Source organism: Glycine soja, chromosome 8, assembly GCF_004193775.1.
Source record: "Glycine soja cultivar W05 chromosome 8, ASM419377v2, whole genome shotgun sequence".
Lineage (NCBI taxonomy): Eukaryota > Viridiplantae > Streptophyta > Magnoliopsida > Fabales > Fabaceae > Glycine > Glycine soja.
This window is the reverse complement of record NC_041009.1, coordinates 11585183-11696183: the sequence shown is the minus strand read 5'-3', so window position 1 is coordinate 11696183 and position 111001 is coordinate 11585183. Positions and strand designations below refer to the sequence as shown.

The following is a 111001-nucleotide window of genomic DNA, read 5'->3' as shown; positions in this document are numbered from 1 at the left end:
AGTTGTAGCAAGCCTGCCACCATCGTAGCCACCATCTCCATCATAGCCATCACCACCACCGTAGCCGTCATCATCGCCATATCCACCTCCACCCCTTCCTCATCCCCCTCCGTAGCTTCGGCCACCATCACCACTGTGTCTAGTTCCCTGAATGTTGGCGTTGTCGGGGCTAGTGACATCAATAGTCCTAACGCGTCCATCAGATTCAAATTCAATGACAAACTCAACGGTCAAATTTGATCTGAGATTGATGAATGAAGAGATCCTCATTGGCTTCATCAGGGTTTATGAATCCAAACCCCTTTTGATCATTGAACCACTTCACCTTCCCAGAATCCCTACCACTCATCTTGTGCCTCTTTTTTTTCTTTGTAATTAATTTTTAAAAATTAGAAGAAAAAAAATTCCTATGTGTAATCTCACCCCGTAACAAGTACGCGTGGCATCACTCATCGCATATCAACGTGTCTGGTTAACTTCTATGTAAACAATTAACGGATCTTGATTAACGGCAGGGATCTCGGACAAAACTTTTCAAATATTAGGGATCCAATTTGAAGAAATTTTTTTATGAAGGATCAGATGCAAGAGTCGGATATATATTAAGGATAAAAAATATATTTAAGCCTAAATAATAATCCAATAAAAATTTTGAATCGAGATTAATCTTGTGCTTGTTTTTGTATCTTTCCAAACTTGATGTATTTCCATTAGAAGCAAAGAACTATTGCTTTTGCGAAAGTCACTCATTTTGGACATAATTTTTATTGCTCACGTTTGCAAAGTGAGTGCATAGAGAAGGAGAAGGAGAAGGGGAAGGAGAAAGAGAAGAAGTAAAAAAGAGAGGGGGAAAAGTGGTGTTGTCACCATTAATCACCTTAACAATAGTGCATGCTGAAAGCGTTGTCAAGCTTGCAGGAAAGGGAGGGAAAGTACATAGAGGAAGGATACGAAAGTTTTTGTTTTATTGGTAAATTTTAATTATTAGTTTTTGTTGATGAGAACATATAAGTTATAACCCTGGGAAGGAGAGTTTTGATAGGAGAATGTATATAACGAAACCGTTGAACTTGATTAATTTGAGAGTTGGTAATTAATAGTGGTGTACGATAGATTACCTAAAAAGATGATCCCATATTAGAAATATATTTTGTATATTTATTTTATGTCTATATTATCAAGTTTAACTAATTAAATAGAGTGTTGGCAAGAGGAAATCATCATACTTTGTTAGGTTAGAAATTATAAGGTTGACTCAATCATAAAAAAAGATCACCAAGAAAGAGACCATTGGTTCGAATTTATTTACTAACAAAAATTAATAACTAACTTTTATCAATAAAAAAATATACTTTCCTTGGTCAACTAGCATCATATGTTACTCCTTACACTCAACATAGATGATCATTATCACCTATTCACACCATTTATATTAGAAACTAAAATATTTTGAAGTTTGAGATTTTCACTTTCAGAGTACAAAATAATCTCACAAAATAATCTCACAACCATGTTTGAGAATCCTAGCAATAAACCTATATCCAAGCAATGACTCAATCACATTTGAGTCCCATAAACCGATCACATGTAGAAATATCAAATAAGCACATCCTTCCAATATCACGACTCTACTCTTTTAAATAGTGTTGAAATGTCTCTCATTTTCATTCTCAACAATTTGACTGACAAACTTTTCTTCACCTTATAGGAAAATGATATCCAATAGACTTATTAGTTTTTTGAGCTCATCTAGATCAATAATGAAATTAAGTTGGTGCAATTTTAGCTTAGCTAAGTCTAAGTTAGAATTGGGAATTACATCAATAAAAAAAACTGAGCTAAGACTAATCCTATTCAATTGATGTTGTTTGGCAAAAGCTGGTGCCAATGCTGATAATCAATTGATGTTGTTTGATGTTTGTCCTCCCCAGCTTAACTTGACGCGCTGTTGAAAAGATTCCTTGGCCATTATATTTGTTAGGCCTTAGGTTGCTTTTTTTTTTTTTTTTTTCTTTCTGTTTTCTGACTGATAAAAAATATATAATTACTTAACCTAGATATCGTCCACAACCAAACATCTTGTAATCATATAAAATAAATAATTGTAATCAATATCAGTTTATTTAAGAGGTAAAGAATTTAATTTCTTTAGAAAAAAATGTGTTGAACTATTAACGATTAAAAAGAAATAAGTATCGATTGAAAGAGGATTACGTCTCTTTTAAAGAGTGAACTGAAATCAACCTTACATTATTATCAATTAATGTGACCTTATTGAGAGTAAAATATTGTATAAAGGATGGAACAATTGTTTGAAGAATATAAATTGAATTATGAAAGCTAATGCAAAGGAAGAAAGATGAAATTTTGAGACAGATACATTTTACATCTAGAAGATAAAAATCTGGTAGCCATATATATTAGATATTTGTTTTACTACTAATAATCATGCGTTTAGATAAGCTCAACTTGTATCTCGAGAGGAATGCTATGTCGTTTTATGATAGAATCCAGCTGCCATGACAACAAACAATGAATTACCGCTACTCAACGAATGTTAGCAAGAAACAAAAAGGATTTTGTCATGTGACTCTGCTTTCATTTCACTCCAGTTTTTTTTATTTCAATTCATATTCATAAGCAATTATTTTTACCTTTTTTATAAACACTTCAATTGGTTAAGGTGTATTGTTAGTATACTTTTGTTTTTATATTATCATTTTTTTCCCTGAGTATAAAATTACGGGAGTCCTCTAATATATTAGCCAAGAGATTAATTTTATTTGTAATATATGACTATTATGGGTCCATAAAAAAATTTAGACAGAAAAAATCGAACACATATTTTTCGTTAAAAAAATCATTCTTTCACATGTCAACAAAACATCATCTAATACCAATGCATCTTTCATATGAATTCTATTATCATACGATTAATAATATATGGCTTGTTATGAAAAAGATTTGAATTTATATAATACTTGTAAAATTTAAATTATTTCTATAGATGATAATATATGTAACTTCATCTTTTAATAAAATTTCTTAAATTTATTTGTCAACATTCAACAATATGTTAAGAGAGGGTTTGGCGTCTCAGGATATTCCTCTTCTGTTTGCCAGATCGATCATGCATCCGGCCAGCGACTATACATCCCCATTTTGGATAAGAGAAAACTTAATCATTCAATAATATTTCTTTTATTTTATTAGTTGTCTTATTTTACACTATTTTTTCTGTCTTATTTGTAAAACTTATTGAATTAAAAACTTTGTATAGCAAAATTTCTCTTTATATATGTGTTGATAATGATGATGGGGCCTCGTGCGCTGGGCACTCAAACTCAAACGTCTTGTACTTACAAACATTGTTTTCTTATGGCAATCATTATTTTAATTATATTACAATTATGTATTTAAAAGCTAATTTGATTTATAAAATATATAGCATCACAGACAGACTCCAATGTCATACTAGGAGAGTCTTAACAGTTAACATATTTCATATAAAAAAATATTAATATCTGATGTAATGAATTAAAAGTCACACATAATCTCCGAACCATGAAAAAGAAAATCTTATAAAAGGAAAGAATGCAAAATGCATCCTAAATATATATAATGCATATAGTTGATAACATAATTCCAATCTTTGATTGATATATGAGTGTTGTGTTGTTGTCTGAAAGTGTTAAGTGAGTGGGGGGTGCAAGTACGAACTTGCCAGCTGGAGTCTGATCAAAACCTTGCTGTCAAAAGCTGCCACGTGGGGGAAAGCGACGCATCCAGCATTCCACATGGGATTTCGGCCCTCCCTTATGTGGGCTCCATGCTCCGAGGTAGATAGGACCAAAGTTTTTGGAAAGTATACATATGCACACAACACAACATAAAATTAAAATTAAAATGTACCCTAGAGAAAATAGTACAAAAAGCATGAAAGTAAATAAGCTGTAGTAAACAAATAACCAAGCATGAAATATCAAAAAGATTTTTGGTAAATAAGCTGAAGTAAATAAATAATAAAGGTAGTTTAGTTAGTTAAAGTTCTAAAAAGGTAGTAAATAAAGACTATTGGTTTAAGTTTTAAAAAAGGTAGTTGAAATTGTGTAAAAAAATTTAATTTGAAAATTTATATAATTTATAAAAAAAATTTACATCTTTAAAAATTATTTTATATTTAGGATTAATTGCATATTTTATCATCCAACTATTATAATTTTATAAATTTTTTATCACCTAGTCTTTTCTGTATTTTATCATCATATTTTTTAAAAAAATTATATATTTTATCAATCAATTAAAATTGTATCTAAAATGTGTGAAATTAAAAAAAATATATCAAAAAAACTTGAGTGATAAAATTATAAAAACTAAAAACATGGTGATATAATGTGCGAAAAAATTGAATGATGATATTAAAAAATAATAATATTTATTATTCAAAAATAATAACATGGTAAATTTTAATTAAGTCTGTTTTTATCTACTATAAGTATAAAAATTATTTATTATTAAAAAATTAATTTTAAGTTGTTTGAATAAAATAACATTTTTCTTAGAACATTACGATGAATATTAAAAATCACTTATATTTTGAAAGAACAAAAATTGAAAAGTACTATTTTTTACAAATAAAAAATTGTGTAAAAATTATTTATCTTATCCATTTTTTTACTCATTACAAGTGGTTATTTTGAATAATTACTCCAATTAAATTTTTTTAAAAACTATTTTTAATTTTTTTAAGAAAATGTTTTCTAAACAATTTAAAAGATCTTAAAATTGATTTTTTTTTAAATCAATCCTTTTAAAGAAGTTGCGTGTTCATAACTCTACAAATCATCATTCTTCTTCTTTACAACTATGTGTATGTGTCATATGGTTTACCAACAAAATCAATTTCACATATATATACATTCCAATGTAAAATATACGGTGAAGATTATTTTAGACACACATCTCAATTACATTCAGAGTTTTTAAAACAATTCTACAATAAATTAAAATAAACATCCCTATTCTTCTTTCCAACTCATATATGCTCATATAGTTTAGAAGCAAAATCAATTTTACATGCAATAATATACGTTTGATGTAACATAAACTAAGATTAATTTAGATACATATTTAATTATATTCAATATTTCAAAATGAATTATACTATACTAAGACTTAAAATAAATAAGCGCTATTATTCATACTTACTTTCACATTGCATGATTTACTAAGAAAGTTTAATTCACCTAATTAAATAATGTTCGTAATTTGCTATAAATTTCAGGTACTAATCAATTTGAATGGGTATAAAAAAAGCATTGCACGATAATGTTAATTAATTATTAGGTATAATCTTTAATTCACAATTTTACTAGTACCAATTAGTTTTTAAATCATGAGTCAGCTATTGTTGGCACAATTAGTAAGGAAAACCAAATCGATTATGTTGATCCAAATTTAAATTTTATTGGTTTCAATAGTAGTGATTCAGTCAAGGGATTGGTTGAATGAAGTTCATTCTAAGATTTAGAATCAAGACTTTTGATGTTTAAAAGACTTTTTTTTTTTTTTTACAATGACACAACCATAAAAGTTAAATAAAAAAATTGATATCATTATTTGATTAAATAAAATTATTTTCCTTTACATTCGTAATTACTAATTTATTATCACATAAATATTATATTAAATCCAAAATAATAATAACTTAGTAGTTAAGACTCAATGAGAGAAAGGGGAAAAAGGAAAAGAAAGAAAACCAAAAAGATTAATTGATCCTGATGTTATACTTATGAGAGAAGTGGTGAAGTAGAAAATGATTTAAGTGGGGATGAGGGAATAATAAGAAGAATGATGAATGGATGATTAATTATTAAGTGATCGAAGTGAACAAAGCATAGCCAAATGAAGAGAAAGTTTATCAAGCCAATGAAACAAGGACATCACATTCAATCTTTGTTACTTGTTAGTGGCTTCAAAAGAGGAAAGATCATAATGACACTGATAAAGACCCCTATATTTCTTTCTTCCTTTCAATTTTTTTATTGCTTCTATCTAATATCGTCTCATTTACGACACACTCAATCAAACACACACACCCCAACTGTAGAAAGTTCGGCCATTCTCGTTTTCGTGTGGATTTGGATTGTGAGAATGACCAATTTGATGGTTCTTATTTTCAAGTCAAAATATTCATCAATTCTACACAAGAATTTCCCCAGAATCCACAGTCCACACCATGCACATTTAATTTCACATGTTGACTTGTCATGTTTGCTTTAGGGTATCTATTTTCGGTGTTCAAAAACAATCCAATCCAAATGTAAACTGAAAAAATCGGTCCAAAATATTGAAAACTGAATCAACAGAAAAATTAACTAACGGATTAAGAATTTGATTTTTTTTTTATCCAATATAAACTTTGTAAATATGTATATATATTTTTATTCATAAATTTATAATATCACTCATAAAATTAGTTATATTAAATAAATTAACTAAACACATAACAAATATTTTCACTTATATATACATAATTATTTAAATTTTAAAATAAAATAATGTAATTCAATTATTCGAACATCTATTAATAAAAGTAAAATTTATCTTTGTATTTATAATTTTGATGTAGTAAAAATAAGGAACGTAAGGATTAGGAGACATTAAGTATTCAAAAATCACTGTTAAACGTATTAAAGATATGGTCCAATTTTAGACATTCAAATCAAGTCATGTTTAATTCCCTAGCTTGTGTTTGGCTACCGATTCTCAACTATTGGTTATTCCTGTTTTTTTAAAGACAACGCTATTAACCTTTTGACTTTATAAACTTTAAATAAGTTAGTTTTCAAATAAATGTAAACTGATTTTTTCAGGTTAAAAAGATTTGAAATTTCATTTTATTATAAATTACATTATATTACAATTACAATAATATAAAGATTTGTTATATTATACATCTTGTGTCTGTATCCTACCAGTAGGTGAGTGGTATACTATCATCCCTTGGATCATACCTATTATACTATACCGAAACCTAAATTTAACATTTAATCTAAAAGTAACTTCCAATAACTTTTGAGTTTGATTAACTGAGTCTATGCGTATTATTTCTAAACATTAGGCAAGCATTTGTCACTCTATTAACTTTTTATTGTTTTTTTGTATTCATATTTTCTTTTAAGACGTGAGCGTGACAACAGGTACCGTCGATGGTCTTTTTAGACCGGAGTTACAATTTTAAATGTTAAAGAATTCAATTAATCAGTTTTTTTTTATTATTTTATAGTATCGTTCTATAGTTGTTTATAAAATATAAATTTAATCCGAATCGATTTACTAGAGTAGTTTTGGTTAAAAATTGTTTAAATATATTAATTTATTAAAAAACATACCATCTTAATCCCATCAGAATATATAAAATACAATAATTTTAAGAAATACTTGGAGTAATGTGTACTTTACAAGAATATTGAGCCCGTGACACTTGCTTCACTCCCCTTACGATATTAAAATACTTCATGACTTATTTACATATTATTTACGTTTTCATTAATAAAAAATACTATTTTTCCTACACTAATTGTAGCTTCAATTTAAAGAAATTGTGTGCGTGCGTGCATATGTACGCATAAAATTTGATTCCAATTATCAAATGCATGAACAAGCTATACAGTTGACACGGAAGCATCACATACATGCATCAATTATATCTCTTACTCCTAAATTTTAAAAATATTATAGCACTATATCACATTATACCTCGTCTCGCGCATGACCTCATTAAGCTTATAACATTTTTTTATAAAAAATATTAAGCTTATAACAATAATTCATAAACGGTCACAAATATTTGTTTATATTATCACAAGAAACCCGGCCTTATTTTATTGAGGCCTGAATCTTCTTACTACATTTACTTCAATCATTACATTATACTGATAAAAAAAAAGAGTACAACTGATCAAAAAGAAATAATTTCATTATCAATAGTTAGGATTAGTTATGGTATTAATTCAGTACAAAAAACAGTATAAAAAAAGTTAGGGTATACATTATTTTTTTTCTTATCAGCAAAAAATAATTATATATAGTCAAGGATCAGGTATTTGTGATGAATTTAACAGTTCTACAAAATAGGGGCGAAAAGTTGGTCACACTTTATTTATTTATTATTTATTTTTCCTGTTACTCTAGTTTTTCCTATTTTTCCCGTTGGTTAGCAACTACTTTGACACGTTCAAAATTCTAATCCATGTGATATCGTTTTGTCAAAGAAGTTTTTTTTTCATGAAATTTTTAATTTTTCTAATTCATCAAATTAAATATACTAGCTAGAAATGACAAATAAAAATGTGTCAAACATAATTTATAAATCAAGAATTGATTGTTACTGCTTAACTACAGCAATTGGACTAATGGTTTGGACCTCAAGAATGAAATTATATTAGTGACTTTTTTTGTTTGATTATATGTGATTATTGGGTGGTTGTGTGTCGCTTCTAACCACTTAACATTAACAACTCCATGATATTGTCATTTTTAGTCGAAAGTGGGAGTATTATTAGTTGTCTATATGTTCACAACTTTATACATTTGGTTTATGGTTCTAACTACCAACGCGATACTCATTATATTAAAAAGTACCTATTGTTGATGTACTTTACTCCAACGAAAAACTCCTCATCCTTTAGTCGCACGTCCAAATGGAAAAACAACTCTGTAATTTGATAATTAATTGGTGAGTAAATTCTTTTTCACAATAAGGTGCATGAAATAAAGTGTTTCCTTTCGCTTATATACGAAGAAATTAAATTTTATAGTGGACCTGACTTTAGCAATATGCCAGAAACTTACATAATCAAAATCAAATGACCAGAGAAGAGAGTCGTTTAGTTAATCATCATTATTATAGCTATCTTCATTTCGAAGTTGGAAGATATTAGGTGATATGGTTTTTTAATTTGGGAAACATAAAAAATAGTTGAAGCAAAAAATGGGTAGAATATACGAATGACTTTAGCAATATGCTAGAAACTTACATAATCAAAATCAAATTGCCAGAGAAGAGAGTTGTTTAGTTAATCATCATTATTATAGTTATCTTCATTTTGAAGTTGGAAGATATTAGGTGATATGGTTTTTATTTTGGGAAACTTAAAAAACAATTGAAGCGAAAAATGGGTTGAAAATACGAAGAGGTAGTTAATTGGTCAAAATCACGAGAGCAAATTTGAGAACTATATCAATGAAAAGGGGAATGAGTCTAATTTAATTAATAATAATAACAATGGGGTACTGAAGTTGTGGTTGAAGATAAGTTCACGCTCAAATTTGCTTAGGTAGGAAGTGTTGGAGGACATTGTTGAAATACAACAAAACAACTCAGGTTTTTTATTTTTTTAATGATAAAAAATAAATAAAAAACATATAATTGTAATGGTTATATCACTATGCTGAACCAAAAAAAAAAAATGGTTATAGCACTATGGTAAAAATATTTACCCTTATCCCAAGATAACATAATATACATGTCGTTGGCTTTGAACTAATATGTTGTACATTATTGTCATAATATTTTCTTTAAGTATAATTGAAGAAAATAATGTGTCATATGTTCTGCAGGAGAAACTCAATCCCCAAACGATATCACAAACTTCAAGCCCCTAACCGATAATAGCAAAAGGAAGAATTAAAATATATTGCACTTGCTCACATGGTTTGCAAATTATAATAAAGAGGTAAAGTAAGAGGATCTTTTTTTTTTCTTTTCCATAGAGATCTACGCGAATTTGTTGAAAATATTGGGAAGTCAGCCATGTGAATGGATATTAGTCCGTTCGGCTCTTGATCAGAATAATCTTGCAAAGGTTTGTACCTTTCGAGATTCCCTTGGAAGTTAGGTTAAATTAAATAATGTTCATTTGGGTAGGGATAGAATCATGGGAATCCAAGGCACTCTACATTAATGTGAGGAAAATATGTCGTGTTGGTTTCTCATTAATTGGGTATTACATCAGCAAGAAGTTAAACTTATCCAAAACAGAACCCATGTGTGATTGTATGCCCAGCTTGGAGGACAATCAATCAATTGCATGCTCCTGATCGTACAATTAAGTTGTGTTCATGAGGAAATGCTAATCATGGAGTTGCCTGCATTATTGGGATAGCTAGAGAAATAACAAAGTGGGTCACGGATCAAGTACTTTTCCACACCATATAAGTCCGTTATGTGAGAAATTACCAAATAACTCATGTGAGAAATGTTAGGAACACACTTTTAGACACATTTTTTTTAACAACACAATATCCTATTGGTTAAAATTGGTGAAAAATGAAAACTTTGTAGGTAATATATCATATTTAATATTTTTCTCTCCCAAATTTATAATTTTTAATAAGTTTTAAGGAGTCAGAGATAACATATTTGAAGCAATGTGTTAGAAAGTATATTTGTATGAGTCTTTGTATATGAATATATTCCTATTAAGGGCTCTTTTGCAAGTAATTGAATGGCCATAGTAGCTTTTATGAGGACAAACAAAACATATACACAATGGGGTTCTGCAAAGGGTGGCCCATTTGAGGCCATGGAACTAGTCATGAGGGGAATAACGATGGACAATTGGCTTGGCAAAGAGGATAAGGAGAAGAGTTGATCGAATGCATTATAAGAAACCAAAGTGGGAATGCTTCGAATTCAGCAAGCACAACAATGAAGGACCATGTTTGTAACATGTGAGGATTGTCCCTCTGTCATGTGCATTTATTGATTCTTTTTAGACGTTCATTCACATGAGAAATGCTACTTCTACAATAAATTTCAACTGCATTTTATATAAAAAGGAGAAAGATAAGAAGAAAATTAAGTAAGAGGAAGTATTATAAACCAAGAAAAGTCTTATTATAAAAAGTATTATAAAATGTATAAACGATATAATTAACTTCACTTATATAGACAATTTATCTTGTTTTGGACCTAAAGCATTCAACTTGTTAGAATATTTTGAGAATGATTTCAATTTTTTGTAAGAAAAAAAAGAAAGAGAATGATTTCAATTTTACAGATTCGTATTGTATTTAGTACATTTAGATGTGTCTGATTTAACTTATTTTACAAAAATATATAATCGTGCTTATATTTTATTTTCAACTTTTAGATTTGAAAAATAAACTAGCTATTTCCTCACAAATAATTTCAACCAAACATGGGATTCTTTTTCTTTCTGTGAGTAGATTACCAATAATAGCATAATTGTACTGCTCAATGCATTAAAAAGATGCGATGTATGTAGGTTGCAAGGTTTCTCCCGATCGTATCCCCTTAACAAAGGCCAAAAATATTTGTTCAAAGGGTGGAATGTAATTTATTGTCAACTTTAAGATTTATAATTATTTTAATAATCTTAAAAGTAGTGAAATATTATTATTAAGCCTTAAGAAGCTTTCTTAAAAAAAAGAAGCCGTAAGAAGCTGAAGAATGATACTTGAACTAAGTTTCTATTCACACAGTATCAACTATCACGTGGGTCATGAGGGTAATACTTTAGTTAAATATTTGCATGATCCTAACTTATTAAACTAGTCTGATTGAAAAATTCACAACTCGTAGCATGTTTGTTTTAACGTTATAAGTACCCAAATGAATGTTCACTTCAAAAACAACTGAGTAATTGTTCATATTTAATTGCTTTGGAACATACACTAATAGGCTTGCTGGATTAAGGAGAGCTAATATTTTTAGCCAAGTCAAACCTAGACAACCTGGTTCTTATTTTAACAAAATATATAGTTTATTTATCCTTTAAATATTACAACTAAATTGTTTTTTTAATGTATATAAAATACATTTCATATGATTTTTTCTTTAATCTATCTTTGCTGGAAATTTTCAATTCAACAATTTGATCCATAATCAGACAATTGATCTGGGGAACCAAATTTTTTACGAAGTCAAATAAACTTTGATCAGGTGAACCTCCAAAATTACAACTTTTGAATGCCAAAGATGAATCTAGTCAATCTACATTACAAGTCATCAAGAGTTTATGCGAATAAAATTTAGACAATTATAATTATTTTAATTTTAAAGAAGATGCATCGAATCATTTTTTTGTGTTTTTCTAAAACACCTTTTCAATTGAAATGGATCTGAAAATATTAAGATAATTGAATATGTCCTATGAATAAATATTTTTTTTATTTTAATTATAAAATATAAAATATGAAAGACGATAAAAGATTTTTTTATATCCATAAACATAATCAGACCCCAACTAATGAATGACCCACTATCAAAGCATGAGAACTGCTTTTATAAAGCAGCATAAGATTACTTGTAGGGAATTTCTATTCTCACCCTCAAATTTGCTACTCAAATCTCCATATGCATTTAAAGAATTATTCTGAAAATATCTTTTTAAGGGAATCATGTTTATACAACGGAAATATGTTTCCATTGTGTAAGAGGGAGTTTCAAAAAATACACAATCAAAACATATTTCTATTGTATACTTTTTTCATGGAAAATTGATTTTGTTGACAAAATATACAACAGAATCACATTTTCATGTATATTTTGTCAATATAATCATGCTTCTGTGAAAGAGCATTTTTGGAATAATGTTTTTAAAGCACATGGGGGCTGTATATAGCACAGGTGTGGTGAGAATAACAATTTTTCACTTGTTTATAAAAAAATTTTGGGCCTCTAAACCCAACTTAGTGTGGCCCATATTATTATAATAGTCTTTCAATTTAAGTTGTATGAATAATGATGGGAAAATCCCAAGTTTTATTTTCTCAAAATTAAATGTTCCAAATTTTTAATTCTTGTTATGGGATAAGTTTATTAAACCAAATTGTAAGAATTTCGATTGGTTATTTTTCCTTGATAACTTATTTTGGAAACCAAATTCAAATACAAGGGGTATATTAGATTAGGATTTTAAAATATTATTCTGACATAAAAAAAATTTGCGAATTTTAAAAAACTTTGTAAGAATGTAATAACTTTTAATATTTTTTAAAAGATTTTTGTGATTAAGATTTTGTAATTTGGATTTTAATGATTTATAAAATATGAAAGAATATTATGAATTTTTAAGATTTTAAAGCACTCCTTGAATTTTTTTTAAAAATGTTCAAAACTATTGATAAAGATTCATGAATTTTGTCCACCTAACACTTTAAATAAAACTCATCTTATATGAAGAACCCTAAAGTTGTTACATAAAAATCAATTCTCCCTAATATATTTACAAGAACAATAGACTCATTTCCCTCCAATAAAAAATCATGTTAATTGTTTAAAAATTATATACTGCAATGTTTGTCAATAGCATGTATAGTCATTCTCACAATAACGACCTCACCAAACAAAAAACATGTTCAAAAATTATTTCAAACCCCATTTATATATTTATCTATTTATACATGAGTCAACTTCTTAGATTCATTTAAATTATATATTTTTCATGTTCATATATATATATATATATATATATATATATATATATATATATATATATATATATATATATATATATATTCACGTTCATTTATATATATATATACACACGTAATCAAGATCCCTCAAATTCAAAGAATTAAAAAGATATCTCATATCAGACATTCTAGGGAGTGTTAACTATTGGTCGAAAAAGTAAAAAAATTATGAATGTCTATCATTTTCAATAAAGAAACAAGAAATTATGTGTGATGGGAAAAGGAAAACATGCCAATTAGCAAAAAAATAAAGAAAGAAAGTCTTATAAAATCTAAAGTGTTTGGGTGAGATTATTTAATGTGTATTTTCTACTAAAAAGTCTCATGAATACCATAAGACTTTTTTTATGTTATAAAAAAATTTAATTGAATAACATCAAATTTTATTAAATTTCTTAAAAATTCCTAATAGTCTTGATTGCATATCAGGAGACTTATTTCTATTATTTAAAAATCTTGATTGAATACTTTAAGACTTTTTCACAAAAAAATATATTTTAAAATCTTTTGAAATCTTAATTGAATATATTCCCTAAGTCTTTAAAAGCAACTTAAAAAGTTCATATAACCTCAACTGTAACTTTATTGTCATTGTCTCATATAGATGATTATTTTAGCATCACTTGACAAATGACTTCATAGAATGTCTTAGGGTACGAAAAACATACTTATGTGAGTAATAATGCTATAATCTACCTACTGAATGTCTTAGGGTACGAAAATAAATTAAATTGAGAACAAATAAAATGAGAAGTTTATCCTTTTTTTTGCAACACCAGAAAATGTACCAAGGACACTTTTGTTTTATATGTCTCACCTTCTTACCAAAATAACAAGTAAATTTTTTATCCTGTCAAATAATAGTAGTTATCTTTGGATATTTTATGGCTCTTATGAAAAAACTAATCTGATAATTATGTCTCATGTCAAAAAATGATTATCTTTGGACACTCCATATTTACATAAAAAATCAATCTTTTTAATCACCATACATCTATCATCATAAGCATGTGATTATTCGATCAAACTATATCTTCCTTAGAATTAAACACAACTCACGTGAATAATTCTATGCATATTAATACACACGCCAACACAATATTACAAATTCTTAAGCACCATGAATTAACTACAATTTGAACTTTACTGAGTTCAATTGCTTAATGAAGAATTTTAAGATAAAGAACAAACATGACAATCATTCAATAAAGTCTCATCCGGGCATCAAACAATTAGAAAACTTGAATGCTAATAATAACAATGTAGACTTTCTTTGCTACCGTGTAGTGAAATATCCTTAATCCGTATACAAGATGGCTGATTATTAATGATTAAACTAAAATAACAAAATCTATAGTTGTTTTCTAATAGGATTTTTATTATCCCCGAATGAGTCAATATTGACATTTGTCCATTGAAGCTCATATAATTTTATTTAGTAGTCTAACAAATTCATTTAATTTAATTACATAAAATAAACCACACTAATAATAAATAATTATTATAGTGGTCTTAAATATTAATGCACATTAATTATTAAAAAATAAAATTCTAACAGTTTTTTTTCCTTTCCTTTTCAATTTTGAGGCGCACGGTATGGAACACAATATAATCATTAATATTTCAAAAAGTATTTTTTGAATTTATTTTATTTTAATATTCTTGAAAGTATTTTCCAAAATTTGCTTTTGTTTTTATAACATTCTAGAAAGTATTTTCTGGGATTTACCAAACAAAAACATGTTCCGGAAAGTATTTTTAATTAATAGTTAGTAGATAATTAATTTGTAGTTAAACCCCTGTTATGTACTAACAAAAAAATAGTAAAAGAACTAATATACAATTTGCTTTTTTTTTTAAGTTATACAATTTGATTCTTAAAAATACAACTTAAGTTGTTTTGCCTATCATAGTTTATTGTCTTATACAAAATCTGGATATTTGTAGTTAAACGCACTCACATTTAGCTAGAGACATTCATAGCACATCTTTTCTAAGTCACCATTTTTTACATCTTGTATAAAGCTTATACATAAAAAATAAAATCCTTTTTTTTAAGAAAATAAAATTCATACAAATGTATTTTTGTAAATAACAAATGATATTAGTTGGCATCAGCCGAGCGGGAATGAAAATTCTTGTTCTTATCAGAATAATGATACCAAAATAAATCACCTTTAAAGAGCAGCACAAAACTGCATTTTTAGTGATGCCGAAGGGATTTGAGAATGAACTCCATACAGATAGAACCTGCCAAAGAAAAATTATGAAAATATATTGATTAAATTAAGAATCACAAAACCATTTTAAATTGGTTAAATTAGGTTTTTGTCCCCTAATTTATTATTTAGGTTTAATTTAGTTTTATAATTTTTTTTCAATTTAATTCTCTAATTTTTAAAATCAATTTATTTATTTTTTTTAAAAATATTTTGTGATGATCTACAGTTACTTAGTACCTATTTTGAAACACCAGAAAAAGGTGACTTGTAACCATTTAGACTAAATAACCAAATTGAATAGATTAAAAAAATAAAAAATCAAATTTAAAAAAATTAGATGATAAAATTAAATTAAAAACTAAATTAAAGAATTAAAAAACTAATTTAACCTTTTAAATAAGATCAAATCCATTAGATCCCCAACACCATCAATATGATCAACAAGTAACAAAGTTTACTAAGGCCGTGGATAAGATGCATATGGTAGATTTCAATTAATGCACAATTATAAACGTAATTTGAGTTGGCATTAACAATAAATAACCAGCCAAGCATAGCAACTACACATCTATATCTATAAGTTAAGAGAATTGAAATCTATCATGTTCATGTTCATGTTCAAACCATTTAATCAACAAATTTAATTATCAACTCATTTAAATTATGAATTAAGTTTATCGAACTAATTTATTAGTCAAAGTCTCAAATTAGTTTTAATTAAGTGGATTTAGTTGACTACGTATTTATCAATAATTAACTTTAGAAAATATTATTACCTTTTAGAATGCATTGCAATTTTAGTTTTAATGATTATTATTAGTAAATAAAAAAATTTAATCAATAATTAACTTTAGAAAAGATGATTACCTTGGGTCCGAAAAATATGCTTGACTAGCTAGCGTATTTAAAGCCCCGCATATGAGAGATTATTTTCTTTTGTTTTTGTATTAATATTCTCAACTTCATCTTCCTCTGTCAGCAACCAATTGTAAGGAAGCTGGATTTTAGACACAAAGCTGTTGTTGCTTTTTCTGACATAATCAACGTCAATATATCTTGCCAGAATATACTGCACATCCCCTATTTGATGGTTTTAATACCTGGTTGGGCTTTAAAAGTGATGTGTGCTTCTGTTTTCACAAAATGAAAGTGTTGCCTAGAGATATAAATCATCCAAAGATGTCTTGATCCATCAATTTTGTCCAACTCCAAATTAAGTGGCATGTCAAAGTATTCTTCTGTGTGTTCACTTTCAAAAGAAAGATAAAACGGATGCGACGAGAAAATGAACAACATGGAGAAGTAGAAACCTCATCAGGATGTTCTCTCAAATATAACCAAAAGACAAAGCCAATCCAATTGTCATCTATATCAAATTTCTTTATCCTTATAATTGAATCACCTTTAAATCTTTTATTTATCCACCGTGGAAGTAAATCTTCCAAACCTCAAGGAACAACAATATCAAAGCCACACCGAAAAAAGTAGGGTTCCTATCACCACAAGGAAAATCACAAAATGAAATTAACAAATGATAGTTAGAGTCTTTAGGATATTTATTAAGTAAAAAAAATATTTTTATTAAGATTAGTAACTTTTTTATGATCTCACATCATTTTCACAATAAATATCTTTTTCTTTTAATTTTTTTATAATTAATTATTAAGATCCTATGAAATTTCATTATAATTCGTTATAACAATAATCTGTTATAAGAAAAGCTTTACTGAATAAGAAATAATCTTATTATTAATTAAAACTAAATTTTACAATTAATCTCTAAAGACACTCCCAATGCATGATAGATTAGGCAAAAATTTCATCCAATGTTGTAGAGTGCGAACCTCAATTAATTTCACTAGCCATTCAAGTTCAACATCTTGGACGAGGACATATGATAATTCTGATGTTCGGATAACATATGAGCCAACTCGGGACAATCAAAAAGATATATAAGCCTTACCTATGATCACGAGATCCAGATACCGTTTTAAAATACCTTCCCCACCATGATGTAGCCCTATCTGATGGAAGGTCAGGCAAAACTATGAGGTCATGGCAATTAGACTAGTTCAAATACGATAGACAATGTAGCTCCTTGATCGACTTAGGTATTAAATCAAAGTTGTTTCCCTGCAGGTTCAGTCTTTCTAAACTCAAGTTTTCAATAGCATCAGGTACTTCAATTAGATTGCAAAAGCTCATGTCAAGAAAAACCAAAGATTCCCGATGGGATAAAGAATTGAAGCTTGCCCTAGTCGCAGATTCCTAAGTTTCGAACAACCCCATAAATCTAAAGTTTGAAGAGATATCATGGTATTAATGTTGTTAGGTATACTAACAAGATTTTTGCAGTCTCAAAATCAAGAATATGTAAGCTTCACAAGGGATCCGATGGATTCATGAATAGAGGATAAACTTGTACATCCATCAATGTCAAGGTACTCAAGATTTATTGCACTTGTAAAATCTGGCATTTTTTCAAGTTTAGTGCAACCAGAGAAATGAAGAACTCTTAGAGAACTTAGATTAGATTCACCACCAAAACTAATGTTGACTAGATTGGTACAATTTCGTAAACTCAAGAAAGCAATCGTTTTTCAAGAAGTCCAATTGATGGATGGACATCTAATAAATTTGTGCATCCTGAAAGATCTAGCAGCTCAAGTTTTGGGACCCTAGAAAAATCTGGAGTGTCTATAAGATATTTGGAGTTGCCCATATCCATCATTTTCAGACACGAGAACTTCTGTGGAGAAAAATGGTGGCCGATAATTGCCGATACAGTACACGAAGGTCTTTTAGTTGCATAATTTGATTTGAGGATTTGAAATCAGAAACGTATCATTTAATTAGTGAGAGATTTATTTATTTTATGTTAATGAAATCATAATTCTTAAATTTGGAGTTGTCTGAATTTAAAATTTGTAATGAATTGAGAAATTGAAATGAAGGAAACAACTAGTAGAATGGTGGTGAAACAGTGGGCACCGGTGGTGGTAGGGGAGTTAACGATAATTTTAAAAAAAGTTTTATAATAATAACAAATTTCAATCCAAATATATTAAAAAGTTGATATATCTGTCAAATTTTAAGTAGATAAACAAATATTACTTAGATTTAGATTAGTCCAAACTTAATTTTGAAAAAAAATCACATTATAAATTTATCAGAATAAAAAAAGGATAAAATTCTTTACAAAGACTAAAAATAAATTTTAGATATTTTAAAGAAATAAAAATTATATTTTAACCTTAAAAGTATTACTACCAAAAACTCATGTCTTTTGTTATAAAAAAAGTACAAAATGTTGGAAAAAAAGGCACGCAATAGGCCAGCCAGTGCCTTTCCGTGCAAATCCGCTCACTGTAGCGACGAAATGAACAGTATCATATTTTCTCAACACTATTCTTTGCCTTTTGCTGCCACCAAACACCAAACAGTGCACACATGTACAAAGAAAACCACTTCTATTAATTAGAAAACTAAATTATATTATTTTTAATCCTGAGAAATGAAGAAGAGAAATCAAACAAGACGCTGAAACAAATTATCAAAAGAAATCTTAAATTTAATAATATTTTTGAAATTTTAATTTTTAACTATATCAGATGACATCATATAATTTATTAAGTTGACTTTATCTAATAGGATAAGACTTTATTATTGTTGTTGAGAAGGAACTTTTTCAGCCAAAACGCAGAGGACTTGAGGTATCTTTTCAAATTGTTGTTGTAATCAACATATACGTGACCAAATCGAACTGTGTAACCAGCATCCCATTCAAAGCTGTCCGAAAATGACCATGCATAGTAGCCCTTCACATTAACACCTTCCCTGCAATAAGGGATAGGAAAAACAAAAATTACCACATCTAATAATTCATTATGAACAAAATATATATGAATAACTTCTAGTTAAAAATAAATAATCCCATATTGCACTTTCTCACTTGATCGCTTGAAGAAGGAGTCTAAGGTGGCTCTTAAGGTATCTAATCCTGATACCATCATTAAGGGCTTCATCGACTGGTATTGAGTCATTCCTTGCTTCAGCAATGCCTAAAAGAAGAACCAAATGAAATTAATTTCTAATTAACGTATCAATTGCTAGCTTGCAGTTAAGCTAGTGTTTCACATAAAATATGGTTCACATCACTTATTGCATCAAACTATCATGGACAAAGAAACAAGATCACTACAGAACAAAATTAGGAACCAAAACGAATTTTATGATAGGATCATTGTAATCTTAATTACTGTGCCTATTTACTAACCAAAACGAATTTTAATTGTGTAGTATTTACCATTTTCATTGACGTAAATATTTGGATTCTTGTATTTATCCTTTATGTGTACCATAAGAAGATGAATTCCCTTCGGATAGATATAGAGCCAATCCAAATCAGTCTGTGCAACAATAAAATTTAGTTTCATTAGTAGAAGAAATGCATATTGTTCACTAGCTATTTGGATTCACGTACGTTAGATCATGATGATCAAAATCACATTTATACAGGAAATACTACTTGCATGGCATGAAGAAAAGTGGTGTATTATCAACCAACTCAAATTAAGTAATTAACATTAATTGGGTTAAATAGTTTGACAGAATATTTACTATACCGGGGTCCCAATAGCCACACCATTCTTTTCCGCTGTGATCAAGAGAAAATTGTTGCTTGTGTTTGTCAGTTCACAAATTATAAAATAGTAAAAATAATAATAATTTATTGTAGTCAATTTTACTTAGTTTTGCAATATGTACGTACTACTGAGAGTGACTAGCATATCTGTGTTGAAGGTCCTGTTGGCTCTTACAGGTGCAGCATTTTCTGCATAATATGTGGTGTAATAATTTACACCAAGAAAATCAATGGAACTTTTGAGACCTTCAGATTGAGCTTTTGTGAATTTAGGTAGTCTAGAACCCACTGAAGATTTCATACTCTCAGGATAGTCACCAAATATAACTGGACGAGCATGCCTGAAAAAATTGAATTTGTACGATTACAAAGTTTAAAGCTAAATGATCACTTTGTTTTTTTTTTTTTAAGTTCAATTTTATTCTTTATCTTATTTATTTTGTTTAAAATTATCATTTATTTTTTTTTAAAAAAATCACTTTATTCATTTATCTTATTTAAAAATTTTAAAATAATTTCTCATTTATTTAAATACATTCAAATTCATCTTTTAATTATCTAAGTGTTATTTAAAGGATAAGGTTGAATATATTTTAATAGTTGAAGGATTATTTTTTAATCTATTAAAAAAGATAAAGTATCAAAATTATCTTTTTAAAGGATCGATAAAATATCATTATAAACCTTTTAAATAAGATAATGGATGAAAGGAAAATTTTCACTTTGAAAAAAAATAAATAAAATACCATTTAGCCTATTTCTTATAAACTGATCAAAAAGTTCAATTTGCATAGATTTTTTCTCTTCTTTTTATTATGAGAATTACATACCAGCCAAAGAAAAAGTCCAGAGCTCGATTTGCTGCTTGTTTATCGGCAACACTATTTGATTTTGGCAAAAAGAAGTGAGTCGGAAGGGTGATCCCAATTTGTCCTTTTTGACGAGCCTACGTACGAAACCACAATATTAATACGTTTCATCAGTTCTGCAATTATTTTATGATTCTATGAGACTTGCACATGTATAAGTTTTATGATTTATTCCCAATCTCTAATCCTTAACTTTGTTTTTAATAATGTATGGACCTAATTAAAATGTTCCAAAGAGTTTGCAAGGGTCTATTATTGTATTAGACTTTTTTAAAACTTTCACATTATATATTGTCTACCTAAAAGTGTGAAAAAGATAAATGAGAAAAATAAAATATACTTTAACAAAAACAAAAATTAGGTGATGCTATTTATAACAGTTTTTTTAGTTATAAAATACCTTAGGATTTTATTTATTATTGTACTATATGTGGGATGTAACTATCATCACTACTAATTCACTATTTTCGATATTTAATCTCTTTCGAGAAATTTAACTTACAATCTTTATAAATCTAAATTAAGTTTCATTTTGACCAACGCAAAGTTAGTAAATAACTTATGATTTTAATATGATTTATTATATTTTATTTATTTATTATTTTTTCAAAAAAAATAAGTATGGGACTCTAATACATTAAAAGTCACAAAATTACGCACACATATGGCCTATACATTTTTGAAAATATTTTATATTAATTTAAAATACAATTATAAAATAACTATATATACTGTATTAATTAAATATGTGTTTATTAATATTCATAACTATAAACGATGCTAAAGTTGAGTATTATTAAATTTTTTTATAATTTGCTTTTAAGAAGAAAAAAAAACTATAAATGAATTTGATTTTCTATTTTTTTTTATTCAAATATAATTCTTCAATTTTTATTTAATATAAAAGATCTACAAATTATGCTATCTATCTATTTTTTTTTTCTGCTCAAAACTCACCAATTTAAACGTCATATTACATACATAAGATAACTGTTAAGCAAGCCAAAATAGAACGTTTTATTTTTCTCCATTGTAAATACTATTTATAATTTTACGTCTTGTATTTTTTCTAGAAAATGTGTTTGAAGTAAACCTGATATTTTTTCTTGTACAATGTGGCAGCAGCCTCGTGAGCAAGTAATAAGTAGTGACCAACAATGTAGGGTTCAATGGATGAGTCACCAGCACTGCAATTGGCAACGTACTTAGAACATCTACTTGGTGCAAAGGTGCCACCATTATAGCCATTGATGCTATATGATAAGGGTTCATTTATAGTGACCCAATGTTTCACTCTGTCTCCAAAGGTCTTGTAGCAAAAGTCAGCATATTTACGAAAATCCTCCCTAATTATCCATAACAAGGAAAAAAATGTTTATTGGAAATTGATATAGTTAATCAGCTAATTGAGTGAAAGAGAAACATTAGCAACATTATTTATATCAACCTCTTTTAAACAGTATTTTTTATCATTATAAATTGAAATTCGTTGAGATCTTCCAATAGTAGTGCTAGTCTTACTTTTATTTAAAGAATTTTTTTAAATAAATTTCAGTTAATAATGAAGAGTGTAATGAGAATAAGTTGTTAACTTTCATGAAGAGTATAACCTACACTACATTAGAACTACGAAATCCTCCATACTCATCTTCAAGAGCTTGTGGGAAGTCCCAGTGGAAAAGAGTAACAAAAGGTTTTAAATCTGCCCCAAAATAAGATAAAACGAATTAGCAAGCGGAATTTGGAGTAAAAATGAACAAGTCAAGTATTAGGGCTAGAAGATCTAGTAATATGTATGATATCAGAAATTTTAATTTACCATGCATTGTACTTTAAAAAAAGAAAGGAAAAAAAATACCATTTGATAGAACCTCATCGATGAGATTGTTGTAGAATTCAACCCCCAAGCCATTAACGGCTCCTTTCCCCTCTGCAGGAAGTAATTCAATATTTTGAAATCACTTTTTTGTTGTTTTTGAAATAAAAAATAAAAAAAACACTTTCCTGTTTCCACACTATGTGACATAACATGAATCTTTCTTTGTATTTTTCTAGTACTTATAATGTATAATGTATAATTTACGAAACGGAATGCCAACAATAGTTTTTACTTAGGATAATATCTTACTGGGAAATATTCTTGTCCAAGAGATGGAGAATCTGAAGGAGTCCAACCCAATGTCTTTCACCAATTTTATGTCACTCTGCAACATTGCACTGGCAGATAATTAATTCTCTCTATATAGGAAAATTGTAGTAAATATTATACAGTACGAATATCATATCAATTAATTTTCTTAACTGTACATAAGATCTATGATTTCTGTCAAACTTCTCGTTTTTTTTAATTCTTAAAATTTAACATTTATCGATCTATAAAAAAATTTAACATTTATCGTAAACATGTGAATTTGTATAAACTAGGTTTATATCATGTACCAATCAATAATAATTGATACAAAGTGATATTAATTTATGTTTTTTAACTAAATAATTTAAAATTTAAATATAAAATAAATCCGGTTAAAAGTTAAATATTAGCTTACTTTAAGTGTGTTCACAATCTCTAATAAAGATTTATTATTATTTTTAGCGGGATAAAAAAAAAGTTTGTACTTTCCATATACTCTCCAAAAAAAAGGTTCGTATTATATACTCATACAGCATTACTGTTCTCTAATTCATTAATATACATTATATATAGTAAGGTAGTGTTGAATAAACGGGTTAAATTATAAATTGTATTTTATACTTAATATGTTTTAGAAGTTGAACTAAAAGTTCTATTAGCAATTAATTAACCAAGACGAATGGAACCATTTAAAATATCCATTAGTCCACGTACAAGTCCTGTTACTATAACACTATGCCTAAAATTGGTGAAATTTGAGGGTTAATGTACCTTGTACCGATGATAAAAATCAGCTCCTACATCTCCGGTGCTTTGATCCCAAATCTTTTCTGTTCGCACCACAGAAAATTGTTAGGATGACGATAACGCACAAGTATAGATCAAATTTATACTCATTTACAGTACTCTACATTCTTATAAAAAAAAATCATTTTCTTTAACTTAATTGCAATTTTTATTTCTTTATAATTTTAGGCTTAATTATCCAAATTATTTTAAAAGATTCATTTTTTTCTCCAAATATTTAAAAGATTCAATTTAAACTTATTTTTAAAAAAAAAATATAAAAATTTAATCATTTTCGTCCAATTAAATTCATCTCATTATAAGTATAAATTCTGGCAGTTTTGGTTTGAAATAATAACAATTTTTAACCACCACTATATTTGTTATTGTTTTAAAACTCCACTTATAAACATACATCCAATTCCAATCTCAACTAAACTCACTAACTCTATAATAAACTACGTTAATAACCAAATTAAGGAAAAATTACCAAAAGAAAGCATGTGATCCACTTTAATTAATTTTTCTAGCTTGAAAATGGTTGTAAATTTCAAGCAAGTCCATTGGCGTTAGTGAAAAAGCCAACCGATTAATTGGGTGGTGGCGCCACCGTTGAGGGCGGGGGAATGCTTAGGCGCCACCTTGCTGGTCTTCTTGCCATCATGGTAACTCCAAAGCAGCAGAACATTTTGAATCTTCCGATGCTTGACGATGAAATTGATAATTAAATCTAATTGTTAATTTGTGATTTTGGTCGTCTTTTGTATATACATGACTTTATCATTGTCCCATTTTTTAAACTAAGTAGCTTTCGTCCATTGATTGGCTGAAGGTTGTTAACATAATGTGGTTGATGTGACGTGAATTGGTGATGTAGTGCTGAGATGGACACAAACGCTATTAAGACATTAGCTTATTTGGTTTATAATATAAACAACTATTACCTTACTTCTGAACACATGTTGATTGCAATTTTTGTTTTCAAGTATCACAATTGTGAAAAAATATTTTTTTTTCATATTAAATCTTTATTATTTTAATTTATAAAATAAAAACACAAACATTCAATATTAAAATAAATATTTTGATGAAAAAAGAATAAAGAGATGGGACGAAAATGGAACAAAATAAAAATGAAGGAGAAAATGGGTGTGTGTTTCTGTTTATTGTATGAAAAAATATTAAAATTAAGATCATAAATTTAATTATGAAATATTTTTATTTTAATTATACACATTTGCAAGTTATGCATATTTATATGTAAAGTAATAAAAATGAAAATTATAATATATGTGTGTCTGAGGTTAAAATAAAAATATTTGATAAATAAACTTATCATAACTTTTAATACCTTTTACAACAAATATATGGCTACACTCATTTTGTTTTTCATTTCCTTTTTCTTACCATTTTGTTTTCATCTCTTTATTTTTATCATGACACACCACCATCTCAAATAGGTAAAAGTGAATACAGACATATATATTTGAAATGGAAACACATCTTAAAAAGAAAAAAATGAGAACTAATTATAATAATAGTAATTGGATTACAATTTAAGTTAATCAACAGTTGAGATTAAAATCTCTTTTAAGTAAGTCGGGTGTTGTTATCTTCTTATCTCCCAATAGTGAACGTGACGTAAACGTACCTTAACCGTTTTTCAATTGACCATGTTTTTCCGATTCTCAATGTTCACGATTTCTACCTTTCAACTTTACGTGCAATAATGTTTCTTCCCCTTCTAAGTTCTAATCTTTCACAATCAGTAATTGAGTGTCCATATCAGTTCGTCCAACAATTTATGTAACAGAGAAACATTATTAAAAAAAAAAAAAGACTCTTATACCGCAATTGGAAGGTTTAACACCGCAGCAGAAAGACACACGTACGTGAGTTTTGCATGACTAGTGAGATCCTCAAAATTCGTTTATTTTTTTTCTTAGAAGAGTTTTTGCATAAGTTTATCCGAAAAGATTCTAAATAAAGTCAAAGAAAGAGGGTAACCAGGATGCTCTTTAGTGAAGTTGTCCCATATGCTTGGTCCTCTTCCATCTTCATTTGCTGCTCCTTCTACCTGAAACAATAACAAAACAACAAAAACATTAATGAATCATGCTTACTTCCTGTTCGATAAGTTTAAAGACCACAGGTCTTAAAAGTTTGTTGGAAAATTTAAACGCAGCTACATGGTCTTAATGAAACAAATGCATGAATTGTTGTGTGGTTATCATCACTATCACTATCATATCAGAACCTGGTATGCGGAAGAACCTATTCCAAAGAGAAAAGTGGAAGGAAAAAGGCTTCTGTTGAATGATGAAGCCTTGTGGCTTGGCTTCAGGCTGATTGGAGATGCACTTTCAGTGCCACTAGCCAAAAGGGTAGCAAGAGATAGAAGACAGAGGAGAGAAACAATTTTAGTTCTCATTTCTACTTTATGTCCAAAACTATCGTCAAGAATGCTTTCAATATATAGAAGAATGAGTTGGATAATTTGTTTCATCTTTTTAAGGGAATATGACACATATAGGAGGATATTTTTCTTATTATTTTTTTTGAAGGAAATTTTTGGGTTATTATTATCATCACTTAAATATATGTTTTTGGTTTCAATAAAATGAGTTAATTTTTTTTTATTGTATTTTTTTTTTTTTGCATTGTTTTATAATCACCACTGTGGTTACTAGTGTCACTCACTATTACTATTATATATGTATTACCATTGTCACTGTTATTGGTTTTTACTCTATCTATATCTTATTACAGAATAATGTCACTTATAATATCTATATATTCTTTAATCAACAAATTAAATAATTTAATTTGATTTAATTTATGTTTATACGCAAGTTGCAACAAGCGTTCTTCCAATGCCCGCGTCAAATATGTCAACTTCAAATATCAACAAAGGCTGGCACTCCACACGTAGTTGTAAGCATCTCATTCTAGATTGGTCTTGTTTTATTCTGTGCATAGTATACTACCTATGTTATATCAATAAAAAGTTTAATTATTATTTATAGAATCACGTACAGTGGAGCAGCCGCAGCATGGGATCAATATTGAAGGTGGCATACAATTTCTCTATAAAAAATAAATTATTTTCTTTTAAGAAATCTTATCTAAAAATTATATTTGATTGAATTTTAATTATTATATATACAATCTATTTCTATCTCATGACTTCTTTTTTCTTCTAAACTATCAAATCAATAGTAATTTTATTTTTTAAAGAAAATATTATTAAGTATTATATTTTATCACATTTTAGTTACTATAAAATTGTTTTTATCTCTAATTTTTTTAAATTATAAAATATTTTTATTTTTTTAAAAGATCTTATATGAAGATTATATTTTATTGATTTTAGTTATTATATAATTGTTTTATGTCTTGACTTTTTTTTTCTAAAAAATAAAATTAATAACAATCTTATTTATTTTATATAGATATTATTATATTTGATAAAATTTAAGTTAGGTTAAAATATGTTTTTCGTCATTGTAAATATGGAAATGTTTGAATTTAGTTTCTGCAAAATTGAAATTATTTTTTAAAATTAAAAAATTAAAAAAGTGTAAGTTTTCACAAAAACAAAATACTCTCTGTACCTTGACTTCTGTTTCTATAGCTAAGTGTGTCAAATAAATTTAAGAAAATATTAATCAAATAGCTTCAAAGAAAAATAAAAACACTTAATTTATATTAATTTATTCAAATAAAAGTACTTCTAGTTCTCTTTTATAAACTTATGAAATATTTTTTCAAAGCTTCGTTACAAACAAATATTATGCATGTCATGTCACTTCTAATTATAACAATAATTTTAGGTTATTTTTGACATGTCCTTAGACTTTCTTTGAATTTAAGATATTCAAATATTATTTAATACTAAGTCACTTATAACTTTTAGAGAGGAATATATTTGGATGAATAGGCAAATTCAAATCATTTAATAGAGTGGATAAACTCAAATATAACTAGTAACTTTGCTAGACAAATGATGAAATAATTAAACATTATTTTGTATTGTTCAATTACTTTATTGAATCACACTTTGAACTGCTCTTGCTTAATTCTTAATTCATTTTTCATCTTTTTCGTTAACTTGAATAAGATAGTTTGAATTGCCTTTTATAAACTTCAATGAAGATATTCATTATAGGATTTATGTTTGTCTTGATATGACCATTGTCTTATAACTGGATGTGATATAACATGTTGCGCTCTAGTTGGAGAGGAAAGAAATAAAGTACACACACAACAGGATATGTTTCTTTTCTTTAACAAAAATAAACTTGGAAGAATATTCTCTTAAATCCTTCTATTCCATTATATTTTTGTCCTTTCATAGATGGGCGTCCAAAACCATGTACAGAATAAGGTACTAATCCTTGTATCAAGTCTAAAAAACCCTTGGTTACTCAATATTAACATAAGTTATGTAAGTATTGGTTAACCAGACGCCAACATCAGAATCCTGCATAAGAACCATGCATGGCATATCCCTTTCAGCCCAACTAAAACTATCCCAAAAAATCATCCAATCTACTAGTTAGAGTCAAAACAACAAAACCTCCAGCCCCGACACGTAGCCACTATCAGCCCATGGTACCTTTGTGCCAACCAATCACATTGTAGCCATTATGATATTCACCAACCATTCATTGTTGTTTTATATATCAGCATATTGACAAAATCAACTAGCCTTGCACCTTTCTCTAACTTCACCACCCGATATCCCCTGTTACTCCTTTTGCACATGGCTGAATTCCGGCAATACCAGGATTTTTGTTTCCTATCATACCTGCATTTTCCTTGCTTTTCAATCATTCTCCCTTTATAGTGATTTATTGCCCCAACAAGCAGAGACCCGAATTCATGCTCCACTGGACAAAAGAGTAGGAGAAAGACTTATCAAATTCTTTAATCCACGTCCATGATTGGAACATTATTTCCTGTACTATTTTCTGCTTATCAAAGTGACCACCATTAAAAACAATGCTGTTCCTGTTGTTCCATAACACCCATGCAGTGTTCTCCAGAGGAATACGATATTGCCAGTAATGCTCATCCACAGAGTACCGGAAAGCAATTTTAACACCCAGCCATGCATAACAAGTTTTCCAAATTTCATCTACCCGCAAACACCTAAACAACGAATGTATTACAGATTCATTGGAATTTTGACAGAATAAGCAGCTCAAATCTCCATCTTCTCCAATTATGTTTCTTCTCATCAAGTTATCCCTACTAGGTAATTTGTTTCACAACATCCTCCATAAGAAAATATTCACCTTAGGAGGAAGTTTCACTTTCCACATATCAACTAAAGTATCATTAACATTTGAATCCTCAATCCTTATTCAAATATTAACAATTCAAAATAAGAGAAACAAAAATAAAATTACAAAAATTGTGTTTGTGCACTTTTCTTTATAGTTAACATAGATTTTAATACAGCATTGGACGTCACATATACTTAATATAAAAATAGATTGTGTAAGTAAATAAGTACTATCAACTTGTATAAAAGGAATACAATGTATAAATATTAATTTTCACAAAAAATAGAACTAGTTCATAACAACACGTTATACTTTAGATATTATTCTTTAATAAAACAGTTTCTACGTATGATTCAACATCTGCACTCATAAGAGTTGTGGGATATGAAATAAATCTAAGTGTACTCATATGTAAACAATCATATTCACTTAAATATAACTTATTAATTCATCAATAATTTATATTTTTATAATCATTAAAATTATGGATTAGAATAAATCCTCCAACTGTGATAATAGATCGTCCGGTCAAACATCATAATTGTTCAAACTTTAGCTGCATTTATTTGCAAGCTTTCCATAGTGTTAAAGTTTTAGAGGTTTCTACGACCACAATTGCAATTTCAAAACCGTGCATAATATACATCTCTGGTCCTACTTTGTTCATCATGAAATTCGTTATTTTCTTGTCACAACCGACGAGTCCCACCCTTTTTCTTCCCTGCCTCAAATCTGGCCTCATCCTTCCTGTAACTCTAATTGTCCTGTTTGTTTTTTCTCTTTCTTAGTTTTAGCTTTTGATCTTTAGTCACCCTAACGATAACACATGGAAAAAAAGGGAGGAAAAGGAATTTTAAAGTGATTTAGCATAAACCAATAAAGGGGTTGATATCATTTGGCATATCTATTTCGAGAGAAAACAATGTTGTTTCATAACTTGAAGTTAATTAAGCTAGTTATAGAAGCACCGAATGTACTTTTCCCATTGGAAGCAACAATAAATTATAGCATTTCAAAAAAAAAAAATTACAACAACCCTTAATCTCTAATATTCTTTTCAACATACTTCTTCGTATTGATTGAAATTCAAGTGAGTCTTGCTAGTTTAGGAAGGATTACTCATCAAATAGGGAATGCAATTAACATATCTAGTCAGACTTGTGAATTTCACCCGATAGGCGAGAACGTAAAAAGAGTGATAAGATTATTATTAATTAGCATTCTTCCTCAAAATGAACCTCTAGAACTCATGGCCACTATAATGAACCGGTGGTATCTTACTTCGACATGCCATTTGGCATTATTTATTTGATAAAATGATCTCTTGATTACATCCAACACAAGTGATATACGATGAAATCTAGGGAAATAAACAAGAAAAACACTAGACATGTCAAAGGAACACTAAATTCAGATCACTTGAGAAGGAACTTTTGCAACCAAAAAGCAGAGAACTTGGGGTATCTTTTCAAGTTGTTCTTGTAATCCACATATATGAGCCCGAATCGAACTGTGTAACCAGCATCCCATTCAAAACTGTCCGAAAATGACCATGCATAATAGCCCTTCAAATTAACACCTTCCCTGAAAGAGAAAGGAAAAAAAATATTGCCAGAAATTAACAATTTATTATGAACCAAATATATGTATAGATAGAGAAATCCATTTCACTTTCTCACTTGATCGCTTGAAGAAGGAATTTAAGATGGCCATCATGGTATCTAATCCTTATACTATCCTTGCGGGCTTCATTGACTGGTATTGAGTCATTCCTTGATTCAGCCATGCCTAAAAAAATTAAGAACCAAAAATAATTAATTTCTAATTAACTAATCAATTACTTGCAGTTAAGCTAGTGTTTCATAAAACTATGCTTCATGTCACTTATTGCATCAGCTATTATGGACAAAGAAACTAGATCAGTACAGAAACAATTAGGTTCTTAAATAAGGAATTAATCGGGTGATAAAAAATAATGATAGGAATTAATCTTACTGAGTCTAATTACTAACCAAAATGAAGTTGAATATTGTATGGTATATTTACCATTTTCAGTGATGTAAATAGGAAGATTCTTGTATTTATCCTTTATGTGTGCCATAAGAAGATGAATTCCCTTTGGAAAGATAAAGAGCCAATTCAAATCAGTCTGCACAACAATAAAATTTTGTTTCATTAGTGGCAGAAATTAAAATAGAAATGCATGTTCACTGCTATTGTATGGTTTTACTTCACTAAGTGTGTTTGGATTAACTTTCAATCCTAACAAAATCAATTTCAAAATCAAATTAATGGTCAAAGCAAACAAACAAATAGTTAATTTAACTTTTTCAATTTTTCACCATGATTTTGGAGGTTAAAACCCAAACACATTATAAATATATGTTTGGGTCCAGTTCCACGTTTGATTATTTAAAATTCCGTTAAAATATTCACATATTTAATTTGACATAATTGATTATAAGATCAAAATTAATTGAGTTGAAATAATTTTAGATAATTTGTTTCATAGATACAGAAAAAACTACTTGTATGGCATGAAGGAAATGGTATATATATATATCAACCAACAAAAATTAAATAGCATAAGTTTAATTAGTTTGGCAGAAAATTTATTATACCGGGGTTCCAACATGTAGACCATTCCTTTCCGCTGTGATCATGAGAAAATTGTAACTTGTGTTTGTCAGTTCACTGTTAAAAAATTGTAAAAAAATAATAATAATAATTTACTGTACCAAAATTTACTTGGTTTTGCCATAAGTACTTACTACTGAGACTGGCTAGTATGTCTGTGTAGAAGGTTCGGTTGGCACTGACAGGTTCAGCATGTTCCGCATAATAAGTGGTGTAGTAATTCACACCAAGAAAATCTATGGAATTTTTTAGACCTTCAGATTCAGCTTTTGTGAATTTTGGGAGCCTAGAACCCACTGAAGATTTCATACTCTCCGGATAGTCACCATAGAAAACCGGATCAGAATACCTGAAAAAAATTAATTTCTACCATTACAATGTTTATACTTAATATTATTAATTTTTATAAACTACTATATCAAAGTTCAATTTCCATATATAGATTTTCCCCCTTTGTGTTTATTTATGAGAAATACATACCAACCAAAGAAGAAGTCCAGAGCTCTACTTGCTGCCTTGTAATCTGCAGCACTTTGAGATTTTGGCAAAAAGTAGTGTGTTGGATTAGTGATCCCAATTTGTCCTTTTTGACGAGCCTACACAACCACGATATGTTTTGTCCGATGAGCAAGACTTACACTATGTAAGATTTTATGATTCATTCCCAATCTCTAATTATTAAAACTGTTTTTAATATCAATCAATAACTATATGTGGTTGGCTTAATTTATCTTAAGACAATAATAATTATTTTTGTGTATTCAAAATTCCTTTCTAGTTAAAATTGAGGTGTTTTTGACTGAGAATTGTAAAAAATATATATATATTAAATCTTTCAATTGTTTTTACCGAGGTTTCAAACCCCACGTCATTCAAATATGTTTTCGTTTCAAATATGTTCATCATCAAAATAATTTTTCTTTTCATATTCCACGTCATTCAAAAATATATTAGAAATATCAAAAAGTCACTATTGATATTATGTTAACTTTATAACAACAAAATTTAAAAATAAAAAAAGACAACTATATTAGTACGGAAGACCAGCACGGAGCCATGTCGATAGGATGTAGGGGTATAAGTATCACAAGCTAAAATAGACATACTATTCTCCAATCATTTCAAATATGTTCATCAGCCAAATATTTTTCTTTAAAAAAATATTGGTACATACGAAAGATAAGCATGCAGCCATGATCGATAGGATGCAGACCTATAGTAAAATTAATTTTTAAAATGGAAAGTATATATAATATGAGGTGAAAATTATTTTATAAAAAGTTTATATTATCAAGGAGACTGAGAATTAACCAAATTTCTGGAAAATAAATTTATATTATACTAAAACTAAAAAAAATATAAAATAACACGACGGATATGATAGCTAATAAACAAGCCTAAATAGACATGATTAATATTCTTCAATGTACGTAATTACTATAATATAATTTTCCTTTAGCTTTTTTTTTCTATAAAATTAATGTTTTCGATGTTTACCTGATATTTTGTCTTGTATAATGTGGCAGCAGATTCATGAGCAAGTAATAAGTAGTGTCCAACGATATAGGGTTCAGTGGATGAATCGCCAGCACTACAATTGGCAACGTATTTAGAACATCTACCTGGTGCAAAGGTGCCACCATTGTAGCCATTGAGACTAAATGATAAGGGTTCATTCAAAGTGACCCAATATTTGACTCTGTCTCCAAAGGTCTTGAAGCAGAAGTTTGCGTAGCCACGAAAATCCGCCCTAATTATCAATAATAAGGAAAGTTCATTGAAAATTGATGGTTAAATGGCTAAAAAAATGCTCCTCTTTTAAATAATTTTGTTATTAGGCCATCTATTTTCTAGGAATTCATTTCTGTACTTTTTGGTTCTTCAATGAATTTTATTGCTACACGCCACTTATATCTAGCTTTGTATAATTTAAGTAATTCTTCTCTCCATCTAACAACCTTAAACACTTTACTAAATGAGTCTCACTAATAATCTCGTATTCTTATATTTAGTTATTTTATCCCACAAAAAATTTTACAATAATAACTTAAAAGTCATACTAATTATACAGATTGTTAAATTCATTTTCTTGTATAAATATTGTTTATTATTAAAAGCTGTTTATTGGGCCCATTAATAATGTTAAGTGCACGTGCTTAAATAAGCATGACATACTTAACAACATAAGTCTTAGTTAATATCTAGCAAGACCCACCAAATAAATAGCGTCGGCTTTAAATTTTATTTATAAGAATGTATTCAACTCATTTTTATATAAAAAAATATTATTTATTATTAAAAGATGTTTATTGGGCCCATTAATAATGTTAAGTGCACGTGCTTAAATAAGCACCACATACTAAACAAGATAAGCCTTAGATAATATATAGCTACTAAGACCCACCAAATAAATAGCGTTGGTTTTAAATATTATTTATAATTTTGTAATTCTTAATATATTTCAATTAATTAAAAAGGTTAATGTATTAAAAATCATATTGTTAACTCTATTCAAGAGTGTAACTTACACTACTTTAGGACTACGGAATCCTCCATACTCATCTTCAAGAGCTTGTGGAAAGTCCCAATGAAAAAGAGTGACAAAAGGTTTTAAACCTGTCCCAAAACGAGTTAGCAGGCCGAATTTTGAGAAATAGTAAAGAAAAAATAAAATCAAGTATTAGGAGAGGTTTACCATTTGCTAGGATCTCATCGATGACATTGTTGTAGAATTTAACCCCAAGGGGATTAACTGCTCCCTTGCCCTCTGCAGGCAGTAATTCAATATTTAACTCCGTGTATTTTTACATATTTTCAATAAAATAAAAATATATAAGTAACTAATAATATGAGAGTAATGCATAATTATTGTTAGGAGACAATAATAGTGGTTTAAAAATTGATAAATCATAAAATTGTAAAATTTATGGACACCAAAAAGAAGTATTCCTCTTGTATACATTGTGTAGAATTTAATATGAAACAGAATTTCAACAATAGGTTTTGATTTAGGATTTAATCTTACTTGGGAATATTCTTGACCATGAGATAGAGAATCTGAAAGAGTCCAGCCCAATTTCTTTCGCTATTTTTATGTCACCCTGCAACATTACACCGTTAGTTAATTTCATTAATTAGTAAAGTGCGTTCTGAAAAAACGCGTTATAACAGGACAAAATTATAAATCCTATTTTATATGTAATGTATGCTTTAGAAGTAGAACAAAACAACAAGTTTTATTAAAAAGAGTGTTCTAATTCCATTAGTCCACGAATCATATTACTTCAGCACTATGACTTTTAATTTTTACTTTTTTATTTTTGTTTTTTGAAATTTGAGGGTGAATGTACCTTGTATCGATGATAAAAATCAGCTCCCATGTCACCGGTGCTATGATCCCAAATCTTTTCTGTTCACACCACAGAAAAATAAAATAAAACTATGAATGGGCAGAACTATTGTAAAAGATGGTGGTCCCTCACAACTCAGAATAATAGATAACAATGACTATCATCTATAAATTTTAAATAAATATTCAGAAATTGGTAAATCGAAAGGTAATTCACTATTTTTGAGTTTACAGTCATAAATTATTTTACAATTTTTGTTTTTTTTTCTTTTCTACTTCTTAAGTTTTTTTAAATACGTCTTCAAAGCTGTATTTTTTTTATAAAATCTACAACTTCAAAGTAGTGTTTTTTATTTAAATTAATATTTTTAGTTTTAGTTTTATTTAATATTATTTATATTTTTGTATATTTTTATATTATTTTATTTAATATATTTTCTATAAATAAAACACTAATAAAATGAAGTTGTAGTTATATGTATGACTTTAAAGTTCAACTCATTGAAATCTACTACAATTGAGAAAAAAATTCATAACATTAGAAAAAAATATAAAAAATATTAAATAAACTATAAAAAAGAAAAAAATATATTAAATAAACAATATTAAATAAAAAATATATGAAAATATAAAATAAAACTAAAACTAAAAATATTAATTTAAATAAAATTATTCACAACTTCTATAAAAAAAATTATGACTTCAAAGTGATATTTAAAAAATTAAGAAATTATAATTTTTTTTATGACTTTAGTAGAAAAAAAAAACAAAAATTATAAAATGATTTATGAGTTTAAACTGAGAAATCATAAAATATCCAACAATTTACTATTTTTTGAATATTTATTTAAAAGTTACCGCATTTTATAATAAAAAAAAATTACTCCTCTAGTCGTTTTCCGACAAAAGAGAGTAGCTCAGATGTGTATTGCAAGTGAGAGTGACTTTTTATACCGCAAATACCAATTGAAGGGTTTAAAAATTAGAAAAAGACACACGAGTTTGGCATGGCCAATAAGATCCGCAAAATTCTCGTGATTTGTGAAGAAGATTCAAACCCATTTTTTGAGTAATGATATACACGTGACTTTATCAGCTCATTACTCCATTTTTTAACCGTTGAAGCTACTGTGCTTTCAAAAACATAAAAATAAGAAAACTCATATGGAAGAGAGACAAAAGACAGAAAATAACCAGTATGCTGTCTAGTGTAGGTGTCCCATATGCTTGGTCCTCTCCCATCTACACTTGCTGCTCCTTCTGCCTGAAGATTTAACAAAACATTGCATTCAAAGATAAAGTTACTAAAGTTCAAATTTTAAATATATTAAAAAAAATACTTGTCATAATTCATATGGTCAAATTAAAATATATAAATATAAGATCATTTTTATTTTAAAAGTCCTTCCTTTAAAGTGAATTTTTTTTTAAAGAAATTATATTAAATCTGACTCACTCGCTCACAGTTAAACCAGTCATGTATTCCACAAATTCAAAAGACTAGAGATCTGAATAGGTTGTAGAAAACAAAATAATGCGTCAAATCTCTTCTATGTAGTACCCAAAAAAAATGAAAAAGAAAATACTAATTGAATGTGCTTAGTTATGTGGTTGTCAGAACCTGGTAAGCAGAAGAACCAATTCCAAAGAGAAAAGTGGAAGGAAAAAGGCTTCTGTTGAATGTTGAAACATGGTGGCTTGGCACTGCGCTTCTTGGAGTTGCACTTGCAGCAGTGCCACTAGCCAAAAGGATAGCAAGAGAGAGAAAAAGACAGAGGAGAGAAGCACTTTGGGTTTTCATTTTTTGCTTCGATGTCCAAAACCTCTCGCCAATGCCTTCAATTTAAAGAAGATTGAGTTGGATATTTTGTTGTTTTTTTTTTCTCTTAAATATATCTTTTTCTTATATTCAGTATATCATTTTTTTTAGTGTTATCTTTTTTTTGTTGCTAAAATATAATTTTTATTCCACTATTTTTAAAAATATATGTAATTTTAATTTTCCTAATATTTAATTGAGACATTTTATTTTTTAGTTTTAAAAAATTCATAATTTTATTTTTTTATTTTTTAATTTAGACCTTCTATCCTCACATTTTAAAAAATATGAGATTAAAATCATGAATTTTTTTAAAATAAAACATCTCAATTAAAAAATAAAGAAATTAAACTCATATTTAAAAAAATAAGAGAATAAAAATTAGATTTTAATATTTTTTATTTTTATGTTAATATCTAATTTTTTCAAATTTTTATATTTGATACATACTATTGACTTAGTTTTATAATGACGTGATTAATAAAATGTCACATCATCAATATTATATCATTATCATATTATATTATAATTTTTCTTATAATTACTTTTTTAATTATTTTAAAAAATATCTTGAAAATCAAATGTGTTGTTAAAGTTACTTAAGTCGACTTTAAAGGTATATTTAAAAATAATTAATGATATAAAAAAATAAAATATAATATGACATTTCATCATCATGATATTATTTAATAAAATTAAGTTAATTGTGGATATCAAAGATAAAAGTTTGAAAAAAATCATGTATTAAAATAAATAAAGAAAAATTAGGTAGTAAAAAAATAGTATATTTTAAATATAACAAACATATTTAAGTTTTTTTTATTTCACTAGAATATGATATGTCGGATATTTTGTTTTTTTTTATAAAAGGATACATTTTTTTTCTTTGGATCAAAAATGACATGAAGGATTTTGGGTTGATTTCTCAAATTAAAATAAGAGTAAATATTGTACTAGTTTTTTTATCATAAGAATTAAAGAAAATAATCACATAAGAATTAAAGAAAATAATGAGAGTGTCCACGAATATACAACACTCACATATCATATTTAATTAATTAAATTAGACTCATTTAATATATTATATCGATATCAATTTATATTATTGGTGTAAAAAGTTTTACATTAATAAAAAATAAAAAAACTATTAATATAATTTTAAAATAGATATAATAAAATTTAATAAATTTATCATTTATATTTATATGATTAAATTATAACCTAAAATTATTTTAAACTCTCAACAAATAATCTATGATGATAGTTTATATACTCGAGAAATTTAAATAATACTTCTAAGACATTTTTTTATATAATTTTTTTAATTATTAATTGAAATTTATTTAAATAGCTAGCACAACATTTGGTAGATCTGGTTTTTGATTGAATGGACTTCACTTATAATTTATAGTTTAAATAAATCTTAACAATAGTTTAATATTTATACACTAATAAGATAATTTATCATATATGATTGATTGTGTTAAAAAAAGTGTGATATATAATATATATTATTGGCAGTCTTGGTTTAACCTGTCCAGAGTGTGCTAGCAGAAGGGAGGTGGTGTCTTGGAAACATCTTTTCAGGGATGCAAATCGGTGGCTAAATATGGTCTGTCTTTAGATAGTGAGAGCAAAGTGTTTGATGTAAGCCCTGTTTTTATTTCGTCACTGATGTAGAGTTTTCCAACCTCGTCACGGGCTGATTAATATATTTCTTAAGAATAAGTGTAATTATTAGGAGATAGATGGACTTTATCTACTGTATCCTTTATTTGACTTATCTACTTTTCTCTTGTGAGTAAATATACATTTATATTTTGGGGCCATGATTCCACCTTTCCCTCTCATATTTTAATTGCTCGTGCCATCTTATCTTTTTAATAGTTTTCGATTATTACTTGGAATGGACTTTTTCTGAATGAAGTTATTTTTTCATTTTTTATTTAATTGGATACGAGTTAGATCTGATTTGAATTTTAATTTTATACATTTTCCTTTTTTTCATTCTATCAAAGCGTATATATAAGTGTTGCATAGTAGCATTTTTTTAAACAACTCCATTATTATTATCTGTACCAATATTTAATTTGGCCTATTTGAAACCCCTTTTATTTTGTTACCCTACCTTCCTACTAGTACTAAATAAAAACTAATTATAATAAAATAACTAAATCAAAAATAAAATGCATCTCATACACGTGATGTTTTAACTTTTAACCTTTTACAAATTTTTAATGTTTGTTTCATGAGAAAAAGAGTTATATATTAATAGTATAAAAAGTTTTATATAATCATTTAATTATAATTCATAATATATAATAAATTTATTAATTTTAAAAAATTATCTTAAATAATTTAAATAATAATTTATAATTAATAATAATATAAAATTATTTTATAAATCATGTATAAATATTAGATTCTTAATTTATTACCGTACCTTCTCTGGTACTTTCTTTAACCTATTTGTTTAATTTCAGCATCCAGCCAAAATAATGGAGTTGTTTAAGAAATTAAATGATGAGAAATCTTTTGATATCTTTTCATTGAGGAGAATATGTCAAGATTGTCTTCTATAAATTTGTTGATATTTAGTACCAATTCATCTTAAGTAGTAAAATACTTGAAAATTCGAGTGTCGAATTCATAGAGATTTTGGTTGTACTTAAAGTGATATAAACTCAATTATTAAACAAATTTGAAGTAGAAAAGATAAAGAATTGTGAGAATGAAATTAAAAGGAAAATAAACAATAATTTAAATGTAGAAAGATGAATTCAGAATGTGATTATGTTGGGATCTAGCATACCAAAATTGTTTGTAATGCAATGTTAATAATTTTCTCTATCTAATGAGATCTATGTTTCCACCCACATCTATTAAGACACTCTATCTTTGGTTTCTTGTTTCTCACATGAAGAACCTAATTTATTTATTTTTTTTCTCTCAAATTTTTTCCCAAAGATAAAAATAATAAATTGCATTAAGATTAGAGATACATGAATTAAGCTAACAAATATCAATTTATTTCTAGCAATGATTTCATTAGATATTATTCCCCAGTTATTTAGAAAATAAGCATTTTTCAATGCATTATTCCTTAAACACTATATGGATGATCAGACTATAATAAACAGAGAAACATAGAGAAGAGTAATAGAAACAAGATTGCATTAGATAGATAATAAAAAGAGTTATATTACAAGAGTTGGCATGTCAGGCTCCCAATAATGGGGGTTTAGCCTCTCATAGCCATGACAGGCTTTACACATCATGAACTAATATGGATGGAAGAAGGGATTTGATGACTAAAAGAAAATAAGGGAGGAATGGCTAGAGAAGAAGGGTTTCCCCTATTAGATATGCTCAGACTTATATCATCTATAGAGAGTTATGAGACTCGATGTGTCTTTTCCTTCTGCTTCCTACTCCTTTTATAGGCCTAAGGTAACTTACTTTTCACGTTGACTTCGCACTAAGCGCGCACTCTCAGGCGTAGCGAGAATGGCGGTTTAATCACACACTTAGCGCAGTATTCGTGCTAAGTGCAATCTTGGGTTTTTTCGTGGGTCTTCTTCACGCTAAGTGTGAACTGGTCACTAAGCGAGCACGTGCGTTGAGCCAGTCTTGTGCGCTAAATGAGTTGTCCATTTCTTCCAAATTTTCTTCAGAGTGTGTTTGGATGGAGAAATTTAAAATTTTGAGAAATTTTAAATTCTAAGAATTTCAAATACTTCAATTAAAATTCTTTTATTTTCAAAATTTTGTGTTTGGATAAAAAAAAGTTAAAATTATGAGGATGAAAAAAAAAGAAAAAATATGATTGGTATGTTAGTTATGCGTGTTCCTCTATGCTCACACCGATATTTTAGGAGTTCAGACGATGTTTCTTGGAGAATATTGTAAGAAGAGAATTTCAATTTCTCACCTTTTAGAAGGAAATTGAAATTCCAGATTTTTAGTTGTTTAAAATTCTGTTTTAAAATTTCAAAATTTTAAATTCTTCATAAAAAGCATCCAAATAATGAATTCTAAATTACAGAAATTCAAATTCTTTGATAAATTACTTTCCTCAGTTAAAATCCTCTATCCAAACGCACTCTCAGGGTTTTTTCTTTCATTTTTTGAATCAACTTTCCTCCAAAGCATTTGAAATCTTCTTCTTTTGACTTCTGTTGATAAAAAATTACAAAGATATTAATTTTTTCATTTTCATTTAAAATAACAGTAAACCGAAGAAATTGTAAACATTCTTAGCCAAGATTAAATATCAAATTAACTCAAATTTTGCAGTTATCACTTCTCAAAGTTTAAAAATTGCTAGTAAGTTTTTTTTCTTAATTTTTTATAGATTCAAATGCAGCCACCAGTCGAGCACCACCAAAACACACACGATAAACCCATACCAAATGACCCAAGTTCAAAAATCAATGGAACCTTTATTGATGGCAATAAAAGCAAGGTGTAGGTGCACCACATGTAACACCCCAATCGAATCACACTTAAATGAGAGAGATTTGGAGGCTATGCATGTATGAGATTGTACAATTGAGAATGACTTAAAAGAATTAATCGATACTACATATACCAACAAGATGCATATACTTTTTGGTAGTCTATCACTGAAAAATTTCACAATTATGCATGTTCGACTTGGAATAGTTGTGGGATGAGTGACCTTTTGAGAAGTTTCTCAACAAGCATGTGAATGAGTACAAAGCACGCTAAAAAGTTTCATGTTAGTTTGTGGAGACAATCATTGATCCTAAAAGTAGTCGAAGCAGATTGTCGATGTCTCAAAAAGGGCTATCTATAGAGGGTTATGACCGCTGAAAGGTTTTGACCAACGAGGAGATGAGTAAAATGTCATCATATGAAGTGTCATAGTGCGTATCGTCGAGAAGTCAACAATCAAGAATGTTACACCATCCGCTCGACATTACCAAAAAGGCTTGTGCCTCTTCACCACCATCGATTTCAGTGTCGTTTGGAGGAGGAAGAGTTTCATATATGAGATGATTTTGTCGATGATGGCGTGAATGTCATGAAGGTAAAGATGGAGGATTTAGTGTTTTTTTTATCTTGAGAACAAAGGTTCTAGTTTGGTTGAACCATAAGAGTGCAATTCCAAGAAAATGGTCTTTAATGGTTTGGTTTAGGTCAAGACAAAGGACAATGTTGTTGTTGCATCTAGTTTAGGGTTAGTTAGGGTATTAGGGTGAAAGGGTTTGGGTTTCTGAAGGGCTGACCCTTGGTGTTTTTTTTCTTTTTCTTTTTAGTTGGTCTATGTGTAAACACCACTTTGACAATTTTTAAACTGCCAGAAAAGTACAAAAGTGACACTTGTTTCAATACATTATTAAACACCATTAAGGTTTAATTTGAACAAAATGACTTGATTGGAATGCTTTTAAGAATTAGAACACCAAATTGAACCGTAGTAATTTGCCTATAAACTTTTTCAATCCCTCTGAAATTAATTGTAGCTTTACTCCAACATTCTCTAAGGTTTTGAAGTACTTAAAAAGCCATTAAAATAATCAGTTTTATTGAAAATATTTATCACACATTTGAAAACCTCATGAATTCCCAACTATTTGAAAGTGAACTAGTTTTTGTTACAATTTTTTTAGGCTTAAATACAAATCTTATATTTTTATTTTGTTAAATCCGTAATTTGGGTCCTCCTATTTTTAAATAGAGATATTTGATTTTTTTTCTATTTTAAAAAATTCATAATTTGTAGTCCAATACTCAAATTTATTTACATTTATTTTTTATATTTTAATTAATTAAATCATTTATTGATGCTATCTTAAATGAATAGGTCAGATTTATGATTCAATTGGACCAATATAAAAGAAATAAGATGTAAAAAAAATTGAAGATGAAAAAACCAATATTGTTAATCGAGTGAAATAAAATAACTAAAATTGTTGCAGTAAAAAAGAAGAACTAAAGTTGTCTTTTTTTAATCCATGTGTCTATTTTTAAACTATTAATTTCAAAACTTATCTTTTTACTAGATTTCATGGTTGTCTATTTCCCTTTATTAATGTTAAGATTAACTATCGAGTTAAATTCTAAAACATTATTAGTGTAATTTGATAATGTTAACAAATTAAAAATCATTTTATATATGATTTTTAAAATAGTTATTAGAAAAAATATTAATTTTACGATAAATGAAAATTTATGATTAGTTTATTGCACAAAATACCTTAACATTGTTACTATATTTTAATTAAATTATTAACTATTTTTCAAGTAAATTGGATAATCTAGATAAAAAAATAAGATAAAATAAATAAATTTAAAATTGATATATTATCACCGTGGTTTTTTTAAATTTTATTCTATTAAAAATTATAATAAATATGAATGTTAAAATAATTATTATAAAATTAATAATCTTAACATACAAGTAAATCACAGTTTATAATAAATGACTATCAAGAAATATTTTGGTTATGTAAAATATTTTTATATTATTAAAATAGTTTAAATTGGAATTAAATTTAAACTGAATAATCTAATATTGATAAAAAAAACATTTATAATAATCAAATAATTTAATTACTTATTCAGTTTTTAGGCTAAATGGTAAATTTGATCTTTTTATAATTTCTTATCTTTTAATTCTTATATTTGAAAATCATCCATTTTGGTTCTCATATGTATCATTTTAATTCCTTATTGTCCTTATACATATTATTTTAATATCTTTTATTACATGTTTGACTTAATGTTAAAAATATTGCAATGTGCATTTTTAATAAAAGTCCAACGGATAAAAATAAAATAAACATAGAAACAAAGATCTTGATCCATTAGCAAATTTACTTTTTCTCATACATAATTTTGCAACAAATTCTCATACATACTCTTAATCTTTAGTCATTATATGTGAAACTCACATGAAGTAAAAATGGATTAAAAATAATATAATTATTAAAATTGGTGAGTAATTAAACTTCACTAAACTTACTTTTTACTCTATGCTGGCATGATTTTGTTCCGCTGCATAGACTCAATGTGATGGGATGATAATCAATAAAGTCTACATACGATCTTATATAGTATTCATTTTCGTATCTGATTTAAAAATAATATTTGTATTTGAGTTTATATTTGTGTGGGTAATAATTTTAATTTTTATATTAAAATTAATTAAAATAATTACTATAATTATATAATAAAAATTTATTTTTAAACAATCCAAACATAAAATTAAAAACATACACACATAATAATAATTTTTTAAGGAATAACGTAATATTAAAAATTAAGAAAATATACTATAAGTCATAAAAAACAAAATTATAAAAATAATTGTTCAACATAACAATGATTAAAACTATTGTTTTAATCACTTAACAAAAACTTTAATTAAAAATTTAAAATTTTCTTGTCTGATAACCATCTCGCATAACGATTTAAAATTTTTAGTCTCTAATAATAATAATAATAGAAATTAAGCACTTATAATATTAATCATAAAAAATATAATTATTTTTTATTATATATATTACCTGTCATACTCAGCATAAATTTACTCATATCCATATACACCTTCCCCATATATTACCCATTTTGGCTTACAGATATTTTAAAAAATATTGAGAAAATTCAAGTATACTTTGTAATCCCTACCAATAAGCTTTTTTATCGTACCGAATAAGGAGGAAAAAGACTTGACTGAGGCGCTGCAGCAATAATTGATGCCCTAGCACAATCATTGATCCCAATTTCATTATCAACAAAGTATAATGATTGGCCTGGCCACTCCTTGGAGATAACACGGTAAATTGGACAATTGGTAAACATGAGAAATTATAAATATATAATAAATCAAGATGAAATGCAAAATATAAGACCTGGGGTGTGTTTATTGGGAGAGAAAATGTCTAGAAAAGAATAATAAAATAATGTAAGATTTATATTTTCGTATTTTATTTTTATTTAAATTCACTTTTTTCTATTTCTTTACCAAACCGACTCTTAATTATTTATTTACTATCTTTATTTATTTAAAATATTTGATTAAATTAATTTATAATTATTTTGTAATGAAATTATATTTTCTAAATTAATTTCAATATATTTTATTTTGTATTCATGTAAAAATTTAACATTATTGTATAAATGTTAATCAATCAAATTTTATTATATGAACTTAGTAACATAGAGTCAAAATAATATTTTAGAAGAAATACATTAACTGATTAGACCTTAATTAATGTTTAGTAAAATATATATTTAATAAATTAATTTAATATATTTATTATGTATTTAAGTAAAAAAAATAAGTTTATTATATAAATATTAATCAACCAAATTTTAGTATATAAAATTATTAAACATAGAGCTGAAGTAGTAATTGTAATAAATATATCAACTAATTAGATTTAAATTAATGTTTAGTTTAAAATTTTGAAATTCACAATGTAATTATTATTCTCATAAAAAGGAACAAAAATTTAAAAGAAAAATATAAAAAAAGAAAGAAATAAGAATGTAAAATGAAAAAATATATAAAAACAAAGAAAGAAGGGAGAAGGAGAAAAAATAGTGAAAGAAGAAGAAAAATACAAGGAAGGAGGGAGGGAGTAGAATACACATAAGTAAACCTAATTGAATACTTTAATTAAATTTTTTAAAATTTAAGTTTATGTGTCGTATTCTTATTTGTATGGTATTTAATTTTCTTATTACTGTTACACCTAAAATTTCAACTCACACTTAGACTTCAATAATCTTTTTCTAAGTGTGAATTTGCCTCTCCCTCAAATTGTTATTTATATATATGAAATATTCTATGATCATTATTAGAGTCAATATATTCTAATAGACTTTCGATAGAAGAAATTTTTCATCTACATAAACTTTTAGCTGCTATCCCAGTTATAATTTATTTGTTTGAGTCAATCACCAAATCATATCATCAAATTTTATATCAACGGTTGAAAAAAAACAATCTCTCTTTATTCATAACAATAAAAAAAACACATCATAAAACAAAAAGACCAACAACACCATAAGAAATGAAAAAATAACAACTTTATTTAATGTAATTCAGACTTTCATCATTATATTTTCTCACAACAATTTATGAGAAGCTAAAGAAACTTACAAATAAAACAAAATACCAAAATTTTCTTATATATTATGTCTCTCCTTCGAAATAAATACACCCCCGAAGGGATATTTAGATTAGAAGCGAGAGTGGGCCATAAGCTCGTAACAGATAACAATAAAATACTAAATTGGATGAAAAGGATCCATCTAAACCATTATTATTAGACAACTGTCAATCACACAAATAAGGTACTGATGAAATTTTGATTGTACGTTATTTTAATATATAGATAGATAGATAGAAGATAGAAGAAGATAATATTTTTTTTTTAGAAAGATTCTAAATTACCTGCAATCCTTTTAACGACAGAGCAAGCTTCTAGGCATTCTTTGATACAACTTCCATTTTCCATGGGAGTAAGTGGGGATGGATGAAGAACAATTACGGTGGGCCTCTCTTTCTCTCAAGTTTCTGATTTTTCAATTTCTCTAATTTTCCGAACCCCCTTGGAACAATGAATCTAGGTCCCTTGAGAAGAAACTTTTTCAGCCAAAAACTAGAGTACTTGGGATATCTTCTCAAATTGTTCTTGAAATCAACATACACGAGGCCAATTCGAACTGTGTAACCAGCATCCCATTCAAAGCTGTCCGAAAAAGACAATGCATAGTAGCCCTTCACATTAACACCATCTCTGCAAGAGAAAGGAAAAAACAAAAATCACCACAACTAAATAATTCACCATGAACCAAATATATATGACTTGTACTTATATTGATTCTTTGTAAAAAAAAAAGTTTCAGAAAATAAAATCAGAAAGTATTTATTATTAACATTATAGGAAAACATAAATAATTATGTTAATTTTTTTTATACTTTTAATGTATCCTAAAATTTATAAATAATAATAATAATTCACTCTCACTTGATGACTCAATAAGCTAGGACTTTAAGATGACTATCATGATATTTAATCCTGATACTATCCTTGTGGGCTTGGTTGATTGGTATCGAGTCATTCCTTGATTCAGCAACACCTGAAAAAGAGTTATGAACATGTAATATCAATTTCTAGCAAATTAATATACAATCAACCACATGCATTTAAGGTAGTGTTACAGAAAATATGCTTCAGGTAACTTATGGCATGATGGACAAAGAAACAAGAACAATAGAAAATAAAAATTAATTTCTTAAGTAGTGACTGAATGATAAGGAAATCAGAGGTTTCATGATTGGATCGTAGGAATGCTATATTTACTTATCAAAACAAAATTAATTTGTGAAGCATTTACCATTTTCAGTAATGTAAATGGGTGGGTTCTTGTAAGTATCCCTTACGTATGCCGTAAGATTATGAAGTCCTTTCGGATGGATAAAGAGCCTATTCAAATCAGTCTGCACAACCATAAAATCTGGATTCAGTTTTAATGGAAAACATGTTCGGCATTCCTAAAAAAAAGGCATGTTCACCATCATTGGTGTGATTTACATACTTTTCTATACTTATTTTCACACTCAAACCCAATTGTAAAAAGTAATATGATAGAAAATGATAAAGAACAAACGATTTTAAAAAATGATATCAAATTAAGATATATATAAAGTAATGGTGTGCTTATCAACCAACCAAAAATAACATGAAATTAGGTTATGTCTGAAGTGTTTAATAAAATTATTTATTAAAGTAATTAAAGATATAAAATGATACAAAAATAACAAATTATGATTTATTTAAAAAGAATAATCAAAAAATTTTATAAATATATTAAACATAAAAGAAAGAAAATATAAAAAAAACTAAAATTAGAAACTAACATTTTGAAAAATACAAATAACATTTCAAAAAATATTATAAACTACTTAAAAAAAACTTATTTATCGGACCAAATTTTTAACTAATAAAAAAAATTAAAAATATTAAAATATGAAGGGAAACATAGCCTTAGTTTAAAAGTCTAACAGGAAATTGATTTTACCCGGGTCCCAACAGCTACACCATTCCTCTCCGCTGTAAACAATGGAAAATTTGTTGCTTGTGTTGGTTATGATCATTGTGAAACAAAATGCATAATGATTTTATACAGTTGTGCCATATGTGCATACTAGTGATAGAGGCTAGCATACCTGTGTAGAAGGTCCTATTGGTGCTGACTGGTGCAGCATATTCTGCAGAATGTGTGCTGTAATAATTCACACCAAGAAAATCATGAGAACCTTTCAGACTTGCTGATTCTGCTTTTGTGAATTTGGGGAGTCTAGAACCCACTAAAGATCTCAAACTCTGGGGATAGTGACCATATGTAATTGGATGAGCATACCTGAAAAATTGAATCTGTTCAATAACTCTGATTATGAATTAGTTCTTTTTGAATAAAATATCTATCATACAGAACACAATTTTCCAATTACATAGCTATACAAGACATTAGGTACATTTGTATTGCTTTTTCACTTTTTTTTTACATGAGAAAAGAAAGATAGAGTGATCAAATCACAATTTTAAAACTTGGATTAATTATCCGACTGGATTACTCATCAGATTGGTTATGCACTTGACGGGAAGGTTTGGTTAAACAAGTGACCTATTCTGGTTAAATTAGTAAATTAGTTTGATTGAATCGTTTGAACAAAAAATAATTATCTTTTTAAAAGAATGCAAAATTTTGATTAAAAAAATGGTACATAAAAATTGAATCAAGTACCTAAAATTTGTTTAGTGAATATTATTAAACTTTTGACACAATTAATAAATATATACTTATATTTTATGTTATTTATACTTCTTTGTACAGTTTAACTATTAACTAATTAATTCAATCAATGACCCATCAACCTATAGTGACTCGACTATATCAATGATATATCGGATTTTTAAAACTATCATCAAATAGTTCATTCAAATGTGTATAGATTATAGAATTAATATGGGTAGCCAGCTTTGTTAAATTTCGATAGATATCTAATAATTTTAATGTGAACAATGGATTGGCTTCAGTAGCATACCTACAGTAATGTGTCAAACCAATAACAAAAATGTCTTAAAAATACAAGATATTCAATAAGTGAACCACTAGTTACCAAATAGTGAAAGCTTTGGATATATAACATGAATGAGATCATAAGTTCTAATCTCAATATGATCATTATTATCAATAGTTATATTAAAATCGCCCGGGTTCCATTTTTAACTTTCACGTATCAATTTCGCTTTGCATTTGCTTTTTTATTGATGTAAGTTGCTTTTATGCTTTGTGCACCGTGCATTTGCAATGCACGGGAGCTACTCTAGTATAATAAAAAAGAGACTATTCAATATAAGTAATGTACATGACTTTTTTATTTTCTCTCCACGCTGAATACTAAGCCTCTCTCCTCTTTCACTCCTCCTAAAAAGCAATATTAATTACACGCAAAAAGGAGACTATTCAATAAGTAAACGTATACATGACTACTTTTTTTTTATCCACCGTAAAAAGCAGGCTTCATTTATGTTCTTCCAAATATGGATATGACGATGTTTTTGTTTGAAGCAACCCATTAAAATCGGCCTAGCTAGTGATAAAAAAGGTTTAGGTAGTATACACAAGTTCTTAGATTGAATTTTTTTTATTGCCAAAAAGATGTTTGTGTTTAAAGCTAACCTGGTATTTCTTCTTGTACAATGTAGCAGCCGTTCCATGTGCAAGTATTAAATTATGGGAGATAATGTAGGGTTCAGTGGCTGAGTCACCAACAGTGCAATTTCCGGCATATTTAGAATCTACCTGGTGCAAAGTAGCAGCATTGTAGCCAGCAAGGGCAAATGATCCTGGCTCATTCAAAGTCACCCTATGTTTGACTCGATCCCCAAATGTCTTGAAGCAAAAGTCAGCATAATTATGAAAATCCACCCTAACCATCATTAAAAGAAAACATAGTTACAGTCAAACTTACTTGGTTAAACAGAATGTACCCATGCTATAAACGTTTGATATTGTGTTCAATTTTTGTGGATAAAAAAAATATAATTGACTCTCTTCTTTTTATTGAGAACAAAAAAATAGGATATTATGCATTATTTACAAAGATGAGTTCTAGCAACATATTTTATAAGACATTTTTTATTATTAATTAAAATTTATTGAAAATTATAAGATCATGATTATTAGAACTAAGTTCAACTCAATTTTGTGAATTCTAATGCATTTTTAGGAATAATAAGAAATACATTCAAAAGAGTATGGTGAAGAATATGATACTGGTATTTTTCATTTGCAAATTTAGTAAACTTACACTATTTTTGAACTACGAAATCCCCCGTATTCATCTTCAAGAGCTTATGGCAAGTCCCAATGGAAGATAGTGACAAAAGGTTTTAAGCCTGCCAAAAAATAACGAGTTAGCAAGGTGGATTTGATGAATGGATGGAAGAAAAAATCGAGTATACGAAGAAATTGATCATTTTCCAGGATCTCATTGATGAGATTGTTGTAGAATTTAACCCCCCCAAGGGATTAACGGCTCCTTTGCCCTCTGCAGGGAATAATTCGATATTATGAAATCACTTTCTAGTTTCCACATTATGATGCAGCATGACAAGTTTTTTCTTTTCTTTTACCTGTACAAATTAGAGTCTAGGTAAAATCATGTTATATTATAATGTGTGGATTAAAAATAAATAAAATATTTATAAAAAATACTTTTTAATTAGAAGCTAAATATCTATCTGTAATCCTGAGAATTTAATATGAAACTGAATGTAAGCTTCAACTTATTAGGAATATATCTTACTTGGTAATATGCGGCTCCATGAGATGGAGAATCTAAAGGAATCCAGCCCAATTTCTTTCACTATTTTTATGTCACTCTGCGAAATTCTCTTGTTAGTTTAATCCTCTAAGTTAATATATATATATAAATTATTTTTTACAGGATTAATTGCATGCATTGAGATGATCAATGTTGGTCAAATTTACCATTTAAGTGTACCTATCGATGAAAAAAATTATTCGATATTTCCCCGGAGCTGTGATCCCAAATCTTGTCTGCTCATTCCACATAAAAAGAAAAGAAATAAAGAAATTAAAATGGAGAAAATGAACTATTGTATGTAAGGAGGGTAAGTCCTCAACCACACAAAAGTAAAGATGCAAATTTTTATAATTTTATTGGTGTGAACTATTCCAATATATATATATATATATATATATATAAAATAAGAGGAAACCATGCAGTGAAGGAACTATTCTGCATGAGATCGAATTTCAGAATCAGAGGAAGCATTTTTTTTAAGATACACTAATTTTCTAGCGTTCCAAATGCACCAACTACCAAGTGACTGCTGCCCACAATAATGCTGCCAAAATGCCAATAATGCATCGCTGAACCTTATGGCATAACTGTGGTCACCTGCAATAAACTATAAATCTGCTTCCAAATGAAATAAAAATGATGTGATAGGTACATCACAGAATCTTTTAATTTTATTATTATTATTATTATTATTATTATTATTATATTGCACGTCCCCATATTGTGAAAGATAGTGCAAATTACAGTAATTTTATTCAAATTTACTTTAATTACACATGCATTTCATTTTATTTTATTTTTATATATTACTTTGGTCTCCTTGCCTTAATTAATACCATTAACTAATGTATTTTTTTATTTATTGTAAAGCCAAACATGTCCCTCCCCTCTATTCGCAACATCCACTAGGGTGCTATTGTTGCCCAAAGACGAGCAAGATGTACGAGAATGGTGAGTGAGTGAGATATGTGAAAACTTGAAATCCAAATCCCTTTTTCTCCGAGTTCTCCCTTACCGGCACCGGCACCGGCACCGGCACCATTCCTCTTGTCCTCTTTCCATGTAAAATTATTATCACATATATAACTAAGTTTTTCTTAATTTTGATATAGTCATGTAAATTAAGTGAAGATTTTACACTTTCAAGATACCACAAATCACTCTAAATAATGTAATTATTACAAAATTCAATGATTTTATTAATTATATATATATATATATATATATACCATTCATAATTGAAGAATTGTGTAAAAAACCCTTAATAATGTCAATGTATTCTAACTAATTAAATTATTAATTATTATTTTTAAGTGAATTATATTAGAATATTATTGGAATTATATTAAGATATACTGTAATAAATAAGTTTAACTTTGATACATTGTTAATCTAAAGATTTTTCCAATGTTAATAAATTAGAAAATACTTTAAATATGATTTTTAAAATTACAAAAAATCAATTATTTTACTCTACATAACAATTTATGATTCAATGATGCTATTTAAACTACGCAAAATATTTTTATATTATTAAGACATTTTGATTAAATTATAAATATATAATTGAATATTAGAAGAAAAAAATATACGAATTAGATATTTTTGTATGATTTGTTTTTATATTGATAGGATCTGTCTCTTCTAAAATAAGTAACTCATTTTGAAGAGTATAAAGAATAACCTCATCCATAAATTATAAATAATAGTAGATATTATTATATACATACATATTAAAATATGAATATATTAATTAATTATTAGTTTTCCGGTTTTTTTTTTTTATCAAATTATTGTATGTGGACATAATTTACGCGACTGTAAGCCTTTCCTCTTACCATATTGAAGGAGGGACAAGACTCGTTGGTTCTGAATATTTTTTTATTGATTAAAATTTATTAAAAATAATAAATTTTATATTATATTTAATAATTTTTTATTCTAATTTTATAGTTTTCAATAAAAACAATTTAACCAAATTAAAAAGGGTGTGATTAAAGGTTTTTTTTTTTTTTTTTACAGAATGGTTGAAGGAATTTATTAAATGACAATATGTATTCTTACCACTCCTTGTTCTATGAATTCAGGGAGTAACTTGAAATGACAATAGTATTTTTAGGAACTTTTTGTGATGTAAGTTTTTTTTATTTTTGGTGTAGATATTTTGAGGAACTAAATTAACTATTCTGTGAGAATTTTATTTCCCAAAAATTTATTTAAAAAATAATATTTTTAACAACATTTTAAAAATCTAACTCTTCATGACTTACAATAATAATAATAATAATAATAATAATAAGAAAACAACTCTTCATCACATGACATATATAACGATCCCAATTGGATTGTCCTGATTGAGATTTGAGAAGCATGATGCTTCGGAGACAATAATAAGGGATGGCCTACTCAACTGCCCTTGTACTGTGAATGTGACTGCTGCGTCCCACAATCACGTACACTCTTCACTAATCAACGTCTTTTAACAGATAAATAAATAAGACTACATTCGCAATTTTACAAAGTCTAAAATATCTTTTAGGTTCTTAAATCAGTAAATTTTATTTTGGGTTTTTAGTAAATATTTTTTATTGAGTTTTTAATAAAGTAAAAGTTTTTTTTTTATCTTTGATGATTGTTTATTTATGATAAATTAGTAAATTTTATTTTAAATTTTTAATAAATTAAGTTAAAATACAATTTTAGTGGCCTTTATTTTTTTATAATTAATAATTTTAGTCCCTTAATTTTAAAATTAATACATTCAATCCCTCAATTTATTTAAATAAGTAATTTTAGTTTCCAATTCAAATTCTAAAGGTTTTCTATCAATTTATTAACGTTGACGGGCAAAATTTTAGTTTTTATTTTATTTTAAATATTAAATAAATAATATGATTTATTATACATTATATATATTTAGTAAAAGATATTCAATTCCTGAAACCCAACCTCAGCACCGCTCTGCCACTTGCAGATCTTCAATTGAGTTTCTCCGGCAAAGGCTTTAAAGTGAAATAATCTTAATATAGTAGTTCATTTTTCCTACTACTGCAAGTAAGAAAGGAATGAGGTTTGAAAGAATTTCAACAATGGTATTTTAAAAAAAGATCAACCACAAGGAAAAACTACCCAACTTCCCAATCATTAGCATCCATTAAAATATTCAAAAGCTATCTAAAATTTTAGATTTGAGAAACCCACAAGAATAATGTTCATAGCCATTCTAATATTGGAGATCGCTTTCCAGGGGTGTTGTATAAAATTTGGATGGACTAAAATCACTGAAAATTAAAAAATTAAAAAATTAAAAATCTTAATTTTAAAATTGAGAAACTAAAATTATTAATTGCAAAAAATAGAGGAACTTAAATTTTTTTAATTTGTTATTATTTCATATCAAGTATTTTTCAAAACATCTATATAGTTATTTTCTGAGATATTTTGCAGTCCGGCCTAAAGTCATTTTCTCCGGGATAAAAGAGTCCTCCAACATAGTCAGAACCCTCTCTCTGCACATAAGAGAGACCCACAAACTAACGCCCCCACATTGCTCAAATTGCTCGCAAATTTAATGAAAAACTTTTTTTTTCAACTACCTTTTCACGTTCTGGTCTCACATTTTCTATAAAGTCTTATATATCTGCACATGGTTTTTAAAAAACATTAAAACCAAATTGTTAACGTTGCAAAGGCTAACGTTTTAAAAAAAAAAACTCATTCAAATCTCATAAAGCAAATATATTATATCATTTAGATTTAAATATCTTTTTAATTCTTATAATTTAACCTTTTTTTTTTTTTACTTTTTGTTCTTACAAAATTATTTATTAAATAGGAGATGCAGTCAGCACTCAGCACTCATAGAATCATCTGGTTGGAGAGAAGTTCAATCATATGACTTCCATTGCCTGAATCTATTCTTCCTTTAACAAGTTGCTTCTTGTTGTCATCAACCATCACCAGTGAATTTGACTGACTAAACCTAAACGTAGGAAGTGACCTGACATCTTCTAATGCACCTTCTCTTATGCTCATAGCATAAGCTAGTGCTAATATTGGAATGATGCAGAACGAGCAAACAAAATTATACATGCCATCGCAATGGAAAGAAAAATATCTTTCTATATTTTCTTCATAAACTTGAACACGATTTTTATTATGATTCTTTTTTTTTTTGTCGATATTCTAATTTGAGGATTAAAGAAATGGATAAATAAAATGTTAATTTCTCATATTCGAGTGTATGGCATTTCATTGATTTTCCAGGAAAAAAATAACTAATTAACTTCAAAAGTAAAACTATCCACTTCATTCCAACTCCTTCAATTCCATTTTCCGAAGAGGAATTCCATAATGGAAACTTGGGAGGGAGGAGGATACCAAAACACTCATGATCTTGTTCGAACTAACAAAATACCCATTATAGGAAAACATGTATAACCATCACAGATTTCTCATATTACAAGCTAGTTAGTGTAGCATAAACTTCAAGTTTCCTGTGCAAAAACCATAGCACCACGAAGTTCAACTAGTGCCACTGCTTCATTAATCGCATCCATCACTTCTGGCTTTCCCCCACTCACTGCTTCATCCATTGGAGTCCTCTCGTGACTGAGAAAGGTGCATTGTCAAATAAGATGCATTATAAAAAACTCTGCGCACATCTTAAAATGCTTGAGGTGATATAACAAACCTGTTTAAGACACTAACATTAGCTCCAGCCATGATTAATTTCTTCACAGCCTGAAAAGTATTTGCATGTTAAACAAAACCATGACCTGAGAAATAATAATAGAATAAGACGTGTCCTTGGAAGAACACATTAATTACCTCCACATGCCCATTGAGACATGCCCAATGAAGAGGTGTATTCTTTTCCTCATTTGGTGAATTAAGATCCTGTTCACACACAACCACGAGTTTTAAAACTTCTATGCTGTGTTTGGATGTTTAAAAGTGAAAGGCGAGCGATGCAAAGGGAAAGGACAAAACTTAGATGTAGTCACTTAAATGCTTTTAGATCTTTTCTCCAATTAGAATTGGAATTTCACCTCAGTAATTCGCATAATAAAGGATTTGTGTTGAAGGTCAACATAGGTTTCAAGGTAAAACTTCAATTTTGATTTGAGAACATCACAAAAAGTATCTAAGAAAATGCATTTAAGTTTTATTCAAAGGAAAATTGGGAAAGAAAAAATGGGGAGGAAGGAGATTGAGGGAAGGAGTCAATGAGTGTTATTTTCTTATATTTATTTAAAAATAAAGCCTTTCCCCTCTCTATCTTCAATTTGATTCACTTTTCTCACTTCTCAGTGAAGCCTCCATTGGTATTCTTCTTACTTGGCCAAACCACCTTAAGCAAATTTCCATCATCTTCTGCTCATTAGATATTTGTCCAACTATTTTTAGGATACATTCTAAGTACATACAAATATAACTAATTGATGATCCACAGGTTGGTACTGAAGTCAATTGTTCAACCAATGCCAATATCTTATCTTGACAAATGTTGCAGCCCCATGGTACAAAGGAGTGACCTTCAAATCAGTTAAAAATGGACTCTTCACAATTACCTGGCTTAGGACATGACATCTTTTTAGTTTATGTAGGATGGATGATATGGATTTATTCACATACTAAGAAAACTTTATGCAACATGACTGTATAAAGTGTGTATGAATGTTGTCAAATAGAGTTAAATGTAAAAACAACACTAATCATGTCCTGTGTTGTGAAGTGGAACCATCATTCTTATAAAAAAAATCTCTCCAATTTCTCTTATTTCAGTAGTCTACACAAGTCATAATGTATGAGCCATGGCTTGAGATGGTTTTACTTGTGTGGGACAGACATTGAAATTCTTATAACTCTAGAAATAACATAAACATCTTTTTGTTTTAATTTAGACAATGAATTATCATCAGATACAAAATCAGAGCATGGAATTACTCAAGGAAAAAGCTGGTAATGCCCAATGAAATGATTTGCTATCAGACAGCTTCAACGCTAACAGATGGAGGATGCCATATTAGCATGCTGGACTTGGCTAACCAATCTCGAAAAAGGATTTGAAGTGCCTTTCCACCACAGGTCAAGTAACATTAGGGAGGGATTTGTAAGAAGGGGGGTCTAGTGTCTTAGCTGATGGGCTAATCTATGGTAACTATACGGTCAGTTATATGGTTCCTTAATTCGTGCTGTATAGTCTGTATTATGGAACCATATTCCTGCATTATAGAAGGGCTGACTTGTATATATACTAGTACCACTTGTACTGCTTTTATTATAATATATATAATATTATTTTTGCTGATAAAAAAAAAAACCAATGACTTATTCAGATCATAAATTTCCAAGATCAAATGAAGAATATTGGTAAAAAAACTACTTACCACCCCTCTACTGATTAAATACTCCACAATATCAATATGTCCATTAGCTGCAGCCATATGAAGAGCTGGATGCATACATTACAGAAGCAAAGTCAAGCACATAAGAAATATTGGGTCATAACTAAATTATTTTTCTGAATTGGTCTAAATAACAACAACAAAAGTCTTATCCCACTAGGTAAGGTCGGCTACATGAATCACACAATGCCTTGGGCTCCCTCTTAAACAACTTTCTCCGAAGTACTTCTTTGTCTCACTCTCCCCTAAACTCTGAATTGGTCATTAGACAATTATTTTCTCCTTCAAAAACTATTTTATCTGCAGTTTGGGTTCTCAATGGTCTTCGTTCTAATTGAAAATCAACTAATTCAATCAATATGATCTTATGAAATAGGCTCTTTCATTACAAACCCCTATATCTCATGATCTCATCCATGACAAGCTTCAAAGTCAAAATCTATATAACCATAAACCAAAATCTACCATAACATCTTTTTAACATATCAATGTAACCACTCATCATATAATCCACTCTAGTTTTATTTAAAATTGAATTCAACTAAAAATATAGAAAGGAATAAAAAGTTATAGCAAAAATCCACCATACCAAAGGACAATAGGATAGCAGTAATTCTACTACTGCATCATAAGTTCATAGCAAAGAGCAATATTTTAATGAAGGGGAATGGTACTTCACACCAACATAGGTCAATCCTAATGATGAGGCGAAAAGAATTAGGGAAGACTCAAAACTATCTCAGATTCCATGAATGTAAAGTTGATTCTTTCAACAGTGGGGAATTGTTTGAAATTAGCCATGAGCTTGGGATACAGAAATATTTGACGTCATGAATTGGATTCTGTTGTTGTGATCCTAAACTCCTTGTTGAGAAAGGAAATGACAAGAAAGTAGCTTGGCAACTACACAGATAGATTATCAGCAACTTAAAGAATATGGTTAATTGGAATTACAAGATAAAGTCACCCATATTGTTAATAAGTGTTCTGATAGGCTTTTGAAATATAGCCAGGAGGTTTTAAAAGAGGGTCTGGCACTGCAGTTGTGGCTGCAACGTCAAGATTTCAAGGTCTCAATAACTGCATCACAATCGCAATTTGGCAATTGCTGGCACATCAACCTTAATTTTCCACAATATCAAGGATCATAACAAAGCTGCAATCATGGCAGCAATTTGAAGTCTCGTTGCACAGAAGCATGAGGACTTTGCTGAGCTTAGCAGCTTGATTTTTTGTAATGCTCTGCCAATGTCTAGCGCCCCCCGCATTTATCCAATATGCATAGAGTTGTTTTCCTTTTGCACTTGTGAAGTGCCCCTTCAATTAATCCACTCTCCACCCTCACTATAGCATTCTAATTTCACACAACCACATGAACACTCTAGTTTCATTCAGATTGAACCTAACTGAAAAACCCTCACTATACACCAAACCGAGCATACATTCTAACAAACTCTACCCTCAATCACCAACCTCTCTCTCACTGTAATCAACAGCACTACCACCAAACCCCAAAAAAACTTTATTTCAGAGTTAATTTCACACAACTTTGAAATATACCTGTCCTCCCTTGTTCATCCTTGGAATCAAGAGGAACACCACTGGCTTCTAAGCTCTTAACATCATCCATGTCATCGTATCTTGCAGCCTATGAAAGCATTACCAAAATTCAGTATAATCAATCAATCACACCCAACAATAATATATACATATGATTTTTTTTTTCTTTTCTTACATCAAGCAATGCTTCGATATTCTCCGACGTCGTTTCGGGACGAGCATGAAGTGTCGTGTTGGCCTCCGCCGCACCCATTCACTCCACAACAAATGTTGTTGTGTTGTACCTAAGTTAAGAATTGAATTTAATTGTGCAAGGATAATTATATAAAAACACGGAGTCAAACTAAAAAAAAAATCATGTAAATCAGAGAGAATCCATCCAGATTATATAAAAACAAAAAACATTGACTCTTGTTTATGATTCTCCTGAGTCCTTCACATCCTTTTACACAAAAATATGGAAAATTTATAGCATTAAATTGTGAAAGTGAGAGAATAACAACAAAAAATAAATAACCAGCAGAGAAGTGGTTAGCTTACCGAGTAGGAGGAAGGGTGAAGAGCAGCTCCGGCTTGAGATGGCTTGGCCGCCGCGCAGTGCGTACCCTAATGTTAGAGATTGGTGAGGGTGCTGTGGGATCATGAAAACATTAAAGAGAATTATTTTTCCAAGGAATTTTAGATTAAAAAATTATAATTCTTATTTTTTGGTATGTAATTAATAAAAAAAATAGTGGAGAAATTATTTTACACGTTCAGGAATCATCATTCACATGTAGCAAATATATATATTATACGCCACTATACATTTATATAATAAGTCTAGGTCCAAGACTTTACCAAAAATTAGCAAATTCACATGAAGGATATTCGGACTCGTGAATTAGCAAATTACTTCCTAAAGTATACTTAAAGCAAATACATATATTTTATATAAGAAAATGAAATCTAAACCAAAATTACTACAAATGTATCATTATATATATATATATATATAATATACATAATAACTAATCAGAATCTTATATACATATATTGGCATATAAGAAAAATATATATGCGTAGCCATAGGAATCCAGCCATGAAAAATTCGGCCGAAAAAAATGAAATTTATATCTATAATTCAAAATAAATTAGAGAAGTCATGCATTCTAATTCACAACAGCTTAATTCCGTGTATTGTAACATCATCTTGGAAATTAATCACAAAAATTTCATAATTATTCTAGTAGTAAAACATTATTTGACATAATTTATCATTGGTAAAAAAGAGAAAATGTTATGAATATTTAAACAAAAAATTCACCACTTCAAATAAAATTAAACTTATTTGGGATTTCTCCAACTGTCCACATCAAGAAAAAGGTATACAATAGAAGGAAAAAAGAGAAAGCACACTCCCCTTACCTTGATTATGTGTTCCTCAAAATAAAGTAACGGAAACAACAATCCTTTATCCTTCCTCCGTTAGCAATTTTGACGGCACGATCCCCAAAGGAAGCAAAAAACAAGAGACGGCGTAAGAAACAAACTAGGTTTTTAGAAAACCTGTCAGCTTTTATAATTGAACTGAGGTTCCCAAGACTAAAGGCTCAAAAACATTTAACCCAAATAATTTAATTATTATTATAAAAATCAAATAACATTAAATATTTAATAAAAACTAATATATTTTATAAATATATTCTATTTTGTAAAAAAAAAAATGTTACAGAAGCATATGGCTAGAAGGTGGTTCTTTTCTTTCATCGGCTTGTGGGTATATGAGCTTGGACATGAAGACGTGGTTTCGTCTTTTATTTCCTTTTTAGTGTTATGTATATAGTTTTGACACACTCAAAGTTTATGTAATATATTTTTATAGAGTTGTTTATGTTATATGTATGCTTTGAAGAGATTTGAGTAACTCGATGATTTTTATAAAGGTTAGACTCTTTAACATTTTGAAATTTGGCTTTAATATTTATTACACTTAATAAAGGATTCAAACTTTCAATCTACACAAGTTCCAACCTTACTAAAAGACACTAGTTGAAATATCAAATATTACACTAAAAAGGAAATTGAATAGTGTTAGATAAAATGGATAATGTTTTCACAAATGAGTTCAAATAAGATGTTGAAAACATTTTTCTAAAGTATCGTCCAACAAATACAAAAAAAATTAACAAAGATTTTTAGAAGTAGAGATATTCTCAAGAGAATATAAGTTGATAAACACTTATTTTAGATTGGTTCATTTAATCCGAGCTACCTCTAGTTTTCCTTTACAACATGTAAAGAGTTCCGCTAATCAAACTGATTACAAACAAATATTCTGATTTGTCACTTGTTAAATCTAGATAGTCCAATATGTTATATTTGGATGATCCAAAAATACTCATAGTTTTGATAATAACAAAGTTATAATTAACCAAATATACCTATATCTAGATGACTTTGGGGTTGCGTAACATCCTAGTCATAAAGAACTCTATCGACTTTCTCATCAAGTCACTTCATATAAATTGTACTTGTGGCTTAGGGGATTCTATGCTAACCAAGCCTATAACTCTTATATCTGAGTTGTTAGTGGATAATAACCACTCAACCACCTAGCCTAGTAACTCAACCAAGAAACCTCCTATCCCACTATTTGATAGATTCTACCATTATAAATACAAGAACACGTCGGACTTAGCGTTAGAGTCCCTTTTGTAAGTATCTCGCCGTCTCTCGAAAGAGTTTAGCATACCGAGTAAGAGATCATATTGTTGGCAAAAATCGATGTGAAAAACACTTCAAAATTTGGTAAGTACACAAAGTATCATGAAAAAAAGGTAAATTGATAACAATTTCACAAGATTCCTATTAACACTAGTATAAAAAGATGCATTTCATGTTATTTTACATCTGTTCTAATTTGAATTGATGTAAAAAAAAACTTATACATTAGCTCTATTTTTTAATCAATGCAAAAAGATTTTTTTTTTACATCAATTTAGATTAGAATTGATATAACCCTTGAAAATTGTTGGGACAACCAAAGGTTAGGAAATAAAGGTGTGATGTAATAAGTATCCGAAGTTGAAAGTTTGTTCATTTTACACTGGTGGAATTTCATCGGTCCCTAAAACTGATATAAAAAACTTATTTTAATAGATATTAAATGTTTTTCCTCTACTATTATAAGGTGTTAAAATGTTTTAACAACATTAAATTTATTTGATAAGCATTACAGTAGATTAATACAATTTCTAATAATTTAGAAAAAAATAAAATGTTATTAAATGTTAATTATGCTACAATGATGTTGTGAGCCTTAAAAAAAACCAAACAACCTTATACTCCTTGAAAACAAGAAATAGTTTATTTTCCATTAACACAGATATAAATAGCTAAAAAAGAAACATATGGACAAATTAAGACACAATACTTTTAAGGTACTGAACATTTTTTTCTTTTGTCCGTGGCATATTTTTTTTGAACAAGTTGTACGGGGCATATTAATTAAGTTTTTAATTTGCTTAAAATGTTTCTGCTCCCTCAAGAGCAAAATGAACCTGCTATCTATATGCTAATTAATCACTTGTCATCTCCATATACCAATATGTTCACTGGGATTCAAATTCTTGATGGAGAAAGCTCTTAAACCATTTAGCTGAATCTTTGGGACATCTCTTCAATCCATCCGTATAGTTAACATAAATAATCCCAAATCGAACAGTGTAACCATCTGACCATTCGAAATTGTCCAAAAGCGACCATGCAAAGTAGCCTCTCACGTTGACACCATTCCTACCAAAAATCAAAAGGTTTAAACCTAAAATTTAGCAAACATTTGCCCTTCTAGATTGCATGCATTGTATATATACTTACAATATAGCACTACGAACATAAGAAATATGTTGAATGTGGCAATCTATTCTCTCTTGGTCTTTGAGCTGTGATACTTTTTCATCATTAAAATTATCGTAACCTGCAAATTATGTACAATAATTTCATTAATATAATTTTAAAAAAGATTATATCTCTTCTGTAATTGACCATCTACCACATCATAATGGATAAATTATTATGTTATGTAAATTTTGAAATACCATTCTCTGTTATGTATATGACTGGATTGTTGAATTTGCGCTTGAAGTAGAGCAATACTTCTTCGATTCCTTGTGGATAGATGTATATCCATTCCGAGGCAGCCTGCCAAATTTTCAATTTAAGTCAGGCTTTAGTAAATTGGAGTGAAATTTTCTATTTCCATTAACTATAGAAAATGTCTTCAAGACAAAAAATAATTGTTATAAGAAATTCGAAATTATACAGATTGAAACATTTTTCATGATTTTTAAGATAATCATTATAAAAATCATCAAACTTATTATTTGTAATTAAATGATAATGTAAAATTGTTTTAGACATGTACAATTTATTTTCTCTTCAAAATTTTCATAAGATTAATTTTTGAATTTAATTCATTGATTGTATTGTAACTAAAGTAATTTCCTGTACATTAGTTTTTTTGTTCTTACCCTTGGGCCGATTGGAATCCCATCACGCTCATCTGTTATAACATTTATGCATGAAAATGTAAGCTATTAGTATCGACAAAATTAGAAAAGCTAAAACGAAAGCACATTATTGTAAGCCACAATTTCAATTTCAAGACAGCTTACAAGTAAGCTCAGCACATAAATCTGTGAGGTAGGATTTATTTTTTCTTGGGCATTCAGCATCGGCTGCATAGGTTGTAGAGTAATAGTTGATGCCAATAAAATCAAAAGAATTTTTCACCATATCTGATTGCTCTTTAGAAAACTTTGGCAGTCTTTCCCCCAAATAGTGAACCATCTCAAGTGGGTACGAACCAGAATTTAGTGGTTCCATAGTCCTTGTAATCAAAATTGTAAAATTAATTATATTTAAAACCAAATAAATGATAGTAATTAAGAACATTATATTTCACTTATATTTAATTTCTTTCCACTCAATAAGGTTTTGTGAGCTTTATTATTAGTTACCAGTCCAACTTGAAAGCTCTGGCCCTAAATGTTGCATCAATGTCTGCCGAGGATTGGGATAATGGTATAGTCCAGTCAACTGCCTGGACTAACCCTATTTGTCCATTTTGTGTTTTCTGGAAGAAATTATCTTAGATTAATTAGCATATGCAATATCATATCGTAAAAGGACATCAACATTCAAATACTATGCAATCAAGGATGGAAATAACACTATAGAAAAGAAGTTATATTTATAATCAATATATTATCTTATTAATTATTTCATCAGCATAGTATATCATTATATCATTGCATACCCATAATGTCTATATTATACTTCAATCTTTACTGACAAAAACTGTACTAATACGGACAAGCTTAAGAACTAACACGTTTTCTACTAGTATATATTATAGTATATATTACTTTTTTCTGGTAGAGAAGATACTTGCATTTGTTTAGATTATATGTATTTGGTTTTGCCGAAAGTTGTAAGTAACATAAACTTATATATATATATATATATATATATGCGGCTTACTAATATATGCACACAAAAAGTATTGGACAAGCAACCCAAACATTTTTCTATTTTAATAAATTCATTAAGGGTGTTATTGTAATTTAGTTTTTATTTTAATAAAAAAAACTAATTTCTCTCCACTCTCACCACTCATTTCTCCCTCTCCCTCTCCCTCTCCCTCTCCCTCTCCCGCCATTACTCGCGTTCCATCTTCATCTCTTACCAAATTTTCAAAATCCTTTCATCTTCTTCTTCCTCTGTCTAAAAACTGTACCCCAACTTCGATCACCATTTAAAATTCGAATTCATCTAGTAGAGTGAAGTACTATGCTGATACTGTACACAAAATTAAACTCATAAACACATTCACTTAGGCAGCAGTGGAAGATAAAATGAGAGAGAAAAAAATTCTACATAAACTCACTCACATACAAGATAGGAAGAAACTTGAATTTCACAAACAAAAGTTGATTTCACTCATACTCCAAATGGCCGTGCAAGAAATAATGGAGGTGTAATAAATTTATCATACATGATAATTAGTGACAGGATGATTGTATATAACTATTTTACATTGTATTGTATGTACATGACTCATTTTCTCTTTCAATTATGTAAATGAATGTGTAGCATATAAGTTAATCAAAACATGAACAATTTAATTAGAGACCTGGTACTTTTGCCTATAAACTTTGACAGCAGCAGCGTGAGCAAGAAGCTGATGGTGGGAAACAAGGTAGGGCTCAGTAGCAGAATCACCACCTGTACAGTTCAATTGCAACCAGTTGGAACATCTTCCTGGAGCATATATCCCATTTGTATAACCCTGTTGAGAGAAAATCGATGGCCCATTTATTGTGATCCAGTATTTCACTCTGTCACCAAATGCTTTGAAGCACACCTCTGCATAGTCCGTGAAATCCTTCCTGATTACAATTCCAAAGGCTCACTTTTTTGGTTTATGAAATGGTAGACTTGAGATTTAGTGAGTATTGAGTTAATTATAGGAATTGCTTACACTACTTTTGGGCTCAAAAAGCCACCATATGCATCTTCTATGCTTTGGGGATGATCGTAATGGAGTAGTGTTACGAAAGGCTTTAAACCTGTTGAAACATCATAAGTTTTTATTTCACGTTGATTTGATTTTAATTTATTTAAGTGAATACAGGTACTCACTCAATTCTTCTTATTTAATTGGACAAGGAAGGTAACACTTTTTTGATAGTATATGTTATTGATATTTTTCTCTTAAAAAAATTGTTATTGAATATTGTTTCGAAGAGAATGAGACAAAGTCGTTGAAAAAATAATAAAATTTTTATATTGTAAAAAGAAAGATAAGTTGTAATACTTTTTTTCATTATTATTAGAACAACATGTTACAATATGTATTTGAATTTAACTTAATCCAAAAGTTAACTTATGGGTGAAAATTGACCCCACTTATATATTTTATAAGTTTAATTATAAATTTTACCATTAAGCTTTTATTATTTTACAAATATTACTACTCAAGTTTTATTTTCATGAATTGTACTAGTTAACTTTCATAATTTTATGGATTTTAGCACTCAAATTTTTTTTTCACAAATTTTTTCATCTAACTTTCAATATTTTTGTATATTTTATCATCCAAATTTTTTATTTTTGTGTATTTTATCATCACAATGATAATACGATATAAAAAGACACCTTATTTTTTTATTATCTAACTTTCAACATTTTTGTATATTTTATCATTCAAATTTGTTATTTTTGTGTATTTTATCATCACAATGATAATAAGATGTAAAAAGACACATTTCTAAATTTTTGTACATCAATTGTAATTATATTAATGTAGAAATTCACTTTTTTACATTAGTTATAATTATACCTATATAGAAAGTCAGTTTTCTATGTGGGTTATCATTATAACCAATGTCAAAGATGAAAATCATCTATCTTTAATAAATAATTTTTGAAACTACCTAGTTTGGTATATAATTTTACAACACCTAATTTTGTAAAAAAAAAAATCCATCAAGAGTGTAAATGCACAAAAATGAGAAACTTGGATAGTAAAATTTGCAAAAATAAAATTTGGATGATAAAATTTACAAAAATAATAAAAATTGGGTGGTAAAATTAAGACTTGGATTTTTTTTCAAACACTTTTGAACTTAACGTACATATTAAGATGACTAAAGTGTTTAATGAATTTATGATAAACTTTGATATCATTTTAAAATGTGAGTTTAGATTTAAGTCAATATAAAAAATTAGCTTATGGGATAAGAATTATCTTTTACTTAATTATTTTATCTTTATCTTATTTATGAAACTTAAATTTTTCTCAATATAAACACTCATCAAAGTTTCAAAATCAATGAAGTAGTTCAATTTAAGCATTTTTTTGTGTGTCCTTTTACATCACTTTAATATTCAATTTGGTTGGTCACAATTTTTAACGTAATTAATTAGAATTTCATATAATTAAAAATAATATACATACTACCGATAAAGACGATGTTTTGTATCATGATTTAATGTTAATCGGCAACCATACTAAATTACATGTTTATTGTAGTATAATATTAACTTACGCATTAAAGGTTATGTTTGCCAAATTATGAGAAAAGATACGGGTGCTTAATTATGAGAAAAGATAAGGGTGGTTTGAAGTTGAAAAAATAACTTATTAAATTATAAGTATTTAGTAAAATTAATTTTTATAATAGTTAAAAAAATATAAAATAATATATAAATAATAAAATCATAATTTATTTAAAAAAGATAATAAGAAAAGTTGATAAATATATTAAAGATAAAAAAAATATAAAAAGATAAAAATTAGAAGTCAGTGTTTTCAAAAAATATTATACTAAAAATTACTTTAAAAAATCCGAATGAATTTTTTACTTAATAAAAAAAGATAGAAACCAGATGAAAGGCAATATAGACAAATTAAGTGAGACTTACAATAGGTGAGAAAGATAAATATGCACCCAAATAAAGGAAAAATAATAAAAAAGTAAACCAGGGATATCGATTTCAAACCTTTCGATATAAGTTCGTTGATAAGGTTGTCGTAATAGATGATAGCACGAGTGTTTATTCCACTAGATAAGTTCCCACCTGATACAAAATTATAAATTAATCAATCACATAATTATTTCCGCGGGGGCTCAACTCTTTTTTTATATAAATATAGTTGATAAAATATTTTTTCCCTTTGAGTCGTTAACCATGTTTCTGATGATTTGCCATTTCTTCCCCACGTACAACTTCAGATTCTTATAGCTTTCGAATCAGTTTAAAATGACATTTTATGAATAATGAAATAATAAATTTAGATTTGCTTTTGAAATCAATTATATTTCATCAATAACTTTAGCTGCAATATTTTTTTGACTTTATTATTTTTTGGTCATTTTTTTTTAATTTTTTATTTTTAGTCCGTAATCTAAGTTTTGAGTCTTGAACAATTATCATGCAAAAACTTAAAAGACTCATTGTAAAAGTTCTTTGACTTTTTTCATTATCACTTTTAGTTTATTTTGTCAAATAATAACATTAAATGAGGAATTAAAAACACAATTTTTTTAAAAAATACATCTTATTATCTTATTAGATTCCTATTAAAACTTTCTATCCAAGTATTTAACACGATTCTTTGTTTAGGACTCAAACTCAAAATCATTGATTAAGTTAAGGCAACTCACATTAATTGATCTACACTTTGGTAATAACTTCAGCTCCAACATATTGTAGTATCTATTTTTCTTACATTTTATTTTAACTTACATGTTGTACCTCTAGTGTATCTTGGTGAGATACACCACAAAAATATATTTTCCTTGTGCATTTTCATCATATACCCAACGAAAACACACTTATATGTTATGATTAATGGTGGGTGCAAAAAATACAAAATGAAAATATAATTTTGTTGTAAAATTTGTATTACAAAATCATATTTTTGTCAAAATGGTATTTTTGGAAATAAAAAAAAAATCAGCAGTGCGGGTGAAAAAAAGAAATTTATGGGACAAGCATAGCAATATTCATGGGTTAAACAGGAAGGTCCGTGTATGTCCACATTTATATAGGCTTAAATGTGTTAGTTTGTGGTAGTTCATATTTACAACTTAATACATACTTTATTATATATTTTTATTGAATATAATTAACTTTATGTATAGGATTTTATGAATATTTAAAAACGTTCATATTTAAAGTGAGATATAAAATTAGAACACTAACTTATTCTATTTTCCACTTATTCATTAATTTTTACTATTAAGATTTATACTTTTACATTGGCATTCCTACTCTTAATATTTTATATTCATCCTTATATATCCTTAATATCAATGGGTTACCAAGACTTAACTTTTCTGTTGCACCAAGTTTTACCCTCTTCCATACTTTTACATAGTGAGAAGCCTTATGACATTCACATACATTAGGTTTTTTTATTTATTAATTTTTTAAAATATTATTCTTTTAAAATATTTCCATTTTAACCTTTCATTATTCCTGAATTTTTTACCGTTTTAAAAAAATTAGAATAAACCCAACATCAAAAACAATATTTTAAAACCAATCATGATATTTTAACCTTTTCATCCCAGCCCAATTTTATTGTATTTTTTTTTTAATTTTAAGGCTACTTATCAATTACTACTATACTTATAATATAAGACATGCTTTAATTTTTAACTTGAAGTGGAACATATTTTAGATTAGACTAATAGTTAAAAGATAATTTTTGAGTTAAATGTATTAGATTGCATATTATTAGAATCTCTTTCCTATTTTTCTTTAAAAATATATATTTTTTTAAGAATAAATTTGATGACCTGCTATGAGATTATAATTAAATTTGTTCGAATCAATTGTTGACTTAAAATTTTGATACAAACTGATTAAAAATTGATCGGATTTGATAAAAAAAAAAAAAAAAAACGTCAGTCTCAGATCCCATCCCATTCTATTCGTGTCCACCCCCTACTATTGATAATCCCTCCAAAATTAGATGACTAGCCAAAAACCAAACATTAAGATGAAATATTTCTATAAAAAAAAAGGATGAAATATTAAAATGTTATAATGCAAGCACTTAGTTGATACAGAAAATTTTTATATGGTATGTGACCACTACATGTCTATAGTTTTGGTCATTTTTTTTCAATAGCAGAATTTTACTCATTTTTTTCTCTGTAAATTAATTTTTTTGGCTACATATCATGTAAGACCTACCCAAATTGAATTAGGAAGTTCTTATAATTACTAACGACCGAATTTCCAACAAATTTGTGACTATCCATTGAGAATAAAGCTTTGTCCATACATTTTTTTTTTCCGATAACAGTTATCCATACATTTCAACCACTATATACCCACGACTTTTGCAAAATAATTAAGATGATTTTTAATAATTATTAATAAATACCAAAAAAGTATTTTGGTAAACTAAACGAATTCTTAATGTTTATTTTTTCAATGTTATAGTTGTTTGTTTGATTGATTATTATTATTATTATCATTATTATTATTATTTTATTGAAATATAGTATTTCTCTCTCCCTCTCTCTCTCTCTCTATATATAATTTGTTTTTCTAAATAATATATACTATTATAAGATTTCAATTATTTTTTTCTAGTGCCGAACCCTTCCTACATATACTTATGGATATTAAATAAATTCAAATAATTTAATCCAGAACAACATATGGCCTTGACAAGATCGAAACCCTCACCTGGTAGTAGCCTAGACCATGAGATGGAGAATCTATAAGCATCAAACCCTATGTCATTCATTATCTGCACATCTTCCTAAATCAACAAAACATTTTAAGTTGTAAGTTGTAACATATCGAGTAGTGTTGCTTAAAATTACCGTTGAACTTCAAACGGGAAAGAGATTTTCATATCTTTCTTAGTTGAAGGAAAGAATACTTAATTGCAAATATATACTTATATATCGCCTGAAATTGTATTTTAGAATGTATATAGCTGCAAATTTTCTTATAACACACACAAACCAACAAATAAAATAAAGTTGAAATCATAGTTACAAAAACATTAAGAAAGGAGAAAACCTACACCGCATCCTTCCAACCACTCTTAATTAAAATACTAGCCCAAGATCCCATTAATTAGTGCATGTTATTTGAAATATTGGAAATTGTGGCCAACACGGTGGAAGGAGGAAAAACAGACATGGGAGGTTGTGAGGAACAAAAGCCATGGTAAATTGGGAACATTAAATATGGGTATGGGGAAAATTAAAATAGTACAAACAAAAATGAGACTTTTGATACACGAAGCATGCATGTGGAATGAGGGAAGAGAAGGTAGTGATAATGGCTGTGTTGTGTGGTTTATTAGTAATGTTTAATACTATTATGATGATGCCGCTGTTGGTCACGTTGGTAGGGATTCATTTTCTAGAATTTAATGTTTAACCTCTTTCCTTTCTAAGTGCTTGGGTATCCCTTCCACCCATAACTTATTAATATATCCTACTTTGTTAACAAAGAAAAAAAAAGTCAAGTTGAAAGTTTGCAAATAAAGTTTACGAAAAATCAAATTAAGTGAATAAAATATACGTTTTCTTATAATTCTTTATTTATTTAGGCAACTATGTCTAGCTAGAACAATATACCTTGAAACGATGGTATGAATCGACAGCAATTTGTCCGTTGCTTTGGTCCTTTATTTTTTCTGCTCACACGAAAGTTAAAAAAGAGAAATGAAAAACAATTACATAATCTTGATTCTTTAGCATATGTGATCCGAAATATTCAAATTTCACAAAGTTATTTTAAGGATAATATTAATTTGATAAATAATACATGTACATGTAGCATAATTTTTTTTTACTCTATTACGTTGTACTTACAATATTCAAATTGATCTCATTTATTATATATATTTTTTAATTTTCTAATTATTATTTTAAAAATCAATACTAGATTTAAAATTACAAGATATCTTGATTAGCACAATTTCAATTTATGGTTGGAGTTGCGATTTCGTCAGTTGCTTAACAACTAAAAAAAATGTGAAAAAATATAGTTAATGTGGTCATAATTATAGTTAATTTGGGACACTTTGGCTCAATAAGTCAAACAGTTTTAACTTTCGAGTTGCAATTGGGACTGAAACTATTTTAAAACCATGTTGATTAGAACACCTTCATAATAGGCTGCCCTACATCATTGGCAACTACTGTCCCTTTATATTAATAATTAATCCATAGTTTTAAATGTATTGGATTATCAATGGTGACATTTTCCATGCTTCCATGTTATTTAATGCATCTGAATTTAATTTTTGAAGTTAGATGAAAAAGTTCTATAAAAAATTAAAGTGTATAAGTTGATTTTAACTAAAAAAATTCAATTAATTTTATTCTTATTATCTTCTTCTCTTGTGATTGGTTATGAAAAAAATTATCTAAACAGGACCTTGATTCAACACTCTTCTGCTTTACTTTTTCTATTACTCCATTACTGACAAACCAGTACTGTAATGCACTCATTATTTTGGTCTTATATTTTCATATCCCTTTCCCAAGCTTTACCACTTGCTTTCACTAAATTTTTCTAACAAAATGATCAAAACAAACAACAAATGGTGCCGTGGTTCTATGCTAGTGGGGTATAATGATCTACTGATTCTTTAATTTTGTAATATTGAAGCCTTAAGGTAACTTTAAAATAAGTTTTTTTTTTTTTACTCTTTAACCACCTAATTCAAAAGAACAAGCCATTCCACATAAATTTCCAAAGGGGAAGGGATAGATGCCCTTACTTGGGTATTTCTGAGTGAAAGTGTCCCAAATACTTGGACCTCTGCCACCTTTATTCGTTGCACCTTCATACTATGCATAATAGAAAGAAAAGCAAATTGAAAAATTGCATCAAACCGTTTATAGTGATCCTTTTTTCATTTCTCAACTCAACGATAACTAAATTAGAAATAAAAACCAAAGTCAACATAAAACTTTCTTCTAATCATCTAAATTAGAATGTATACTTAACATTGTATTTGAACTTTATATAAGCAAATCAAATAGTCAATAGCTTTTTTGTATATTAAAGCTGATATAACAGATTTATGTTGCAATGACATTCCAAAATCCAAAAACAAAAACATCTAAATTAAATCTTCCATATGTGCGTGTTTGAATATAGCTCATGTGCAAGAAGTGGTAAGGTCAAACCTGATATGCAGAGGATGATGTACCAAATATGAAATCCTTTGGAAAGCTGCTTCGTTTAAGAGAGGCTGTGTCATAATTCTCACCAAAACCTTCAATGGAAGCCACAGAATCAAAAACAAGAATAAGAAGGGTGGAAATAAGATAGAGAATGAAAGTGATTAACGATTTAGTTTCCATGAGTGACTTTAAAAGTCAATAACTCCAACTTCTTTATAACCATTCCATGTTAGAAAACTGGCCCTCTTGCTTTATTTTTTGTGTTAGTACTTCGTGCCCCAAAATTTTAATTAGAGAACCTTCTCTGTGTATCTTCTCCCCTTAGTTTTTATATTAGAAGAAATTAATATAACTATAAAAATTCAGTTCAAAAGCTGAAGAGATATCGATTTCCTAAATTTTTTAATTATAAAGCTCACTCGTCCCGTGTGCGGTTGAGCATGCTTAACCGTCAAGGCTGCCTTATTCGTAGGTCTAATGATGTTATAAACTACGAAGTATTAGAAAATTACGAAATTAAGAATAAATAACACCTCTCCTATAATCAACCCACACTGACTGGATCACGTTGGCCTGATGGCTTGCGTGCGTTTCTGTGAAGAGGGTAAGCTCATGGTTCAGCCACTGCAATGTGGGTGTGAATAGTGGAACAAAAGAAAGAAGGTTTTAAGAATTGAGTTCACTTTTCATGTATCAAAAGCACAATTAATACCTTGGGAATTTAAGATGTGTTAAACAATAAACTGAAAGGGTAGCTACCTGGTTGTTGGGATCATATAACATCATTGTAGTATCTTTATCTTAGTTACAATAAATTATCAGGAAATATTCCATATTCATATTGAATTAATCCTGTTATAAAAGTAATTGATAAGAAAATTCCCATCCTAATAAGAAGAGAATGGAAGATCAAACACGGATGGGGTATCTTTCCATCAAATTTCCTATCCAATTTAACCCTTATGAGCCTCTCCTCATATATTAGGAACTGTTGGCACCAAAATAGTTAGCCGATAATGAAGTGGTAGCTAACAACATACAACCGACAGGTTAATTAGCTGATATTATAATGTCTATTTTAGGAGATATAAGGTTAGCTTGGTGGTATAGAGTGAAAGGGAGGGGGAGGGATAGATTGTAAGTTCAAATCTTTTTTGTTAATAAAAATTGACAAATTAATAAATAATATTTGTCAATAAAAAAATATATTTTTTGTTAGATCGGTTAATTATTTGATAGAAATCAATACTTTTTGCATTAATTGTAAACACAATTAATGTAAAATGTTGTATTTTTTTATATCGATTGCTAAATGTAAAAAGATCGATTTAGATGAAACTTGATGAAATCCTTTTACATCATACTCAACTAATTAAGCTAAATCTTTTGATAATTATAAATAGTGTTTACTCATCATTGTATATTCTAGATTACATAATTTTAAAGGACACTTAATAAATGTTTAATACTTAGTCATGATCACTGCATGATATATCATGCATGTTATGTCATTTTTTTTTTATCTATTGTTAATTTGATTTTTTTTCTTTATTAAACTTACTACTTAAATAATCCATTAGTATGAATTTAGCAAAATGAAATTTTATTAATATGATTAAAGGTTAAAATTTTGCAACCACAATCATTATTAACATTAGTTGTACTTATCATTATTATTATTGTCGATATTATCATTAATATTAACTCATAAAATCAAAGAATAATCTTGTTCATTATATATGATTATCGTTGACTCAAATTTTTTTGCATTTTTTTGCATGTAAAGTGAATTGAACACGAATTTTCTCGTTAAATAGATAATTTTTTTACATATAAATGTAATAAGACCTTAATACTAGTGGTAATTTTAATTTTTAATTGATTTTGAAAACTTAAAATTAACGATCACCTTAACACATGCCTTAAATATATAAACTTTAAATAAAAAAAATTCAAGTATCATTATTATCATATAAAAAAAAACCTTACAGTACCAATTATGAGATAATTTTGCAGAATAAAAGAATTTCAACTACCAGTATTTTGGAAATTTAAAAATGACAAACAAGTTTTGGCAAGATAATAAAATATCACTTCGTGCGAATTGGGAAGCTGCCCTTGCTTGCTTGTGACATGGCACCACGTTGTTGTGTCATGATCAAGCCGGTAAAAACCCTTTTACTTTTACCCAAAAAGTGAAACCCCCTCTGCTCTCTGAATCTGATAGCGGTAAAGTCACAATCGCGTGTACCCCACGTCAATTCCCAAACACGGATCCCGTTATTATCTGCGGTCACGCCCACCGTACACACTCATCTCTAACCGTTGATTTTCGAGCCCCGCGATCTTCTAATTTCAACGGTCAAGATCTTCTCACTCTACCTTTCTCATTCACCTCCTATATATAAATATCCTTCACACATTCCTCTTCCTTTTCACTTGGCCAAATCTGAAGAAGCTACAATAGCTAGTTGAAGCATCCCTTGCGTTAATGGTGGATTGTTAGATTTGATTTGATTTTAGGAACAACTTATCGATCCCTCAATCTGGTATGAACAGGTACAATCTCGTGATTTGATCGTGAATTTTTCGTAAAGTTTTGTTCTTTTTATGAATTGAAATTCTGGGTAGTTGTGTAAGATTCGTATTGTGAATTGGGTTTTTCTGGATTTGAGTTTTGTGATCTTTAATGGTGTTTGAGTTGGATGCAGATCGAGGGCGTGGTCTATTTGATTTGAACTGAATTTCGGATTGAAGGATCTCATTTTCTTGGAGCATTAAAGCAGAAATTTTCTTGGTAAGGTTATTGATTGTGCTTTCATTTTTATTTTTTTTTTCTTTTTTTGGTTAAATGTTGATTACCATTTTGTTGTTATTGGATTGGATCTTATGGATATGAAGGTGGTGATTGAGAATTTAATGGCGCCGTAGCGTTATTGCCTTGCTGGATCTTATGGTGTGCTTATTTAGTTTACCAATTATATTTTCTTAACTGCTTTATTAAATAGTAGGTATGTTTTATCTCGGTGCGATAATTATTATAGATGTTATCCCCTTTTGCAATGATCTACGAATAATCGTTGATTTTTGTTAATCCATGTAACCCTCATTAATCATTTTGTTTTACCATATTAAAGAGTGCTTGGAAATTGGGTATTGCTTGCTATTCATATGAAAGGGTTTTTGCATACGGCAGCATGGGAATTTAATTCTATCATATGCATATGCATATGCAACATCCTGTTCTGTTTTGTGTTCTTAATGATGTGGAAGTATAGTTTATACTTTAAATTACATGTGCAGCATCCTATTCTGTTTTACCTAAAACATGTGGAGATTTAAGCCATTCAGTCACAAAGAGCAGACTGGTCTTGAAGGCCGCACTATAGATGTTGGCAATCTTAAAATACATGTCATTAAGGCCATTGCCGAAGGAGGGTTCTCTTGTGTCTACCTAGCTCGAGATGCTGTACATATGTCAAAGCAATATGCTTTGAAGCACATGATATGCAATGACGAAGAATCACTTGGATTGGTAAAGAAGGAGATATCTGTGATGAAGGTGCTGGCAGGACATCCCAATGTTGTCACACTTCATGCACATGCCATCTTCGATATGGGTAGGACAAAAGAAGCATTCCTTGTGATGGAGTTTTGTGAGAGGTCTCTGGTTAATGTGCTAGAGAGCCGAGGAGCTGGTTATTTTGACGAGAAACAGGTGCTTTTGATATTCAGGGATGTGTGTAATGCAGTTCTTGCCATGCACTGCCAGTCCCCACCTATTGCACACCGGTAACAACACCATCTAAATTTTCTTAATGATTGTCAAAATTTGTGATCTCTTTATATTCTTATAAATTCTTTAATTTCTTTCTTCATCTGATCATTTGAAGAGTATTATGTTTTATGCTTGTATTTGTTTTTTCCCCCCCTAAAATTTGTTCCATAAGGAAAATTCCTTGCTGTCTGTCTATCCCCATGAGTAACTTCTTCAGCATCATTGTTTGCTAATTTTATATCTCATTTTTAACTGCTAGATAGTATGCCCATGGCCCATGGCCATATTCTTCATAATATATGTACGTACAATGAGATGATTTTATATCTTCAGACATAAATGCGGTGCCATTATGTTCTGTTTTTCTTATGATCTAATTTATTCACATGTGAAGAACATGCTTATTTCAACTATTCGATTCTGTTAGACTGAATTTTGTCTTTTTCTTTTGACATCATTGAAAAATTATGACAAATCAGATGGAAGCCTATAAGGTGCTTTCTTTATTATTAATTTCTTCTATTTTCCTCTTTGTGTTTCCTAGAGACTTGAAAGCAGAGAATCTTTTATTAGGTTCAGATGGCTTATGGAAGTTATGTGATTTTGGAAGCACTTCCACCAATCACAAACGTTTTGAAAAGCCAGAAGAAATGGGGATTGAGGAAGACAATATCAGGAAGTACACAACCCCTGCCTACAGGGCCCCCGAGGTAAATTTGTCTTCTCTAAATAAAATTAGGTCACCACTGAAGGTTGTGGTGAAAGCACCACAGCCTCTTCCAAGTTATGGGAGTGCCTGGGTTCAATTCTTGGATTGGGCATGTGGTGTACAGGTTTGATCTTGGTTCTTCCTGGGGATTAAGTGTATCCCTATTTCCCTGGTCACCACTGCTAATGGGTAGGTGGAGGTTTGCACCTGTTGCTCAGGCTATCACCATAGAATCCCTTTCTTTATACCCAAAAAATTTATGGCCATGTGTGATACGAATTTTCATTTGTTTGTGCATTTTAGATGTGGGATCTGTTCTTGAGAGAAGTTATTAATGAGAAGGTGGACATATGGGTAAGTCATGCATGCCTAAACCTCATCTTTTTAATTATATAAATATTTGCCAAATCTTTCTATGCTAATTGAGGAATCATATTACTGATTGAATACATAGGCTCTTGGGTGTCTCCTTTTTCGCATATGCTACTTCAAAAGTGCTTTTGATGGGGAGTCAAAGCTCCAAGTCTTAAATGGAAACTACCGCATTCCTGAATTACCAAAATACAATTCACCTGTCACGGACTTGATAAGAGACATGCTCCAAGCTAGACCAGATAACAGACCAGATATCACGCAGGCAAGCGCTTTGCTTGATTGGCCATTCATCTCCATCAGTTTAGGTTGGTCATAGATCATCCATCAATAGCATTCATAGGTACTAGAATTAGGGCAATTAATTACTGACTTTGGATGTTCTTCCGTGGTGGCAGGTCTGGTTTCGTGTTAATGAGCAACTACCTATTAATTTACAGAAGTCATTACCTGACAGACCACCTGAATTGCCCTCATCCAACGATCATGAAGGTGACGCAAAATATTACCCTAGATGTGAATTTGACACCATAATTTCTTTGCATAAGTCAGAAGATTGGAGTTGTATATACAATTTCTTCCCTACATATTGACTGAGAAAATTGATCCATTGCTATATTTTGGCAGGTGTGTCAATGCCCTCAAACAGATCACCTCCAATGCCTCGTAGGAACCCACCTCCTCCACCTTCATCTGGAGAACCCAAAACTTCACCACAGCCATCCCCTGCTTCTAGGGGAGGGGGAAGTGGGGGTGCACTTGGTGCTTTCTGGTCCACTCAGCATGCGAAGGAATCACTTGTTGCTGAGGATAAGAGCAAACCCATTTTTGATGAAGAACCATCTAGCCACCATTTTTCACTGAAACATGATAGAATTCGTCCTGAAAACGATCAATTACCCAAAAATGATGGTCCTAACAAAGTGGTTAACACGCAAACTCATACTGTGAAAAGCAGTACACATGGAAAATTACCCAAGCCTGATACGGCACCCTCCAAGGATTTTGAATTAAATTTGTTTGAGGATAAAGATCGTGTAGGTGAGAGTACAACTAACTTTCAAAACCAGGCTTTTAACACTTTTGTTGCTGAATTCGATGCCACTAAGCTCAACCCTGGACTTAATAACAAACCTGAAAGGGAACAAGCATTAGAGGCTGAGGTGGAGATACTCAAAGAGAAGCTGAAGGAAGCTAATTTGGAAAAAGCTGAAATAACATCAAAGTACGAAAAGCTTTCTGCTATCTGCCGATCACAAAGGCAAGAATTGCAGGATCTCAAGCAAGCACTCGCAGCTAGGACTCCTTCACCAAGTAGAGAGGGTTTGAAAATCTCTCCCGCAGTTACATCGTCTGCATCTGCATCTGCATCTTCGGTAATAAGCATTTTGTAGTTTCAGTTGTCTTGCTGATTTTGTGTAGGTTGTGTTTCTGACACAAGGTTGTGTTTCATTGCAACTGCAGGATAAGTCATGGCAAGCTTTTCCAGAGGAACCGCAACAACAAAGGTCTCTTTCAGCCGAGAATACCTCCAAATCTGTCAGGGTGAAAAATGGTCAGCAGAACAAGCAACCTGTTCCTCTAGCTACTGATTTTGATTCATGGGGTTTTGGAACAGATAGCTTCAGTGCTGTACCTGCAGGCAGCCCACAGATGCAAAGACCTAGCAGTGCAGGAACAAAGTCTCAGGCTTTTGGTGAGGCAAACAAGTCAACTTCTCAACCAGCTGGATGGGCTGGTTTTTAACTGAGGGAAAAGTTTCTGAAGGATCTATACTGTGTGATTGTTCTGAGACTTTTTTTTGTGTCCTACATGGAGAAGTAAAATGAATGCAAACTATTATATATATCCTGTATGTTAAATTCATGTTGTTGAGTTTGTTTTCTTTTGTGGGTCATGCTTTCAAATGGTACATGCTTCTTTGGACTAAAACCAAAGATTGTGGCATTGCTTTCAAATCGTTTTCTTTTGTGGGTCGTGCTTTCAAATGGTACATGTTGTTGAGTGACGGTATTCATTTCCATTTTGCAAGATTGTGGCATTGCTTTTTATCATATGTTTCTGTTAATTGGCTAGCTAGGGTCTGAATGGACTTCCACCCTCTTGTACACCATACTCATTCAGACTTCATAGCCTGAATATAAAACCTTTTCTGCTACAAATTTAAAGGAGCGGTTTCATTTCACTAATGAGTGAAGAAATTGTAAGGGGAATTTCATCTGCATCTTATGTAGTGTTAAATATGGCGTAAACTTCATTTAAGAGAATTCTAATTAGTTTATCTGAAAGAGTGACAGACTTGACTGCTTGAGCTCATTTTTTTTTTTTAAATTAGAGTCAACTGGAGTTTCTAAATTTGAAACGGAACTTTTTAAGTAATTAATAGAAAAATATATGAAAAATTAAAAGATATATATATATATATATATATATATATATATATATATATATGTATGTATATAATCTAATGATATAAAAATTTTAGAGAAAAAAAAGTAAATTTTAAGAATATTAGAAAATATAAGTAGCTAGGTTTTAAAATGAATAAGTTTTACTATAAAAAGAAAAAAATACGAGTAATTAATAATTTAGGATTTTTTTTAAAATAAAAATAAAGTAATGTTGTAAGAAGAATAATAGTATAAAAGAGAATTATTTGAAAAAAATATCAGTATAAAAGAAAATTCACATTAAATACTAAAGACTTGTAGGAGTAATATATTCATAAATTATAATTAGTATATTAGCTTGTGCATTACGGTATATAGGGAGATTTTAAATTTTTAACTTAATAAATGATTATTGATGGTATGGTGACTAATGACACGGATACGATATATTAAAAGCCACTATAAGCTTTTTTCTTTATGAAAGAAAAAGAGAGTTAGGATTCGGACCTACGGTTCTGTAGATCAAAGAGGGAACATAAAGATTAATATTGGAAACCAGTTTTTTTAAAAAAAATTGTTAGGTTTTCTTTTTTAATTTATAAAATGACGTTTTTCAAAGAAATATTTCATTTTACTTTTTTAAAGCGAATGACTTGGGCAGTTAAATATGAATTCTCAAGATGGTGGTGCCTGAGTTAAATCTTGGCAAGTCACACCAAGTGACACCATGACTGATCTGATCCAGAGTTCGTGGGACCAATCATATATTGGGCCACCTACTTAGATGAAGTGGTTAGTAGTCACTTAGTACAAGACAAATTCTATCATAAGTATTAACTAATGCATATTATAGTTGAAGTGTTACTTAGTGTAGAACTTTATCTCTTGAAAGGTAAATACCGTTGCTCATAGAGAATAAATAAATAAATGTTAGCTATGACAACCATCATTTAAGAGGTGAAATGAGAAGTTACAAAGTTTTAAAATAACTTACAAAATTATGAATTTTGATACACAATTAATACACCGAGCTTGCAGGATATAAATTTTTTGGATGAATAGATAAATTAATGAGAAAAATGTGGATAGTCAGTGCAAAACATCTTGACACAATCAATCACAATACTCTAATTTGCCACGTTATTCTTATTGTGTTTTAATTAAGTAAAAATAAAAATAAAAAACAACGACGCTGTTACAATTCATATGCAGTTCCGCATTTTACACTTAGTACTTGTGGCTTGTTGTTTCTCCTACTGAATTACAGCAGGCATAAAAAAAAAACTACTCGGCTCCGGCCATGCGGGTTACGACTCAAGTTTAAATATTATGGAAAATTATTTTTTTAAAATAAAATTACTTAAATATGTTTTTTTATATATATGTAATATATCTTTTTTTAGATTGTTACTTATTATTATTACTATTTTATTTGTTGGGTTTTGTGTAGCAGTCATAGAAATCAAATTTTGGGACGAGGTACCATTTTTACCTTTGCTTTCAAGTTTAAAATGTCAATCGTACTCCATATAATTAAATGTCAATAACTACTACTTTCTTCCTTCACGAATTATCATCCGCTCCTTCCCATGCATGCAACTTTTGAGAACTATAATTAACCACCATTGTTTTTTAGGTTTTTCTGGCATTCTTACCTTCACCTTCTTCACTCCAAAGTACATTCTTCTCCTTCTTCCTTTTATATTTCCACTATGATTAACCTTAAGGAGGTAAAGAAAGGTAATACATGGAGCTTTGTGAAGGTTTATGCAGAGCCTCTACCATTGTAGTTGAGATTTTGACAAAACGAGTCTTCTTCTCATGGAACTGAAAATCAATATCTATTGTTCACTATTTGAATATGTATGACATGTTTGTCTGTTGGGGATATATCCCTTCCAAAATGTTGAAATGGGTAAATTAACAATCGAGAGATACCTACCGAAAATTTTCAGATTCATCCCCTGGATCTTCTTACTCTTATGATTTTGATTCTTATACTTGTATTGCTTCTCTTCTAAATTTTCCTTTCTTAACTTCTCTTCCAAACTCATCCCGTAATAGTCAACTTGTATGGGTGGACCAAGAGGTGCATGCTTGGGAAATTAAATCCACCTTAACATTTCAACATGGCAAACCCAAAGTAGAGTGAGGTCCTAACTTAAAAAGGACCCATACCAAAAGGATAAGTATTAATTAAAGCTCCCTTGACTGAATTCAAGATGCATGTTCTTACAAGATTATCCATTGCCTCTTCCCAACTAAACTAAAGTAGTAATGGCTTTTGTTAGAGATTTCTAGCTATATTAGCACCTTTGGTGTTCCCTTTCTTGTCCTCTTTTCCTTCAACCTTTAATTTTCCAAGTGCTTCAGAACCCTGAGGCACGCAAAGGCAAGGCTTGGGTTGGCCTGAGAGTAGTTACTTAATAGAGGTGTCATCCTATACATTAGATTGTAAAAAAGAAAACATGTCCCCTTTAAAAAAAAGAGTTTTACCAGACTGTCCTAGTTAATAAAGTGATTGCTTCTTTCTGGACCAACTTCTCAAACTTAATTGAAAGATTATGAAACTAAATCTAACATTGATTTTCCATTAGACAGTTTTCTTATGCATAATTAAATGGAATCTAAAGAACTTGTATTCCACATATTTACTAATTAATTAAAATACAAAACTGAGGCTGAGTCTTTCATTCTGCACACAATCAATTATATTAGTAATGCAAGTTTAACAAACATGAATCGAACAAAAATTCCTGAACATCCATTCTATAACAACTCCCGTACGTTCATGCATTGAATTGCAATCATTGTTTTCACTCAAAAACCATAACATAAGATAATGGAATTAGAAAGGATTAGTCATCCTTTATTAACTATGAACTAAATAACTTCAAATCACTCGTCTCCATCACCTATATACCGTGCCTTATATATAACACTCCATCTACGTTTCATTCATATTCAACTCACATGCAACATGGCAACAACTCATCATCACTATATTCTCTTTCTTTTCTTAACTCACACATTATCAACCCTTTGCTTTCACGAAGCACACAAAAAAGGAGGCTTCAGTGTGAAACTCATTCACAGAGACTCCCCAATGTCCCCGTTCCACAACCCCACCGAAACCCATTTTAACCAACTGAGCAACGCTATTCACCGCTCTTTTAACCGCGTCAACCATTTCTACCCTAAAACAAAATCCTCCCGCCAAAAGACACCACAGTCTGTGATAACCTCAAGCCAAGGAGAGTACCTTGTGAAGTACTCCATCGGAACGCCGCCGTTTGATGCCATGGGAATTGCGGACACTGGGAGTGACCTAATTTGGTCTCAGTGCAAGCCTTGCCAGCAGTGTTACAACCAAACCACTCCATTGTTTGACCCTTCCAAATCCGCAACTTATGAACCTGTCTCTTGCTATTCCAGCATGTGTAATTCACTAGGGCAAAGTTATTGCTACTCAGATACTGAACCGAATTGCGAGTATACCGTCTCATATGGGGATGGATCACATTCACAAGGAAATCTTGCATTAGACACAATCACGTTGGGCTCTTCTACAGGTTTGGAAATGAGAATGGACCTTTTTAGGTCATTTGCATGTTTTGTATTTATCTCTTTTAGGTTGATGCCAATGAATATTAAGGGTCTAGGTAAAAGTATATTCACCAATAAAAATATTTTTTTATTAAAATATAAGTTATTGTTGCGAATTATGATTGGATACATCAAAAATATTTTATGCTAAACTTTTTTTAAAAATTATGTTTTTTAAGAGTTTAGTTAATTATCATCGTTTTATAAGGCTTTATTTATTTAATGTCTATTATTTTTCTGTTTGCATTTCTTTTTCATTTGGTTTAAGGTCATTCCAACGAATAATTTAAAAGTATATAATTAAAAAATTATTTAATATAAATTTTTATTATAAATTAACGTTATTATGAAAGAATACAATTGGACAACTGATAAAAAAAAGAATAGAATTGGACATTTAAAATATTGTATGTTACATTTTTTTATACTTGCAGTTTGTTAGTTATTTATTGTCTTTAGGAGTTTTTTTCTTATATTTTTTCTATTATTTTGTTAATTAATGTCTTCAGGAGTTAAAATTTTCATAATTTTTATAAACTCTCTTTTTTAATTGGTATTAAACTCTCTTTTTAGGTTCCTCGGTCTCATTTCCCAAGATTCCCATTGGCTGCGGTCTCAACAATGCTGGTACCTTTGATTCTAAATGTTCTGGCATAGTAGGGCTAGGAGGTGGTGCTGTCTCACTTATCTCCCAGATAGGTCCTTCAATTGATTCTAAATTTTCATATTGTTTGGTACCATTGTTTGAATTCAATAGCACAAGTAAAATTAATTTTGGAGAAAATGCTGTGGTGGAAGGCCCTGGGACAGTTTCAACTCCAATTATTCCTGGTTCTTTTGATACTTTCTATTACCTTAAATTGGAGGGAATGAGTGTGGGGTCCAAAAGGATTGAGTTTGTAGATGATTCAACCTCAAATGAAGTTAAGGGTAACATTATAATCGACTCAGGAACAACGTTGACCATTTTGCTAGAAAAATTTTACACTAAATTGGAGGCAGAAGTGGAAGCACATATCAATTTGGAACGTGTTAATAGCACTGACCAAATTCTAAGCCTTTGTTACAAGTCTCCACCAAATAATGCAATTGAGGTTCCAATTATTACAGCACATTTTGCTGGCGCGGACATTGTGTTAAATTCTTTAAACACTTTTGTTAGTGTTTCTGATGATGCAATGTGCTTTGCTTTCGCCCCAGTGGCATCAGGTTCCATCTTTGGAAACTTAGCACAGATGAACCACTTGGTTGGATATGATTTGCTGAGGAAGACTGTGTCCTTTAAGCCCACTGATTGCACCAAGATCTAAAATCTTAAATGTATTTCTTGTACAGTGAAACAAAGTACTACGTTGAATAATTGAGTTTATTATGCTTTGCATTGAATGTACCTTTATAATTCAGGGCGTATGGAATGTTTTATTTTAATCGTCCTTGAATGATCTGTTATCAAATAAGTTTGTGTCTAAAGAAATTGCAAAGGTCATTCCTTATATGCGGCAAATCTGAAAAAAAAAAGATGTCCCAAAAATTGATTCTAACTTTTATTTTTAATTTTTGATGTGGCAGATTGGAAAGTCTAAAACTTGGCTTTGTTGATAATCATTATGCTTTTTTACGGTTTTGTTATTTTTTAGTTATTTTTTTACACTTTTTTTTCTTCATTTCATTCAAAATAACATGCTGAATACAACTTGAAATTATATGATAAAGATTCGAGAGCTAACAAAATACAATGATGTTCTAGTTGAGGCATGCCGGTCTAAGAGTAAAGTTTTAGGTCTCCCAATTAAAAAAATTATTTGCTATGAGGTTTTATAAACTAAAAATGCCTCATGTTGACAAAAAAAAATCTATTATATATAATTATTTCATTTAAAATAAAGTATTTAAAAAAAATATTCTGGGCCGATCCTGAGTTGAGGAGGCTGAACACACAAAGTCTGGGTAGCATCATTTCTTGCATGTTTCCATTCTGCAAAGTATTGGAAAGAAGAAGAAATAGATATGTTATGAGGAAAAGATCAAGAGATTCCCAGATTAATTCTTTGATTTCTTGTCCAAATTGTCCATAACATAATAGCCATTATCGCCGTTTGATCATGCATGGTGGAGAGAACTGAGTAAGTCAGATAACAATTATTTTATTCCTTCATTTGCGTCAACCTTGGTGGCAATGACACTCCAAAAACCAGAAGCTTGCCATATTGCTCGAGCATGGTTACAACCAAAAAAGAGATGCCAATCATTTTCGATACCTGCTTCACATCAAGAACAATCATTAGAGGTGGTCATTTTGAACAATAAAAGTCATTATGCAGTCATATGTCGTGCGCACTTTGTAGTATTAATGAGGAGAAATATTCCAAAGTAATTGATCAGCACATACGGTATTTAGCAAGGGAATAGATTGAATTTTCAGCACATCCTCATGATTGAAAATTTGCTCAAGAATATTTTGTGTCTGAATTTGTCACGTGGTCAATATGAGAATTAACAGTTAAATTTTCCAATCCCTCGAGGAGGGAAAGACAAAGTGTGGATTCTATTGTGCTCTACGCCACGGTTCTGTCCGATTCTATTAGAGAATTGATGACTTTGGTATGATACTTCTCTCGATTCTATTAGTAGGACATATGGATTTTTTGTTGAACTGTTTAGTATGTATGGGTTGTGCAACTTAAAAATTCTAAAATAATTAAATCATACATAAAGACAACTTAAGAATTAAATAGACTCATTCTCCATTTCAATAGGAGATACGTAGGATCAGGGGATCATTCCTGGCAAGCCCTATGAAATAAAATATAAATTTTCACCAAATGTAAACAATTGAATAAATAAATTCTCATTTTATGCTCTTATTATATTGGAGGGAATGAGTGTGGGGTCCAAAAGAATAGAGTGTATAGGTGGTGATTCAACATCAAATGTTGCTTATAAGGGTAACATGATAATCGCGTCAGGAACACTGATCACAACTTTGCCAAAGAAATTTTACACCAAAATTGGAGTCAGAAGTGGCAGCACATATAAAATGAGAACGTGTAAAAGGCCCATATAAATTAAGCCTTTATTACAAGTCTTCACCAAATTATACAATTGAAGCCCCACTTATTACGGCACATTTTACTGGTGGTGCAGACATTGTGTTGAAGTCTTTAAGCACTTTCATTAGGGTTTCAATAATGTCACTTGCTTTGCTATCGCCCCTGGCCCAGTCGTAGGGGTTTTTGGAAACTTAGCGCAGATGAACTACTTGGTGGGCTACGATCTGCAAAAGAAGATTATATCCTTTAAGCCCAAGGCTTGTTATTATATCCATTATTGTTAAAAACAAAACCGGTATTAATTAAATGACTTTTTTTAATGTGACAAATAGAAAGCATAACCTTAAATTATTATTTGAAATTTTCTCCTTGTGTTTTATATCAAAATACTTTGATAGTTTATAATTTTAAAATATAAAATCCACTCTATATATAATTTGCAATAATTATTTGAATGAGAGAATTTTTAGGAATTATTCTTCAACGATAACGTTTTAAAGATTGTTTCTTCACGGAAATCATTTTTAGGAATTTTCACTAGCTCTTTTTTTTTTTCTGGATTATCTTTTCAATTTATTATTTCTATCTTTATTTTAAAATTAAATTTTGATATTTTTTTAAAAAATATCATTAGTTAAAAGGAACCTTATAGCATAATATGAATTATTTAAAATATAATTCATATGTTAAAAACATTTATTTGTTTTTAATTATTAATTTTCATTATAATATATTTACATATTATAAGTATTTACTTATTATTAAATTTAATTATGAAAAAATAAGTATTTATCCTGTCGATTGCGTATACTAAAATACTAACTTATATATTTATATAAAATATTTAATTAAAATGAAGTGATTAATGTAAAAAAAAAAAATTCACATTTAAAACATCCTTTATTTATTTACAATACATGAAAATAGATTCTTTAAAAAAATACTTGACAACCCATGAAAAATAATTGATTTAAAATCTTTACGGTTACAATCCATGAAAAGTGAACTCTTATATAAATATCTGGTTGGTTCATAATTTAAATCTTTTTATTATTATCTTATTAAATATTTCCATTTTTTTATATTTTTGTTTGGATTAACATTGAGTTGTTAATAGCCGGAACTATTAAGTTAATCGTGGTTTCGAACCAACATATAATTTCTCGAGCAAAAAATAGGTTTTAAATTCTAAAAATATTGAGAGAAAGTTGTGAAACTGCGATAGTAAAATTGATCTGATCCTTATTAGGGGTGGATCGCTTGACACAGGTCACGAAATCGGGTGATGACACTTTGATGGAAGATAAGTCAAGGGTAGACTCCATAAAAGGGTTCAATCTTGATAAGTCCGAAATTAGTTCGGCGAGAAATCCAGAGAGAAGCTCTCATGAATACACAATGTATTTTTTTGAAGAAAAAAAATGCCAAAAAATCTCCTTCCTTCAAATGAGTTGAATAGATATAGTGTAACATAGGATTCAATCACCAATTTATTTAATAATAATTACAAATAAAAAATATTGGATATGTGCTTTCAAATGAGTTTATATGGGTCTTCAAATTAGTTTGGGGCCTTCAGCAATCAAGATTTTTAAGAGTGTCTCTGGACCTTCGTCCTTTTCCACTTGGACAGTCTTGTCAAATATGACTGTTACCATTTGTTGGAGGTATCCTTTTACTTTTTGATCTTGTAACATCTCAATTTTTCGTAAATAAATTTAAAAAGCTTTTTAGTAAAAAATAAATTAATAAATAAATATAGAGCAAATAATAGGCTGAGTACCCTAGGTATAAATAGTTATGTTAAGTCAGCTGCCTCCTTTTAGCCTCATTTTCATTTTTCCCTTTCTCCTCTCAAAACCCTTTCTTTTTCCCGCAGCCCACCAAACCAGTCTTAGAAAAACGACGATCTCGAACCCGTTCACCGTTGGATCGTAGTGAAATTTGAGTATAATGTTTGCAACACAATTCCGAGCATTCTCACCATTGGGAATTTTGATATCATGTCTGAACTGAGAGAAACACCCTTCGCATTGTAGCCTTTTTCTTTCCCGCAGAAACCTAGAGCTGTCTTGGTAAAACTACGATCCCGGTTTCGTTAACCGTTGGATTATTGTGAAATTTGGATATGTTGTTCGAAATTCAATTCCGCACGCTTCCACCGTTGGGATTTGCGAGATAATATTCGTGGAGGGAGAAAAAGGAATCGTATGAAGACAGTATAAGTGGAGGTTTCAATCTCTTCTCCGTCTCTCTGACGTTTGGAAATTCTATCGGAGCAGTCGGATGAATAATTGAAAAAATTTCCGGGAACCGCTAGAGATGTTGCTATCGCTGGCTGAAAACACGTGAGCCCGCTTAGAGGTAAGGGATGAGTTTATCGCAATTGGGGATTAGAATGAACATGTGTAGGAATCCTTAGAGAACTAAATTTGGGTTTATTTTGAGATGTTTATTGAATTATAATTTTCTCTTTATGATTATAAATATAATATTATTGTGTTCTATGTACCAATTGATGTCCTGATGAGAATTGATTGATAAACTTGAGTGTTCTTGATGTCTTTGTGTTTAACCCATGAATTTGATTAATTGATTGTGATATAATTGTGAGAAACTATTTCAGGGATTTTACACCCCATGTTGTGATGAAATTTTTTGTATAAATTGTTATGTTGAGGTTATGAAATGATGATTCAAACTGTGAGTATGTAATAAATTGAACATGTGACGGATGATGAAATACATGTGTATTGAGATGAGATGTGTGTATTGAGTTGTGAACTATGAACTGTGCAATCACACAATTGTAAGACCCTTTAAGGGCGACGAGTATTGTGATGGGATTCACTGTGGGAATCCGACGAGTTAAAATGATTTTGAAAACAATTGAGTAGATGTGTGTATTGCATAGTTCATAGGTAAAGTGTACATGATTCATGAGGTGTGATAACATGTTAAATTGAGATTATACCATTGTGATTGGGATTAAGTGTGTGATAAATTGAGTATGTATATGATTGAGATATATATGTGCATCGAGTTGTGAACTATGAATTGTACAATCACACGATCATAAGTCCCTTCAAGGGCGACGAGTTAATGCTAAGTCCCTTTTAGGGCGACGAGTTGATGTTAAGTCCCTTTTAGGGCGACGAGTTGATGCTAAGTCCCTTTTGGACGACGAGTTAATGTTAAGTCCCTTTAAGGGCGACGAGTTAATGATAAGACCCTTAAAGGGCGACGAGTTAAAATTATTTTGAGAACAATTGAGGAGTCGTGTGTTTTGTACAGTTCATAGATAGTCTGTGTGCTAAAATAATTTCAGGGGTTGGACCTGAATCAGGAGGGAGAGACTCTGACAGACTCTTCGGAGTGTAGGCCTTGGGGGTCACCGGGTTTGAGTGCTCCTTTAAGCCTATGTTGATCCCGTATGGTTGGAGCATTCTCGCAAAACATCGTGACCTTGACTGGTCTCCCTATGATCTTACTTAGTGAGAGTGACCTGACAAACCCATTGTGTGGTGTGTCTTGTTATGTACTCCTAAGCGCCCTAGGGTGGTTTTTCACTGACATGGTACCACATTGCATATAGGCTTGAGTCTTAGCATAACTGTCGCATACGCTTGCTAATTGTTTATTATGAAATTGATGTGTTATTATGTCTTGATCGGAGTGTGTGATTCCTGTGTATAATGATTGATGATTGAAAGGTGTGATTGATGAATGACAAAGTGATGAAATAATGTGAGATATGCTAAGTAAATTGTATTTGGCTACTATATGTTGTGTTGTTTCTCTCTAGTAGTTAGCAATGTGATAACTCACTCCCGATTTGCTGTTTGTGTTTGGATCCTGTGATGATCTTTAACTTTGTGTTCGGGGGAGCAGATGAATAGGTAGATGACTATGAAGAATCTCATGCTAGAGGACACGGGAACACCACGCTCTGATAGGATGTGACATTAGGATATAGGTTCTATATTAATTGTATGAGACTTATATGATTTTCTTTGAGTCGAGATGACTTTATTATTTATTTGGACAAGTTTGAATATGATGTAGAAGAAAGTGAATGTGAGCCTTTTACCCATTTGAAAAGCTTGTATTTAAAAATGTTTTAAAAATACTTTTAATTAATATTTGAATTTTTATTCCTTTATATATATATATATATGTGAGGGGTAGAGGGTGTCACAGATCTTACCCCTGATCTTAAGTTTTTGTATTTAGGCAGCTTTGAGATTCATATCAATAAAAAATCTATAGATGCAATGCAACAATTGCACAAACAAATCAATGAATACAATATCGTGATATTCATAGATAATAGCAGGCTTTATTCTTGACCAATATGAGAAATCAATGAATCCAAAAGGTGTTGACCGATATAGTTTATCCTCAATTTGTCAAGCTACTTTGTACCATCTTTAACCTTGTCAACACATGCAAGTATATATTTGAATTTCTATATTTACGGAAACATAAATACAAAGGATTCACTTGATAAAGATCCAATTTTAAGGAAATTAAAGTGAAATGTAACGTTTTCTGTCAAGTAAATGATTGAATTCTTAAATCTTAAATTCAATCATTTACTTGAATTCCTCTAAGATTTATGAGCATATAGAACCTCTTTGAGGGATTCTCTTGAAAATTATTTTTCTCGTATTAAATCTATGAACGAAAGTAATTAACTATAAAAAAAATTCGAATCTTGTGAATAAAAAAACATGATTAAAAGAAGAGATACCATTAAAAGTAATTAATTAAATTTTTCAATCATTTGTAAAATCAATAAATACTTCATAGCAATATCATAATCCAAGCAAGAAAACAAACTCAATTTCCTAAATTTAATTTACTTAAAATTAAGATAAATTACACTCTTTACCTTCTCATTTTATATATTTTCTCACTTTGAAGGAATTATGTAGAGCCTGATTCATATAGTTTTAAGAGGTATTCCAATAGTGCTGATAACTAATTGCAACAGTTAATTATGATTATATATATGAATTAAGTTTCTTCTTGGATTTATGAATTTGAAGAGGGTAATAATAGTTAATGCAAAAGCAAACATTTTTAAAGAATTTATACATAAACGTAAATAATATCTTAGTATTGATAAATATACCCCTAACAAACCACATGTAAGTATAAATAAACTTTTTATTAATTTGATCATTATACATATCAGTGCTGAAAGCCAGAAAAATGTTAACACATTTCATTGAAAATAAAACTAAAATTTCTTTTCCAATTTTTTTTTAAAGCAATACAAGAACAGACTCTGAATGCTATTAGCACAAAAAACTACATTTTTTCGCTTTTCCAGATTAGGAAAATAAAGAATGTGTGCCTGTTAGAGAGCAAAAACTACAATACTTCTACTCCTAAGAAAACACCACAAAAGACTATAAAAAAGCTATGAAGAAGATAAAATAACTCAGATATCTTCATTGATGATAATAAGTAAAGATGAATACACTTATATAATGTAAGGAATGTTAATCAATGGATAATAATTATCCAAGTATCAACATCATCTTATTTTAACATAAATAAAAACTATAATTTATAAATATCTAAGTCCATCCTATATAATCTTTGGGCCCGTCCTATCAGTGCCGCAATTATGTTATACAAAAAGGAAATGATATAGGAATGGTACATTGAAAATGATGCACAAAACACATCATTGATCATACTCTCAGACTATCAATAAACGATTCATCAAGGTCTCTGTTGAAAAACTTCCTGAAATACTCTGCATGTGTCAATTTCTTGAATACAGCTACTTTTCCTTCACCTGTAAGCTTGTCAGCAGGTCCAATGTCCATATGAGGGTTTGGATAGCAGAATGTCACTATTGAAAACCTCTCCTTTAACTTATTTACTACAGCTCTATGCTCTGGCGCTTTGTATATCCCATTGCTCATCACCTGCATAATGGAAAAACAAGTAACATGTTTTTTGTTTTATTTTTTTAGTAAATAGTCTATGCTCTGATAGGCATTGTCATTCAATAACAAAAGGTCATATATATGATAAGTTTATTGACTTTTATAATAATTATCTTACAAGTCATACAAACTATAATTTCTGATTGGTTGATAAATTTTTTCTACATTGACAATATATAGAAATTAAACTCCTAATTTCTTTCTTTTGTGTAAATCTCATTTTCCAAAATCAAAAAATGTGATGGCAATTCTTGCTCAAATTTAATGCAACACTGCTATTTCTATACCCACTAAATTGATCTGTAGCAAACTTGCAATCATCTATCATGGGTTGAATGTGTTTCCTAAAGAGCCTCAAGTACTAACCTCAATAATTTGGCCAATGTTTACAACAATTGCCCCTTCTATAGGTTCAACATTGACCCATTTTTTATCTTTGAGGAACTGCAACCCTGGAAAATCAGCACAGTCAAGCAGAAGAGTGATCCCAGAATTGTCAGCATGGGGCGCAATTCCAAGAACTCTTTCAGGCTCTGGACAGGGTGGGTAGCAATTCATCCTTATATCATACAGTCCTTCTCTGAAACTTTCCGATATCTCTTTATCCTGAATCCCCAAAGACATAGTAATGAACTTCACAACTGACATTGTCACTTCCCTTATTTCTTCAGAATATCTCTCTAATGTTTCCCTGATAACCAAATGCAAAAGGACATCCTTACAAACATGAGAATAGAAATTTCACATTGGTATCTATTGCCTAGAGTAAAGATTAGAGGAATAATAAGAGAAAGGAGATAGGTAAAATATTCAATGGATCCTCTCTAGCACATTATATTAATGTGGAGATACTATATAGAATAAGCTAAATGTCAACTTTGTTCTAAGTAAAAGTGTTCCTGAACAGATCATGACATAAACTGATTAGTTGTACCAAGGCAATGCCTTATTTGATTTATCCATATTCTAACACTTATTGGCATCATTATGCTCTTTAGTTTAGCTATTTAGTATTCATGTACCTAAACTCTGGAGGGTTTTGTGGCCACAAATCCAATTTTCGGTTCTGAATTGGGAGGCATTTCAGGAAGATCATGTCATTCCAATCCAGCTTTTGGTCCTCGGAGGTCACAAATGCTTGGCCATAGCCTTCAAGAGTTCCTAGTCTCTGTGCCCATCTCTTCTTCTCTTGTAAAGGAAGTTCAAAAAATCTTTTAACTTGATTCCCCATATTCTTAAGGGATGAATTTGAAAGTCCATGATTTACCAGCTACAAGGGGGGAAAAATGGAAAATCAGGTGAAAAGGAAGTAAAAAATGTTGAAATCTCTCCCTTAAACACTAGCATGCCTTCAGTTCAATTAGCTTTCTAAAACCCAAAATGGGAAAAATACACAACTCTGGCGGATGTTGTTCACTTTTCTAAAGGATAAAAGTCCATGAATTAAGGATATTTTTTAAAAGAACCAAAAGGGAAAAGAAATTAATGAACTGAAATTGCACAGTCAAAATATAAAGTCAAATAGAAATACTTCAAGTTACATTATATATACAACTCTGTTCTATCTATTTCATATAACTTTATAAGCTGGCCATTAATTTTCACACCAACAACTTGTGAAAATTCTGAATTTACTATTAACAGAACGAATGCCTAAAAACAGAGAAATATTAACACTTGAAGTAATCCCACCGGTCTCAAATTACAATATAAGAAAAAGAAAACATGTGAGGCTAACTAAAGAAAATTAGCTAAACACATTTAATTCCATCAATTTCAATTAAAAAGTAATTTTTCTCTCAACTCATCCTTCATTCAAATTTGGTATCAAGAATAAGAAAGAATCATTAAAACTAACACCTCAAATAAATGGAGAGTATTTTAGAGGAAGATCATTAAATAAGATAAATTTAGTTGAAATTTTCTTATATTAAAGATGAAAAAAAGTGTTTTTTTTTTCTTATACACATTTTCTTATATTTAAGACTAGAGGATGTAATTGAAAGCTAGAATTAAGGGGATCTAACTCAAACTCAGTTGCTTGAATTGTTATAAGTTTAGGGTTTAGGGTCAAGCTCAGTTTCTGGTATCTGTATTGGATACTTACAAATAAAAAAAAAATTAAAAGCAAGAATGAATAACTAGTGCTTCTTTGTGGTACCTGAAAGACACCCCAGTCTTTGCAAGCAAGATGAAGCTTACGAAGCTCTTCTTTTTGCTGTGTGTCAGCGTTGACCAACTTGGCCATGTCTATGAAGGGCACACGAAGAGATGGATGAGAAGGGTAGGTGGCAATGATGCCATCACCGTCTTGATCTCTTATGTACCTTGCTGGCACTTTCTCTGGCCGTTGGAATGCTAACTCTTGAACACTGGGAACTGAAAGTGATGATTCCAGGTTCGCTGGTGTCGAATTCATGGCCAAATTTGTGCCTTTGGGGCAGTCAAGGGAGAAGAGAAGATCAATGCGCCACACCGCCACCGTCTTTTATGTCCCCTTTGATCAACTTTGAATTCATGTTTGTAAGGATGTCCTTTTTGACTTTTTGTCTTTTCTGTTTACACTGTACATATTTTTTGTTTTTGTCTTTGAACAAGTTTTTTTTATTATTATTATCATCAAATTTTAGAATTAATTACAGTTTTGTTTTTTATGTTTCAAGAACGTGAATTGAGTCTTTTAAAACTTTCGTGCTATTCAGGGGTATATGCAATTGGAATTTCATACGATTTTAAAATACCTTTTTTTATATTCAATTAAGATTTTTAAAGAATAAAAAAAATATGATATTCGATCAAGATTTTCAAGATTTTTTTAAAATAATAATAAAATTTAGTGGTATTCAATTATTTAAAAAATTAAAAAAGATCACCGGATATTGAAAATCATAGAGATTTGAATGAATTATTTTATTGATTGAATTTTTATGAATTTTATAACTTTTTTAGTTGTATCTATAAATACCATTTGCATGAAACAATCTCAGCCAAATATGTGGGACTTTTCTCTACTCCCCATCCAAACCTTTTTGTGGACTCAACAATGACACCGGTAGACGGTTGTTCGCAATCAAGTAATTTTCTGCTATTGTTTCATGGGTCATTGTTTTCTACAATTAATTTCTGGGTTATTGTTATTATTATATATATTGTATATGATTGTTTAATCAATGGCAACAAGATTTTTCTTTTTTTGCTTTTATACGTGAAGAACTATGTTGGTAATCAAGTATTTCTATCTAGCTACTATCTCTATCTTTATGTGCTCTGAAAAACTCCACAACTAATTTTGTTCAATGATAAATTGATATATGACTTTTAATGTTGTGGGCATTTGTATTAATATATATTTTTGTTTTTATATAAGCTTTTTTAAACGTGATTGCTCGATGGTAATTGGTATCATTATTATATATATGATTGCTTTTATTTGTTCAACGATGATATTTTTCACTGAATTACCTATTCGATAATGGTAAATTGATACATGACTTTTAATGTTGTGGGCATTTGTATTATTATATATTTTTGTTTTTTATACGTGATTGTTCAATAGTAATTGGTATCATTATTATATATGTGATTGTTTTTATTTGTTCAACGATGATTCCACTGAATTACCTCTTCGATTTGGGTGTTTTGAATTCATGGGTTGTGATGAGTTATGGTGCATGCGTGCCATTTTTTATGCATAGCTGGGACCTGTTAGGTGCTGGGATTGAAGAGTGGTTAGAGGTTATTTGTAGATGGGTTTCTTTCTTCTTCTTATATATGGGTTTAGCACACACTGAGACCGTGTCTCATTAGTTTAGTGTTTATGTTCTAGATTGAACAGGTTAGAAGAATGGCAACGAGAAACCTTGAAGACATTACATTTTGTCATTAATGCATTTTAGATTTGTGTTTTGGAAGACTTGATTAGATGCATATTTACTTAAATGTTTGATGAAGAATCCCATATGTGGGGTTACCTTTCTTTTTCATATGATGTAATTACTTAAGGATAATGTAGTCTTCCTTAACTCTTGAATTCTTGAGTAATGATATCGTTAATCTGTACTTCATGTCATCCGCTTTCATGATTAAAATGAAATCATAAGTGCAGTACCCTTTCGGGTGTTACAGATGGGAGTAGAGAAAAGTCTCACATAGCTGAGATTGTTTTATGGGAATGTTATTTATGGATACAAACTAAAGGGTCACGCAAAATACATAAAAATCCGATAGACAAAATAATTTATTGAAATTTTTATGATTTTGAATATTAGATGATTTTTTTTGTCTTTTAAAATCTCAATGGAATATTATTAGATTTCGTTCTCCTCTAAAAAAAAATCATGACAATCTTAATTGAATATTATAAGTTTTTTTTTAAAAAAAAATCTTGATTAAATATTGCAAGATTTTTTTTTATAAATTATATGAAATCCCAATTAAATATGCACCCCTTAGTTACTATGTTGTCATGACTGACATGGCCATGCAAACATAGGTTATAGATTTATAAAGTATTGGAGCAATTTACAAAGTATTGAAACTGGATTTGAATCTCCAATTTTATATTTCAACTCTAGCTGTAACACAAGCCCAACCTTATAATCCAACTCCAACATAACAAATTAAGAATTACAAAGCCAATTTAGTTGTGGGATATTTGGATGAAAATTATAGACTAAAAAAATGGTTTAAGTCCCTAATAAATTAATGAATTTTATTTTGAGTTCTTGATAAAATAAAACTGTACTGAGTCTCTAATAAAACAAACAAAATAATTCTTGATTTTTTTTTATTTTTGCCTTTGGCAAATTAGTAATTTTTTTATCCTTAATAATTTTTGTTCGTTTGTTAATTAGTTCATATCAATATTTTCAAATGGGTTAATACAAAATGGACAAAATATATTAGGGACCAAAAAAAAAAATTTACTAATTTATTGAAAATTAAAATCAAATATCAAAGATAAAAAATGTTTTTTTTCTGTTTTATTAGGAATTCAAAAAAAAAATTTAAAACGGTTGATTTTTGCATTTTCTTTCTACATGTAGATTGTTTTTTTAGACCACCTTATGCCTTTTGGTAAATATATACAACTCTTCAAAGAAACACCTTTTGGTGAGGACACACTGTCCTTTAAAGAGACATTTCCTTTGCCTTTTGATAAAAAAAGACATATTCTTTCATAAGAAAAATCCACACTTTTATACTTGTATTTTTTTATGAATGGATATATATTTTCATAAAAAATACAACATTTCATATTTATATTTTATTAATAGAAACATAGTTTCGTGAAAGGACAACCTATCATTAAAGTTCAACATATCTCACTATTTTTCTTTTTAATATAATAAAATTAATATTTTCATACTTTAAGGTTGATATAAGTTATCGCTTCATACATTAACTTTTATGTTCACTTTAATTTCAATGTTAAAATAAATCCATTTTTTTCTTTCATCTTACATGATTTAATGTAATACCGATCCTAAAATGTATTTTTTTAAAATATATGTAAAAAAAAAGCCCTAAATAAGTTTACTTAAAGAACCAACTTTTTAAAGCTTGAAATAATATTTTATGATATATATTCTGAGGGCTTCTAGGGTGGACAAGGACTCCAAACGATTTATGGTGGACCATTGTAAATAGCCTTTAGATTAACCAACAATCTACTTTCTTATCATGAACGCTCAACACCTGCCCATTCTGTAGAGTTGCTCTCTGAAGCCATGAAATAAATTATGACATTTATCGAATTATGTTTATCGGTGACTTTTTGGGAGAAAGATTTTTTTATTTTTTAGTTTATTATTTTAATAACGGTTGAAATTTGAGCTAGAGAGGATTAGAAACATGTATATGCTGGAGGGGATTCAGATCCCTTGTCCATCCTATAAGTCATGGTAAATTATAACAAATTAACAATAAAGCTTAACACTTGTATAAATGATTAACTTTTTTTCTGAATAAAAAAAAAGGTTAAATTAAGTTAGTAAAACCTAAATTACTAAAATTATAAATAAATAAAAACATTATTCTGCCTTTGAGTATGGCCGTATGGGCGGGAGCTCCTATAAAAACATAACGAGTCTCCCTAACGAGTCACAACTCACAACTCACTGACTCAGTGTCCAATTCCGACAAATTGAGGCTCTACTCGACAGAACAACTACCCATGATTTCATTCGACCTTCGATTCCTCTTCCGCTTCAACTCTTCGTTCCTCGTTCGCTGTCCATTTCGTTGCAATCTTGGTTCTTGCGTTTTCTTTTTCTCCTGAATCTGGGTGCTTCAATTTCGGTGCAAACTGGCTATGGACTACGAACCCTACTATAGTAGCGGTGAGTTTCATTTCAAAGTTCCTTTCTTTTTCCCTATCTCTGCCAAAAATATTGAAGGCTTCTTTTAATTCTAGGGTCAGGGATTTGTTTGGCTTTAATTGTTTTTCTTTTCCTTAGCCCATTTTTGTTTTCTTGTTTTTCTTGGTTTTTTCAGGAGTGTGGGGATTTCAATTTGCGCCAAACTGTTGGGTTTCTTGCTTTGCTTTTAGGGAATCTGAGTTGTGTTCGTTTATGTTTTGCATATTGGAAAAAAAAGTAACTTAAGAACGTGTTTGATTGAAGGGTGTAGTACCAGTGGTGCGTGTTTTTTGATTTGTACTGTAATGTCTCAAGAGGCTAGAGGATTAGTATTTTTTAGTATTTTTTCTTGAATATGTTCATTCCATGGTGTGTGTGTGTGTGGGGGGGGGGGGGGGGGGGGGAATATTGGTGTGGCATCGATTGAGGAAAAGATGATAGAAAATTGGTTAAGGTGGTTTAACATGTGCAAAGAAAGGCCATTGAAAACACTAGCGAGGAGAGTAAATTGCATGGTTTTTAGTCTTGTGAAAAGGGGGGAGGGAGACCAACAAGAACATTAGAAGAAATTGTTAAGCGGGATTTCACGGTGAATAATATTCCTAAGAATTTGGTCTTCAATCGAGCTAAATGGCATTGTGTGATTTATGTAACCGACTTTACCCATTGGGATTAGGCTTTTGTTGTTGTTGTCATTGTGTTTATTCCGTGATGAAAGAAGTCTTGTGAATGTGTGAAAATTTTCTTGTTAGCTTTTCTTCGTATGGACAGTTAAGGGTGCCCTGACCCTGAGGGAATCTTAATGACACGAGAGACTAAAGAAATGCATTAGAAAAAAGGAAGCAGGAAATTATTTGGTTGTTTTACATTAATGTGCCATATAAATTTAACTGCTCAAGCTTGACGTTTTTTATAAACGTAAAAGATTAAAATGTTATATTTCAAAATTCCACGCTGCTTTCTGTGTAGAGTTCCAAAGACCGACAATCGGTTTCTAATGTTTAGAGAATCTGATGGCTGAGCCTCTTGGGTTTCTTTCTGAGTTAGCAATGGGGCACTTAAGTCGTGCCTCACCTTTACCAGCAGTAGGTGCTGAACCCTTCTGCTGCCTGGGATTATCCTAATTGATGGTTTTGATTGAGATTTGAGAAGCAGTTTCTTAAAATTTTCAAACTTAACAAGGAAGAATCATATGGAAATGCCTATCCATTTGTTTACAAGAACTTAAAGCTTTTCTAAATAAAATGTTTATGCTCTCAAGGTCCTCAAATGGAAACTTTTTTAATCCCTCCCCCATCTTTCTTTTTTAGCACTATTGCATACATGATTCTCTTTATGATACAGTGTAATGATGCTAGTGAATGGCATACTGCCTGCATTGTACCCATGATGAAATTTCGGTGCTTTTAATTATTAATTCTCCCTTAAGATAGTATGTCTTATTTATTTAATTTAATTGTTATGGTGAATTGATTGTGTCCTCACTTTATATAAATACTTAAATAGTAAATGCATGTGTTCTACTTCTGATGCTTGGAATTGTTCTTACAATGTTTTTCTTGAGAATCAGATAGATTTTTCATCTTCACCAAAAAAGTCTGGTTGATATTTGTTTCAATGATTCATGGTCTTGCCTCACATGTTATACTTACATTATGTGTGTTCACTTGATTGCAGGAACTGATGATGATCTTCCACCAACACATCAAAATAGAATCCCCAGAGGGGAACGTCTTGCAGGAAATGGAAGATTGCCAGCAGGTTCAATTCCATACCCAAGGATGCATGGTGAAATTGATATGGAAACTCAAATTCACCAACTTGAGAAGGAAGCATACAGTTCAATTCTACGGGCATTTAAAGCTCAAGCTGATGCCATTTCTTGGGTATATTCTTTCATTTGGTTTTCACATATATCTAATATTTTTAAAATTGTTTGATCAGGTTTAAATGACTGCTAAATGACATGTATTTCTTCAGGAGAAGGAAAGTTTGATTACAGAACTTAGAAAAGAACTAAGATTATCAAATGAGGAACACAGAGAACTTCTAGGTCATGTTAATGCAGATGATGTCATACAAAATATAAGGTTGGATAAAACTGTGAAACACGGCATCTTGTTGATCTATGCTTCATAAGTGAGATTGCCATTGCTTTTTCCACATATGCACTGTTATTTTGTTAATCAGCACCTTGTTGAACATTGACTTTAGGGAGTGGAGACAGGCAGGAGGCAATCAGCCTGTTGTGCTGAGTGTTGGGCAAGCTATTCATGATTCAATTCCAAGTCCCACTATCTCTGCATCTCGTAAGAAGCTGAAGATAACTCCATCTGCACCATCACAATCTTTTGGTGGGCCTTCTGCATTTTGTCCCCAACCCGTGGCTGCACCCCTTCAGCCATCTTCAGTGGCAAAACGAGGATCCATTTCTGGATCTAAGGGCAAGAAGCACAAACCTGTAAGCAAACAAGAAAATTCAGAGTGATCTTCATTTCTGTTTATCTTCACTGAGCTTGGGTTTGTCTCTGATGCAGATCAGGAATACATTATTTAGTGCTAAGGAATAATAAATAAGCAACATTGTTGTTTACTTGCAGGGCCAAGTATTACCTGGTGTATCTTCAATAAAGCAATACCCTTCATCAGGACTAGGTGGAAGGAATCAAGTACCTAATAGAGTTACTTCTGGTACTGTCATGGGTGAGGTTGCCAAGGGAGCATCGTTGGATTCATTAGTTGGTAGAAGAGTGAGAACAAGATGGCCTGATGACAACAACTTTTATGAAGCCATTATCTCCGACTACAATCGAACTAAAGTACTTACATTCCCCCAAATAATTAAAAACTTGTTTGTTGGTTAGTATGTAGCTGACCTGCTTATTTTTATTTCTAACTTTTCAGGGTCTACATGCTTTGCTCTATGACTTGGGGACTGCAAATGAATCATGGGAATGGGTTAATCTGTCAGAGGTATATTTAATACTAATTACTGTAGTAAAATTCTTATGTACTCATGATCAATAATAATACATCAGCACTAAGTTGTAATTAAAAAATCATGGTTGCAAATTTTTTTGGATTAAGAGACTTGAAGTAGAAATCAAGCAGTCAGAGAACAAAGAGACGCTGATGTTCTCATGACATCCCTGCCCCTAAAATGGTTGCTGTCAATGTTCCATTTTTTTGAAAAAAAAGAGGTTTCTAGTCTTCTCTAAAAGTGATTCAGCATGTATGTGGCATCAAAAAGTTCATCTGTTATCAACAAAAGAACATTTACTAGAATTAAATGTTTCATATTTATAGAAACAAATAGTTTAACATTGCTAAAATAGTCTATTATATTACGTAGGAATTTAAGGGGGTTCAGAAAGAATCCGATCATAGATTGAGACTAAAACCTGTGCAGGGGTAGGGGTGGATGTAGCCAAACAAATCCATGCTTGTCATGGTTTTATTATTTATATTTATAGAATATCAAGATTGAAAACGGTGTGTAATTTAATATCTTTGACTGTAGTTACAAAGAGTTCTATGGCTATTTGATACTATTTCTGGTCTCAAATATAAGCAAAAAAATGTCAAGGGTGTTGGTCTCAAATATAATCAAATCTCAACTAATTTTACCTCATTTAATCAGATCATTCCTAATATACCCTTTATTTAATCGAAGTTTTATTTCCAATGTCTCTTTTATTCTTGATGTCAAGTTCTAAGGAAGGGTAGTTTAGGAAAAAAAAGTTTATTTTCTAAATGAAAATGATACAATTAAACGATGCTAACCAATTTTCTTAATAAGCATTAATTTTTTCTTCTTATATTCGAGACCAGAGGTAGTAATACTGAAGACAAATTAGATATCTTTTTTTTCTCTCCTAAAAGGAAAGTTATTCTGTTAAAAAAGTTCTTATTATTTGGGGCTTTATGTACCATTGTTAAAACTGTGAAGTCTACCCATTTCATATGCATTTATCATTGTTAAATGTCATTTAGCTGCCATATGCACGCATGATATGTCAATAATGTTTTTTCAATTCTGGACCTGGCTGTGTTTGCTGGATTCAGATTATATACTCTAGCCTACATCATAGGAACTTGTTTTCTCTAATGTGGCATTTGGTGTGTGGACAGTACGGAATGGAACATATCAAATGTTTCATACCTTTCTATCTCTGGTTCCACCAAATGTTAAAATTCACCAAACATTCAAAGGAAGTCGTGTTATGTTTTGTCCCATTCCATACTGCAGATGTCTCCTGAAGATATTCAGTGGGTAGGTGGGGATCCTGGAGTCAATCATCGTGGGGGTTTTGCTGGATCTGGTAATGGGATGAGTATATCTGTAAGACATGATAGTGTTCCAGGAGCTGGAAGAGGTAGGGGAACTGCAAAGGGGCAATCCAGAAAAGATTTCTTTCCATCACAGAATGGAATAGGAATGAAGACTCCAGATGATATACAAATACTTCACACAGACACACTAGTGAAGGAGGTAACTGAAGACAGTTCAATCAGAGTACTCTTTGAGATTGTTTGATCTTTTGTTCTTTGACATATTTTAAGTATCTGGTGAACTTGACAGGTGGAGAGGGTATTCAATGCAAATCATCCTGATGCGCTTGAAATTGAGCAAGTCAAGAAAATATTGAAGGTAAGGGACAATTATATATGCTAGTCTGACATTTCTTTTATTTTCTTGCAAATGGTGTATGTACGGATTAATTGATACGAAATAAATGGCAGGATCATGAGCAAGCTCTTATTGATGCAATTGCAAGGCTTGCAGATCTTTCGGATGACGAAAGTGGTATTTCTCAGTTTTGATTGATACCTTACTGCAATTACCATTTGAGATTTTTCCTTTCATGAATTGTCCTCTAAATTAGAAATTAGAATACTGTGGACTTTATTTGGATGTTAAATGGATCTATTTTTAGTGCCCAATCATAAATGAAATATTTGAATTTGCATTGGGTTCAACTCTATATTCCTGTACATATGATTTACATGTGATAAGAGGTGTTGGCATAATATGGTTTATAGTCTGTCTAACTACTGAATTTCAACAAATGCCTGTGAAGAGAAATACCTCAACAGCAAGTCAGAGGAGAGCACCCACACAGGAAGGTCGCACTTGCCATAGCTCGCGATCGGCGGTGCACCTTGATATACCTCTGACAGGGCCAAAATGGCTCAAAGAGGCATGGGTGGGGCGACTTAGAAACCCGGCCTTATTCGACAGACTCGAAGAGGAACTTCTGTGGGATATCGGAACTAATATTTCGGTGAAATATATGGGGGACGACATGGTTCTGCTCCTTGGACTCACAGATGATACAACAAGGCAGATTATGGATGAAGGAAGTGAAGAACGAGATCCTCTTTTCTACTCATTGGAGAAGTGGAATCCGTCAATACGACCAGGTTACAGATTGACGTGGGTGCGGTGTTGGGGAATTCCCCTTTTGGCCTGGGATACGCGTCAAATCAACAAGATAGTGGCAGGTGTTGGCGATGTGGTGGACATCGACGATAACGTCGAGGAACTCGGGAAGCTTGATGTAGCACGGGTCTTGCTCAAAACACCATGGAGCCCATTAATCCAACACACAGTGGATGTACACATACACGGGGAGATATTCAGAGTGCATATCACAGAGGAAAGCGGTACTGGCTCAGAAAGATGCCAATGTTGGTGTAGGAGACAGTTCACTTCATCGGAGGAGATAGAGTCAGGGGATAGCGAGCTAGGCTCGCCGCGACTGATCCAGCCGCGCGTGACTCAAGGGTTGCATGCAATGCATGCCGAGCCAGGGCACAATGATGCGACATCTGTCAGGCCAGGAGCGTTGTTGGGTGCGACGACAAATGGTGGTGTGGGCTTCTCGACGAATGACGGCGTGGGCTTGTCGACAAACGGTGGCGCGCCGGAGATAACCCCCGTCGATGATAGAGCGCCATTACCCACTGGTCCAAGCAAACCCACTTACTCACTGGACAAAGCCACTAACCAGCCCCGACGGCCCAGCGGACAACCACCAGGGCGTGCTCCCGAGGTGCTGTGTGGATACCCAGGCTGGCAAACAGTTTTCACACAAAAATGGTAAGGTGCAGACCTCAGGGAAAGGAACGCACGTTGGGGGGAGAGACAGTATTCGTGAAAGGGGAAATTGCTCAGAACATATGAACGTTGAAGCTTGGGGGCAGATATCTCCTACTTTTAAAAACCCACGTGACCAGCAGGATAAGGCTCCAACTGAACTGGGACCTGCTAACTGCACCCCCATTACATCATTGTTTCCCCTTCCTGATAGCCCTATGGCCCATTTACAGCTTGGCCCAATTACAGATTGCAAGGTATATTCACGAAAGAGATGGTGCAAAAAGAAAGCTTCCCAAGGCCATAGAGGCCCAGATACAGCAAAGGATTCAGACGTGGCCACAAAACATCAGCAATTGCAGAAAACAGCCGATGAAAAAGTCTATGATGGAGACCAAGCCACTTTTACCCAGGAGGACACTACAACACAGCCAACACATGAGGATGTAACTTCAGCACCCACTCAGTTTCAAGAGGCTGAAAATCTATGGAAGGTGGCAACAGACTTGGGAGTTACTTGTGGACCAGAGCAACGGAATTACGTGCAGAAATTAATAGAAATGGAAGACAGAGATTTGAAAGAGGCCGAGAGATTGGGAAACAGGAGGAGGACCCCATGAATATTATTTCATATAATGTAAGAGGGTTAGGGAGGGGGGTTAAATGGCCGGCAATAAGAAGGTTGGTCACCAAGCAGCAAATAGACATGTTGTGTTTACAAGAAACTAAGAAGGAGGTAATTGATAGGCCTATGTGTCAAGCTTTATGGGGGGAGACAGAAGTTAGTTGGGAAGCATATCCATCATCGGATTCAGCAGGTGGAATATTATGTATCTGGAGTGAAAAATCATTTGCTCTAGAGAGGAAGGTCATTGGGAACGACTTCATAATGTTGGTTGGGAAGTGGATCAAGGAGGCACAACAAGTTTTCATTGTCAACATCTACTCGCCTTGTGATATTCAAAGCAAACGGATGTTATGGGACAGCGTGAAGCAGCTGAAAACTCCAACCCCTGGGGGTTTATGGTGTATTCTAGGTGATTTCAACAGCATCCGGGATCCGACAGAGAGACTAGGTGTCAGTCAGAGGGGACTAGCAGACAGTAGCTCTCGGGAGTTCAATGATTGGATTGCAGAGATGGAATTGGAGGAAGCACCATGGGTGGGCAGAAAATTTACGTGGTTCAGACCAAATGGAACAGCCTGAAGCAAGTTGGACAGATTCTTGATTTCTTCCGAATGGCTTGCTAAATGGCCAGATACCTCCCAACATACATTGGATAGGAATTTCTCTGATCATTGTCCATTGATGCTCAGATCCAAAAAAGTAGACTGGGGACCTAGACCTTTTAGGATCCTTGATTGTTGGCTCACCGAAAACTCCTTCAAGAAGGCGGTTCAGGACAGTTGGACCTCTAATCAACTAAGAGGTTGGGGAGGTTTTGTATTAAAAGAAAAAATTAAAAGACTCAAAGACAGTATCAAGGTGTGGAACAGAGATCACTATGGGGATACTTTAAAGAAATATATGAAGATACAGGAAGACATGAATAAGTTTGAAGAGAATACCATAGACAGACAGTTAACCCCTCAAGAAGTGCAGCTCAAGAAGAACCTTCAGGAAGAATTATGGGCAGCGGCTCATTCACATGAATCACTATTGAGGCAGAAGGCGAGATCTAGGTGGATCAGGGAAGGCGATTGCAACTCAAGATATTTCCATCTGATGATTAATGCCAGCCGAAGAAACAATTGCCTGAAAGGAGTGATGGTTGGTGGATCCTGGATCGAAGAGCCCACAGCGGTCAAAGAGGCAGTCAAAATGTTCTTTTTTCAGCGCTTTCAAGAACCTGATTATGCTAGACCTCGATTGGACGGGATTAGCTTCAGGACTTTGGATAGCCAGCACAATGATATACTTGTGCAACATTTTCAAGAGGATGAGGTAAAGAGGGTTGTTTGGAATTGCGGAGGTGAAAAAAGTCCAGGCCCAGATGGACTTAATTTCAAATTCATTAAACAATTCTGGCATCTTTTAAAACCCGACCTCCTTCACTTTCTGGACGAATTCTATGTTAATGGAATTTTTCCAAGGGGCTCCAATGCATCATTCATAGCCTTGATACCTAAGGTATCGGATCCGGTAGTGCTGAACGATTACAGACCGATATCATTGATAGGGTGCATGTACAAGATAGTGGCTAAGATGTTGGCTAACAGATTGAAGAAGATCATGCCTGACATTATAGATGAGAGGCAATCAACATTTATAGAAGGAAGGCATATGTTAATAGCAAATGAAGTGGTTGATGAAGCTAAAAGAAACAAGAAGCCGTGCATGGTATTCAAGGTTGACTACGAGAAGGCGTATGTATGATTCTATCTCATGGGACTTCTTGATTTACATGATGAGAAGAATGCAATTCTGTACCAAATGGATACAGTGGATTGAGGGGTGCTTAAAATCTGCATCTGTTTCGGTTCTCATTAACGGTAGTCCCTCATCCGAGTTCTCCCCTCAAAAAGGACTCCGACAAGGGGACCCTTTAGCACCGTTTCTCTTCAACATAGTTGTTGAAGCCTTGAATGGCCTGATGTCAGAAGCTGTGGGGAAAGGTTTATTTAGAGGGTTTCCAGTTGGCAGAAATAAGCTGAAAATTAGCACCCTCCAATATGCAGATGACACAATTTTCTTTGGTGAAGCATCTATGCAGAATGTTAGAGCAATTAAGGCAATTTTGAGAACCTTCGAAATGGTGTCAGGCCTTAAAATCAACTTTGTCAAAAGCAGCTTTGGAGCATTTGGCATGTCACAACAGTGGACACTTCATGCAGCAAATTACCTTAATTGTGGCTTGTTGTCCTTTCCTTTTACTTATCTTGGTGTTCCTATTGGAGCAAATCCAAGAAGATGTCAGACGTGGGACCCTATCTTGAGTAAATGCGAGAGAAAACTAGCGAAATAGAAGCAAAGACACTTGTCTTTCGGGGGGAGAGTGACTCTTATACAGTCAGTCCTAACATCCATTCCTATTTATTTCTTTTCATTTTTCAGGGTTCCTAAGAACGTGATGGACAAGTTGGTGAGCATACAGAGGAAGTTCCTATGGGGTGGCGCACATGAGCATAACAAGATAGCCTGGGTCAAGTGGGACACAGTATGCCTCCCAAAAGAAAATGGGGGCCTGGGAATCAAAGACATCAATGCTTTCAACCTAGCATTGCTTGGGAAGTGGAAGTGGAACCTTCTTCAGCATCAGGGAGAATTGTGGGCAAGGGTACTTGAATCTAAGTATGGAGGGTGGAGGAGTTTGAATGAGACATCGAGAGCTAATACCGAATCCATATGGTGGAGGGACTTGAAGTTGCTTTCGAATCTTTCGCAACATAGTGAGGCAATGCAGGATACAATTGTGTGGAAGGTTGGAAAAGGGGATAAGTTCAGATTTTGGGAGGATAATTGGATTGGTGGAGATGCTTCTTTGTCAGCTAAATATCCTAGGTTGTACGTCATTTCTTGTCAGCAAAACCAAATTATCCAGCAGATGGGGGATTGTAAAGATACGGGGTGGGAGTGGAACTTAAGGTGGAGGAGACCATTGTTCGATAGCGAGATTAATTTGGCTGTATCGTTCCTAAAAGATGTTGACTGCAAAAGTATACAGCCCCAATATGAAGATTAGTGGGTGTGGTCGGCAGATCAGAGTGGACAATACACGGCTAGAAGTGCTTATATTGTGATGAGGGGGGACATATCAGAGGAGACAGAGGGGGGAGTTTTTCAGGAATTATGAAAACTTAAGCTTCCAAGTAAAATTTCAATGTTTGCATGGAGGCTACTCAAGGATAGACTACCGACTAGAGTAAATTTGAGGAGACGACAGGTTGAGGTAGAGGATAGCACATGCCCTTTATGTAGAAATATGGAGGAGAGCGCATGTCACTTGTTTTTTCAGTGTAGCAGAATTCTTCCTGTATGGTGGGAATCGCTGAATTGGACGAATATTGTGGGTGCTTTCCCGCTAAATTCAAAGCAGCATTTCCTCTATCATATAGGTGGACTGGAGGGCGGAGTGAGGGCTAACAGGTGGAAGTGGTGGTGGCTTGCACTCACATGGACAATTTGGAAGCACAAAAATAATGTCATTTTTTCAAACGCTACTTTTGATGCCAACAAAGTGTTGGACGATGCACTTTTCTTACTTTGGACGTGGCTTAGGAATTTGGAGAAGGGCTTCAGCACTCATTACAACCACTGGTCCAGCAATCTTAGTATAGGATTCAGTTAGTAGTTGTGGACTTAATGTTAATTGAATGTTACACCTTATTGTCACCTCTCTAGCTAGGCAATGGTTCCGAGCTTGACCAACCTGTGGTTTGCGTGGAACCATTTGTGTGGCTTCTAACTTAATCTGTATATTTTGGTACCTCTGGTACTCAAGTAATATAATCATTATTGTTTGACGATAAAAAAAAAACAAATGCCTAGGACTCTGCTAATTTGAGTGTAAAATGAGGAGAAAACTAAGAATGATTTGGGATGGGAAGGTTTTGATTTTCTCTGATTGCTACTTGGTAGAGTGGAGAATCACTTTCAACTCACTTTGATGCTGTAGAAGGAGAAGCCTTAAATTGCACTCCATATTCCATCATCCCACAATTTTATTGTACCAAACGAGTATGAAGTAAATTCGATTCCAAATTATTCACGAAAAAAGAAAATTATTCCAGACTCTTTACTTCCCTGTTTCTCCTATTCAAACAACCATAGCATATGTATTTGGCGATCCAATACTAAGTAATGTCATTCTCACTCAAGCATGAAATGATGAAAATGCCATACTACTATTACTCGTGGAAATTGCATTTTGATATTAGTATTTAGGTATGGTGTTTTTGGGTTCATTATGCTACTCAATACAACACTGACGATCCCTAAACCAATTCTTTGTATGACATTTCTTGATGTTCTTGTTGTTTATTATACAGATACAGATGAGGAGGGTAGCCACCATTTCTCACATGCTCAAGCAATGGCTCACTAATGTGGAAGACCATCTTTTGTACAATGGGCGGAGGAGGCATTATGGTAGCAACCACGTGGAAAAGACTGAATTTCTCGTGTTGTTGTGCAATAAAAGATAATTTCCCTGACAGATTGTGGCTCTTGTGCATTTGTCATTTGAATTTAAGTAGGTTGAAAATTAGGTAGTTTAGTTATCATTATTCATTGAGATTTTAAGAATTGACACAGGACCAGCTGATGCTTGTAAACAACGCATGATAGTGTATAAATTCTTGTATTTGCTGTTTATTGTGTATGGCTCCATTCTTCTATCAACTATTAGAGCAAATTATACTTGCATCTTTTGAGCTTCTTTTCAAATAATTTCACGTAATGTTATTTTTTTTTTATTATTCCTATACTAACTTCTAATATTTATACTGAAAAACTTGACTCTTCATTTTTAATTAAATCACCTCTCTATGTTTTTTTTTTCTTTAATCAACTTTACTTTATGAGATTTGAGTTCAGTTTCACTCAGGTCAATCAATAATTCATTGTTTTTTAATTTGGTTTAATTAAAAACAAGTTATCAATACTTCACATTATTTTTATATTTCTTAAATTTAATTGGAAGACTTTAAAAAAAAAAATTTAAATCCTGGTAGTTAAAAGAATTAAAAATTAAATTTAGAACTGTGTTTATAAATAATCTTGTGCTCTTTCATTGCTAATTAAATTTGATCAGTGGGATTTAATTTTTAGAGAAATTATTAAATAATCTCCAACCCCCTGATTTGTTATTAATCTTCACAAAACATATAATTATGTGTTATTAATTCTT

The 111001-nt window shown here is 30.3% G+C and overlaps 8 protein-coding genes and 2 pseudogenes across 10 annotated transcripts; 3 read left to right on the top strand and 7 right to left on the bottom strand.

The window, feature by feature from the left end:
* The window catches only part of LOC114424367, a 643-nt pseudogene extending 294 nt beyond the window's left edge, over positions 1 to 349 (bottom strand).
* Positions 350 to 19241: 18892 nt separating this feature from the next.
* Positions 19242 to 26590, bottom strand: LOC114424552 (vicianin hydrolase-like). Its single transcript, XM_028391407.1, has 13 exons — positions 26417 to 26590; positions 26167 to 26236; positions 24145 to 24203; positions 23371 to 23446; positions 23101 to 23172; positions 22857 to 22944; positions 22336 to 22588; positions 21204 to 21319; positions 20500 to 20714; positions 20354 to 20385; positions 20035 to 20137; positions 19681 to 19789; positions 19242 to 19565 (listed from the first exon to the last, which is right to left on the bottom strand). The coding sequence occupies exons 1-13, from the start codon at positions 26588 to 26590 to the stop codon at positions 19373 to 19375; spliced, it is 1560 nt and encodes a 519-aa protein (XP_028247208.1). The 3' UTR covers positions 19242 to 19372.
* A 4047-nt stretch (positions 26591 to 30637) lies between these two features.
* On the bottom strand, positions 30638 to 37261 carry LOC114421977 (vicianin hydrolase-like). The gene is made up of 13 exons (XM_028388136.1): positions 37058 to 37261; positions 36631 to 36700; positions 35438 to 35496; positions 35113 to 35188; positions 34783 to 34854; positions 34616 to 34703; positions 33585 to 33837; positions 32568 to 32683; positions 32222 to 32436; positions 32072 to 32103; positions 31497 to 31599; positions 31130 to 31238; positions 30638 to 31034 (listed from the first exon to the last, which is right to left on the bottom strand). The coding sequence occupies exons 1-13, from the start codon at positions 37235 to 37237 to the stop codon at positions 30866 to 30868; spliced, it is 1542 nt and encodes a 513-aa protein (XP_028243937.1). The 5' UTR covers positions 37238 to 37261; the 3' UTR covers positions 30638 to 30865.
* Positions 37262 to 46524: 9263 nt separating this feature from the next.
* On the bottom strand, positions 46525 to 55223 carry LOC114421090 (annotated as a pseudogene).
* A 114-nt stretch (positions 55224 to 55337) lies between these two features.
* On the bottom strand, positions 55338 to 59781 carry LOC114421976 (ankyrin repeat-containing protein P16F5.05c). Of its 2 annotated transcripts, XM_028388134.1 has the most exons (7): positions 59642 to 59781; positions 59277 to 59385; positions 59102 to 59189; positions 57524 to 57588; positions 55962 to 56030; positions 55825 to 55874; positions 55338 to 55742 (listed from the first exon to the last, which is right to left on the bottom strand). In XM_028388134.1, exons 2-7 carry the CDS (start codon positions 59352 to 59354, stop codon positions 55619 to 55621), a joined length of 474 nt encoding a protein of 157 aa, XP_028243935.1. In that variant the 5' UTR covers positions 59355 to 59385; positions 59642 to 59781; the 3' UTR covers positions 55338 to 55618. The 2 variants fall into 2 exon arrangements, with proteins under 2 accessions (XP_028243935.1, XP_028243936.1); XM_028388135.1 differs by lacking the exon at positions 55962 to 56030.
* A 2621-nt stretch (positions 59782 to 62402) lies between these two features.
* On the bottom strand, positions 62403 to 73092 carry LOC114421975 (beta-glucosidase 12-like). The gene is made up of 13 exons (XM_028388132.1): positions 72826 to 73092; positions 72414 to 72483; positions 71263 to 71321; positions 70355 to 70430; positions 67649 to 67726; positions 65625 to 65712; positions 65277 to 65532; positions 64102 to 64217; positions 63757 to 63971; positions 63613 to 63644; positions 63181 to 63283; positions 62960 to 63059; positions 62403 to 62878 (listed from the first exon to the last, which is right to left on the bottom strand). Exons 1-13 carry the CDS (start codon positions 73000 to 73002, stop codon positions 62695 to 62697), a joined length of 1554 nt encoding a protein of 517 aa, XP_028243933.1. The 5' UTR covers positions 73003 to 73092; the 3' UTR covers positions 62403 to 62694.
* A 2174-nt stretch (positions 73093 to 75266) lies between these two features.
* LOC114421974 (probable serine/threonine-protein kinase DDB_G0280111) lies at positions 75267 to 79756 on the top strand. Of its 2 annotated transcripts, none has more exons than XM_028388131.1 (9): positions 75267 to 75371; positions 75534 to 75619; positions 76126 to 76614; positions 77145 to 77310; positions 77613 to 77663; positions 77764 to 77946; positions 78080 to 78173; positions 78309 to 79057; positions 79146 to 79756. In XM_028388131.1, the coding sequence occupies exons 3-9, from the start codon at positions 76151 to 76153 to the stop codon at positions 79425 to 79427; spliced, it is 1989 nt and encodes a 662-aa protein (XP_028243932.1). In that variant the 5' UTR covers positions 75267 to 75371; positions 75534 to 75619; positions 76126 to 76150; the 3' UTR covers positions 79428 to 79756. The 2 variants fall into 2 exon arrangements, with proteins under 2 accessions (XP_028243932.1, XP_028243931.1); XM_028388130.1 differs by having other exon boundaries at positions 75267 to 75381.
* Positions 79757 to 83051: 3295 nt separating this feature from the next.
* Positions 83052 to 84987, top strand: LOC114421082 (aspartic proteinase CDR1-like). The gene is made up of 2 exons (XM_028386870.1): positions 83052 to 83643; positions 84251 to 84987. The coding sequence occupies exons 1-2, from the start codon at positions 83052 to 83054 to the stop codon at positions 84985 to 84987; spliced, it is 1329 nt and encodes a 442-aa protein (XP_028242671.1).
* A 7175-nt stretch (positions 84988 to 92162) lies between these two features.
* LOC114421972 (protein SRG1-like) lies at positions 92163 to 95219 on the bottom strand. Its single transcript, XM_028388129.1, has 4 exons — positions 94855 to 95219; positions 93716 to 93963; positions 93060 to 93384; positions 92163 to 92672 (listed from the first exon to the last, which is right to left on the bottom strand). The coding sequence occupies exons 1-4, from the start codon at positions 95110 to 95112 to the stop codon at positions 92433 to 92435; spliced, it is 1071 nt and encodes a 356-aa protein (XP_028243930.1). The 5' UTR covers positions 95113 to 95219; the 3' UTR covers positions 92163 to 92432.
* Positions 95220 to 98766: 3547 nt separating this feature from the next.
* On the top strand, positions 98767 to 110493 carry LOC114421971 (protein EMSY-LIKE 3-like). The gene is made up of 10 exons (XM_028388128.1): positions 98767 to 99034; positions 100730 to 100938; positions 101033 to 101142; positions 101267 to 101513; positions 101653 to 101871; positions 101957 to 102025; positions 103302 to 103544; positions 103635 to 103703; positions 103796 to 103859; positions 110142 to 110493. Exons 1-10 carry the CDS (start codon positions 99007 to 99009, stop codon positions 110195 to 110197), a joined length of 1314 nt encoding a protein of 437 aa, XP_028243929.1. The 5' UTR covers positions 98767 to 99006; the 3' UTR covers positions 110198 to 110493.
* The last annotated feature ends 508 nt before the right edge of the window (positions 110494 to 111001 follow it).

Coding starts and splice junctions, on each gene's coding strand:
- LOC114421975 (XM_028388132.1), bottom strand. CDS start 73,002: ATGGAAACTAAATCGTTAATCACTTTCATTCTCTATCTTATTTCCACC. Junction 65,713..67,648: donor CAACGAACTTATATCGAAAG/GTTTGAAATCGA, acceptor ATGTTTCAACAG/GTTTAAAGCCTTTCGTAACA. Junction 62,879..62,959: donor TATGTTCGTAGTGCTATATT/GTAAGTATATAT, acceptor GATTTTTGGTAG/GAATGGTGTCAACGTGAGAG.
- LOC114421976 (XM_028388134.1), bottom strand. CDS start 59,354: ATGGGTGCGGCGGAGGCCAACACGACACTTCATGCTCGTCCCGAAACG. Junction 59,190..59,276: donor ATATCGAAGCATTGCTTGAT/GTAAGAAAAGAA, acceptor ATGCTTTCATAG/GCTGCAAGATACGATGACAT. Junction 57,589..59,101: donor GGATGAACAAGGGAGGACAG/GTATATTTCAAA, acceptor GTATGCATCCAG/CTCTTCATATGGCTGCAGCT.
- LOC114424552 (XM_028391407.1), bottom strand. CDS start 26,590: ATGAGAACTAAAATTGTTTCTCTCCTCTGTCTTCTATCTCTTGCTACC. Junction 21,320..22,335: donor TGTACAAGAAAAAATATCAG/GTTTACTTCAAA, acceptor TTTCGTACGTAG/GCTCGTCAAAAAGGACAAAT. Junction 20,138..20,353: donor GTGTGGCTATTGGGACCCCG/GTATAGTAAATA, acceptor ATTGTTGCACAG/ACTGATTTGGATTGGCTCTA.
- LOC114421977 (XM_028388136.1), bottom strand. CDS start 37,237: ATGAAAACCCAAAGTGCTTCTCTCCTCTGTCTTTTTCTCTCTCTTGCT. Junction 35,497..36,630: donor CTACACTAGACAGCATACTG/GTTATTTTCTGT, acceptor TGGTGTGAACAG/AAAAGATTTGGGATCATAGC. Junction 31,600..32,071: donor GTCTACATGTTGGAACCCCG/GTATAATAAATT, acceptor ATTGTTGTGCAG/ACTGATTTGAATTGGCTCTT.
- LOC114421082 (XM_028386870.1), top strand. CDS start 83,052: ATGGCAACAACTCATCATCACTATATTCTCTTTCTTTTCTTAACTCAC. Junction 83,644..84,250: donor CACGTTGGGCTCTTCTACAG/GTTTGGAAATGA, acceptor CTCTCTTTTTAG/GTTCCTCGGTCTCATTTCCC.
- LOC114421972 (XM_028388129.1), bottom strand. CDS start 95,112: ATGAATTCGACACCAGCGAACCTGGAATCATCACTTTCAGTTCCCAGT. Junction 93,385..93,715: donor CAAAACCCTCCAGAGTTTAG/GTACATGAATAC, acceptor TTTGGTTATCAG/GGAAACATTAGAGAGATATT. Junction 92,673..93,059: donor ACATTGGCCAAATTATTGAG/GTTAGTACTTGA, acceptor TCCATTATGCAG/GTGATGAGCAATGGGATATA.
- LOC114421974 (XM_028388131.1), top strand. CDS start 76,151: ATGTGGAGATTTAAGCCATTCAGTCACAAAGAGCAGACTGGTCTTGAA. Junction 76,615..77,144: donor TCCCCACCTATTGCACACCG/GTAACAACACCA, acceptor TGTGTTTCCTAG/AGACTTGAAAGCAGAGAATC. Junction 77,947..78,079: donor ACAGACCAGATATCACGCAG/GCAAGCGCTTTG, acceptor CCGTGGTGGCAG/GTCTGGTTTCGTGTTAATGA.
- LOC114421971 (XM_028388128.1), top strand. CDS start 99,007: ATGGACTACGAACCCTACTATAGTAGCG. Junction 99,035..100,729: donor CGAACCCTACTATAGTAGCG/GTGAGTTTCATT, acceptor ACTTGATTGCAG/GAACTGATGATGATCTTCCA. Junction 101,143..101,266: donor GATGTCATACAAAATATAAG/GTTGGATAAAAC, acceptor CATTGACTTTAG/GGAGTGGAGACAGGCAGGAG.